Genomic DNA, 144,179 nt, shown 5'->3' on the forward strand with positions numbered 1-144,179 from the left:
AATAAAAGGTCGAAGCTGAGTTCCTAGGGACCGGGGCTGCTGAAGCTAATAGCATGAATCATCATCAGCTTTTACGGATGCCAAGTCTTGCAAGTCTGTGGAGTTCATACAGAAAGAGAAATTTGGATCAATAGGGCTTTATGGTACCATGCAGCTTGATAATTACTTTCGAGAAATTAAGTTTGTAAAGCTTTTTTCTTCCTTAAAAAAAAAAGTTGTTTTTTGTTCTGAAATCCTGCCTTAGTTTCTGTACCTATAGATAAACCTGTAGTATTTTTCTTTAGCAACCTTTTTAAAAGATTCTTCTTTGATGTTGCATTACTTTGGAGGTTGGCTGGATGCTGCCTTTATATTCAGTAACCTTTGGTGTCTATTTAACAGTGGCCTGATATTTCATAACAGGATTGATTTTTAAAAATCCACTTCTCCAAACGTCTATAACACCAAGTCACAAACATATTCAGCCCTTGGTTTGTAATGGGCTAGAGTTCTGGCTGTTGACCTGGCAATGTTAGGGGTAGGTGGGTTATGTTGTTTAGTTGGTAAGTGAAGTGTGCAAGCCATTGCTGCTTCTGTTTTATTGCATATTGACTGCACAGAGACCCAGTGAGCACCATGAAATGCTTTTACATTCACAGGGAAAAATATAATAGACTTGCACATCTCAGTGTCGAAGGCCTTAAATAGAAAGAGCCAACAAAATATTTTATGCCCTTGCAATGTCAAGAATTTTTAAAGCTTAACATAAACCAGGGACCTGAGAGTTGTTTATGACCTTAATACCATAGAATGTGAGTTACCTTGCACATAGACTCAGTCATGCCCACTTGCGTTTAGCTGCTAGTGGACAGGACTTTTAGATGTGGTTAGAGAGAGAAAGTGGAAGTAAATGTTTTTAAAGAGGTAGAAAGACCTACCTTTCTTATTAGCATTATTTTAATCACAAAGTGAAAATCTGGTTTCACATTTCAGAATTTTCTTAAAATGCAGCTTATGTAAACTAGAATATTAGAAATCTTATAGTCTACATCTTTACATCCCTGGCTTACAATCCTTTCTAAAATCTTATAACTCTATTCCTGTACTGATGATTTTTCTCTCCCAAAAGATGTGAATTCCTGACAGTTTATGTGAATGTCTCTGAAAGAAAAAACCTCATTATTTGAATTTTTAAAGCTTGCAGTAATAATGGCTTCCATTTTTTATATCCTTCAGTGTTTTGAGATTTTACTTGTATATACTGCATTCAGGATTTTTTTTTTCTTAATTATACTCACTGGTTAGACCTATACAGTACCTGACTGAGTAGTTCATTCTTAGAGAAGCAATTCTGATTATTATCAAGCACTTTTCAATTGAGACATTAATTATAAATATTTTTAACAAGGACATTGCAAAACATAGCTGCACAGGATAAAATAAGTCAGATTCCCAACATGATACATTTTGTAACATCTCTACCAGGTTTTAGGTACTCTATAAATATGTTATATTAGAATTAATGTTAATATGTGTAAGAAAGATAGATGACAAGGTATTTTACCTTGCTGGTGTTTATCTCCCCTATGGCCTCTTGGATGGTCAGCTCTCATAAAGCCACTGCCCTGTGGATTTTAAGTCTTTGGTGTAAATCTTCCTGAATTAATCCAGTCCTCAGCCACATGCCATCTCCAGCCCTTCTAACAGCACCCCAGGGTTACAACCCCTAGTCCAGTATACCAAAAATGTTCTAACAGTACAACCCATTAGACATTATATAAAGTCTCAAGCTGTTGTAGCAACCTGGAAATCCCTTAACAGAACATTTAAATCAGGTGCTTTAATGTAACTAATTAGCGTCTTTTTAGTCTTTGAAAAACTTGTTGTTTCTGGGGATTGAACAGGAGACCCTAGAATCTAAAAGCAATAGATCGAATTTGAGCGGGAAGATGATTTCCAGCAGCTGGTATTGGCACTAGAACATAGATCCTCTTTGTGGGGCTCTAGCCTCTGGGGGCAAGAACATCATTGTTTTCCGAAGAGTAATAAGATAATTGCGTGAAGCACAATTGCAAATCAGCCACGAGAAGAAAATAAATGAAAGACCCAAAAATGTACAAGTATTCTTCTTTGCTTGACTTTTAATGAGAAAGTAATGAAAATTAACCACTAAGTCAGTAATGTGTAATGTCTATTTTCATTGGAATTGAGTGGCTAGTATTCAGTGACATAAACACAAGTGAGGTATATATTTTATGGGATTTTCTGGACATTAACTGAGTGACAGTGGTACAATAAGATGGGTGCTGGTTTTGGTGATCAACTGAAAAATGTTTAAGAGAAGCGTGGTTTGATTCATTTTGGAAAACCCCACCACAAAACCTCAATCATCCCAGGCACATTTTCATTTACATCGAATGGGTAAAGCAGGGACATTTTAAAGTGCTTTGCTTTCTAAGCAATAAAGTGAAGTGATTAAGAATGGGGAGTGTGGGGACAGACCAATCTGAGCTAAAATTCTAGGTCTACCTTTTATGAGATGTGTGACCAGGCCCACTGAGTTTATAACTCAGTGCCTCAGTTTCCTCACTGGTGTAAAATAGGAATAATAATAATAATACTTAGTTCTCAGAAGGACTTCGAAATTTAAATGAGATAATATGCTCTAAGTGCTTAGTTTAGTACCTGGAAGGTAACTGCTCAATATATATTAGCTATGTAGAGAATTTTCATTATTATTGATCAATAGATTAGAGCAGGAGTAATCAAAGTTGGGGTGGTTGACTTGTTTCAACTTTCAACCTTTCTTTTAAAGATCCGTCTAGTCTTATAGTTTTTGCTCATGCTTTTCCCACTAAAGAGATATGTTTCTTCATTACACGTAAATTTCAGGGGCTATTTCACTTTTTTTTTTTTTCTGGGAAATCTTTCCTAAAGTAGTCGTTGGGATAGCTACCCTGCAACAGATAAACCCCAATATATCAATGGTTTAACACGATAGACATTTCTTTCTTACTTATTCTTGTTCTATTGGTATAGTGAGGAGGAGAAGCAAAGGGATTTGCTCCACAGGGTCATTCAGGCTCCTTCATCGTCAACATATAGCTTTCAAAATGATTCTGGGAATCAACATCCAGATGAAGATGGCATATGAGACAAGAAGCACTGTTCAGGTGCGACATGTCATTTCTGCTGACATGTTATTGGCCAAAACTTAATGACATGGCCACATCAACGGCAAGGGGTCTGGGAATGCCAGTCTAACTGTTTACCAGGAGGAAAGAGAAATGCTTTTAGTGAACAGTTCACCTGCTTCTACCACAGGCTACCCTTTTAAATTTTCTCTTGACCTCCACTATGGTTAGAAAGATAAACCAATTCCCAACTAGCTACTGCATCTGGCTCAATACTAAGATATTTGTGTGCTGTACCTTCTTCTCCATCTGGCATGCTTCCTCATAAACTATAAACTAAAAGACTAGTAATCTTACCTCACCCCGCCACTGCCCCAATGAACAACGGTAAATAGAGAATAGAGGAGCAATTAAAAACCATCTTCTTAGGAATGAGAGTAGTGGGACATGTCAAGGAGACACTGGTCCACAACAATCAAGAAAACTTTACTGTGGGCTTTCTTAAAGCCCCCCAGTCTGGGTGAGGGAAAGTTCCTTAGTGAGGCCCTGATTCTAATTTCCAGGAGGAAGACTCTTGTGCATGTTTCTCTCTGGCCCCGCTTTTACCTGCAGGAAGGATTTTCTCTCGTACATTATTCTTCATGATCACATTTGAAGCGGTGATGGGCATATGCTCTCTTTTTGCAGCCTGCTTCTTGCTGGTTCAAGCTTGGAAACTCAATGGTTTTTTTATACCCTGAAGAATCCAAGTTTTGTTGTTGTTTTTAAAGCCCAGACTTCCTATGTCTTTGATAATACATCAAAGACTTAATAGGCTCCCATCCTACTTGTTTCCGGATAGTACTGTATGCTAGTATTCACATATTCACAAGTTCCTTCTTAGACATAATTCTCAAGCCTAATTTATTTGTTTTTATCCTTGCTCTTCTGTCTCTTGCCCTTCAACTCAGTGAAAGCTTCTTTGAGATCAATCAACAGAAATGGGTGGGGTGGATACACTCTTTTTTTTTTTTTTTAATTTATTTATTTATTTATTTTTGGCTGTGTTGGGTCTTCGTTTCTGTGCGAGGGCTTTCTCTAGTTGTGGCAAGCAGGGGCCACTCTTCATTGCGGTGTGCAGGCCTCTCACTGTTGCGGCCTCTCTTGTTGCGGAGCACAGGCTCCAGACGCGCAGGCTCAGTAGTTGTGGCTCACGGGCCCAGTTGCTCCGCGGCATGTGGGATCTTCCCAGACCAGGGCTCGAACCCGTGTCCCCTGCATTGACAGGCAGATTCTCAACCACTGCGCCACCAGGGAAGCCCTGGTGGATACACTCTTAAACCAACTTAATGGACCAAGTTGCTCAATCTATTTCTAAATTGTCTTTCCTAATATGTGAGGACCAGAATCAAATTTGTCAAAACTTTAAGTCACCAACTTTTGGGTCTTTCACTATTCCTTTTCATTTCTACTTGTAAAACAATCAATTCTTGATTTACCTCATATGTCTTTATTTTTAGTATTTTGCTAAGTTTAGCTATTAGCAAATGATACACACTGTTACAACTGCATTTTCCAACTTCTCCTAGTTCTAAAGAAAGGCTCAGTGGATACTTGGTATTATTCACTTTACTGCCGACAACGATTTTTCCAAACAAACATTTTGCTTGCACGTGGCATCGTTCTACATCTTCAAACTCATAATATTTATTTTCTTGTAGCCTACTGCCCAACTACAAAGCCAGTGCCACGTATTTTAAGGTTTAGTTTTGTAGCATCCCACTTCTAATACCAATTTATGTGTTAGTAGATGTAGCACTAGTTGCTATGACAGATAAATCTGGAAATATTATTGGCTTAAATTAGTGGATGTTCATTTCTTGCTCACATAAAGTCCAACTAGGGGTGGGTAGTACGGAATCCATTCAAGAATTCAGGCTGAGGGAAGTCCAGGGAAAGAAAGAGAGGAAGATTACACAGGTGACGTTTATAGGCGAGGCCTGGAAGTGATATATACAGTCATGGCCAGACTAACTGTAAAGTAGGCTGAGAAACGTAGTCTGTCCGGAAGGAAAGGGAGATGGGTTTGTTGAACAGCTTACTAGTTCCTCACCTATTTACTTCAGTTCTTACTGATCTTTCCTTATACTAACTGTGACACCATAGGAAATTATTTTTCACCAGGAGCTATATTTAGGTCAATTCTTCCTCATCTCCATCCAAATGAGAAGTATATATACAAACGTAAAACACACACTTGGTTCTTAGTTCTGTATTGGTAGTTGAGAGAGCTTAGGCTTTTGAATCAGTCAGTCCTGGGTTCAGAATCCAGCTCCACCACAAATTAGTTGTGGGCCACTGGGTTACTGCACTTCTCAGAGAACCAGTTTTCTCATTTATAAAATAGGAATAATAATAGCTACTTTGTAGGGAAATTGGGAAGATTAAAGGATACAGTGGTAAAAGATAAGGTGTCTCTTCTCCTAGGTACAGATTAAGTACTAATTTACTTGATTAACATTATGACAATTGGAAGGGAGTTTGTGTACCCAATCTATAATGGAATAATAAATGCAAGCCTTTAATTCATAGTTTATTTTTGTCCTGATTATTATCAATCAAGTGTGATTCAAGGGACTCAAAAGACCCCTAACCTTGATCTTGCTTGTAAATTTTATGTTTTAAAGATAAAAATGATTCAGTGATTCTATGATTCAAATTCACCTCCAAGTTTTTTCTCTCTGAAGTCCTATTCTTAGATTTTAAAACCTTTTATATCACAAAAAACTAGGTTATACTCTTAGTAGCACAACCAAAGGCATGTTGACATTCTGATTATCTTTAAGCATCCACCCTGACAGTGCAACAGTGGTAGCAGCAAAACAGAAATTAAATTAAGAAGAAAAAACAGAAAAATACAGAGAATATAAAAGTTGTGTTTCAGATAACACATTCATTTATTCATAAAACCAAAAACAGTTTTTGTGCTAATTTTCCACTTAATGAACTTAAAAAACATTTCTTTCATACTCTTCTCTGTCTAAAGTGTTGTCTGCTTTTTGAAACTATAAGGGTATATTTATTAGCAAGGAATATGCTCAAAACATATCGTTAAGTGGGAACAGCAGGTCAAAAACAACAAGCTTGATCCATGAAAGAGAAAAATTGATGTTGGACTTCATTAAAATTAAAAACTCTGCCCTGTGAAAGACCCAGTAAAGAGAATGAAAAGACAAAGCCATACGCTGGGAGAAAATATCTGTCAAACCCATATCTGATAAAAGACTTGTATGGAAGATATACAAAGAACTCTTAAACCTCAACAATAAAGTAATAACCCCATTTTAAAATGGACAAAAGGTCTGAACAGATATCTCACCAAATAAGATATACAAATGGTAAATAAGCATATGGAAATATGCTCAAATCATTTGTCACTAAGGAATTGTAAATTAAAACAATAATGAGATGCCAATACATACATATTACAAATAGCTAAACTCCAAAAATCAACTGCTGGTGAAGATGTGGAGCAACAGGAACTCTCATTCATTGCTGATGGGAACATAAAACGGTGCAGCCACTTTGGAAGACAGTTTGTCAGTTTCTTACAAAGCTAAACATCGCTATGCTTTGTTAGATGGCATGGTAACCCCACACGAAATGTTTATGGCTACATACAAAAGTTGATAGTAACTTTATTCATAATCACAAAAACTGAAAGCAACCAAGATGTCCTGCAATAGGTAAGTGGCTAAACAAAATGTAGTAATCCGTACAATAGAATATTATTCAGAGGGGAAAAGTAAAAGTAATGAACTATCAAGATACACAAAGACAAATGCATAATGCTAGGTGAAAACAGCCAGTCTGCAAAGACTATATACTGTGTTATTCCATTTGTGGGACATTATAGAAAAGACAAAACTGTAGAGATAGTAGACAGATGAGTGGTTGCCAGGGGTTCAAGGTGGAGAGTGCTGAATAGGTGAGGCACAGGGGAATTTTTTGGGTGGTGAAACTATTCTGTGTGATATTATAACGGTGGATACAAGACACGATGTATTTCTCAAAACTCATAGCACTTTATAGCAGAAAGAGTGAATATACTAAACTAAAAACCAAAAACCACTTTGGGGGTTGGCAGATCCCAGGATGAAAGGTATATAAATATATACCTAGAAATAGCAATGATTATCTCTTGATTATGAAATTACATTGACTTTTTAAAGAAAGTTATTCTAATTATATCAACATGGAAGGAATGGACGCCATTATAAAATTTCCAAATCTTGTGTGAGGCATTTCTTGGCTTGCACAACTTCTACCACTCAAAATGCAGGCTTGTGGAGACATCATCACGCAAGTATAACACGTTTTACACCTTCCTCACCCTCTCCAAGTGAGTTCCTGCAACCAGAGCCACTGCACACCGCACTCATTTCTGTCCACGTCTCCAAAAATTGCTAAACAGGAAACGGTCTTCCTCCTATATGTTGCTAACTCTTACCACCTGGGGCCATGGTCACCTATCTAGCAAGTAAGTTCTTTCTAGGCTGCCAGTTTGCTTCTGCCGCATAGCAGCAAACAGCGGATGTCAAGGCCATCCATGCTTTCCTTGGCTCCTGAGCTGCTGGACGTCTCCCTGCTCTGATCCATGCTGACTGCCCAGCTGCTTTTGTCAGGGAGGTCCTCACTTCATCCGACATGTCCCCTTAACTCAGAGTATATAGGATTCACTTGATTTTTCTTCTAGTTTACTCTTAGCTCTTAAAAATGATGGAGATTTTCGGGTTGAAATGTTAGAATACACTCCCCCTATTGCTGAGGGCTCTGTAGCTCCAGAGTCGCTCACCACATCTTTAAGACTAAAACCTTTTTTGGTGACCTGTCATTTTTTATGAGTGTACTTTTAGAAAACTATCAAGGAAAAAAAAAATGTGTCTCATTGCTGCATCTACCTCCTCGTTCTTTTATTTGTTTTGTTTTGAAAGAATTATTAATGCTACCATCAATGTTTCCATCAATAAATGTTTTCAGAGGAGATATGAAGGAGCAGATGTCATTTTTTGGAACATGCAAAGGGCAATCTAGATACTATTCTTTTCTCTCCCTCTCCTTGGCAACCTCTCAAAACCTCTCATCCCTTTATTTCCAAACATTTCCTGGACAGATAATTCTAGTCTTATCGATGTCCTTAGGCAAGAAATCATGAACAGTCAACCCCATTATGGTCTCTTTCTGGTCTTCATACTTGTTTTCTCTGGCCACTCAGTGTCTTCAAACAATTTAAAATGCTAGCCCTTACAGTTTGGGAGATTTAGTATAAAAATTCAAATTTCTGGCTTATCCCTTTTGTAAAGGGGATTATCTCTCCGCACTGTGTCCACATTCTCCAAAGCAACAATGGCCTAGTCCTGAGAAGAAGCTGCCCTTTCCAATGAGTGAATGTGAGTTTTTAGCCCGTGGCCAACAAACATTTTTCCCACCAAGAGCAGCATGATGATTGCTAGCAAGCCTCACAAAGCTAGTCTTACCTCCAACAAATAACTTAAAGAATTATTTAAAGTGTTATCATCATTCTCATGATCCTGCATTATGGAATCAATATAGTTCTTACTGCCTTATACTCCCTCCGTATGTTAATCATAACGTGATGAGGTAAGTATATGGATCATATCAATAACATGACACCATCATTCACATGAGAAAACACCCTCATAACCCTCCACCTACACCTCTTCTACTTCTACACTTAACCCCCAAGTTATCTGGGGACCTGTATATTGTAAATACAGTTTAATAAAAACATTCAGTTGTGAATTTAATGATAGAAGCTCAACAAAACTTCTTCCTTACCGAAAAAGTAGGTAAGAACTGCTAACTCCTGCCTCCATACACAGCAATGTGGCTTTTTCAAACTTTTAAGGATAGGAATAATCCTTTGGTCTTAGGAACCAAAAAACTGGTGCAACTCCAAATAAAAGTAACAAATCTACACTCATTACACTGTTCAGACCAATTTTGCCAATTCTAATAACTACCTTTGACACCTACAAAAGCAACCTGTACGCATTTTGTGTAAAAAACGTGATCTCATATGCCTTTATGAGAAGCTTAATGCCCACAGTAACGTTCATTCACTCAGGCCAAGAAATAATGAATGACTTCAAGCTGACCCCAGTTTGCCACAGGCCCTACTGCTCCCCTTTGTCCCTGCCATGGGAGGTGAGTGATAGTTACTGTTCATGACTGAGCTCGCCTTCTGTACCCAATGTGCTTGTCATATTTAGAAGTCCTGCTTGGCTCCGTGGGCATTTGTGCATGCTACCCTTTACTTCGTGTCCTTAGACCTGGAAGAGAGAGACAAGCAGTGGACTAAATCTATACAGTTTCTATGTCCTGTGCCTCTAGACCACTTTGAGCTTCAGTCTTAAATCCAAAATTTGAAAGGGGTAGAAATGTGTTCGAGTTCTTCACTGTCATTCAAAATGATGAATGTATTTAGGAAAGATGATAATGATGGATCAACATCTCAATTGCCCTTTTGTTTGTTTCTTTCTGCTGTGAAATGTCTGGTGAATCCAGGAATTTTTCTTTGTTGTTTTACTCACAAGGAAAAGTTATAGAGCAGTGGAGAGAAAGATTTATAATTAGAAGACATGGTATTGTATTTTAAATCTGGAATTCACTAGCTGTGTACCTTGGGGCAAGCCACTAAACTCTTATGAACACATGCATAAACTCATCTATAAAATGGATATAATATCTCCCCTATCTCTTTCACAGGACTATTTTAAGGCTCAAGTATGATTATGAGTATGAAATGCTTTAAAGAGCATGAAACTGTTAATATAAGGGATTGTTTTTAAATGGAAAATAGACTCTCATACGTTAATAACGGAATGAAATTCAGATATTTGCCTAATTTTTATATTCTTTTGACTATCTATGTTAGACAGAATAATGTTCCCACAAAGACATACACATCTTCATCCTCAGACCCTTTGAATATATTATTTACATGGCTAAAGGGACTTTGCAAGTGAGATGAAGTTAAAGGTATTGCAATGGTGTGCTTATCCTGGATTGCCACTATGCTGGCATACATGAGCCAAGAATTGCAGGAGGGCTCCAGAAGCTGGAAAAGGATAGGAAACTGATTTTCCCCTAGAGCCACTGGAAGGAACACGATCCTGTTGATATCTTGATCTGGGGACTTCTGACCTCCAGAAAGAAAAGATTATAAGTTTGTGTTGTTTTAAGTCACTAAGTTTGCAGTTATCTGTTATAGCAGCAATAGGAAACTCACATATCCTCGTAGCATACAGGTACAAATATTAAAAAGTAATACTTAGTACAAAGGTACTGAAAAATAGATGCGGTTGGGTGTCTGAAAGTCTGGACTTCATTTTATCTCATTACGGCAGAGGTTCAGATATAGGCATGTTTTTATTTTCTTCCTAGGCCCAAAGTTTCCTACATTTCCCAGGCTCCCTTAGGTAGGTGTGGCTATATCATTGAGTTCTGGACAATGAAATGCAGGCAAAAACCACTGGGGAGCCTCGTTCCCCTTTACCTCTCTGTCTGCCAACTCAGGACACTCCAGGGCCTCAGAGGAGCGTAGAGCCACAACGTGGGAAGACTGAGTTCCTGAAGGCCTTTTTTGGAGCAGAGTTTCTTCCTCACCAACTCAAAGTGGTTTGTGATAGGAGCAAGGATGAAAACAATCTTAAACCACTGAGATTTCAGGGTCTGTCTGTTACACCTGGAGTTACTGTTGGTAACCGATATATTCCTCTAACTGCCTTCTTGGCTTCTGGGGTTTCAATCCTAGAATCTGAACCAGTCTGTTTTCACGGATGGAACGAACCCCAGTTATACTGCTAAACCCTTTGCTTTTCCTTCATCTGCTCATTATCACTCACATTTAAATGAAGAGCATAAATAAAAACAAAAAAAAAACATCCTTCTAAGCTGTTTCCCTGGATAATTTTCTCTCTTACTATTTCCCACATACCTCTACTTCTCAGATCTTCCAGATTAGGTTTAAGCATACTAATTTTTGGCCAGTGTTCCCATGGTCTCTCATAATTTATTGTGATCTGCCACTTTCTAGATGGGTGGCCTTGGGAAGGTAGTTTAACTTCTTCAAGACTTAAGTTCTTTACATAGAGATAATAATACCTTATCTCAGAAGTATGTTATTAAAACTAAATGAACCTCAATCAGCTACCTCAATTATAAAAGCATGATACTTAAATATATGCCCTATATTTTAAGTATCAAATGGATATTAATAGATCTTTATTTTGAAAGATCTATTTACTTTGGCAAAATATAGGCATCCCCATAAGTTTCTTCCCTCCTTTCCTTCTTCGTGCTCTCCTTACTCTCTATTATCAGCTATATTTGGAGACAAAGATCTGAAGGTGCTTCTGCGACATGCTACCGTTCGCTGTCCACGGGAACCTATGCCATTCATTGGTCCATTTATTCATTCGTTCATCTATCAAGAATTAACTGAGCAGTCATCGTGTGCTGGCATTAAGGGGGACAGAGGCAGGATGCCACAGCTAATGAAAAAGGCTGGAAAAGGCGGTGGTGTGGGAATAAGTGGCTGCCTACCCTGAGGGCAGGAGAGAGACGAAAAGGCAGGAGAGAGACGGGGAATGTCTTTAGCGGGCTCTTGTAGAAGATTGCCATTTAAAGCAGAAGCAGCAGAAATCCAGGCTATGTCATTTATGCTCACAATTCCCTTCCTTCTGCCTTGGAATAAAAATATCAGAGGAAATTACTCTGTAAACGCGGCCACTATGTTCTACTTCTACTGATACTGAAGTTCGTTCTTATTCCCCGAGGACACAAGTGAAGGTGGAAGGGAGCTAGTGGTCTGGGTAGGTTGGAGACGCCAAGCCTGGAACTGAACATTTTCTGTAGACAGTCTCTTCGTGGGTAATTGAAAGTGGGTTCTTTGAAATGCTAGTGATTTAATAACTTTCTTATGAATTAAAAAATAGGCAGGTGCTCTTCCTTTCTTCTTTATAACGTAGCCATTTACACATCTTCCAGTGTTGGAAGTATTTCTAGCTTAAATATTTCAGAACTTTGAAACTTAAAAGGTTTGGTATTTAGGGCAAATAGTTCGTGTCCTGTTTCACATAACCAAGGCTGAACATTTCACATCCTGACATTTCCAGGCACAGGGACAAATGCTGCCATGTTTTACAGTCACACGGAGAGTGAGGTAATTACTAGCAGCAGAGGCGTTGATGTCTTTCTCTAAGTTATTCACAGTCTTCAGGTCCCACATGTGCTGATTCCTACCTGATATCTCCTCCCTGCCACATTCAATTGCTTTTGTTAATTTCATCGATTTAAAAAGAGCAGTTCTGCCTGCCACTTGCCTTTAAGGTAGGCGGGAGGATTGATATATTTCCTTCACTTCCATTCCCTGAGGTTGATGACATTTTCGATAAGTAATCTTATTTTTTTTCTCTACTTTGCATTATAAATGTGTCTTTGGAATGTACAGGCCTAAGTACCTGGTTGTAGTCATGTAATAATATACGTGTGTGTATGTGTGTATACAGACACACAAATGCACATAGAAACACACACAGAATGTGATGTGCATATACATTGTACATGTGTATATTCTTTGTAATGTATAAATTTATATAGTTATAGGCACATTACTGGTGTATACTTGTGTTCATATGTATATATGTGATCATTTCATGTATATATTTTTACACACACAATGAAGGGTTGAGAGGCCAGATGGAGGTGGAAAAGCCATAGTTAATGGACTTTTTAGTCAGTTAGGTCTAATTTCAGTCTGTGCTTCGGCACTCACAAGCTGGATAACTTGATTAAACTCAGTCAAGAAACTTAACCTCCCTAATCCACAGGCCCTTCACCAGGAATAATGAAACTTTATCTCATGTCATACCCATGGAACACTTGTGAGGAGTAAATGAGATCAGGAACCACAGTGCTGTCCTTGCTGTGAGCTTGCAACACAGCAAAAGATGAATGCTACCTGCTACTAATTTATATTATTTTTGTGTGGACATGCATAGCTGTTTTCTCTAATAAAGGGCAATTAGTTCCCTGCCTATCTGTAATTTCTGGTTAAATAATGGTTAATCTGCAGGAATGTATAGTGGAGAAAGGACAGCCTCTTCAATAAGTGGTGCTGGGAAAACTGGACAGGTACATGTAAAAGTATGAGATTAGAGCAATCCCTAACACCATACACAAAAATAAGCTCAAAATGGATTAAAGACCTAAAAGTAAGGCCAGAAACTATCAAACTCTTAGAGGAAAACATAGGCGGAACACTCTATGACATAAATCACAGCAAGATCCTTTTTGACCAGCTCCTAGAGAAATGGAAATAAAAACAAAAAGAAACAAATGGGAACTAATGAAACTTCAAAGCTTTTGCACAGCAAAGGAAACCATAAACAAGACCAAAAGACAACCCTCAGAATGGGAGAAAATATTTGCAAATGAAGCAACTGACAAAGGATTAATTTCCAAAATTTACAAGCAGCTCATGCAGCTCAATAACAAAAAAACAAACAACCCAATCCAAAAATGGGCAGAAGACCTAAACAGACATTTCTCCAAAGAAGATACACAGACTGCCAACAAACACATGAAAGGATGCTCAACATCATTAATCATTAGAGAAATGCAAATCAAAACTACAATGAGATATCATCTCACACCAGTCAGAATGGCCATCATCAAAAAATCTAGAAACAATAAATGCTGGAGAGGGTGTGGAGAAAAGGGAACACTCTTGCACTGCTGGTGGGAATGTGAATTGGTTCAGCCACTATGGAGAACAGTATGGAGGTTCCTTAAAAAACTACAAATAGAACTACCATATGACCCAGCAATCCCACTACTGGGCATATATCCTGAGAAAACCATAATTCAAAAAGAGTCATGTACCAAAATGTTCATTGCAGCTCTATTTACGATAGCCCGGAGATGGAGACAACCTAAGTGCCCATCATCGGATGAATGGATAAAGATGTGGCACATATATACAATGGAATATTACTCAACCATAAAAAGAAACGAAATTGAGCTATTTGTAATGAGGTGGATGGACCTAGAGTCTGTCATACAGAGTGAAGTAAGTCAAAAAGAGAAAGACAAATACCGTATGCTAACACATATATATGGAATTTAAGGAAAAAAATGTCATGAAGAACCTAGGGGTAAGGCAGGAATAAAGACACAGACCTACTGGAGAACGGACTTGAGGATATGGGGAGGGGGAAGGGTGAGCTGTGACAAAGCGAGAGAGAGGCATGGACACATATACACTACCAGACGTAAGGTAGATAGCTAGTGGGAAGCAGCCGCATAGCACAGGGAGATCAGCTCGGTGCTTTGTGACCGCCTGGAGGGGTGGGATAGGGAGGGTGGGAGGGAGGGAGACGCAAGAGGGAAGAGATATGGGAACATATGTGTATGTATAACTGATTCACTTTGTTATAAAGCAGAAACTAACACACCATTGTAAAGCAATTATACCACAATAAAGATGTTAAATAAAAAAAGAAAAAATAATAATGGTTAATCCAGAGCTTTTTTTTTTCTTTTCAATTCTTGTTAAAATCTTCCAAAAACAATGGACTCCATAGGTTATCTAAGTTCAGTAAAATCATCAACACACTAAATTTCTAAACATATTGAAATTATGTGTTTATGTAAAAACTAATAAATTGTTTTTTCAGCCAAATCATGTGTCGGACCTTGATTGAGCAATAGATGTTTCAAGTAGTGCTAGAACATTAGTGTGTGTGCATACACATGTATACGCACACATAGATGTACATGTACGCATAAGTGATATATACACACATACACATATATATATATCACAATTATATACAATGATAAATGCAGGAGCAAAAAATAAAGTCAGAAAATGAAATTTAAATTCTTGGTAGCAAAATCACAACAAACCTTTCACAGAGACTGTTTGGATGGAGGAAAGGGTATGGGACTTCAAATAATAACTTTTTCATGTCTTTGTGTCACAGTATTAAATGCGTGATCTTGGGCAACTCAAAATCTCTAAATCTTGTTTTCCTCAAATATAAACTGGGAATTCTAAGATCTCTTTCATTTCTAATTTACTGGGTTATCTTGGGATAAATATGTATCCTCTCTGAGCCCCAGTTTCTTTATATGTCAGGTGAAGTAAAGATTTACATACAGTATAGGGTTTTTGTGAAGACTGAGATAAATCATATTGACATGCTTTATAAATTACAAGAGAACCACATAAACTTCTATAGCTAGTAAAAATAATAGAGGTATTACCATATGAATTCTTATACTTTAAATAAGTTCCTTTAAAATTCCATATTTAACATCATTTTATTTATATGTGGGTATACTTTTTGAAACGTGACCTCCAAATCAAAGACTTGTCATCATTCCAGCCTTTAACTATCCAACCAATATGTTCTATACAAGTTATTGTACAGAAAAAGGTAACTATTAATACATGGGAAAATATACACTTTAAAGCTATTGTAATGTATATTAATACAGATTTCACATATATGTATGAGTGTATTTGTATGAATGAATTTGTCTATCCTTAGGTACTGGATTAATTTTGTCAGTGTTTAAGAAAATAAACATGTTTTCCTGTAAAAATCTGTCTAGCACTATTTGTAATAATGAAGTCTACCCATTCAGCCATTGTTCTAGAAAAATGCCCAATGGTGCCATTGACATTTAGATTGGCAATCTGGGAGTACAACTGCAGTTCTCTTGGCAGTATTGCTTTTAAATATTATCAACATGGTCTGTGGTTGAAACTTTGTGTATAATGCAAAAACCATTCCAGTAGATATCCTTATCCATTTCCATATGTAATCCTAATACAGTGTGTACAGTGGCTCAAGTTTTAGATTTAAATAGTGATTGGCTCTTTCAATTTTTTCAAAATTAATTAAATGCCTACCATATGCCAAACTTTTTGCTGGGACTTGAGGAAATGTGGAGAGTAAAATCAGACCCAGTCCTGTCTTTATAAAGCTTTCAGTCAGTATGGGAGGGATGGGGTTGAGTGCTAACTGCACTCAACAAATAATTTATTAAAAACACATAAAACTACAAACGTGATTTGTGCTAGGAAGAAAAGATAAGAGAGTTATTTAAGCAGTAAAAATCAATTGGATATGGTGAAAGATTTTAATTGTGAAAGGATGAAAAAGTAAGAGTATAAAATATGAGTCCTAGTTTTTTAGCAACTGGATGGCTAATGGAGTCTGAGATAGGAAATAGAGGAAGAGACCCAAGTTTGAGGCTGGAGATAGGGAGTGGGTGATGCTCTGATTTGGACATGCTGGATTTAAGGTGCCATTGAAACACCCAAGAGAAACTGTCAAACAGGCAGTTGTCTATATGATTCTAGTGTTCAGAGGAGAGCTCAGGGAAGGTGATATAAATTTGGGAGTTACCGATATTAAAGAGATAATTGAAGCCTTGGGCATGGGTAAAAATGCTAGGAATCATATAGATGAGGAAATAAAAGAGATTAGTATAATGTTTTGAGTAGCTATAATATGGTTACAAGAATTACGTTAATGGATGTGCATTTGCTTACAAGTACTATATCTACGTTGTCAACAACAAACCAATGAAAGTATTAACAAAAAAGAGAGTAAAATGCATAACCTGAATATTACAGTTGGTAACATAAATGTTATCCATTTGATAATAAATATCCAAATAATGTTGTTATTAACTTATAACAAGTACGTATTCAGTGTTGCTGATTTTGACAGCAGTAAGATTAAATGTGTTGGCTTGCTAAAAACAGGCTGAACAGCATTGAAAAGTGCTGATATTGATATTTTTTTTAATAAGTTGGATATTAGCTACTAAACACATACACTCACATTCACACATACAAACATGTACACTTACAGTATGAAATTCAGGGATTAAGATTTTTTTAAGACTTTAAAAAGAACTAGGGTATGGCATTTAATATTTTTTTTTCCATTATTTGTTCTTAGACATTGCCAGCTTAATTGTGTTTTATGTATCATCTCAGTTACAAAATCCCTGAAACTTTTATCAAATGAGAAATATTTTAGGTTAGATAGAGTTCAGGAAATAACGAATTATTTTGGAATTGGCTTTTTCACTAATTTGTTTGAGGAAATTTCTATATAGGAAATATAGAAAGGTTTGTTTACCAAAAATATCCGTTAACCAGTTTGTCCTGCTCCTAAAAGAAAGAGTTAATGGAGATGAAAGGAACACTATGAGAATTAATAAATAAACATGTGCCACCATCTTACAAAACATGTGACAAATGAGAGGGTGGATACTGTAGTTGTCGTTACCAATTATTGTCTCTATGAAACTTTTAAATCTTCATTCATCAGAAATCATGTGTGGGATGGGTCCAAGTGCAGCAGGACACCTCCTCTTTTTTACCCCAAAGAACCCTGTGCTCCTAAAGGACATGCTGGAAAGGTCACAAATCACACTGCACGCAATGCTCAGAGCACAGCCTGTACCTACAAGCCTGTTCCCTCCGTATCAGGGTACATGCAAACTTTTGTTGGAATTGCTTAGCTTTGGTGTGTCAATGGCTCTTGGGAACACCCTCAGCTTCCTGTATTTCAGACTCCATGGGGCGAGGGTCAGGGTCCTTCTACTGTAGCATGAAGTGAGTTGACACTGCCCGTGTTGGCTATGGAGTGGATCCACCAGCCATGGGGGACCAACACATTGTAAGGGGCTGGGTCTTGCACACACTTTCTCCCCTCTTGCTGTAAGTAAACACTATACAACTAGAGGCTTGCAGTGCTCTCACTCTGACTCTGAATATAAGACTTGCTTCGGCCATTAGAATGAGGCAGAAGTAAATGGTGTGCCAGTGTTTCTCCTTCTTCTCTTTTACTTCTGCCATCACCATGAGAAGGGCATGCTCAGAATCACATGCTCAGGTCACAGGAGAAGGATGAATCACCTACTACAGAGCTGTCCCAGCTAAGCACAACCTAGAATACAGCTCCCAGAAGACTTGCTGATACTTGAGTGAGGTCAGCCAAGACCAGCAGAAGCACCCAGTTGATTGGGGAGAGGCACCCGCATCATCTTTGAGTAAGAGTTTAAGTGTTAACCTATAATAGGGAGGAATGGGCCACTTCCATAGGCTCAGGTCGTTCAGAGGAATCTGGGGTTTCAACATTTTTGGTTGCATCAGCCAACTTATCTCCATCCATGTTCTGGATCCCATTCTTTTCCAAACAAGTCCCTGACCTTGGCAAAAACTTTAACCTTCCATGGGGCTCAGCTACTCTTACAATTAAACCACATTTAGCCTTTTATTGTTGATTACTACTTTCAGTGTTCTGTTAATTTTTCCCCACAGAGTGACAGGGCTTAACAATGGCCACTCAGTTCCATTTTCATTGCAGTAATTGCTATTTCTCCTACACATCTGAAATATCTGACATATGGTACCAGCTAGGGATTTGCTTCAATCAGTATAGCCATTCTAGTTCAACAATGCTGGGATTTTTAACAATTGCACTGCCATCTTGTGCCCAGTGTCAGGCAGCAAATATTTTACCTCCAAAATATCATGCCAGTGTCTGCTTTCTTGGGCCACTCCTAGCACCAGCTGGTCCAGGTTGTGTTCTCAAAGACATTGATTCTGAGACAGAGATTAATGTTGGGGATGTTTTATCAGGGTGTGCTCTTGGTTCCAAGGGCAGGGAAGGGATGGGGAAGAAGGCAGATTGGGCAGAATGAGAAGTTGAGTTGTGTTGTAGGCTCAGTAGAGACCTCAGCCAACCTTACAGGGAGAGTGACATTGGAGTGACCCTTCAGATTTGTGCCGGGTTGTCCTTTCATTGATCATTACTGAATACAGTCCATGTTGAGGGAAGTGGCTCTCTTTTGCTAGACCAATCCTGGCAGGGGTCTGAAAGAGAAGAGGTTTCTGTGGGCAGTACTTCCAGCATCTGGGGAAGTAAATCCTTCATTCCTGCAGGGGGAATCTTGGCTGTGCATAGTAGAATCCACAACCACATAATTACATCGAAGTAAATTATGATTATGGCAGTTTAGCTTTCAAATCCCCAAATTTCCCACCTGTTTATTTACTACTACTTTGAAGTCTTTCAGTTTAAGAGAACTCTTTGTGGTTATATGTTTTCCTGGGTTGGTTCCCTCTATATCCATAAGCATCAGCTGTAATTAATGGGTTTTTTTAATGTATTTTATTCCAGTCTGAGAGCTTATATGGAAGGTACCATGATTTATTCTTAAAAAGAAAAATCACTGTGCTAACACATACCAAGGGTTCCATAATATTTGTGGAATGGCTGTTGACTAGGGCACCACAGTCTATATTTGTCAGGCTTTCTATCCATCAGTTTACTTTCTACAAAGAGGTACTATATTAAAAGATAATGATCCTATTGTAGACAATCTACAACTATTACTTTCCCTCTATCACTTCATTTGCATACAAATATCTAAAGTTTTAAAATTTCTCATAATATTTTAGGGGGGAAATATCCATGGTAAATGAACCTTGTTAGGTAGCTTAAATTAGCCTTTCCAAAAGACTCCATCAAATCTGAGATTAAATTACTTTTAGATTATATTTATCCAAAAATATTTCTTGTCTTCTATTAGAGATAATTTCCATGGGACTGAGACTCCAAATTCTTCAGTACCTCTCATATGCTCTCACGGCTCTTATTTTGAATCTGAGTATTACATTCATTGCCTATTTCTGAACTCCATGTAAATTCAATTTTTCTAAAGTAAGATTTTATATTACTGTTAATACCTGCAGATTTTTAAACTTTTACATTAGATATGGAAATCACACTTAGTTCTCAATAGCATTTCCAGAGAGGAGAAAATGTATTGCACTTCTCTTTCACTGCAACATCTGTGATTGTCTTTTATAAGTTCATTTTCTTAGCAATGGGAAAACTTTTCTCCTCCTCAGTTGGATAGTAATTAGTAGCCAGTTACTAAAACATAGCAGAGAAAGTATTATTTTTCTATCTTCCAGTTCCTTAAAAAATTAATGTGCCTTTAGAAATTACTCTAGAGATGTTTATAGAGTATTGTTAGTCTGGGGAAAAATATGGCAGCTGCACATGTTGGTTGCACATTAGGGACTGGGTAGTAGGTGTGCATTCTGCAGTATTATTGCACTGTGGGAAAACCATTGTCCTAAACCAAAGAATGTGCTGCCTAGAGTTCCAAATCTCTCGCAAGGGTTGATTGTGTGGAAGCTGAAAAAGATAATTCAGCACAGTTTTCTGGGTAACAGGACATTTTTATAAGATTCATTGGAAGGTCCAGTCTTGAAAAAATAATGCAAAACCCCTTACATGCTAAGCGCTGCCATCATACAGCCTCCTCTGGTAAAGCACTTGGTCTATCATGAGCCCATTTTGATTCCTTTGAAAGAGAATTATTTTCCTGGAAATATTAATTTTTATAGCATAAATCTATATATGACATAGTTCTGTGATATAAATCCCAAGTGAAAAATTATTGGGGAAGTTGTTTCATAATATTAATAGATGTATTTTAAAAAGACTCAAGGTGAAAGGGGATTACTGCTGTTATGGACTGAACTGTGTCCCCCTAAAATTAATATGTTGAAGTCCTAACCCCCAGTATCTGGAAAAGTGACTACATTTGGAGGTTGGGTCTTTGAAGTGATAATTAATGTAAAATGAGGTCATTAAGGTAGGCCCTAATCCAATATAACTGGTGTCATTATAAGAGGAAGAAATCTGGACACATACCCATACAAAAGAAAGACCATGACAGAAAGAAGATGACCATTTGTAAGCCAAGTAGAGAGGCATCGGAAGAAACCAACTTGCCAACTTGATCTTGGACTTCAGCCTCCAGAATTGTGTGAAAATAAATTTCTGGCTGTTTAAGCTATTCAGTCTGTAGTATTCAGCTATGGCAGCCCCAGCAAACTGACACCCTGTCTGCAACAATAAGAAAACTTGCTGTATTTTGGATTTGTGTGTTTATCTGTACTTTAGTTCCTAAAGCTTGCTATTTATTTAGCTGAAAGATTTTGTCATAGAGTGAAACAATACTCATTACTAAATAAAACAATATTTGGACTTCTACGTATATCTGAATTTTTAAAAAGTCTTACATGTCATCTAAGGAAGGTGATGAAGTCAATAATTAAGATATTTCTGATAAATAAGATTTTAAAACAATATGTTGTTGATTGAATGAAGGGTAAACAGAAGAACAGTTCATATTTTTCTATTGTTTTCCCTGATATGCACCTTAGCTTATTTTAATCCCAAGTTTTAATATAACTGAACAGTGGACTGGGCTACAAAGATTAAGTGGGCAGAGTCCCAAGGTAGAATTTTTATAAAGAAAGGCACTTTTGTAAAAGCACAGCTGACATTAAGAAACTATATCTTAAGATACTATGTCATGATCATTCATCAATTATTTTTTCTCTATGGAAACATTTGTGTAATTTCAGCATATATGATTGTAGGTATAATGCTGTGTCTTTAAGAATATATGAAGAGCAGTGCAAAAGTGCACTAATTCAATTTAAACAATAATTTTGCTACTGTAGCCCCACAGCTTACTATTTTCTTGGCAGACTCTCACAGTATTCAATTAAATTGAGTAAAAATGTCCCCACAAAAGGTATATGTTGAAGCCCTATCCCCCAATGTGACTGTATTTAGAGGTAGGGCTGTTATAGAGGTAATTAAAGTTAAATGAGGTCCTCGGAGAGGGGCCCTAACCCAATAGGACTAGTGTCTTTACAGAAAGAGGAAGAGACATCAGCAGTGCACCTGCACAGAGGAGAGGCCATATGAGGACAGAGTGAGAGGGCAGCCATCTTTAAGTCAAGGAGAGACGCCTTAGGAGAAACCAATCCTGCTGACACCTTGGTCTTGAACATCCAACCTCTAGAACTGTGAGAGTAAATTTCTCTTGTTTAAGCCATCCACTATGTGGTACTTTGTATGGCAGCCCTAGCAAACTAATAATGTCTCAGGTATCTGTTGAGAACATACTAACAAGAGAGAATCGTTATAATTTCTAAAAAGAGCGAGTTTTCAACACTGCATTTTGGTTTGGACAGGCAATGGTCTGTGCTTATGTAGGAAAATATGGGATAAGGCCTGTTTCATATACGTACATTCTATATCACCAGGAAGCAGCTCATTTATATTCATGTTAGTTTTCTTCTTAGAATCATCAAATGTATTTGAGGAAAGGCAAATTCAGCAGAAAATTCAGAAGCCAAATCTTCTGTTTTCCTAACAGAAAAAATTAATATCCATTAATTAGGATAAGAAAAAAATCTGACAAAATGTAGTGATATCGCTTGTATGTTTATCAATTGCATATAGTAAGCAATTAAAAATGCAATTGGCATAATTCATTTAAGTAACTTCTAAAACCTTTCCAGTTCATTTGATTTCTGAGTATGAACTCCACATTAATTTGAAGAAAACTGATATTTTTCATTACATGTTTATAGACATGTTCCATGATAGTTTAATGTAGGTAATTAATTAAAGAACCACAGTACCGTTTGTATCTTTACAGAAAGAGCAAAAAGGAGAAAGAATATTTTATATTTTCTAACAATACTGTGGCTTTGGTTTAGTATTTAATTTTTCCAGGAGCGCGTGTGTGTGTGTGTGTGTGTGTGTGTGTGTGTGTGTGCGTGCGTGCGTGTGTGTGTATTAAATATTTGGCCCAAGACAAATACTTCCTAAATCATGGAAAACATACATACTTAGAATGACAATATGTATGGAAAAAAGAAACACAAGTGTTTTGGTTTGCACCCCAGGTGGTTTAATTTTATTTCAGCAGAAATTATAGAGGAAGTTTAAGAACAGTGATAAATGTCAGCAGTATAGAATGTCACCAGTGATGTTATCTGGCATGTTGAAAAACAGAGCAATATACTTAAGTGCCGTTTGACAGGAAAACAGAGCCATGTTGTTTCATCTCTTCGTTCCATTCAGATTCAAACCAATTATGAAAAACAACGTATAGTGTAATACAAGGAATATTCCATTGTGATAGACATGAGATTTCTGAACGTTTACAAGTTCAACAAAAGGTTATCAGAATCCCCAAAGTCCTATTTCAGGGCATTGATATTTCTCGATGTCTGAGTGCAGACTGCAAGTGGCCAGAGATGTTTCACTCAGTGTCACTGTAGCACCTGTTCCTTTTAATTTGCTCTTCCACCGTGAGTTGTTCAAACTGGACCTCCACTGTGGGAAATGGAGGCTCAGCTGTAAATTCACTGCTTGAAGCGTCAAAACTTGTGTTTCCATTAATACGTGCTGCTCCTATTGTTTCACCATGCCAATGTCTGATGTCCTTCTCCAATTCTCTTAGATATAAACATGGCATATTTTTAATATGATCTACAGAATCTATTAAATTACTCTTAAAAATGTTCTCATTCTTCGTGGAAAAAGCAGCAATTTTCACAGTGTTAGACAAGAAGAACTGTAGGTTTTTGTTATTTGAGTGGTTTCCTTTGATATTTAAGATATTTGTATCAGAAGAGGGCATTGACCTTTTCCCCTTTACTATGATCCTGTCATTGAGGCCTGACTTGGGGACAGACTGCATAGGACTGCCAGCAGTAGCTCTGTCAGTCTGTTTATCAAGAGCCATAGCCAGTACATTCCCCGAGTAAGTCTTTTCAGATTCAAATACACCAAGTAACTCTGAGATTCTAGAAGCATTTTCTAAGTTTTCAGTTTGATATTCATTTGCAGTGTAGTGCGCTTCACTTGACAGGGGCAATAGATTAGGAAATTCTAAAATAGATGTCTTCTGCCTGCAATTATTCAGATATGACGCTGCTACATAATTGTTATTATTATTCTTATTCAAATTCTCTTTACGACTTTCTGGCACCACCTCATCATCAGTGTTAGTAACCTGTGAAACTTCTGTACCATCAGGTTCATTAGTTTTTTCATTTTTCTCCTTCTCAGCACTCTGCACAACCACATTACTGTTGTCATGAAGATCCATTTCACTTTTCCTCTTATTCTTTGTATCTTTGGGCTCATTCAGCTTATCTTGCACATTCTTATTTCCTTCCTTCTTCTCATCTTTTCTTGCTTCATACATTTCCATTTCTTTGATTCCTGTAACATCCACTTTCTGACACATGTGGATGGGCTGCAGACATGGTTGCAGGAAAGGAATGTTATCTTGTTCTTGTCCTTTATTTTCCACAGTTTTCTTGTGTTCTATCTGTGACTCACTTTTAAATTCAGCAGATGTAGAGGTTGTCATTTCTGGTGGCCATTTAGGTTTACTCATTTTGAGCTCCTCCTCAAGGGGGAAGGTTTTCTTAGGCATCTCCCTGGAAGGGGGCCAAATGATTTTTAATTTTCCCCTCTCCCCACATTTTCTCAAGTCATCCCTTTGCCCTTTACTGTTACCAGCATCTAAATGTTTATTAAGCTCTCCAAGCGTGGGGGTAGTTTCTGCATTGTTTTTACACATATTTGGTTCTTCATTGGGAGTAAAGTCAACTGAACTGCTTTGATTTTTGCAATTCCATCGATCTTTATGCTGTTTGTGTCCAAAACCTTCATCATAATTTCCTTTAGATTTGAAAAGTTGTTTAAAGTGAGGTTTACAATATATTTGTCCATGAAGCGATGCATAATTTCCCAAACTGCCAAAAAGAAAAAAAAAATTTAACATTCTAAATATACACTGCAAATTCATAAGGAATTAGGGAATTGATTATTTCAAGAATGAGTCAGAGATTCAGCACAATTAACTTACTGGCAATAGGAATGTGCTTATTAATTGAACATTCCTGTTAGATAATAGTCATCACTAATGCCCTACATGATACCTGTCTCGGAGTATTTAGAATTTCATGCTGTATGTCAGGTATTGGTATAATAGGTATTATAGTGTAAATGCATATGTAGTTATAGATGGTGTAAAATGATAGGACTAAGTCTTTGCTAACTCAGTGAATTGTGTGAGGGGTTTCAGTTTTCAATAAATCCTGAATAGCATACATGCAAAAATCAACTATTTGAGCTTCCTTGTTAACTGGATTTTGAATGAATTGGAAAGCATGCCTATGCAATTTTTTATCTTGTCTCTTTGGAGAGATTAACAAATAGAATGCCTGTTAAAATTAAAATCAAATTTAGTCAAAGGCAGCAGCAGCATTTTTTGAATATTTCTGAACCTCCACATAAAAACAGAAAGCAAAACTTAAAACCCATGGATAAAATTACAACAAAACTAAGTGACAAGGTATCCTCACCAACCCCAAAATACAAGGAGGCAAGGACAAACCAACAATAGCTACAAGACCAGCATAATAGTTACATCTGTATGGGTGACAGTAGAGGGAGAAATGAAGGTGTCTAATGGACCTGACAATATGAGACCACAAAATAGGCAATCAATATTTCCTGGAAAGTGTCACATGCCAATCAGAGAGCAGCAGCTGAAATTGGGAGGGGTTTTGCCCGTTTCAATAGCCAGTGAGTGCAAAGGCCCTGTGGTAGGAAAGACTGAAGAGCCTAGTGAAATCAAACTCAAAACTGACCCACTGAGATCCCCTCTTAGAACAAGACTCTACCCTGAGAAAAACAATTACAGGAGTGGAATCAAAATTGAGTTGGATAATGATAACAGAAATGAAAAGAAGGTCCCAATCAACATGGGGGAGAGGATCCAAGGCAGGAAATCCAAGAAGTCAAGCCACCATACTTTTTTGAACAGTATATGAAAACCAGGAGAGGCAGTTCTGTGAAGGTGGGAAAACCATCCTGAATTTTGCTTCCTTCCAAGATTTGTATAAACTAATTCCATATAAAAATGAGCAACAGGAAAGTGTCAAGGCCAAATAGTATATGAAGCTATTATAAGAAATGAAAGAATAAAGAGCATTATAATATCATTGCAGACAATGAAAACATGCTAGAAAAATGTGTTCTCAAAACATCAAAAATTTAACCTAATATTTCAAAATGAGCTAAAAGACGTTAAGAAAATGATAAAAGACCTGAAAGAACAGCATGAATTGTAATTAGAAAAAGTCAGAAACAAGGTATCAGATACCAGGAAGAAAATAGAAGTAAAAGGAAAAAAATCAAGTATGTCAGCAATTAAAACTAAATTAAAAGACATATAAGAGCAAATCCATAGAAAGCATCTTAAGAAAAACAGGAAAATCAAAAGCTGAAAATTTATAATCATAAATGAAAAAGGAGATAAGGATTTGAGAGATAATAGGAGCTCCTGAAGAAGAAAATAATGAAACAAGTTAAATATTAAAAAGCTATAATTTAAGGAAACTTTCCCAATATAAAAAAGTATGAAACTACATATTGAAAGAGCACACTAAATAACTGACACTATTGATCCAGAATGACCAATACCACGAAGTATTCTAATAAAATGACTAGGTTTAAGAAAAAATCCTTTGTGTATCTAAAAAGAAGAAAAGACCGTATTACTTATAAGGGCAAGAAAATTAGATTATTATCAGACCTTTCCAACACTTCATGCCAGAAAAAAAAGAAATAATGCATATAAGATACTCAATGAAAGAAAATGTAAACCAAAAATTTTACTTTCTGCAAAACTTACCTTCCATTGTAATGATCACAAATTGTTATCAATACATAAGAACTCAAGGAATAAAGTTTCTATGAGCCTTTTCAGAGGACTCTACTTGAAAATAAGCTTGAACAACCAGAATGACTATGGAAATGTCAACATAAGGACAGTTCACAAGCATTAAATAAATTGTTATCTATAAACTGAGATGAAATGAGGGCAAAGAGGGAGATAATATGACATGCATTGGCTACATACTATGACACCAAAGACATAGTAGGACAATTTTAAAAAATGGGGTGTGGGTGATCAGAGGGGCAAATGCAATTCTTTAATGCTTTGGTAATCAAATCAGTGGTGCTGATAAATTTGTGATTCCAAAACTTGTTGTCCAAATGAATATGGGAGAGTCTAATTCTGTTATCTCCTTTTCCTTTGAGAACCGGAAGCCCTGAAGTGGAAGAAAGGAGGTCCAGATGTAATAGAGAAGAGGCTAAGCAAAAGGAATGCAATTTTGAATTCAATTTGGAAATATCACTATGAATTCATGATATATTTTTTCTTTATATATAAATATTTACTAGCTCTTAACACTAAAAAAGCTTAGAAATAGTGATCAACCCAGTAGAAAGAGCATCAAGATTGTAGTCTTGAAATATCATTTCTCACTAAAGGAAATCAAGGCTTGGAGAAATAACTGGTTCCAGTAAATGGAACAGTAAATGCACAAGAGGAACATGGGACATCTAGTCCTATCAGATAATGAGGAAGCTATCACAGATTACTAAGGTCCTGTCAAAAGGACTCAGGAGACAACTTGAAGTGGCTTCCACTGGCCAGGGATAGAATAACTGGAGTTTCAGTAATGATGATAATTGCATCTGATTGAAACCAGTCGAATATGTGTAACTCTGTGAGTTTATAAAGACATTAAAATATTTTAAAAGTGGTTATCTCTAGGTGGTAAGAAACCATTACATTAAATTGTTAAATAAATAACTGATACATTGACAAAACTGGTAAATAAAGGGAAAGAACTATGTACTTATTCTGCCTTTCCTTTATCAGTTGTACCCCTGTGTAACCAAATAGCAAATGAGGGGAAGCATCTTCCATAAAAGTATTCTTATCATGAAAAAGGAAGAACAAAATTAGAGTATCAGCATTTTGCAAACATCAATTAATGGATATAGGTATTAAGCTTCAATACCTGCTATGATCACAAAATGAGAAAAGCAGACTCCCTATGTTCTTTCAAAAGGAATCTAATCTTAGTTTAAACTAGAACCTAGATTCAGCTGACAGTCTGTTGAAAATACAAAGGATAAAGGAGCATGTGAACTGCACTGTGAGTGTGCAATCAGCAATTCCAGACTGTGGAAAACTCTACCAGTCAAATATCCTGGGTCCTTCACAAATAGATTGTAAGAAATGAAAGGAATGGATGGAAAGTCTATAGATTAAAAAGACGTGAAAGACATATCAGAGTTTTAAAAACGGACAAAACTAGAGTATAGAATCTCAGAAAGCACATTTGGATAAATAAAACTATAAAAATGCAAGGAAACAATTACTACAAAGGATACCATTTACTCACACGCAAGAGACAGATTGTGTTTGGGTGGGGCCCAGGGAGGAAGGAGCTTCTGGAATAACTAGCAATGTCGTATTTCTTGACCTTGACAGTGGTTACAATATGTTTACTTTATAATAATTTAGTGAGCCACGTACTTGCTTTGTTTGTTTTTTTTTGTATTTGTGGGTTTTTATATCATGATTTTTTAAAATAGCAGTCATTGAATAAATATTTTTGAGTCCTTATTGTATATCTGTGTTCACTAGGTGTTGGCAAGACAAACATTAATACATTTCCTACAGCCAGTGACAACTACATTAGACTGTGTTAAGAACGGGGCAAGCACAGGGGATGCTGTGATCCACACAGGGGAGTTAAAGCAGGTTTCGTCAAAGACATAAAGTCTCAGTTGAGATTTGAAGAATGAGTGGTTATTAGCTGGGTGGAGAGCTGGGAGAGAGGCATGGGAAAACTCCTCCAAGGAGCAGCAATAACATTTGGACAGCTAGATGTGAGAGAGAAAAATAATGATTTTGGGGAACTGAAAGAAATTCATGAAAAGTAACATGCAACAGGAGGAAGGGGTGTTGGGAGATGAGAAGGGACAAGATCCTGACGTGCCTTTTAGTTCATATTTAGATGTTAATTTTGGGGAGAGAGGAAGCCATTATATGTTTTAAACTGAGAAGGGCTCTCAGATTTGCATTTTAGAAAGATCATTCCCCCTGCACTACGGAGCATGCCACTGGGGCAGGTTGGTGGTGGTGAGAGTAACACTTGATTTTTCTTATTTATGTGATCTCCATGCTGGGACAAAAGGGACCCTTCTGGATTTGATTAAGAAAGCAAAATGTCAAAAGGAAAAAGGTCACAGCCATCCTGAGCAACACATAACAGAACATGATCACATTCCTGTTTGTTGTTGTTTTAACTGATGGCAACAGGATCTGGAAAAGTTGACATCTTTCTAGAGACATGATGTTATAAGTATACTGCAGACTGTTCAGATATTTGTGCCCCAGACCACAAAACATTTTACCTCAGTTTACTGTTGCAATGGTGGCAGCGGAAACAGGATTTATGAAAACTCTGCCTGTCTGCTACTAGGCGCTCCATTGGATAAACCGTCTTCTGACAAAGTATACATATTTCCTTGTCTTGGAGTTGCAGTTTCTAAAAATAAAAATTTATAAAAGCTTATGTAATATTGTCTTCAGTCACATGGTTAAAACAAAACAAACAGCAACAGCATATTAAGTGGCCATGCAGTTAGAGTAGAAAGCGCTAACACTACTGCCCTGGCTCCTCCGGATGCAGGGCATCCCACCATCAGGTTTAAGGTCCTGGTACAATCAACCTTATTCTAGTGTCTCTATTATTTATACATCGTAAAAGCGGATTTTATTATTTAAGGAAATAATACATGAGTATAACGTGTTCATTAACTTTAATACATTCAAAAGAAAATATATAGGGAACTCAGCCATGAGGAGCCCAGCACTTATCATTCTAAATAACTCGGCATTCCATATATATAAAGGTTTACACCTAACTTGGTCCAAAGTGTTTGTTTTTAAAGCATTCTGAAGAGATTTTCCCGAAACATATACATATCTTTTTCAGCTGATACTGTGTTTGTTTAGACATTTTCTTGATGGCTTAGTGTTGACTCTCTAACACCAGTTCTTTTTTTTTTTTTTTTTTTTTTTTGCGGTACGCGGGCCTCTCCCGTTGCGGAGCACAGGCTCCGGACGCGCAGGCTCAGCGGCCATGGCTCACGAGCCCAGCCACTCCGCGGCATGTGGGATCTTCCCAGACCGCGGCACGAACCCATGTCCCCTGCATCGGCAGGTGGACTCGCAACCACCGCGCCACCAGGGAAGCCCTAACACCAGTTCTTAACTTTCAGATGAGCCTCCTAAGTACACTGAAATGTTCAGGGCCATTTGTCCTCAATCTAAACGGCTTAACATTTTATGTCTCTGGGGATTCTTATATCTGCCTCTTATGATTTTCCTCCCTGTACCTACAATCACATGCTGCTGCTCGCATGTGAATGCCAGCTCCTATGAATAATAGTAGTTATATTACTAACCAGTGTTTGTATAATGGTTCAAAACTGACACAGAACTTTCACCGGAGTATTGTTTTGATCTTCACAACAATCCTGTGAGAATAAGTAAGCTTTCATAGTAGTTATATACAAGAGCATATAGGCTCAATGTTCTTTATATAAAAAAAGTACATACACTTTAATGCTTTGATGCTCAATTTTGGCTACTGAGAAATCCCCTTTGTTGATTTTGTTCTACTAGGAGACACACTTCTATATTTAATACCATTTTCCTTGTGTTTTTTGTTTGTAGTTATCTTAGAAACTGAGCATTTGAAATTAATTAGACAGCTTTGCTTAATTATGCCAGAAGCAAGTACGTTAAGAAATCATATTAACCTGATAAACTAGACACATATGTTGCAAATATCATAGAGGCAGAATTATTAGTTTCAGCAGTTTTTATTTTTAAACTTGCTATTTCAGTCTGTCCAAAAGAATGCACTACATTAATTACGTCAAGTCTTTTTATTGTGAGGTTTCATTAATTGTAAAAAGCAGGAAAATATAAAGAAATGAGCTGTTCTCTGACGTTAAAAAATTTGTACTAAGTTCATACGTTTTAAATCTCCCTCCTTCCAAATATAATCATATTTTAAAATTATTGTCCATGTTCATCTGTGAATGAGGCCAATTGAGCTATAATTTGGGGTTTAAAAAAGGTGAAAAAATCATTTATAGAAAAAAAAACAGTGGCAGTAGAGAAAGCTAATTCCATCCAACTCAGTAACAATAATTTATATACAAAAGGTCTAATTCCATACCTACACTTTTGTCAGAGATCCCAATCAATAAAAATCCTTAAAACACATATGAAGAGTGTAAGTTGTTTCTTGGATTATTAACAGGCTGTGTTGAATTCCAGCTCAAACACCACTTACGTCTGACAGTTAAAAATCTGTCAGTAGTAGGTCAAGGAATATTATTTAATATTGTCTGTAACAAGTGGTTGAAATAATAACTTTTCATAAGACATATTCGTAATGTGCTAATGGTATACAATGATTAATAAATATATAGTTCCATATAATAGTTAATACTATCACAATAACAATTATTATTATACCTGCTGCTTTATCCAAAGCCTTATTTACGTTGACAAACACAGGTCTCAATAATCTATATAGTAGTATTTGTTACTCTCACAAAGTGCTGGTGAATCATATTAAATTCCTTTGTAAAGAGAAAGTAGTAAAAGCAAGCATTGTAAAAGGAAGGATATCAACAACCAGGGAAAGCTGTTAGTTTTAGGTTATGTTGTTTAGTACTTTCCAGGTACTCTTTTAACTGCAAATCGTCTTAGTTATGGAACAGGTGCCTTTAAATGGGTTAATCTTACTTCACTCTTTGCAAGCTCATTTACCACTCATAAATGCAGATTCCTCTTGGAAGGTGGTTTCCATCTCAGTTGCAGAAGCATCTGAGGTTGCATATCCCAGGTTTTTAAAAACTCTTTCACTCTCCTGCCACGTCTGTTGAAAATTCCTCCTGAGTTCTGTAGGTGAATCAGAAACATCTAAAATATGGCCAGCGATGACATCCTCATAGGTTGGTGGGGCGTGCTTAAAGTCAAAGGCGGATCTGCCAGCTTCTGAGCCTTGTGATGAAGAGACCATCATCCTCGACCCAACAGCTTGACTCTCAAATGCATCCACACCTGAGAAAAGTTCACTTGGAGATCTTGTTTCAGAGCAGATGCTGGGCGGCTTAACAGGCATCGTTTCTTGCAGCTCTCTAGGATGATTGTGAGAAAAGCCGGTAAAGCTAGCGCTTTCTAAAGATGATAATCCAAATTCCTCCTTACAAAATGTACGACTTTCTTGTTTTATATTATGGTTTGCTTCTCCATTTGCATAAACTCTTCTATTTGACTTTGCGTCAAAACCTAGGCCATCCTCAAATCCCCTGAACCATCTGTTTATTTCATTTTCATGGTCATTCATGACATTTTCAGCCACTTGAGCAGTCCGGTTGGCGGCTTCATACCTCTGCACGTGCTCTGATAGGTGAGGTTTTTCGACTTGGCGGATGATTTCGACTGCGTCAAAACTCACAGTATCTGGCACTCTGCGCTTAGTGGAATTTACTCCATCTTTGTGAACGTAAGTCGTCCTTTTCCCTACTTTCCTTTCTTCCTCTTGAGCTTCCATGGATTCTCTGAAGGAACCACTATCAGCGTGATTTACACTTATAGGTATTGTGATTGTAGGTGGAGAGATAGGTATTGTGATTGTAGGTGGAGAGTCCCTACCACGAGCCTCTATCTTAATTTGACGACGAAGTGTTGCAGGAGATGTGATGATCTCAGTCCTCTTCTCTACAATGGGCACCGGGGTTATGGATGAACCTGGGATGGTCCCCCTGGATAACTTCGCAGTGGTGTCTTTGAGTTTGACAAGCTGTTCAGAGTGACTCTTGGGTGGAGACGGGGAGGTATTTGCTCTGAGAATTCTAGGTGGTTGTGACACAAGTCTTGGTGATGGTTCAGCAAAACTGTCCTTTTCAGGGGACTGGGAAAGCTTATCCTTAGCAGAGGTTTCTGTTTGCCGTGCAGTAGACTCGATTGTTATGAAAGTTGGTGATGGCGGGCGTGTTTTTAAAGAGGGAGGAGAAGTCTTGGCATCAACTAGTTTAATCTCCTGATGGGTTTTCACATGATGCTGAGCAGTTGCTTCTTGATGAGTTGCTACTTGGTGGTGCTCTGTTTTTTCTACAATTGTATTTTCTTTCTGCTCAGTGTTTTTATGATAGCTGACATCAGCATTAGACACTTTAGATAATGTTTCATTAACACTAGTAGCTTTATTTCTCTGCTTTCCTGCTTTAGAGGATATCATGGCTGTTTGAATTATATTTTCACAGGACACAAGCCTATCCTCTGCCTGAGTTTTAATGTGCATTATTTCTTCTTTGATTTTTTCTATGTTATTCTCCATAGCAATGCGAAGTCCATATTCTCTTTTTTCTTCACTTAATAGCCATACTGGAATAATATTTAAGAGCATCTGAAATGTTTTAATGCCATTTTTATCTGGCTCTGCTTCAAACTCTTTTACCCTAGACAAAATCTGTTGTAGTTCTTCACGTTTTCTCAAGAATTCCAATATATTTACAGCACATTTTCCATCATCCCGCTGGGATTCTCTCACAGAGGAAAATAAAGATTTGTCCTGTGTCATCTCTTGCTTTGAATCTTTAGTGTCAGAAAAGACTTGTTTCTGTTGTATGCCCTTGACGCCAAGACATTTTTCTTCCTGCAGATTATTACATGGCGGGGGAAACTTTTTATGTTCACCTTGACTTTCAGAAGTCTGTATATATGTTTGGTGAAAATTCTGAGTCTGTGAATCAAGATGTGCATCAGTAACCTTTTGTTTGACTACCTTCTGGGCTGATTTATTCAAATGTTCTTGTTTTCTTTCAACTACTAGTTTTTCTTTCTTTGGACCAATCATTGGTGGTCCCGGAATTGTTTCTTTACTTCCTGGAAGTTTCCCACTCTCAGATTCTCTAAATTCTTTTTGCTTCTCATGAAATATATTGAGCTTACTTTCATGGCTTTTCTCTGTGGATTCTGTAGGCAGTTTTACTGTTACTGTCTTCTCCTTCGTCGGTAACTGATAATATTTTTCAGCCACCAATTGCTTATTGCTACATTCAGTCCTTGCTTCTGTTTTCTCGGTTTCCTGGTACTGTTGTTTGGTAACGGTTTGAACATCAACTTCAGCTTGCTTTTCATGGCTTTCAGAGCTGTGGTTTGTTTCATTTAACTTACGGTCTAGAGTTGGAAGCTTGATGGTTTTAACTTTGAAACTGGGGGAAACTGGTTTGCTTTGGGGCAAGTGCAACTGCTCCAGATACTTCTTCTGTTGTGTTTGCTGTGTCCTACATTCTTGGTGACTCTGTTTAATTTCACGAGCTGATTTAGATTGGATCATGTCCCTTGAGCTCTGCAAAACTTCCTTTTTCATGGTATCTTTGTCTTCTGAGGCTGTTGGAACACGTTGGAGCCTCTTGGCAGTGAAAGTCACTGCTGGTGTTGTGGAAAGCTGGTTATCGGTACACACTCCTAGTACTTGAGACAGACTTCGAGAGACTGGGTTGGTTTGGGCCACAGTGACCCCTGAATCCATTCCAGCTAGGGGGACCTCCTCCTTTGTTTTTTGTAACAGCACTTCCTTTTTCAACTCTGATACGTTTTGATTTTGGCTTTCTGTTTTGACTAGGTTGTAGCAAGAACTCTCCTGTTTTTTCTGTTTTTCAAGTTCTTCTCTTTGTTGTCTGTATTTTTCTTCAGCTATCATTAAAGGCGTCTTAAATTTTCTCATATAAGGTTTTGGACTTTGCTGTCCTGAACCTGCTGGAAATGAATGAGATTTTACGAGAGGTGCTATCAGTTTTTCCTTGGGTGGTGAAGTTTCTGGAACTGTCTGTGAGAGAGAACTTGTAGAGTCCACAGATAATTGTTTTCTTTTATCAAGACTTTTTCTAGATACGTTCTGCTTTGTCTCTATGTGTTCACTGCTACTTGCCATTATTAGTCTTTTCTGATCCTTTGAGGGAGTAATTTTACATTCCATATCTGGTGGTGAATTTTCCAATTCAATTTTTGGGGAACTATGATTCTTCTTATCTGCTATCTGCTTGGGAAATTTGGGTTTGGGGAGTGTGGGAGGTGGCAAACGTCCTCCAGATTTTCCTGTTATGATTTTAGCCTGAGAGCTTGAGGCTTCTTCTTGGGAATATTGTATGAATGCTCCACTGTGCTTTTCTTGAACAGAAGAGGAGAGGAGATGTGCTGGTTTTAGAGATGGAGCTGGCGGAGGGGGAGGTGGTGGAAACATTGCTAGACATTCTCTTTCAAACTTCTCATCTTCTGGTGGTGGAGGAAGAGGGAGGCCTGGGAAATTCTCAAATTCAGCCTTTATCTTCTCTGTGGACAGTGAGGGAAGAAACACATTTTTTTCAGGCAACATCATGAAAGGAGGTGGAGGAGGAAGAGGAAATTCAATTTCAGCTGATGAATTGGAAGGTAGAGGAGGAGGTGGAGATGGAGGTGGAAGAGGGAACTCACTTTCTTTTGCATTATTTTCAGAGTTACAGTTGATTGGATTAAAGGACATTTCCATTGCCATTTTTAAGTCTTTGGAAGTATTTGTCTTCGTTAGAAAGTCCTGGCTTTTCAGATGAATATCAGTCTGCTTTTTGTCAGTTGCCTTAAATTTATTGTGGCTTTTTGGGGCGACTTTCACTTCTGTTACATTTGACATGTCTTGATCCACAGGCAAAGTCTGCCACACTGGTTGAGGGGTCACGTTCTTTTTCTTTATATCTTTATTAGAATATTGCATTTCTTGCTTTAACAGAGTCTGCTTCTGAAAGTCCTCTGAAACTTCACATGTTTCTCCAGCCACCTTGTTGACTGGACCCTGGGTTAAACTGGGCTTAGAGCTTTGTGTATCTGTTGATGTTTTAGTGTTTTTGGTATTTTTAGGACTCTTGTCAGGTAAAGCCTCAATCTTCTGGTGGTCATTCCTCACTTCACAAGTTTCAGTCTGTTGCTTTCCAATTGTTTTATCAATAGATTGGGTAAAGACAGCATCCTTCTTCTGTTCTCTCACTGTCTCTGATTCCTTGGTTTTTAGATGTTCCCTAACTGACACAGTTGAAGTCAGTTGTCCACTCACATGTTCATCTCTAAGATGTTGCTCTGTTGTGTTATCAGTCCAGATACCCATTCTGTCTCCTGATTCCAACACATTTTTAATAGCTTTGTGCTGTGAATTAGATAGCCTTCTAAGGTTTTTCTCAAGAGCATCATTGTTTTGTTCACGATCTATGACAATCTTTACGGTGCCCTTGGGGGCTTTTGGAAGATGAACCTCAGTTCTTTCTTCTCTTAAATCCCCATGACAAGATTTGCCTCTAGTTTGATTAAGAATGTCTGTTCCCCCCTGCCACCTGGCTGCTGGCTCAAATGGTCCTGGTCGTGGCTGAAGAACGCTTTTTTTGTCCCTCTGGACAGCCACCTGATGATTCTCGGTTTTCTGCTCTTCCTCAGATCCTACCATCACAGATTGCACATCTTCTTTGATTACACTTTTTTTATTTACCTCTTTGAAAGCTCTTTGTGCTTCTTTTAGGTTCCTTAATGATACTTCAAGGTCATCTCGGATAAGCTCCTTTTTCAGGATTTCCATCCTTGTGTTTGCAGTCTTTTCAAGGCATTCAGTAGCTTTCTCTATATCCCCAGGGATGACATCAGGCTGTTTAGATTCTTTCCATTTTTGGCTTGATTCCTTCAGTGACTTGAGTGTGGCCAGCATGTCACCTTTTATAATTTCTTCTGTTTTAGCCACTGTTTTCTGACTTATGGCCTGGCTCAGGGAATTTAGAGTTGACTTCAAATCACCTTTTATGATTTCTTCTTTGGGTAACTTACAAGATGTACTCTGAGGCTCTGTCAGAAAAACCTTAACTGTATTATGCACATCTCCTGGGATGATGCCAGTTTCATTAACAGTACGTTCAACCTCAGATTGCCTTTTCTTTAATAACAGTTTTGTACCTTCTACATCGCCACCAATTACATCTTCCTCTTTTTCTTGTTTCCTAGCTGTTAGTGTTTCATCTGACCATGTCTGGAGCTGTCTGAGATAATCCAAAGCTCCAGTTTCTATGCATGTTGTAAAAAACTGAACATTTCCCCTCTCAGAGGCATTGATTTTAGCCCTTTCAGATATTTTATTGTTTGATATGGAAGATAGCAAATTATGAATGGTACGTTTTACATCACCCCCTATTACTTCTTCACGCTTAATTGTGTCACCAGCATTTTCATGAAGAAGACAATAGATAGTCATGTGAACATCTCCTCTTTCATCTTCCTGAATCAAAATGCCTTTCTTTACAGATCCTTCCTCGGAGAACAGGTTTTTTATTGCTTGTTGGACATCACCACTCACTATCTCTTCTTTTTCAGCATGAAATTCTGTTGATCTGTTTAATAATTGAGTTTTGGTCAAATTAACGTTTCCCTTCTCTTCTTCACTAACCAAAATCTCTCTTTTCTTACAGTCTCTTTTGGAAAGTAGCTTCACCATTATACTTCTGAGGTCAACTCTGACGATTTCTTCTTTCTGTATCTCAGGAGAAGCTTGATTCAGGAGCTTGTATTTTGCCATTCGAATATCCCCAACTTCGTCAGCTTCGATGATGATTCCAGGAGACTCAATAACTTTTTGAGAGTAGAGTTCTTCTAAGGTTTCTTTAATGCTCTTGCCAATAACTTCCACCTTTTCTACCCTATTTTCAGTAAATTCATGAAGGGGTGTAGTTTCAAAGAGCCATGTAGTTGTCTTGACATCAGAAGGAGGGATTTCTTCCTTGGTGATTTTTGTGATGCTTTCATCTGCATCCTTAATAGAATCTAAAGTTTGGTTTTCAAAAAGCCATACTGCCTGCTTCACATCACCTTTCTGCATATCTTCCTGGGTGACTGTTTTGATATTTTCATATCCTGACCCTTCTCCTCTCAGCTCATCTAGAGTGTGGGTCTCAAATAGCCAAGTAGATGTTTTAACATTGCCCTTTTGTATTTCATTGACACTTACTGTTCTTATATAAGTCTTCTTATCCAAATTTTCAGACTCAAAGAATTGTTTACTTGTCTTTACATCCCCACCTTGAATATAGTCTGCAGTGGGCACAATACCATGTGGCTCTTTTGCAATCTGATCCAGTGGCTGGGTTTCAAATCTGTATCTGACAGAACTAACATCTCCCTTCTGAATGTCTTCTTGTGTGACAGATTTAATAACATACACAGTCTCTGATTCATTAATGGAGTCTAATGGTTTCGTTTCAAAAAGCCACCTTGTCCCTCGTACATCTCCATGAATTACCTCTTCCTTTTTAACTGTTGTCACTTCATGATAACACCCTTCTCCATCTTGAATTGCATAGAGTGGCTGGGTTTCAAAGAGCATTCTGTAGCTTTTTACGTCACCCTTTATTGCTTCTTCAGTAATTGTTTTCTTGGTGCTAATATAGTCAGATTCTTCTTTAATCTCGTCTAAAGAAAAGGTCTCAAAAATAAAGCACCCCTTTCTTACATCTCCACCTTGTATGTCTGTCACTGTCTTAACTAATTTATCACCTTCTTGGCTTTCTTTTATCATATCAATTGGTTGGTTTTCAAAAAGCCACCTGCAGTTTAAAACATTGCCTTTCTGAATATCTTCAGTCTTTAGGGTTTTGATCTTTTTCAAAACTTCCTCTGAACTGGAACTTATAGAATCTAAGGACTGACTTTCAAATTTATGCCGCAGGCTGGAGACATCCCCAGCTTGGATATCCATTTCCACGGCCTTGATTTCCTTTCCTTCTTCTCCTTTTATGCTGTCCAAATTTTCTGTCTCAAAAAGAAAGCATGCTGTACGAACATCCCCACCACGGATTTCCTCCTGTTTTACAGTTTGCAATTTGACTGTTGCTTCGGAGTCATCTTTTATGGAATCAAGTGACTGAGTTTCAAAGAGCCAAGTACAGGCTTTGACATCTCCCTTATGAATTTCTTCACTGCCAGTCATTAATGAAACTTTTTCATAAAGAGACTCCATTGGCTGCGTTTCAAAAAGCCATCTACAGGTTTTGACATCCCCTTTAATAATATCTGTAGCTTGTTCAGTTTTACTTTCTACTTCTTCCATATTACTAAAATATTTAATCGCATCAAGAGGTTGGGTTTCAAACAGCCATTTAGCAGATTTCACGTTCCCAGTCTGTATTTCTTGAGCAGATATTCCTCTAATTATCTGAAATTTATGAATGCTTTCATCAAACTGGTCAATGGGCCTTGTTTCAAAAAGCCACCTACAGCTTCTTACATCCCCTCTTAGGATTTCTTCTTGCTGGACTGTCTTTACTTGATGATATTTTCCAAGGTGATCTTGAATGGCATACAATGGTGTTGTTTCAAAGAGTGATTTATTTAACTCCACAGCACCTCTTGTGACTCCTTCCACCTCTATTTTATCCGATGCATCAAATTTAATTAAGTTGTTTGATTCAAAGATACGTGTGTAATTCCTTACATCTCCTCTGTCAACCTCTTCAAGTTTCACTGTTCGTACGTACTCTTTTTTATCTTCTCTAATCTCTTCCAGAGGTTGGGTTTCAAAAATCCATTTCTGGTGCCTAACATCCCCCTTTTCTTCTTCAGAAGTAGTAATTTTTTGAAGTTTTCCAACATCAGGGCTATCTTTTAACGCCTTTATTGGAAGTGTTTCAAATAAATGCTTAGTAGTTTGTACATCACCCCCTATTATCTCTTCAGACCTTAGAGGGTCTGCATCAGGAACTTCTTTTAGAATATCTAATGGCTGTGTTTCAAACATCCAACACTTTCTAGAGACATCTGTACCTATTACTGTTTCCTTTTCAATGATGACCTCTTCTGACTCTTCTTTGATTTTCTCCAAAGGTTGGGTTTCAAATAACCACTTTGCCCTACTCACCCCACCTTTGACATTTTCTTCCATGGATATTCCTCTGATGACTTTAATTTCTGTTATATCCTTGTTAATTGTGTCTAAGGGCTGTGTTTCAAACATCCAACGTGCTCTTCTCACATCCCCCTTTTCAACATCTTCTCTGTGAACGGTTTTAATTTCTAGCATTTGACCTGAACCATCTCTAATAACATATAATGGTTGAGTTTCAAAACACTTTATACTTCTCTTAACATTTCCCTTAATTTCTTTGAGCTCAGACCTGAGTTGCAGTAGGTGCACCTCATCTACTGAGTGAAGGTGTCTAAGTTGATCCAGATGTTGAGTTTCAAACATGTATCTCACAGTCTTGACATCCCCCCCGGTTATGTCCTTTATGGCAGTTACTACTGATTCTTCTTGACTTTGATGCATTTTATGCATTGAGTCTAATGGCTTTGTTTCAAACATCCACCGCGCTGTGCAGACATCTCCTCTGGCTAGCTCAGGAATTTTCTCAGCATTTTCTTCAGTGACAGAAGAATGATCCCCCAGAGTATCGATGGGTTGGGTTTCAAACATCCATGTTGTGTATCTCACATCACCACCAGCAATGATTTCTCGATCAGTGATGCCCTTGGAGATGTTATCTTCATCTGGAGAGCCATTGTTAATGGAATCTAATGGCTGATTCTCAAAGATCCATCTCATGGACTGCACTTCCCCCTTCAGAATTTCATCCCACTCCAAGTGTTCTCTTTCCGAGTTCAGACATTTTTGAGAACTGTCATTCGTATTTTCAAAAACGTACCGGGCTTGCTGCACATCTGCTGAAACTGAGATCCCCAGGTTCACTTGACGAGAAACAATCTCAGAAACCTCACTGATATAATCTTTTTCTAAGTTTTTTCTTAACTCAGGATGGATGTGTTTATATAAACGGTTTAATTCATACAAATTTCTTTGCTTGGAATATAATTCTTTGGGGACTGGTGGTATTCTAGGAGGGCTGGGGAGTTCAGGGGACTGGGAAAATGCTGTCACATCTATTGGAGTTTGAAGTATGTCAGGTGGGGGAGGAGGAAATTCTTCTGCCTTTTCCGAAGAAGTGGCATTAACTTGTGCCAGAGTCGAGGAAGTGGCACTGTGGTCACTGTATCTTGTGGTTGATGTTTCCTTCCTCTGGCTGGTTGAAGTGGAAGAAGTGGAAGAGGTACCCACAATTGATGATGGCTTTAAAGTCTCTTCATATTCATTTTCAATCTTTAAGGGAGAGAAAATCAAATCTTATAAAGATGAGTGTAGTGGTAGAGACTTTTTAGGCACTGCCATTCACCTGTCCACCTGCTATGACATCTGCACTGGGAACAACAGGTGGTATACTCCATTTAGAGACCTACTTAGGAGCAACAGTCAGTATTTGTTACTATCTGCCCTATAATCTATTTGCACTTTTTAGAGTTATATTCCCTATTCAATACATCAACGACTCAGTATTTTAACATTTACACGTAATCTTGATTATTTTTCCTCCTTTACGTAATGTGCTATGCAGAGTAATCTAGAGGGAAACAATAAAAGTCTTAAAGGACTTTTGAGGGTTGTTTTGTTTTCCTTGGAATTTTAAACAGAACAGAGTAAGTAGCTGACATTTTTAAATTGGCTTTATTACTTTAATGTTAGTTATTAAACTTTAGTGCATACATACTTTTTTCTTCCCTAATTTCCTCTAGTGAGAAAAGTTTTCTTTCTACTGCTTTTCTCATATAGAATAATATTCTTCTTACGGAACAGAATAAGCACCGGCTCTGAATATTTTTTGTTGTTGTTGAAAAACCACCTCAAAAATTCAATAATTTGAAAATGTTATGTATTTACATCTGGTTTTACACTTAATATGTCTCTGTGCAGAGAAATTATCTTACCTTAATCTGCTTGGTTGGAGTCGTCTCTTTGTCAGAATAAAGGACTTTTTCCTGGGCAGACTTTTCAAATTGTTCTTTTAAAAACTTAGTTGAAACCTTTGGAATCTCTTCATCCTCAGGTGTATCTATGACTACAAACAGAAAACAACACCAGGGATATTATGTAACTAATAAACATGATGTTTGAGAAGACATTATAATGCTATGGAAAACTTCTCATAATGTAAGTTAAGTAAAAATATTCAGGATATAAATGTATACATATGGCAGTATTTCATTATGTAAGTTAGTATATGTCAAGAAATATAGGAGGAAAAATGGTGGTGATTATCTCTGGATGGAAAGTCATAAGTAATGAAAGTGCTGTTTATTTTAATTGTATGTAGTTTCCAAATTTTCTACAAGCATGTTTTGCTGTTATGCTCAAAAATAATAATAAAAGTTATAAAACAAGAAAAGAACAGTAGAAGAACAGAAAAGGAAGATCTACTTCTTTAAGCAAAACTAAAATAAAACCAAACTCAGATATAGTCAAATAGCATTTGGGTCACAGTTGGCTTAAATCTACCCTTTTAGCACTTTGGGACAGCAAAACTTCTCATTCCACTTTTATAGGCAAGACACCCTGTACCCATCTTATGCAAACTTGCGCAGGTTTGTCTGTAGTCTAATCTCATATCTGTGGGTTGGAGAATTAGACTTAAACGTGCTTAAATTTGTTATTAAAAGTAATACAATCTAGATAACTTTTCTGTTCCCAGGGAGCTTGATAACATCAAGTTTCATTCTGGATCCCTGAGCAAAATGCAATTCAGAGGTGGCTGGCTTATCACCTTCTAGGCGTTTTGGATGAATACATCATAGGGTTGAAGGGCAATGAACTATTTTAGAAGCTTATTGCATCTCGTACCACAGGCAGAACCTAATTATATATAGAAATACTATTCTGTCCCCTTTGGGATCATAAGTCATAGTTACTAACTTTATTTAGTGGGAAGGTTTGTGCTTTGGAAGTGCTCCATTCAAACACAGAAACATCAATAGGAAAAAGATATATTGGGGTGAAATAATACCAGATTCTTACCTGTTTCTTGAACATATTGATGGAGTGGAGAAGCTTGATTTATTTCCACAGTGTGTTTTTCAAGATGAGAGACCTGTGTTTAAAGATAATTTTAAATAAATAATTGTTTTTAAGAAGTCAATTATTTCAGTATTGCACACATATTCTTCATTGCACCATGATTTTCTTCCAAGACTTCAGTGCACATTGATTACACTTTGGTCATTTATTTTAATGCATGGGTTCATGCTATAACAGAACAAATATGAGTTGACACCTAAAGTGCACTTATATTTTTAGGGTGCTCATTTTATTTTTCAAAGAATATCAACCCCAAAGTACGGAAAGAGACACTGATGTGTATTGATATTAAATATATAAAAGGACAATAAAATCAACTGTTTATAACAAGGTCAGAATTTCCACACAGTTCTGCAAACTGTGTGGAAAGTATTGTCTTTCTAAATAGTTACCATTTCTGTTCCAAGAACATCAATTTTGTGTGCTTTGGAAGTTTCTTGTTCATTTCTTTCCATTTCCTGGCTGTGTCCTGCAATGTCGACCTGGCTGCTACGGATTACCTCCTGAAAATGAATGGATGGAAGAATGAATGGACAGTGCTTTAAGAAAATTCTGAAAATTTTAACTTTTATTTTATTAATGCAATTTCAGTGACAGACGCTTCTGAAAAAAAACCTGTTTCCTCAGTATATTAGTTTACTTGGCTGTTGTAGCAATTACCACAAAGTTAATATCTTACACTTCTGTAGGTCAGAAGCCCTGAATGGGTCTTACTGGGTGTTGGCAGATGTAAGAAGGCATGCATTTCTTTCTGCAGGCTCTAGGAGAGAATCCATTCTCTTGCCTCTTGCAGTTCTAGAGACTGCCCACTTTCATTGGCTTATGGCCCCCCCTCCTCTATCAAGTTGAACTTTTTCTCACTCTGCGACCTCTCTGATTTTCTCTTGGGACCCCCTCTTTCACTTTTAAGGACCACTGTGATTACAATGGACTAATCCAGAGTATTCAGGATTATCTCCCTGTCAAAAGGTCAGCTACTTAGCAGCTCTAATTTCATCTGCAACCTTAATTCTTCTTTGCCATGTAACTTAACATATTCACGAATCCTGAGGATTAAGACATAGATATCTTCAGGAGCCATTATTCTGCCTACTACCCTTAGAAAGCAACAAATGTTAATGAGGCAACTCATACCCAATATGACAAAGATGAATCTCAAAAAGAAAATGAAAACCCTTGATGAAAAAGAAATATATTTTGTTGTTTATAAGCCAGAGTTTCATTCTACAGAAAGACATTCCCATCTTCAAGGTGGGCTTCTGGTTTGATGACACATCCAGAGTTCAATCGAAGACTATAACCATTAAATATAACCAATATAAATAGGCCATATTATGCTAGTGTGTCTCTATCTTCACACATGGCGCTACTTTTGATTTTGGTTAAGTTAGCACAGTGATCCTGGCTGAATTGGAGGGTTGAAACTCCTATTAATTTTGGTGATCCAGCCCTGCTGTTACTACAGAATGTGATCTGACACAAGTATATGATTGATTGACTGACTGATATGGTGAAGCAGCTGGCATACTGCTAAAAATCTTAACATCAAAAAATAAGGCCATAGACAGATGACTCTCCAAGAACACACCTATTTGATTGCCTTTGAGGTTGGGATTTCACTTTACCCTTGATATCTACATGACTAACAAATACTGTTTTTGAGATGGGATTTAAAAAATTTTTGTCTTAGTAGAGAATAGTCAAGTGATCAAAGGGGCATTATTACTATTAATCAAATAGGAGCACTAACTTTTTTTTAAAAAAACAAACATCGAGTTAAATAGTTCTAAGGGATCAAATTCTAAACTTTAAACCAAGAATAAGTTTAAAGTTAACTCATGAGATCTTGACTTGTGATTTTTTTTTCTTGCTAATGGACTTCTAGTGTCTGGCTTACCCCCAGGGGTATCTGGTATATAGGGTTAAAGTTCCGATTAACCAGATGGCAGTCAGACATTTGCTTAGAGGTATACAGTATTATCTGATCTTATTACACTATCTAGGAAGGAGAGTTATGACAAAAAATTGATACCCTCCCAAAAGTCCTTCAGAGAATTGAAGCCAAAATGTAGGTTTGCACTTTAAAATGTAGATTACATTTCATTGGGTGTGTTAATCAACTAGATGGGAGGAATCCTTTCACAGTGTGTATGTATATCAAATTATCACTATGTACACTTTAAATTATCTTATAATTTTTTCAATTATACCTCAATAAAGCTGAAAAAATATAAATTATATCTCATTAAATTAAAGGCCAGTGTAATCTTTTCCTAAGCAGAATGGGTTTCTAGCCCTAGTTAATGATCCACATATATCAATAGATATTTATTATCAATAGATATAAATATCAATAGATATTTATTAACATGCTTGATACATAGTTTATGCTAAGGAAAAGTTTACTTAACGAATGAATGAATAAAACAGCAAATTTCCATTAATAAATGAATTTCATTCAACCTTCTATTTGCCTGAGAATGTCCTAGAACCTGGGGTTAGAACAATGAACAAAATGTGTACTTTACTTTTTCAAGAGGGAGTATAGGAAATAAACAATTCATATTCTTTCCTTTAAGTTCAAAAAATCATAATTCTATACAATAAAAAGTTTTGCATAATCAAGTTTTATTTAAGGGTATTAATAACATTAGGCTGGAGGGAACAATAACTGTCATTGAAGACCACAGATAGAAAAAAATGCATGGGCACAAATAACAACTCTTTGTATAATAACTGTTTACAACTATGGCAAGTCTTTCCATCTATAGGAATATAATGGGGATATTCTATGGCTTTCTTATGACACACTGAGAAATAGGAAGTACTGATTAAACAGAAAGTGAAAGAGCAAAGGACATGGGAACTGACCAGTACCAAGATCCTTATTGAAAGGCACAATGATCATTACTATAGAATCACGTCTCTGCCTAGAGGCCCAGATGACAAGCTGTGGCCCAGAGACAAGCTTATTTGACCCACTCAATGTTTTTTAAAGTTTTGAACTAATTAAAACCTACAAAAAAATCAAGATTTCTGCTTATGTTTGAAAATTTTGAAGATCTGGCAATATGCCATATTCCAACATGGCAGTGGCTTGCTGGAACAAAGTAGTGGCCACCTGTCTTAGTTGGGGCATATACTTTTCAGTTGGTCACTGTTCCCATCACTCACTAATAGAGTATTTAACACCAAGTTGACATTTAAAGAAAAAAACCTGCCTATCATCTTTAAATATATTTTCTTGTAGGAGATGACACAACATAAGCAGTGGAAGGATACATAAATTTAGTTTAAAGGTATAAGTTTCTACTTCAGCATTATGTGCTATTACTAAATACTACTGTAATTGCTACACTAGTTTGGTATGTCAGTGTCAATGCATCAATTTTACTGCCCCCTGTTTTCTGCAGTTTACATAACGTCTGTCTTAAAATATTCCAAGATTTTGTTTCCATCATTTACTGTGTTTCATATTATGCAACTAGTAGAGTTGGATTTTAAATCTGACTTTCATTCTTCCCGATTGCTGGTGTCTATAGAGTGAAGGGTTAGATAAAAGGATGGATCATCATAATGCTCGGGAAGAAATCAAATTACACAAATAAAATGTAATAAAGAATTCCGGCCAGAATACCATATGCAAACTCACATAAAATAGTTCATGAAATTGGTACTTAACAATTAAATTCAAATATAGATCGGGCTGCAAGAAGAAAAATGCAGTTTTGTTCACAGGTGGATTAACCAAAGTCAGGAATGGGGATAGTACTCACTCCCTCCTTTATATTAGATATGCTATAATCTTAGGTAAGTTACTGAATCACACTTAAACTCTTTTTTTAAATATCATTCATCCATGAAAAGAAACACAGATGATATACGTGGTCTAATTTTGGGATCTAAAGGAGAAAATGTGGCATGATCACAAAATGTTATAATATTTGCATAGCTCACGCCAATCTGATATCAGCTCATAGATTAGTCAAGTATATTACAAAAGTCTCTCATGGATGTACACTTCTAAGGAGATTTCTCCAGCACAGGAAAGTGTTCACTCTGCCTACCCAACTTGCCACTGTTATTATCGTTACAGGAAAAGACATTGTACATTTCCTCTAATAAAAATGCAAACTCATGCTAGCGTAATGAGTAAGGAAAGAAAAGGACAGACTTTTTATGGTGACTCATTATTATTGTGACTCTTAGAAGTATACCCAGTAGAAAAAAGTGTGATGAAAGACTGGCAGAAGAGTAGATGATTACTGCCTCACTAGAGTGGAAAAAACAGCTCATGCTCAATACCAGTAATTCAGCAATTTTACCCATCACTAACCTCATTCTTAATAAAACTAGGAAGGGTTATGATGTATTAATGTTATATGCATCGTTGTCAAACTGACAGAAACAATACCAAAAATGTGCTATTTATGTTAGCAAAGATGTCAATTGATTCAAGGTTTGAAAGAATAATCAGTTCTTTCTTTTAAGTGATGAGCATAAAAATTTGTGGTTGATATATTGTGTTTGTCTAGATTTTGATATGTTTGAATTCAAACATGTTTTCTTTTTGCCCTGAATTTTCTCTTTACGTTTTAAAAATTTACTTTAAAACTTTACAGTATAAAATTTGACGTCCCTAGCATTGGAGCTTCAGGTTAGGGTTTTTCCTCATTCACTATACACTTCTGAGTCTTGGCTCAAAATTATTTTCTATTTGAAACCTTTCCTGACTTTTCTATACAGAGTTCCCTATTACTGCTTCTTTTATTGTATTCCTGTATGGTCAGTACACACCTCTATTATCTACCTATCCATTTCACATTCATTATTTGATAATACGACCCTTTCCTTTAACTGAATTCATGCATCCTCAAATCCCAATGTTTAGCTTCCTGGTAGAGAGTAGATGCCCCCCAGAATATCAAGGAGTGAATAGTAATATTATGAGCAAATAGTCAATAGTAATATCATGAGCAAATAGTCACTTTTTTCTCAGGAGTGTGAAAATTTTATGATTTTATAAAAATCTAATTTAAAAATTAAAATTCTATTTTTTCCCCACATAATCCTATGATTTTATTTTTTTGTATTTTGGCTGACAATCTTTGACACTGAACATTTTATGATTGGTAGGTGGAGTTACTGAAGCTGATGCATATAACAATAACATGTCCATCACTGACAAAGTATATGAAGAAGAGTTCTCTTGATAACATTGCAAGTGATCAGAACATTTATGGAAGAATATGGGCAGTGCTGTGAAGAGCAGCTGACATCATTAGAGGGAGGAGAAGCCTGTACCAAGAAACCAAAAAATACACAAAGGTAACAAACACATACAAAAAGGTAAAGAACATTGAAAAATAGGAAAATTTATTTTCAGTTGGTCTTTTTATAAAAAGATCTTCATGGTGCTAAAAAAACCCAAACTAGTCTGTATGTTCTTTTTTTAGTGGATTGTTATTATTCGCTGAGTTTGTGAATCTGATGTATTGCCAAGAAATAGCAGTAGAAATGTGTTGAGCAGAATTACTATGACATCAAAAAATTAAGTTGAGGTATTTATGATGACAGGAAAAGACAATACTTTATCCTTATTTTTAATATCAAGGGAAAAGAAGAATCAAGGCAAATGTAAGTCGTGATTCTTCATATAACTCAATATATTTGGAAGTGAAGACTACAATTTTACTTGGTTCAGTAGTAATGCTCCCTGAAGCTATGAGTGTGTCCTAGTTGGACTGTTGGATCCTAAGAGACTGATGATGCAAAACATTCAGAAAAAAAATTAAGATAGTAACTTTTTCCTTTGAAATCACTGCATCCCTAAATGTGAGTGATTGTGTATAGCTTCACTTATACCTTTATTTATTCAGCCAATAGCTACTGAGCACCAACTATCTCTATAGCATTTTGCTAGGCGTTGTCAGTACTGTTTTAGTAAAAGTTTTATCTACCAACCTATCTACATATCAATCATCTGTCTATTCATCTATCTCTATATCTGTGCAATATATAAAAATATGTACAGGATTTCCCTGGTGGTCCAGCGGTTAAGACTCTGCGCTCCCAGTGCCTGGGTTAGATCCCTGGAACTAGATCCCACATGCTGCAACTAAGAGCCTGCATTCCACAGCTGAAAAGATCCTACACGCCACAGCAAAGACCCGGTGCAGCTAAATTAATTAATTAATTAATTTAAAAAACTGTACATACATATCTAACGGAATAAAAATGGCTCACTTAGCTTGAAATTCTCGAGACAAGATCTGTAATATATACACATGCATGAATTATGCAGGTTTGTTTTATAAATCTCTGAGAGAAGCACTATCATTCAATTATTTTCAGCTCTTTCTGGGCTCAAAACAATTATGCTTTGGTCATATTTAGCTATAAAGAGCAAAACTTATAATTTTTTAATAAAAATAATTAATTTGAAAGTAGGAATATTTGACTTCAAAGAGGGAGGTTTATGAATAAGTAATGCCAGCTTTCACTACTAAAACTTTGTCCTCTACTTTCCCCAAAGTGTTATTTACAGAGCCATATCCCAGCGTCCAAAAATGCTGAAGATTCATTAAAAGAACATGTAAAAGATGTACTCTCAACTGGGCCATCAAACATATTAGTAATATAAACAACAATACTTATGTGACAAACTAAAAAGAACAGGATACATAAAAACATTCAATTTTCAGTAAAGGACACCTTCTAGAAGTTTTATGTAGATGTATGTTTTTTATACACACACATACACGCACACACACACACATACATGTATACAGGATTTCAATCTAACATAGACGTAAGGCATCTTAAAACAAAAAAGGCACTTGGATATAAATAAACATAAAAGTACAATAAAAGAGGCTAAAACTTAGTCTCAAGGAGCAGTGAAATTACCAAAAAAAAGCTTGCAAAAAGAATGAAAACATTTTAAAGAAAAAGAAAACCAGGGGTAACATATATCTTACATTAATTAATGCAAACCAAAAGAGAGAAAGAGAAGAATTCTACCTTTTTATTATTACCCCTCTTCACCAATATCCAATTGATTTATAAGCTCTTCCAATTCTATCTTTAATTATCTTTTGAGTCAATGCCCTCTTTACCCTAGAACTTCTGACCCGTTTAAGTCCTCATGTATTTAATCTGCTATTTCAGTAGTCTCCTAACTTATCTTCTTCAGTCTAACCTCAACACCATTTATATCCATCCTATACAACTAGAAAAAATGTTTCTTAAATGCATATCTATTCATCTTACTCCCCTGTTTGTTTCTTCAATGGTTTTTGATTGCCTTAGAATAAAGTAAAAAATCTTTATTATAGCATATAAGTTTTTCTCTTATCCAGCCTTTGGCTACATCTCCAGCTTCATGACTCAATTGTGCCTCATTATCTTCACAAATATACTATTTTACCTTTTGCATAAGTTGTTCCTTTCACTTAGAATGTAATTCTGTATTTATAAAAAATGACTTTAAGTCTCAGCTGAAGCATCCTCCACCCTCAGATTCCCCTCCTTGACCATCCTTCATCCAGAGTAAAGTTTATCACAACCTCCTTGTGTCCCAACAAACCTCATTTATATTTTCCATGACAGAATCTACCATATTGCACTTGTAATTATTTGTTATATGTGTTTCTCTCTGATAGAGTGAGCGTCTTGAGGGCAAAATAATATCATACTCATCATTGAATCTTTTGTGCTTGACATATGGTGAGTGGTTAATGACTATTAGCTGAATAAAAAAAAAAATAAGGCACAGACTCTGGAGTCAGCCTTCCTGAGTTAGGATCACATTTGCTCACTTTCTTGGGCATGTTACTTAGATCTTTCATGAGTTCATTTCTTGTCAAAAAAAAGTAGGGGGCGGGCAGCTAAAAATAATGCCTATCTCAGAAGGTTATTGTGAGGAGAAAGTCAGTTAACATATGTGAAAACCTGGCTCATAAGTGCTACATTAGTATTTGCTATCTTTGCTTAACATATTCATTGCACACTTACTCTGCATCAGCTATTTTCCTAGTAACTTGGGATACATAGTAAACAAGGCAAAAAAAAAAAAGATTGAAGGAAAGTAGATTGTCTGTGGTTATGTCAATACATTTTGCCATGAATTTTTTCATTGTAGAATTAAGCCCAGAAACGAAAGAAAAAACAAATTTCAATATGTACATTTTTTTCAACCAGAGAAGTAGTGGATTTGGGGGATTTTTCAAAGAGAAGCAAAAAGGTGCCTATGCATATTATAACTCTTCTAAGTCATTCTGGCCCCTAGGACATGGACATTTCTATAGAGGCATGGCCAGAGAGTGGCTTTCTGATCACCTATCCAGTTTTTCTTTGGTTCATTGTTCATGAACTGGCGCCCAGTGGAGAGTCAGTTCACAGTGATTTAATCTACTATTATACAATTCTTCTCACACTTAACTCTTTCCTAAAAGGTCCTGTTGTGTGCCTCTCATCTAGACGATAAAATAAGAATGTTAAGATTTGTAATTTATATATAGTTTTATCAGTCGCAGCTCCCAGTGTCAAGCATCAGAGTCTAACTGATTTAAATAGGACAGGTACTTTGTTAAAGAGACATTTCATAGCAGAAGTGTATTCCACAGAATCTCCAGGAGTAAGACTCCAGAAATATACTTATTCTCACAGAATAAGAGTTGGAGGTTTTGTAGCCAGGAACACTGCCGAAAAATGCTGCAGAACCTTCTGGAGAAGGCACCCTTGCTGCTGACATTGGACACACTCATTGCCAAAGCCATTGATACTATATAACAGATATTGCTTCTAGAATGGTTCTTTCTTGAAAATTGATGTAGCTAATCTCCGCCACCAGCCATCACCAAAACTGATTCTTCATAGTCCCTGCTTCTCATGCCATTTCATTACTTCTTAATGCAAAGACTGAGTTGGAGGTGTCTGATTGGTGCAGTCTAGTTCACAAGCTTGGGTCCTAGATACCAGCAGGGCCAGGAGAGTGAGTGTATGATATTTGCAGCTTCTTCTAGTGGAGGCTGGTTTTGCCTGATGGGGTGGTGGAGTCCCCAAGTACAGGAGGTTCAGATGTCCAAAAGAATGAAAAGTGCACATTACCTTTCCTAAGAAAGTATTATTTGCCAACACGGAGGTCTTATTAACCAAACAGAAACCAGTTAAAAACACAAGAAAAGGAATGCCACTCATTTTTGACAACAGATAACATAGTAGAAAACTATGTTTTCTAGAAATGTCCTATGATGAAATTGATTTGGGCTTATTTCTTGGCAATATATGCTCCATGTGACATTACAACTTCCTTTAGGAAGACTGAGACAGTACAGTTTGCCTGCTAATAGGGTCATGAAGAGTTCCTGTTATACAAACCTGCCTCCTTCATTCACTGTCCCTCTGAGCCTTTATGGTCATCAGTCTTGGTCACTGGGAGGAATACATTTTAAATCCTTATATAAAATCCAAGAGGAAGGAAAAAGCACCATAAAACAGATTTGGCTCTGATGTAAGCATTCCAAGATAATCCATGCAAACAAAGCATTTCAGGATAATTATTAATTATGACTACAAATTAATTACTCTGATCATTTGGGTTTTCTTCATAATGAGGAAAAATCAGGAAAAATAAAAGGGTAATTAGTTGCAATTTCACTGGTGAATGTATCTACTAGTAAAACAGGGAATGGAAAGAGATTGAAGTAGAGACAGGAACGTTGGGTTATGGGCTGGAGTTTGTCATCAATTCAAGTGAGAAATCAGGTAAGTAAATCACAGCTAATTTCAGTCTCACTTAGAATCCTCATTTGTAATCTGCTGGGGTAGAGAGTAGGGAAGCATTGAAGGAGATAGATAGAAGGAGCTACCATTGATTGAGTGCTGTTATGTATCAGGAAATATACAATGCCCTTCACACTTTATAACATCTAATTTCTTAAGAATTTTACCATTTTTAAATTCTACATGTTGATTACCCATGGACTTAACCAGTAAAAGGAGTTGAAGGGAAAATGCTGTGCAAGATTTGAAAATTCCAAACATATACCATGAATATAGAGATGAACAAGAATTCAGTCAACCAGTTGCTTTGAGTCAATGCTTTTAACACCTTAAAGCAATAAGTGATGTGCTCAACATGCACTTGTGATGTACCTAAAGTGCATTTAAAGTAGGGACAAGAAAGGAGAGTTATTCTCAACTAGCTAAGTATGCTGAAGAACTGCACTGAAATGCCTTCAAAGAATCTAAAAATTAATAATCATGTGCTGTAATTTTTATTGTATATTAATTTTTTTGAAAAAAATCACTGAGTCTTTTACTAATATGCTTTTCACCAGTATATCAGGTAACCACACAATTTGCTTTATTTCTTTTAGGGTTGTTGATTCAGTGAACCATCTTTTCTATCAGTATAATATCGGTCATCAAGTGCAAAGGTTTCAAGAAATATAAAAATCAATGTCAGAGGTTAGAAGGGTCTCAAAATGGAAACAAGGTTCTTACAAAAAAGGATAAAGAACGATTTGCTTTAAGTAGATGCTTAAATAGTTTCATTTTGCCTAAAAATATACATCTCCAGCTTATAAAAATTGAGCCATTTAACTCCTATAGATTTGTAGAAACAAATCAGATGAAATGAAATTTAAGGACATACCCTTTGATCTGTACTGGATTTTCTCCCAGTTACACTTATCAGTTCCAGGGCACCCACCCACTTGCTGAAGACTCATGACTGAAGATCAAGTTGGTTCTATAAGGATGCATCAGAGCGGATGAGATTCAAACAGGCTTTGCTAAGGAGTGATAGTCTTTAAAGCTTATTTCAAGTATAGTGGTCTATGAAACAGTCAAAGATAAATACTTGATCACGTATCTCAAAATTATAAGAAGAGAAATAATACTGAGCATAGGTGCCAAACACAGAGCCTATGATCATTATATTTAAGTAATTTAACCTGTATTTTGTGTGACATGATATTGTCTGTCTCACCACTATTTTTACAGGAGGAAATCAACATATTTGCATCTGATTCTGATACAGAAAAAGTAGCTCTGTATGTAAGTATCTATAATTCTCTCATCAGTATTTTTTTTCACACTCCCTCCTCCCCACAAATTATTGCTTTTCTTTCTCTATTTTCAGTACCCAGACTTGATGGTACACTTTCTCATTATCATAATCCCCTCTCTAGTAACGAAACGCCTGGAAAAAATAAAGACAGGGAAGAAAAGGAACTGAGGAAAAAAAGGAAAACTTTTTTTTGATCCTCTAAAAGAAAAACAAAACACAGAAAATATGATTGGGGGGAATTTGTTGATATTTTTTAGAATAATGATACAAAATGCTTCTGATAAAAGGCTCACAAACTGAACCCCAGCCTAAAGTACTGACTTCATCGAAGCACCCTAAACCTCCCCAAACAGTTCTATACACTATGCAATATGATGAATTGCAGGATCCAAGGGAGGAATTTCAAATGCCATAGCAGGATGATGTCTCTAGAAGACCCTGGTATTTACCCAAGGATAAGGAAGATGAATTGAGCACTTGGCTCCCCCTATTGGGGTCCATGTAGTGGCTGGTATATGATGTGCCCTGTCCTCCTGATGGGGTTAGAAATGAAGTAGTCTCCTAAAAAGCTGTTTCTTGGACCATGCTGGGTAGATCACTCAGGATAGATAGGGATAAAGAACAAGGACAAGAAAAGGCTGTTAGAAGGAGATGTAATCTTACTCTGGGTTCTGTGATGTTGAGATTTGCAAAGAAGCTGGAAAAAATGAAGAATTTCTTAAACATATCTCTGTAAGGGCATGGTGCTAAGGACAGAATCTCTTAAAGCCTCTTCCTTTTCTCGGGCCTTGTGTTCTTCCAGGTTTTTTTAGCATGATAATTCATCTGTAATTATGCAAACTAATAAATAAACGAACATCCAAAAGAATAGACAAGCTTGACTCAATCCAGTCATTTTCAGAGATCCATGAAGACAGGTTTATTCTGAGAAATATGAGACCCAGAAGCAGCAGAAAGAGCTAATAATATCCTCTTATGTCAAGTGCTTACAGAAAACACCCGTTTTATAAAAGTAATCATGTGGAAAAAACATTTTGCAGATTTTACTAAGTTCTGCAAACAAAATGATTGAGTAATCTTAAGGGTTTCTTTTGTTGTTATAATTTTCCTTGCTCCTCACAAACTAGCAAAATCTCAGAACTTAAAATTCTATGTCTTGCCATTCTATTATAAAATTTAAAAAGAAAGTAAATTTAATTAGTATATTATAAGATATTGTCTATATACTTGAGAATTCTATTAAGCGTAATTATACAAAGAGCACAGTTACAATTCTGAACTAATAGGAGACCAGATTGAAGAAGGGGCTATACAAATGTATTTTTTTTCTATTCCAACTTTCCCTAAATATCCACTCCCTCCCATAAAAGAAGACATAAAATTTGATTATGTCAAAACATCTGTGCTTTACATCTTTATCAACATCAAAAACTTTTTCAGATCACCTGCTGAACCTCTAAGAACATGAAACTCTGTGCTCTCACTTTGTGTCTTTGAGGAAAGGGTCTAGGTGACACTCTCTCAATAACCATAGGCCCTGTGATAAGAACAATACCACTCCTTTTCTCCTAAAGCAATCCCAATTCCTTTCACTTTAAAGGAGTGAAGGGTATATCTGTAAGTATACTTTTCTTCTGTAAATGAAACTGAAAATGGATTCTATAAGAACAAATAGGTTTCAGAAACAGAAAACTCACCATTAAAAGTACCATTAAGAGAAAGAGAAACTTTGATAGTAATACTCCAATAATTGGGTAAATGTTACTACTACAACTTTTATTTTGGAGAATAAGATGAATCATAGAAAAGCAACCAATTCAAGGTTTTTTGAAAGCATTGAATCTTGCAACTCAGTTTTACTTATGAGTATTTGTACCATTCACTGAGGCCCTGACTGCCTGAGAAACTGTACTGGGGGCCCCCCTTCCTCTGGTAATGTTTCTAAACCCCTCCAAGCCACCAGGCAGATTAGTTTGTTTGCTCATTTTCAGCACAGTAAAGGAACCCAGGCAGAATGCACACATTGGATGGACTACACTGTTTCATCAAGAAGATAGAGTTTCCACACAAGACCCAGGCAAATGCTTTGCGGGTATCTTCACAGTGCGGGGTTGGAATGTGTTTCCCTTTATAATGATGCACTGGAATGGCCTGCAGTGCTGTCCCAGGGGAGGGAGGTGTGAATCCCTCTGTGCACTAGCATCTACCAACAGATTCTGCAAAAGAAGCTGAAATTGGAAGTTGCAAAGGAACCATGACTGAGACTTTATGTTCACACCTCAGTAGACAGTTAGCAATTACCATCAACTTCATCTGGGGACAGTAGAAGTTGAGAGTTATAGTGTGTGGCTCTAAAGTAATGTGATTAATGCCAGTAGATCATATAAGATAGTCTTATAGTGCTTTATAGGCACACCTTGTATCCCAGGGGGAGTCCACATATTAGTTTACCTGTGAAAGGAGCCAAATGTCTATGACCATGTTACTATATGATTTAATAAGGTTTATCACTTTATAATCATCTTATGTCTTTCAGAAATTAATATTATTTTTATAGAAATATCAAAGGTACAAACTCAAGAGACATTAGGTAACCAGATTGTATAATCCTATGAAATTAAAGTTTTTTAATGAAAGATGGCAATATTAATGAGTTAAATCTCCGTTTTAATTAATTATTGGCATATCAGTGTAGCTTAAGCTAATAAATTCATTATTTTTAGTTTATTTTTATTCTAATTGGTTTATTTTAAATGCTTTGATATGTATTTCTTTAGTTCACTTATATCACTCCATTATCTAGCTTTTAAAAAATATTTGAATATCTTTGTATATATGCAAAAAAAATCCTCACAATTTTAATACAGTCTGCCATTAACATGGGAGTTAACTGGGCTTGGAGGTACCAGTAAATTGGTCGTTTGGCTGACTGGCATTTATTATATTCACCATGATTCTTTTAAGCCCTTGATTTCTCTGTTCTCAGCAGCCCCTGTTCTATTCTTTGCAGTAGGCATCTCAAGAGAAATCTCAATAGAAATAGAAGGGCCTTGGTATCAGAGTGAAGAATGAGGTGGGCAGTGGAGAAGCCTCAGATGAGAAACTAAGAGGGGAGTGGTCATCTCTGGGATATCAAATCCTGGCTCAACCTTGAACTGCCATGCTCATTGCTGCACATTAGAATCCCCTGGAGGGCTATAAAATTCCCTGATCCCTGACCCCATGCCAGGACAATTAAACCAGAATTACCTGGGCTGCCCTAGGAGTTCCAGTGCATGGCCAGAGTTGAGGACCACCTTACTGAGAGCCTAGGAGACTTAGAGGACAAGAGCTCCCACTGAGATTTCATGTCAATTCTAAATCCTTATCCAGTCAGAGAAAAGGTAGGAGGAGACATGTCAGGAGCTCTGAAGAGGTCTTGCTTCAGGTCCAGAGTGATGTAGAAACCAGCAGACAGAGGACTTATTGAAACCCACTCCTACTACATTCCTGTACCCCAACCCAGGGAGGCCTGGGGTAGAAGCACGTAATAGGTGCTCCATAAGTACTGGAAGCCCCATTTCTAGACAAACCAGGCACATATGGGCTTTTTGGAAGCAGGAGAAGAATTAGTGGTTTGTTGGGGCTGGTAGAAAAAGCCTTTCATCCTGAGAAATACACATTTTCACAGAGTTTAGTTTGTGTTTTTGCTTTCCTCATAGTTGGGAAAAGCAGTACTAAATGCAGTTAATTGGCTTTGCATCTTGAGCAAGGACATTTTTTTTACCAAATATAACTCTTTTCCATTCACCTTCTGTAGGAAAAAATGTGGGATTCCACCAAGACCTACAGAGCTATAGGAAGGTGGACACGGGTAGGAAGGGAGGAGACAGATGGAGACTGGGTAGCAGGAGGTCACCAGTTGCAAAGCATGTACAGGGATGTTAATTATAAACTAATCTTTAATTACCTAATGAGCTTCTAGGAAACGATTCTGTCTCCCCAGGCTAAAAAACTGAGAAAACAGTTAAGGTGTGAGGCACAGAACAATGCCATCCTTCTTTGTCATCTTACCTATACATAAAATGTTTATGAATCGCATTCTACTTTGAAAATAATTACCACTGGATTATGCTTTAGTGGCAACACTACTAATGATAATAGCTGGTGTTTACTGAACATTTAATATCTGCTAGGCATTCTAGTAAGAATTTTACATGAACTGTCTCATTTTATTCTTAACACACCTGTTACTTCATCCTCATTTCACAGAATAGGTTACGTGGTTAACTCAGGGAATTCTAACCTGGGCTGTATGACTCTGGAGCCAATAGGCCTAACCATGAGGGTAAACTGCCTCATTTTGAGTGGGGTTACTTTAGTTACAATAGTCATTTTAAAACCGTGTGCACAACTAAAAAACTTTTCAAGACACACTTTGGGTCACAACCTTGTGTGCTGATAGAGATCTAGGTTAGATTGGGGTTGTTAATAGCAATCTAGGCCCTTGAAAAATCGTGCATGGGGCAGAAAGCTAAAGGTAGGTTTAAAACATTTACGTGAGAAATGCTTTGCAATGTGGACATTTAGCTGATAAAAATACGTTTAGTTTGCTAGAAGATAATTACGGGTCACCTTTAAAGAGTCTAAAACACACAGATGTCAGATTATATCTGTCACAACCTGTCAAAAATATTTTCTATCAGCCTAAAATTGTCCAGAGGTTGTTCCAAATCTACATAATCCTACAGAGTGCTAATGTTTACATGAGGAGTTTTGCAACAGCAGATGTATGTGGAAAGATACATACTGTCTTGCAGCTCCCTACTGGTCCCCATCAGACTTGGCGGCAGGGAGTGAAGGTCAGGAATACTTTAGACTCTTGACATAGATTCAGTGCAGCCATTTTCACATGAAAGCAATTACCTAAGCACTGTATCGCACTGATTACTTACCAGACTTTTGGAGCCCCATCTGCTCTTCCCTACTTAAGCCACTTAAAATGAAAACAAAACAAAACAAACAAAAAAAACAACTCCAGAAAAGAAGATGCTTGTAGGACTTCACAATTAATACGCAAGGAGCTACTCAGTACTGTGTAAATAAAAGAGAAAGAAAACGAAGAGGAAATAAGCATGAGAGAATGAAAATCAAACCCTGAATGTGAGACTATGGCACAAAGAAGGAACGTCTTAAGACTGCTACTGGGTCCAAGGTTTGTTTTTTGGAGGAATGGAAATGTTCTAAAATTAGATTGTGGTGACACTGTACAACTTTGTGAATATATTAAACAGACATTGAATTGTACACTTAAAATGGGTGAGTTCTATGGTATGCAAATTATCTCAATAAAGCTGTTAAAAAAGAAGAAAGAGAGGAAGAAAATCTTTAAAAAAAACCAACAACCCAGAAACCATGGAAAGGGTGAGTGAAAATCAACTCTGAAAAGAGACAATGGCCATTTCATACCAACAACATCTGCTCCAGCATACTTCAAGACACACTTTTAAGGATGAGGGGATGGGTTATTTTTTTTTTTTCCCAAATGGAGCCTGCTGTACTGAGTGGATTAAAAATATCTCTCTTAAATGGTCCTTTCCATTCTAGCATTAAGAAGCTACTGATTTTCACTGGCATAGAATTCTGAGAAATCAATCCTAAGACAAAGTCAGAAACAATGCTAATGTGATATTTCTAACCTAAATATCAACAGGACACATGCCGAATGGCTCATAATCCCTTAAGGAGGGTTGGATTTCATTCATACCTACAGGAATCAGTAATGGCTGTTTTGAAAAACAGAATCTAAATGGGTGATATTAAAAATGAGTAGTAGTAACTACCAGAGCCACCGAGTAAAGTTTTCTCCAACACATTCTTCTAAGAAGCTGAACCCTCACCCCAAACATCCTTCACCCAGGGGCCCTGACTGTTGAGAGTAGCTCCTTTTTCTAATTTACATAAGGATACTCCACAAGGCTAGCAGTGATGCTGGTAACTGTTAAACAGGCAGAACCATAAAGCATAAGTTTAGAACACATAAATAGGACATCATTCCAAGTTTAAAATGTCTGGCATAAACGAATGTTCCTATATCTTGTACCTCCTTTTTTCCCCCCTATTTCAGAACCTCTTTTTCAATAGGTATGAAATAATCAATAAAAAAACAGAGGGACCTTTAACCTCAGAGATAGCTTAATTTTCCAAAATTGTTTAGTCCCATTGCTGATCTCCCAGACAAACTGTTTCCAAATAGCTAATTACCCTGAAATAGCTCACTTCAATACATTAGGAAGGAAAGAGGCAGACTGGACTGAATTATTACACCTTATGAAATTATTACTAATTGTGATATTAAATATTGTCAGAAATCCAAAACAAATGTTCTTTCTTTTAACTCTAATTAAACTTGATTTCCAAGCTAATATTAATTTTTATATGTCAGCAAAATAAATATTTTTCTGACCAGTGGCAGACTTAGCAGAGAGCTAAATCTCAAGTACTTTCAATAAAGACTGAAAACACCCTCAGAGCCGACAATAACTTGGGTAAGACAGTTAACTGTCTGTCTACCAGTAAATGTTTTGTTCTCAATCCCTGCTGATAAAAGAAGTGATTTTTAGAATGCATTCAGATAGCTTTAAAAGTTTAAGTGAATATCTAAGACATGATTTTTCTATGTTTTCCTCTCTATAACCAAATCTGATATGTATCTCAAATTTCCATTAAGGAGTATAAGTTAGTCATTTGATTTTCTATGATACAGATGACTTTTTTCTTTCATTTTCCTACAGACTTCTGCATACAGTTCAATAAATGGTATTTACTCGTTTATCCTTCCATATATTCCCTTTATATTTTATTTATATTGCATTGCACTGTGACTTAGATTTAGTTATTCCTCATGGAATTATGGGGTATTATTAGTGTATCTAAACGTAGATAATGAAACTGAAGTTCAGAGAGGTCCCTACAGGCCCAGAGTCAGGCAGATATTCAGATTTTTAGCACATGTTTTTTTATTACTCTCACACACTTTAGTATGTCATGGTCACAGAGAAGGAACTACAGCTTATAATAATAAACTATATTTGCAAGGAGCTTATAGTGGAGAGATATATATATATATTTGCTGGTTTGGTTGTTTTTGTTTTTACCCAGCATTCATTTATTCTTTGTTCATAAGGGTATGCTGAGATCTTCCACGTAGGTAAACAGGTACAGAGGCCTCAGCCAATCAGCAACCTCTAGCTACAGCAATTTAGTTCTAGGGGGAGCATGTGTATTCCACTTAGAACCAATTAGATCCTGTAAGGTTTCTTTCCCTGGGGCTTCTGGGAAAAGGATTCTCACTCTTTCTCTGCATTGTTTTTACTCCTTTCTGGGGAAAACCTGGGAGAGAATGGGGCCAGCTCAGAGGAAGTGAGGCTGAGAGGTAAAAAAGAAGAAATATGATCAAGGAGATACTCAGTTTTTTAAACAAACACTTGTGAAGTGCTTATAAAGGGCCAGGCACAGTCTTAAGCACTTTACAAAAACAGCTTAATTAATCCTCTTAACAAACCTATGAGGTGGGTACTACTACAATCTTGACTTTATAATTGAGGAAATTGAGACACAGAGAAGTTAAGAAACTTGCCTAATGTCATTCAGCTAATAAATGAAGGAGGGCTTCCCTGGTGGCACAGTGGTTAAGAATCTGCCTACCAATGCAGGGGACACGGGTTCGAGCCCTGGTCTGGGAAGATCCCTCATGCTGGGGAGCAGCTAAGCCCATGCGCCACAACTGCTGAGCCTGTGCTCTAGAGCCCGCGAGCCACAACTACTGAGCTCTTGTGCTACAACTACTGAAGCCCACGTGCCTAGAGCCCGTGCTCCGCAACAAGAGAATGAGAAGCCCGCACACTGCAACGAAGAGTAGCCCCTGCTTGCTGCAACTAGAGAAAGCCCGCTGCAGCAACGAAGACCCAGTGCAACCAAAAATAAATACATAAAATAAATTAAATAAATAAATAAATAAATGAAGGAGCAGGGATTTGGACCCAGGTGATCATGCTCCATCCCAGTGCTCTTAGCTACTACGCTAGAGACATACTGTGAGTCCTTAATTACATCAATGGTAAGGTAATATATGCTTCACAATGGGTTCTCAAAGAAAAGAAGGAAAGAGGGAAGGAAGGAAGAAGGGAAGGGAAGGGAAGGGACATCCCTGATTTTTTGCATTTGACAATTCCCTTGGTATAAATATTCTCAACATGGCTGATTTCAAGCTATGAACACAATATTATCTGGTTTGCAAAATTCCTGAAAATTTAATAATCAAAGAGTTGGTACAAGCCAGTTGCTCTAGTACACCCCTGGAACTTACATCAAGCCTTCCTTCCACAAGACTGCACTTTTATGAATCTGTAATGTTCCTTTTGGTTTAAGACTCTTGTGGTTGACTTTTTGGTCTTTTGCAATATAAAGCATCCTAACTGATACCAAGTTTCACAGATGATGAAATGCTTTCATGGAAACTGCTCTTTGTCATCTTTGACTGCCACAATCACCTCATGAGATAGACAAAACACTCATCAGTTTCCCCATCATAACTCAACAGAAACTGAGACTTTGAGGGGCTTATGAATTTGGACTATGTAGTACTGGCTACATAATTTGCCACACCCAGTGCAAAATGAAAATGTACGGTCCATTATTCAAAAATCTTAAGAATTTCAAGATGACAGCAGAGCATGAAACTAAGTGCAAGGCCCCTCTAAGTATGGAGCCCTGTTTAACTGCCCACAATGAAGATGGCACTGGGTCTATGGGACTCAGCTGATAAATGTCAGAGGTGGTGTGTGAACTCAGATCTACAAGTCCCATAGCCCTTACACTCTATCACACCGCTTTCCTGCAAAATAAAGGATATGGAAATACTTTACCTATCTTCTATGTAGGATTTATTTAAATTATTAATGATGACTATATAGCATGTGGTTGATCAGTTTCAAGTAAACACATATACTTGATTCACTTAGAATCCTATGTTGCAAGAGCTATACATTAGGTTACAAGTATATCCAATCTTAATTTATTTATATTACATTTCCTTTAGGCAAAATTAAAAGAAATCTTACCGTAAACTTATTGTGAGCAACTTACATTGCACATTTTTTTTCTTGTTTACTTTTCAAACAAAGCCAGAAAAAGAAAACAAATAATATTCCACATACCAGACTTTTAATCAATCTATCTGATATACTGCCCCTGACGCAACCTTACAAACCCAACTGCCTTAATAGCCACAAGTTAGGCAACTCTAAATACCCTAGGGAGTTCTCTGAAAAAACAAGCAAACAAACAAAACCAAAAAACAGAAACAACCCCCACGTTTATCTCTGACTACAGCATTTCAGAAATACCCCAGTTACTTTCTTCCTCCTGGAAAACCTGGGCCTAAGTCCAGCTGTTTACAGTGCAATTACTATTTTCCAAAGTGCCAGGCTTACTCTAATGAGTTTTATTACTTAGATTTTCACATTCAAAAATCATCACCCATGACAATATTCGGTAATATATGACAATGGAGTAATGAAATGGGAAAGAATCTTTTATGTAAGATAGCATTTAGAAGTTGTATTATGCAGTTTTATATAACATCTGGTTTCCACTACTCAATTTTTGGTGATTTTTAAAGAAAGCAGAAAACTCATCACAATACGCAGCTGAATAATGCTTCATATTTAATCTATGCAAACAAATAACAGATAGTTTATCATGAATTATAACCTAAAGGCAGAGGCTCAATGTAAATATTGTGCTCAACACTTCTATTTACCTGTTGACTAACCTAGGCTATTTAATTTTCATTTTTGTTTGAGACATTAGAAGCCAAGAGAAAAAATATTCCAGTATGATTCCCTAGAAACATGGCAAAATGCTCCAAATAAATAAATCAATACATTGATATGAATTAACCGTGATTTTTCTAAAACATTTTAAAATTACAATTCTTGTTAATGAGTAATGAAAATAAATATACCACCAAAGAGGGCAGGGATGTGTGTTTTATATTAGCACTGAAATGAAAGCATTTCAACCAGACATGATTTATCCTTTACCAATAGTAGTACTACCTGCTCAGATCTGTCCTGGTGCTGGTATTGGTACTGAGTAAAGGTATTACAGGAAGAAGCAATTCTGTCCTTCTCAAATTGTTTCTTCACTCTGGCCAAACCGCCAGGCACTGTGCACATTTCTGATTCTTCCAGCATCTAAGACAAGAAAAAGGAAAGAAAAAGGAAATTTCAGCTTTACATCTTCTCAGGATGGGATTCTCAAGCTATTTTTTTAAAAAATGGTTGATAATTATTGAGTGGTATATTAAAAAGATATTAACATACACAATTATTTCAGGAGGATCTTATTACAGAAAACCTTAATAAAAATAATTTCTCCATGTTGTTTTTTCCTGTATCAGTCTTTTGATATAAAGTCAGAAGGATCTTTAAAATATTGAGTTAAGTTTCCTTATCTCAGATAGATTTTTATGTCTGGAGATTAGGTCTGTTAGAATGGATTTCTCTCATAATACACAGACTAGCAGAAATTAGAATAATTGATTCAATTTTAATCCACAATAAAGTTGTCATTAAAATTCCAAATGTCTATATAGGTAATACATTAATAAGGATATTAAAAAACATTTGACTTATTCCAAAATGTATTTAAATCATTAAGGATGAACAAAATAGCTTTGAAGCTATTTTGGGGAGCATATTTTTATTAATATACATTAATATTAGTAAAAATAACAACTACTTAATACGCAGTGCTGAGTGATTTTCTGTGTATTTACATATATTTTGTCACTTGATGCTTCTCCATGTTCTGTGAGATACGGTCATTTATGGTGGGGATGTCTAAGTTTAGAAGGATTCAGGTCTATCATTGGTATTTTACAGATGAGAAAGCCTATTCCAGTAGGTGTCATTTAGAACAACCTGAATAACTGAGGAGTCTTGTCAGATATTATGCCCCTGTGGGAAGTGCAGTAATTCGAAGGCTTTGGTTTTGATGATTCAGCACATGCCCCAGCCTAGCGGGCACTCAAGCCCAGATGGGATGACAACTGTCAAGCAAACAGGCCCCAGGCCAGCCCACTTTCCTCTAAGATACATCCAGGTCCACCTGAAACTGGGAGGAGACTCAGTGACACTTCTTGCACAGGAGATCTCCTGAGGTCTGGCCTAGTCCTGACATAACCCTGGAAGCCTTGAGACCTGAGAGTAACTGAATGCCTCTGAGCTGAGGTTCCCATACCTTGGACTGTGGACTCTTGAGATCCTGCAATCTTCACCCAAATATGTAGTTCCTCAAACAAATACTAAAAATACAGTTACTAAATTGGGGTTTTCCATACTCCAAAATACTGAAGGTGAAATTAATATTCAGGATTATCCGAATTACTAGCAAATACTCGAGTGATTGCTTTATCAAGTTCATAACCTTTCCCTAGTTACAGGGACTGCCAAATATTTAAGAATATGCACATTGACTCTATGGAAAGAAGGGATACATTCTATCAAATTCTGCAACAAACTTCACATGTAAATCCTGGTCAATTACTGTCACTTGATACATGTTAAAGTCATTAGAAATTATGGCATCTCTTTTGAAATTTAAGATAAAGAAAGGGAAGGGTGAATTAAGGCTACAATATTTCTTTTACCCCCTCTGCCATTTAATTTACATAAATGGCCTTCTTCAATTGATCATATGCAGATAATATATAAATATTAAATTACAGAAATTAAGGCAAATTTTGTTAAGAAGAAACTTACTTTTTCCAACTATACACAGTGTCCAAATGATGTGCAAATTAATCTGGTAAGCCTCATTAATTATGCTAACGAGTGGATACTTTACTAGTGTGTGCGTTTACACAAAAATATCAGTTCCTATACTGATCAGGTTGCCTCTTATCTACTAAATGAATTAAAAAACAGATATATCCATTCATTTACTTTAGCACTGTGCTTTGGAATCAGATCATGTTACACAGGCAAAAATGCATACAGTTGATTATTTTTACTAGTAGTACAACCATGACCCCAGCCTTCCTGATGCTTCTCTCCAGCCTAAGGGAGAAAGTCCTTTGAGCTATAGTTTATTTAGTAGTGGCGATGAGGTCTTCTTGTTCAGCTCAGCTTGGAAAGTTTACATATGTAAGATGGCCGGACTTACTCAAGGAGAAGCCTATGGCCATGAGCTGGAGTGATGTTTCTTTGCTCAGACTGAGATCACTTTGCCTTGTTTACCACCATGTGCTAACACTCCAACTAATCTATGTAATTGTAAATGACCACATAACTTAGATTGCTTTGTGTCGAACCTTTTAAAAAATGTTTATCCTTATTCTATGTTTCTTATTCTTGGACACAGAAACAAGATTTGGAATTTAATGGATATGCCGATAATTATTCTATTAACGGGTTAATTTAAATACTTAATACAGAACCTACCTAATTTTATTTTAATAATAAGTTAACTTAAATACATAACACTGAAACCTAGGTAAGTATATTCCATACAGAGTCAGCAATTTCCTTTACAAAGAACTGTTCTTGGTTTGTAGGGCATAATAGAAATAACAATCTGGGGAGTTGGACAGACAGTAATTCTAATCCCAGTTGTGACACTTAAAACCTTGGGCTAGAGTTCCTGAACCTCAGTTTTCTTTCCTATAAACTGGGAATAGCAATACATTTCTCACAGATTTCTTGCAAGTGTTAAAAAAGATAAAGGAAATAAAACTGCACAGTACAGAACCTGTTATTTTGTTGCCTAACAAATGTTACTTCTCCTTTCTCCTCTAGGGGGCTTCTGAGGACCGATGCCTTTTCACAGGCAGGCCTTTTCGTTTAGGTTCAACAAAATGCCATCTGCCTGAGTCTAGGACAAAGAGAAACTGATCTAGGACAAAGAGTGACTACTTCAATATGACTGAAATATAATGGATTCAGTTTGGGGCCAAATCAGTGACTTCCAAATTTTGCACATAAAATATTTGGTTTATTTGTATAGACAGAAATTTGGTTGTAAGCAATTTCCATGATTTTTTGATTGAACAAACATTTGATGCAACTGACCAAATAAGGCAGTTATTTTGCTTTACTTTAGATATTTATCAGGATTTCTCTGAGACAATATGTGTGATCATTTTTCTCAAAATATTTATTAGCTTAGGGCCAAACCAAACAGTAGGGCACTTTTTTTGGACCAAAGATGCTTTCTTATATAAGAGGAGGCAGTTGAATATAGTTGAAAGAGTACTAGAGTCAAGAGACTGGAATCTAGTCTGGCTTTGTCCCTGTCTAATTGCATATCTACCATAAATCACTGCCCCTCAATTTGTTTTGTCTGTAAATGCGCAGGAAAGAGAAGGATTATTAAATTCCTTATATGTAGAATTTCTTCAGAATAGCATTAAAATTTTAAATTTTTATATTAAATAGTGAGATAATTTAGTTTCCTTATGTGCCCAATTTAAATATTCTCCTTTTAGTACACAATAAATACGAATCATGCCTTATACAAATTTGTTTTATGGTATATTCTCCTAGTGTTTAGCAAGATAAAAGTCTTCCTAGATAAAAGATTGCTTACTAAACAACCAGTCTTTAACTAGGTATTTTCAAAGTCAGCTTGTTTCACCAAGATTCATGTTTCCAATTTAGAATGCTAATTGGTAGTAAAGTTCCTTAATGATCCAGCAGGGGGTGCTATGTAAGAAGACTGGCAGGAGGCGCTGGAGGGATACTATTTGTTTTGGAAGTGATGAAGTTAACTTATGTCATTTCTGTACATTCATTCAAAAATCTATGGTGCGCCTGAAATGTATTTCAATAACTATGTAAAAACTCAAATGTCATCTAGAATTGCAACATTGTTAATGAGTTTGGCACAGTCATTCTTGTCTCTGAATGATTTGTAAAGAAAAATGTTCAGAGTAGCTATTTTAGAATGCCAGGCTTCTTGGCTATTCTCTCTCTCTCTTTCTCTTTTGGTTAAATGAACAACTTTGCTAATTTGAAGATTATAATTATAAAAGAATATCCTTATATTCCATTAAGCTATAAAGCTGCTACTGATAAAATGACTTATCAAATCCTGTGGATTGAAGGCCACAGAATATGGAACCCAACAAATTCTTTTGAATATGACTTTATTATGCATTCGCTCTAAAAACTGGTGGTCTTACTGAATCCTGCTGTTTCCTGTAATCATAACTGGTTTAGCAGACTCTCTACATTGCTAATCTCCCTCATTTCTATGTTGATTAAGCTACTTCTAATGGATTTAGGGCATACAGAGAAACGAGAACAGCAAAAGAAATTATACTGCCAGTGAATTTAAATGAACTATACATGAGACCAAGGAGGACAGCATGCAGATCCACATTATTAAGATCTGAAATTAATTCCCAACCTTCCCAAGGAGAATAGCTATAGGTTAAATGATAATTATGGCAGTAGTAACACATTTATACAGTGCCTTATGGCTTACACGTAAATGATCTCTTTTACTCTTCACGGAGACGCTCTGCAGTAGATGTTTTTTTCCCATTTTTCAGTTAAGGAAACTGAAGTTCAGAGAAGGGTTAAGATAGTAGCTCAAGTTCACACAACTAATAAGTGGCAGAGCTGAAGCTTAATTTCAGATACTCTGGATTTGATACACACTATTTCTGTGTTTTTTCTACTTTATCCCATTGTCCAGTAGTATTCTTATATTGCAATGTAAAGGAGGCATATGAAAGGCAGACAAGCAGCCTGCCTAATGCAGAAGCACTAGAAGCAGCTTACGTTGGTGGAGAAGCTGCGGCAGTCACCCTTGGAAACAGCTGCCTGGTACCTCGCCATCCGCTCCTTCAAGGACACCACCTCCTGGAGGTCTGACGCACCCTCTCTCTGCGCAGCACTGTCTTCTGCAAATCCACTCGCTGGCTTACTAGGGCCAGTAGTCACTGAAAACAAATGTAGCATCGTTTCAGGTTTTGAAAAGAAAATAGCATCATCTTAGGAACAGTGAAGGCACTTAAAACATCTGGTCTCAGAAAACAGACTGTAACATTCCATGGTATTTTCCAAGTTTCATGGTCACCCTCTTTTTTTCAAGCTTTCAAGCAAAGCTACAAAATGCCTACACAGAAGCATATGCTTATGCAAACAACAAATTAAAATATTGTCCCCGCTCCTACTCCTGCAATTATTCTGATGAACAATAGGTATTTATTAAGAGATACATAATGTTAATGAACATTTCCTGAAGCATTGTGTTGGAGTTATGCTAAATGCTATAAAAGCATTATCTCATTTACTTCTCTAACATCCTCATGAGGTAGGTTCTATTATTTTCTAAAATTTTTAGATAAAGAAAATGGAGAGTCAGAGTAGTTAAAAAACTTTCCCATGATCACACAATTAGTAAGTGTCAGATTTGGTGGTCTGACTAAATCTTTGGCAAGTCTAAAAATTGCTCTTTGCTTCTCTCCCTACCCTTCAACCCTCAAGGAGATAAATCTAAAATATGTGAATGCTATGAGAATTACAGACTGTGGATTTTTTTTCCTTTTATTCCATAGAGGCATGTGTAACATAAGAAAGAAATAATAGTCCCATTAAAAAAAAGCTTTGTCAGTTGTTCCAGAGCATCTTATATTTTCCCATGTAAGCCATCTACCTGACAAAAATACAGGGTATTAGGAATTACATACTTGCAAACAGAGCAAAAGACTGATTGCGTGATCACAGAATAACAGTTGTTAGAAACAGAAATGTCTTAGAGCTGATACAGTCTCACCTAGTCTAACCAACTCCTTTTAGGCATAAGGAAACATGTCTAAATACTTCCTTATGTGAAAGAAACCTAAGGATTCTCCCTGGTTAATGTGATGGTTATTTAGATATAGGTGCCAGAGTTGGTTCCAAAACTAGTTTTTCTTATTTTATCCAGTGCTCTTTGCTGTTATGACTCTGCTTGTTGGTTTACTATTCACTCTTAAAGAATTGTAATTACAAAGTCATTTCAAGGGCTCCTTCTGGAACCAACCAGTATATGGTGTGTCTGTGTATATCTGTGTATGTGTGAGTTCTGATATGTTTATCACTCATTCATACACCCCCTGCCTTTCACCTTAGGGCTGGTAGTCTTTTGTACTCACAGGGTTAGCGGTCTTTGGTATACTTTGTTATTTGAATCGGTTTGATTTAATTACAATGAACCAAGTCCCAGACAACCCCAGGTAACAGACCACCACCAAGCTGTTCCTTCCCTGCCCTGTTCTCCCTACCTTCTTACCCCGTCCCCACATTGAACCATCTTATTACATTGTTTGTTCTTTCTATTAGCTTCTCCAAGATTTCTGTACACAACAGCAGTTGAGAACAACTACTGTGACCCAGGAAAAATGAAAAATCATTTGTTTTTTGACTCCCTGAGTATTTGCTTTTTCTTAAGGACTTCTTATTCAGTTAAAATTTTCATTTATTTTAATAAAATTTGTAAATATATTTTTAAAATTTTAATATTTATTTTTTATATTTTATTTCACACAGTATTAAAGGAAAAAAATATAAAGGAATAAGACATTGTATCATATGAATACTGTGATTGTAGAAACTGATATGTTCACAATAAATGTCAGTTAGTTTTTAAAATTCAGCTGTCTTCCAAAATCTCATATCTACACAAAGGTACACTCCTCCAGTTGGTCCTGATAAAAAGAGATTCCCACCAACTACTGGAAGTCTTTCACATGCTGAAGAAAATATATATTTATTTTCCTCTCTGGATTATCTATTTGCACAGATGAATTCCGTTTATGTTCAGCTGTACTCTTCTTACTTTGTTGTAAATGGTCACTATATAAATTTTATTGAACATGAACCACTGAAGTTTTTCCACATTAAGATATAAATTTCATTTTGCACATTATTAATTAAAGATGTTATTATTTTATTAATCTTAACAGAAAGTCAGCAGTTTAGTTTTGCAAAAATTTACAGTGAGTATTTACTTTCGAAATATTTCCAAATGATTTTTATCATTTTCATCCTACTGGGAAATGCCTAAGATTAATTGTCAGGAAATCAGTTGCCTGAGTATTAAGAGATTTGGATTCCATTGCCTTGTAGCCTTTTATTCTGATCACAGAAAAAACATTACATTTTAATCTCTCTCTCTCTTTGTCTCTCTTTTTCTCACTCTCTCTCCTTCTCTCTTTCCTATCAGTAACTTTGCCTACGCAGGTAGGGTCGTGGAATAGAAAACCAACCTTCAGCTAACAAACTGTGTCCATGTTGGTTCTTAACCTCCTAAGTCAGTGTCTTTCAATTTCCTCATCTGAAAAACAAGGTGATGTTTCCTGACTAGTATACTATAAGGCAGTGCACCTATCTGTTCCTATCTTGATGCTGATGACACCTGATGTAAATTTGTAGCGTTGATAAGACAGTCCCTTACTTAGGGACTTAGGGATGTGTGGGGAAGAAGATAGGAACATTGGTCGCCTGACCTCACAATGTGCTATTTCAGAAGACTTGGATGCAACTGAGATTGCAAACAGTGTTTAATGTTTAGGGTAACTTTAAAGAGAAAGGTAACACAGAAGAACAAGTTGGGTGTAAGACAGAGTCAACGATGCATTGTATAACATGGGGAATATAGCCAATATTTTGTAATAACTGTAAATGGAAAGTAACATTTAAAATTTATATAAAAAATTTTAAAAAGCAAATAATTGACTGAAAATAATGATGCTACTGTCATCAATAAATAAGTCTATAGAATAAAGTAAAAAGTACTTTGACCTCTTTATTTCACTAAGAGAACACTTGCTAATATCTGAGTTGTGAAGCTGATACTTGCTCTGTCTGACTTACAGTACAGGTGTAAGCAGAGGTGTGTCTGATTTCCTAACCGTGGTGAAATCAGAAGAAAGGAAAGTTATCAAAGGTGAGAAGAGAACTAAGGGTATTGAAGGTTTCTTAGAAGAATTAAAATACACATTGAAGGTAGTTAATAGAGTAATATATGCTGCAGAAGAGAACAACCAATAACATACTAACAACAATGTGAAAGAAGATGATAAAGATAGAGAACAGACAGCAAAATTCAAACTAGAAGATAACAGCATTTCCGTGGGAGGGAGGGAGAGCGGGCAGAACAAATGAAATACAATAGAAGAAATTTTTGCTGAAGATAAAATTTGGGCATAGATTTAAAGTATTTACCATAATATAGGAATAAAATTAATTTTAGAACACCAATATATCAGCAGATCCTAGTAAAACATTTCAGAATCAAGGAAAAAGAAAAGTTCTACAATTACCCAGACACATGAAGAGTTTCTGTGATGAAGAAAAAAAATTCAGAAATCCTGAGGTATCTTCTTTATAACATTGAACACGAAAAGCAGTTAGAGAACTGATTACTTGTTACTGAAATTTTAGTTTTGAGGACTACTCTATGTGAATTCAAGTTGTTACTCATGTGAGAAGTCAACAAAAAGCCAAACACAGTCCATTTAACAAAAGTCAGCCAAAAAAGAAAGAGCCTTAACAAAGAAAATCAAATTAATAGTGTAAAACCAAATGTAAATAAACACGGGTCAAACTTCACCCTAAAAGACAAAGACAAATAAATCCAACCATATGCCACCTGCAAGACACAAAATTTAAAAAGAAATATTGGTCAAGAAATTGGGAGGCAAAAATAAATGAAGAGAAGTTATCATGACTATATTCCTTTCATGCAAAGTAGCATTAAAGACAAAATATGTTAAATGAAATAGAGAGCTATTCTGTAGATAGAAGATGCTGCCCCACTATGAAGTTGTAACAACGATGTGACTCTACATGCTGACTAGCATAGTACAGAAACATATAAAGAGCATCTGTAACAAGAAGAAGAATTTTATGGGACTGTAATCGCTGTGGATGACTTTAACTTTCTTCCATCTTTGCCATATGAAACTTCAAAAATAAATTATTTGAATTATATAATTAATAAGGTTTATTTTAATATACTTATTCATTATTATTAAATAAATATTGATTATCTACAATAAGCATAAGACACATTCACTATGCTCCAGAGATTTCAGTCTAGTTGGCAAGAGAAACAGGCAATTACAGCCCAAGGAGTTTATGGTTTTGCACCAGGTGAGTTGGGAGCCTACGAGGGGAGAACCTAATCCACCTGGGTGTATCAGTGAGCTAGGTGTCTGGAAGGCATCCTGAGAAGTGGAACATTTGCACTGCAACACAAAGGAGTTGGCCATGTGACTATGTGGAAGAGGGAACAATGCAGAAGTGGGAGGAAACAGCAGAATTACCAACAAATCATGTTGGGAAAAGTAGGTAATGATTTTGAGGAAAACATTCAGAATTCCTCACCACACTGCATATTACACATGGAGTATTAGATAAGGACTTAAATCCTTTTTAAAATGATGAACAATTCTTAGAGAGATATAAGTAATTCATAAAATGATTTTAGTTGGACTTTCAAAGCATGAAAATTCAAAGTGAAAAAATCTTTCAAAAAATTTATACGGCAAAAGGAAAATGGAAAAGGGACAATTATAATAAATAGGTTGAAGTGTTAATTTTCTGTAAAGAATATTGGTTGGAAAAAAAAACTAATGTTATTGAAAAGACAGATAAAGGACTTAAAAGAATGATTCACAAGTAAAAAAATAATAGCAAATATGTATAAAGTGCATTCTATGTGTCAGACTAGTTAGTCTTTTTAATGGTCTCAACCACCCTATGAGGTAGAGACTATATTTATTTTTAATCTCCATTTTACAGATAAGGAAACAGAGACATAGAAAAGATTGTAAAACTTGCTCAAGATCATGTGGCTGGTGAGTTTCAGAGCTGGAAGGGGAGCTAGACAGTCTGGCTCCAGGTTCTGTGACTTAAGTACAATTCTATGCTACATCTCAAGAAGTACAAGAGTCCAGAAACCAAAAGACAAACCCAAACAATCACTTGCTCAAGGAAACAGATGAAGGAAAATTCAAACAACAAAAAGATGCCTTTTTCGTTGTTAACTGACTCATTGCCTGTGCAATAAAATATATACAATAAACAAATAGTCCTGGATAACTAATCCGATGTATAAGTATGACTCAAAAGAAATTGTAAGGTTCAATAGTAATTTGAACTCTCGAGCAGAAAAATGAGAATTTAATGATTTTTTTCTTGGAAATTTTCTAAAATCAATTCGAGAAGCCTTTATTTAGTCCAAACTAAAAGCCAGGCAGAGAATGAGCTGGGGTGTCACATGGAAGCCCACAAAGCTGAGGCAAATATAGATGCCAGCTTCAAGGAGGCAAGCGTACTTTTGGTGACATATCAATAGCCTTGCTATTATAATCTGGATGCATTATAAAGAAGTCAACTGCTTTGAACTCAGAAAATTGATTGAGAACTAAATTGGGAGAATGACGAGCTAAATTCTATCAAATCTAAATATATGATCTATACCCCAGCTCGGATTTGTGTACAGCATATCATACCGATGGACATACCATAGACTCAGAGCCATTAGCATGAATAAATTTTCTATAATTTATAATATTTGCATATCCCTCAGCTAATAATAAAATTCATGTCTTTTAAACATTCAGAATGCTGCTGCCAAGTCAAATTTGTAATCAATTTGAGTTTTATATATTTTACCCTCATTTGAATATTATGAAGCCAAGAAACGGAGAATAAAATGAAAGAGCAAGTGTATAGCACAATCTTCCATTAATTTACAGTTTTTAAAAAACATGGAGAGGAAGGGCAAAGAGTAAAGTGTACGCCATGATGGCACGAAAGCTATACTGTGCCGTCCCTCCAGCATACGAACCCAGTGAATCAGATTCCACCTTTTAGACTAACTTCCCTATGGTCCCACTCCCCCAAAATGCATTGTGTTGTGTGTACTATTGTCACCTTCCCCAAAATCCATCCATTCATCTGATTAGCATGATTTATACATTAACAAAAACAGATCATCTCTCAGGGTAATAAAAAGGATTAGTTCTTGTCTCCTTACTACATCTTCCATGACCACTATTCTCCTAATTCACCGGGTACTGGAAGAGATCCTATATATCCAGTTGCCTGACAGAGGAAAACGACAAGATTTAGCAATGTGGTAAACCAAATATTGGTCCTCCAAAGATGTGCACACCCTTATTCCCAGAATTTGTGAATACGCTACATTACATGGCAAAAGGGACTTTGCAGATGTGATTAAGTTAAGGATTTTGAGATGGGGAGTTTATCCTGGATTGTCCAGGTGGGTTCAATGTAGTCACAAGGGTTCTTATAAGTGAAAGAGGGGCAGGAGAGTCAGAATCAGAAAGGAGAGGTAATGACAGAAGGAGAGAGAGAGGGAAGAAGAAGAAGAAGAAAAAGAAGAAGGAGAAGGAGAAGGGGGGAGGGAGAAGAAGAGGGAGAGGAAGAAAAAGAAAGAGAGAGAGAGAGAGAGAGAGAGAGAGAGAGAGAGAGATGCATTGCAGAATCTAAACTACTGGCTTTGAAAGTGGAGGAAAGGTCCCATGAGTCTAGGAATGTAGGTGGATTCTAAAAGCTGGAAAAGGCAAGGAAGGAAACAGGCAACCTCCCTCATAGAGCTTTTAGGAGGAGTGGGGCCCCAGCCAACACCTTGATTTTGACCCAGCAAAACTCATTTTGGATTTTGGATCTCCAGAACTATAATATAATGGATTTGTGCTATTATAAGCCCAATTGTTTGTGCTTACAATTGTTTGCAGTAATTTGTTACAACAGCAACAGGAAACTAATACAAACATCCACTGTACATACACGTACAACTGACCAAGTCAGAAATCACTACACAGTAAATTCTTCTTAAGGCATATTTCAGTTCTAGCTCCCCCTAATCTCACAGATTCATATACACAAACTACCCTGTGATGGAAACATCTTTGAATTTCTTTACACCCCAAAGAATAAATGTCCACCTACTTACAGATAAGACTCAGCATAAATGTCCATTTAGATAGTAATCTCTTTGAGTAACAGAACTGCCATTTCTAATTGTAGTAAGTTTTTCTTATATAGACTTGTCTTCTGTTTTCTGCAGCCCCTATCATCTCACAAGAAGTGCTTCTGTTACGAGAGCAGTTATAAATGTACAGAAGTTAGACAGAAATTAAATAATCATTAGTAGGTTAATATTGCTAGTTTGGGCATATTTGAAAATTCAATCATATTGCTATTAAATTAATTAATTGCTTAGTTTAGTTAAGGAATTGGCCAGTTAAAAAATCAATAATTGAATAAAATGACTTAAATTCCTTTGAAATAGTCAAATAAATTAAAACTATTAAATGCTTATAGATGATGCATATTTTTACAATATGTCTCTTGTTAGACACTTCCCTAGCACAATCAGACTTATGTTGCATTATAACAATGATAACCATCTGTTAATGAGTATCAATTACGCATTAATCATTTTACATGTATTCTTTACACATCTACATTTTACATCTAATTCTTATAACAACTATATCTGATGGGTGGTATTATTTCCAGTTTACTGCGGTGAAAGCAACATTTAAAAAGGTAAAAATCATATAGTAAGTGGCTCAGCTTGGAATTAAGTTCAGGTATTTCTTTTTTTTTTTTTGCAGTACGCGGGCCTCTCACTGTTGTGGCCTCTCCCGTTGCGGAGCGCAGGCTCCGGACGCCATGGCCCACGGGCCCAGCCGCTCCGAGGCATGTGGGATCCTCCCGGACAGGGGCACAAACCCGCATCCCCTGCATTGGTAGGCGGACTCTCAACCACTGTGCCACCAGGGAAGCCCCAAGTTCAGGTATTTCTGAGTACAAGGCTATTTAACTCTACACAGTCTCTTATGTAAGTATTTTTCATTGAAATATAACATTATAAAGTAAATTTTAAATTAAGGGTATGAATTCTCCCTTCTGTTTCCTAAATATCTACACACAAATCCTTTATTTCAGTGTATATAGGGATAAATCAAAGGGAAACCAATAAGTTGAATTTCTATGTCTCTAAGTGAATCCTTTTTTGTCCTTATAAGCTTGAGTTTAGAATTAAAAATCAAAGCAAATTTTTCAGTTATATTTCTTTGGTCACTATAGAGATCAAACTTGAGATGGGGTTAGGTATTGATCCAAGCCAGCAGGGAGAGAGACAAACTTTACTACAAGGGAAGGAAAATGTGAAGCAAGGTCCACTGCTCTCATTTCTATTGATTTGTTTTGCCTCAAGGCATGGGAGGTGGTGGCATGCTTCCATCAAAGTTTCCTCTTGTTTAAATCTGCATCCCAGGTATACAATAAGAGTATCTGATAAATTCTCCTCTTAAGGCTTTAGGCATACATTCAGTAAACATCTACTACTCATCTGCTGTTGACCAAGCACAGTGCTCAGGGCAGGGCACAAATTACTCACCATTGTATTTAGTCCTGCTCTACCTGAAAAGAGAGGGAAAAAAAAAACACCAGAGAGATCCTCAAGAAATACAGTATTCTAAGTGTTAATCTGGCCTTATCTCTAAAAACAGAAATACAACAGGTTGCACCATTTCGACATGCTGATTTAGGAATAAAAAATTTCCCAGATGGCTGGCCCTGCTAAGGAAGTTACCTTTTCTGAAGACATACCAAATGGAGTCCTCCTTAGGTGGGGAATCCTGAGGAACTTGGTAGCTCACACTCCACAGCCCCATCCCCAAAATCACATTTATTTATACTGAGATGAAACTGAATTAAAATAGATCAAGACCAATCAGATTTGATGGGGTTGAAAAGTCCCTCACATGTATCCTCACAGTGGCTCAATTTCTCTTCAGATTTTTCCCCACTTAATCTAGGCAGTGAGTAGCTCCCTCTGCTGTGCTTTCCCAACATTTAAAAATTACACTTCTGTCTGTATTACTTGTTACTTTTTAGTGTGTCATTGAATCTCTCTGTCTTCCCTCCTTCTCTCACCTTCCACCCACATGCGTGCTCCTCCAGCACAGGGTTAAGTTCATTTAGGAAACCTGTTTTACGCTGGGTTCTGTCTTGGTTTCATCCCGCAGCAGGCAGACCCACAGGGAGATTGACCATCTACTCTGGACCCAGAAAGCCCAATATTTATTCTATCTCTGACACTTACTTTTGACTTTAAGCAAATTTCTTAACCTCTCGAAGTCTCCTTCTTCTTAGCTATAACATGAGAATGATACCAGAATCTGATTGCCTGTGAGGACTGAAGGAGATCTTATTAAAGTAAGGGGTTTTACATAGTATCTTGCACATAGTAAATAATATACGCTCAGTAACTTCCAGTCACCTTAGGTGTTATTATATATCCTAGATATTATTTTCCAGATAATCTGACATGATACAAGTCTGAGATAATAAAAGTTATGAAATTTTCCCAAATCTCAAAGCTAGTAAGTAGAAAGGATAGGACTTGACTCTGGTCCATATGACTCTAAAGGCTGTAATGATATTCCATTCCTCTTTATAAGCCAAGTATCTACCATGTTGCTTGAAACAAGGAGAACACAATAGATTGTGAAAGAATAGATAATTACAGTAAGAGATTAGGGCAAGGAAGTTGGCACAGTCCTGCTCATATGGCCATAGGAATGGAGAAAATATATGTAAAAGAGAAGAATGTCAATGTATATAATATCAAAGTGTTAGTCTATCTGTGTTTTTGGCACTAGCCAATGAGCTACTAATTTTTCACCAGCAAAGAAGAGGGCAGTCCCCTGAAAATGTAAAGTTCATGAAAATCACCCTAGTATGGCCCACTATAGGGACAGATCTGCTCCTTTTCTCCCTGCGATGGTTCCTCATGTTTTCCCCTGCTCTCTGTTTTTTAGGTAAAATCATGACACCATGACTCAAAGTTATTCACATTTTTCATTTTCCTATAGGGTCTCTGAACAGTGGGCTTGGCACAATGAACCCTGGCCTGGACCGGTCAGGCGGGGATGACTGGGCCGCTCCCTAAGTCTCTGCTGCCCTTGTCACCACCCACCAAAGGCAAAGAAGAGAAGGATCCTGGATCCCTCACTTATGATCCATTCCACGGTTGCTCTACTAAGTACCTCTGTATTGCTAGGCACCTCTGTACCCCTACTAAGAACCTTATTTAGGTGTTTGATAACAGCTAAAGGAAGAGGTGTTTTAATATTTGGTTAGTTTGAATATAGGTATTCTTTCTATTTAATCTGTGTATTCCTTCTGTTTAAATTGATTTCCATCCCTTTTTTCCTAAAGTCTCTGTTCTAGAAAATCTTCAAAGTTGGTATCATTCTACATTATTCACCTCTCCCTAAGTTGTTACCTCTTTGATATAACTTCTTTTTCTCACTCATTATTGCCTAATATACTCTTTTTTTATTCCTACTGATTACCAGTTTAGAATTTGTCTTTCCCTAAAATAATCGACTTTTGCTTCTCATAGGCTTTTAAAAAAATCCATACGAAGTTAGTTCATGTGTACTGAACTGTTTCGTTTAGTTCCAAGTATGCTGTCGTCACTCAACAGATCAAAAATAAGCAACAGTAATAAAATGCAGATGAACATTTAATAATTTGCAGCTTTGAAAAACATCTTCCCAGCATGCCTACCTTTAAATTGTTTGAGCGTGGGCAGGGTAGGAAAGTTACTTAGTTACTATTACCTTAAATAAGTTCTATGCTAGCTGCAGTCTGGAAAAGCCAGACGTTTCCAGATCCATTTTTAGGAATTCCTCAATTCTTCATCCTCTTTCCAACTTTCACCTCTCCATTAAGGTTAGCATCTGAGATTTATTCTGACAAAGGATATTAAAAGAAAGCAAATCACTAAACTCTGACTCTCAATGACTTAGACAGTTAATGCTGTGGCAGCTTCTCTCTTACTAATCATTCTTTTCCTTTGAATAATAAAATGCATTTAATTCAGTCCACCTTTTGTCTTAGAGAAATTCGGTCTTCAAATTTACACAAACTCTTTTCAATGACCTTAAGTAAGTCTTTGTTTACAATGCTTTCTCTGCCTAAGTCCACAAATAACAGCATACTTTGCTATGGTTTTCTTTTGAACTTAATGGCTGATAGACTTGATCAAAGAAAGGAAAGCACACGAATTCCATATACTTTCTTTACTGAACATTATTTGGAAAAGCTGAGCAATCAAGGAGAAAAGTGAAAATGCTTAAATAATGCAACATTTTGCTTGCGAATAAAAGACGCCTTTGGAAGTAAATTCACTCTTTCAGAGCAGTGATGTACTTAGAAAAATTCTACCTAAAGAAATAAACACTGGGCAAACGATGTGATCTTCAATCATTTAAATGTTTCCTGGGTAGGAAGATAAAACTGTGAATGTTAAGCAAAAATGGTAAGAATCTGTTTTTCTTACCAAAGCTCTGGTTCTTCTAACATGCTTTAAAATGAAAGGTAATCAACACTTGTCAAATGTTTGTACTGTCACAACTCCTTTCTGATTATTGTCCCCCGTAATTGCAGGGAACACTAGATAGTGTTGTATACATTTTGAATTTAAGTCTTTTAAATTTTGTACAAGGATGTTTATAAATTAAAGCTATAATGATTTTAATATATCAAAACTTTGAATCAGCCAGGTGCTGGGTTACTCTCCCTGTCACCATTAACATGACCTAAATATCCTCTGCATAGCAACACAGACTGTAATTTCAAAAGAAAGAGATGATGTCAGTTTCCTAATGATATGCTGGTCCTAAGAACTGTCCAAAGAGTGGAAGTAATTTAATAGTCTTCCCTGCTTAAGATACACATGGGATACATAGTTAGTCTCATCATCCCTTAATTTATTTATAGTTACTTATCTTAAAAAATTTGGCACTGGCATTTGTTTCTTTTCCCTTAGATTCAAAACCTAATCCTGTAAGTGCCCCGTAAGTGGAGGAACTGAGTTTATGCTGCTTATTTCACTCCTGTTTTTAGAGGGTGTAGTGTAAAAATCAGTCTTTAAATGTTATTCAGATTGAAACTTGCTCTTTTCCATGCACATTAAGACAGTAACATCTGTGAACAACAGAGAATTTAATTAAAACTTGCAAACAAAATTTTCCTAGACCAATGGTATTTAAACTCAAGTGTAGTGGAAGGTGAGAAGAGGAAAGTTGTGGGGAGTGAAATGTAAGAAGCAATTAAAACTATATATTGGGCTTCTTTGTAAAATTCCATATGAAGCTAGGCTTTCACAGCTTTAAAATAGAATCACTTTCCAAGACTACTCCCTTTAGGTACCAAAAGCCTTAGGCAGATGGACAAATCACTTCATTTTAGTGTGACCTCCTACTGTTTTAGGACAACTTACCTAAAAGGGAAATCAGACTCTAAAGTTAAGCATCTCCTTGTTTGTTTTTAAAGATTATTTTAAAAATTTAGACACCTAACTACAACTACAGGTTATCAACCACTAGCCAGGAACTCAGCATAGTCTCCATCTCTTGAATCTTCTAGTAGCCTGCATAACCGTGTCCACCATGATTTCAGTCGAAGAATCTCTTAGTTTCATCAGTTTACAAAATGGCAACACCCACATTGTGAATATGCAAGGCTGGCCATCACACAGTGGCCAGAAATGCTCCTTGTGGGCCCTTATGTGGAGGTAGAAGAAATATAATGCACCTCTAAGCATGACATGCTTGTGTTTTCCCTAACAATGAGTGCCAGAGACTTTCCTAACATTTTTGCAGAACTGGTTATTCAATTTTTATTATTACCTAAAATTCCTAGATTGCCAAGAAGCAAACCAACAGTAGAAATGAATATGGCCAACTTCACAGGTATTTAACATATAACCTCATGACTTGTACACAGTGTATGCCCAATAAGCATTTATTGAATGAAACTGCCTTGCAAAAATACTGCAAAATTCAACGCCCATCTTTTCATGGTTCCTGTTGACAGATTTTAATTTCTCTCTCGTACTTCTTTTTAAAGAGTAGAAAACAAGTTCCAAATTCTGTAACAGAAGTTATTTAAGCGGAGCAGCAATGTGAAATTTGGGATTAGAGCTTCCCGGAGGGAGCAAAAATAAACTTCTTGCCTGTGAACCTGTGAGTCTGCCACAATGAAATCCAGCTCATCCCCCAAAATGCTCAGCGGGACACCACATGAGCAGGTGAAAATTAGAACTGCACAAAGATGTGTGTTTGGAAAGTGAAACTAGTCAACTTTGGGCTTTTTGCCCAGTTTAATTTCTGCCAGAAATTCTCCTGTTATTACATATTTGCAGAAAGAAATTAGAAAAGTGTTATAGCTAAAAAATTTCAGATACATTCATATCTCTATCACAGTTTGGCCCAGAAAAAATAACTAGCTTCCCCAGGCCAGTGGGCAAGTACAGGACTACGGCTAGAACATGGAAACACTAATACACACACACACACACACACACACACACACACTTTTCTTTGGAGGACCATTTAATCACAAGTAGTATCCTATTTGTTTTATGAGATCTAGGAGGAAGACCTCAGTAAGTTTTCAGAGTGTCCCAGTGCAGCTCTGAGTTGAAAGTCTGCCAAGGAAAGCAGATGTGACAGAAAGCCCCAGGTCCCATTCACCAGCAGTGCGGGGCCTGAGGAAAATGTCATAAAACTCATGGAGCCTAACACTTGCCATTATAAGAAATATCTCAGAAGGAGGAATTAAAAATGCTGAGGCTTTGCAGCATTCTCTGCATTGTTCTTTATAAACTCTCAAAACCGAGTGTGGAGTTGGTGAGTAGCTTAGACCAGGAAAAAGTAACACTCATCTATCTATGTCTCCTGAAACACACACACACACACACACACACACACACACACACACACACAAACACACAATTCTTGACACCCAACCATGTATGTTTTTCAGGGCTCCATCCCCAGTCTTCTGTTTCTGCCTTACCACACACACTCCATCAGTTCTCAGCTTCATCCATATTACATCAATGTATATGTCTAGTAACTAAGTCTTAACCTTAACCTTGACAAACCTTTTAAAATTCAACGTAGCTTTTTAAAAAACATATTACCCACAAATTTATTTCCATTTTCAACTTTTCCAGTGGTATATTAGAATAGAGAACATCTGGGATTGTCAGGAATAATGGTGAATGTGATATGCAGTCAATTAAAAGTGAACAAAATGATTGTTGGGTATTAGCATATATGCAAAACAACAGACCTTTAAATATACATATTTAAATATATATATAAAAATATATACACCTAGGCAGCCTGGGAATGGGAGCAAATATATCAGATTATGAGGAAAATGTTGAACTGGCTTTTTTTTTTTTATGGTTAGCATTTTTATTTTATTTTTTAATTTATTTTAATTTTTTATTATTATTATTTTTTTGCAGTATGGGGGCCTCTCACTGCTGTGGCCTCTCCCGTTGCGGAGCACAGGCTCCGGACGCACAGGCTCAGCGGCCATGGCTCAAGGGCCCAGCCGCTCCGCGGCATGTGGGATCTTCCCGGACTGGGGCACGAACCCGTGTCCCCTGAATCGGCAGGCAGACTCTCAACCACTGTGCCACCAGGGAAGCCCTGAACTGGCTTTTGATGAGGTAGATTTAGCTCAAGAACGTGGGGACAAATGAGATGGGAGGTCAGTGAAAGCTCTTCTCTTGCAGCTGACAATGGGGCCCAGGCGGAGTGGGCATTGGATGTCTCATGGTTCCTTTAAGCTTTAGACCCATCCCTGAAGCCTGGAGTCAGGAGCCCTTAACACCAGGCCACCAACACTTCTGAACTGTTCTTGGCCTTGGTTGAAATGGGTGCCCTAGTCCATCCTAGGCTCCATCCTGTTGTGTTCCTAGCTCTCCTTACTTCTGACCTTGTGATTTATTTTCCCGCTTAGCTTCATCCGTCAAACCTGATGCATTGTACCATTTCACTGGCTCATAAGCTTTTGCTTTCTCTTCCATTATTGGATTCTTCTTTGCCTTTTCTGCTTTAGATTCTCCTGATAAACAGTCTGGCACCCACAGCCCCATCTTTCAGTGCCTCCCTCCCCAGCAAGAGTCCTCCTTCCATCTTTACTCAGACACTGTGAGTGGATCCAAAATACAGAGAGATGAGGCAAAAGAGGCAGAGAGCTGAGGGGCAGGATGTGTTGAGGATGGGAAGACTACGCTGTGGGTCAAGACCAGTTGTAGTTGAAAAGAAAGAAAACTGTGATCTAAAAGAGTATTCTGAGAGTCCAAGAACTAACTCAAAGTAATGACAAGGTCCATTGTATGGCTCTGAGCAGCTCCATCAGAAAGGAGACAGAGTCATTATGGTTGAAGTGGTTGAAGAGTTCAGTTTCTTGAAGTAATGTGATGCTGACATCAGTAAGGATAACCGAAAAGTTCTTAGTTTCAAGTGTTGAAAAGATTATAATAGAAAAAGGGTATTTAATAGCTTTCTACAACTCCAGAGAGGACAGAAATTTAATTTGAGCTCAAGAGTGAACCTCTGAAAGGGAAGGATGCCTTTAACAAGAGAACAACCTATTAAATCAGGTAGATAATTTTCTCTCAAACGGTTCTCATTTAGCGTGCTGTTATTTTGAATGTTCAGCATCTAGGATAACTTGGTACTTTATATTCTTATCTTGCTCTCTGGGGAAGATGTAAAGGTTATTATATTAGTCTCATATATTGAACAGTAATAATAATGATAATACAGCAAAAGCTTATGTAGAACTTACTATGTACCAGGCTCTATTGTTTTTGTCATTTTACAAATATGAATTTATTTAATCCTCAAAACAACCCTGTGAGATAGATTGTATTATTATCTCGATTTTCAGATGAGGAAATAGGCACAGAGACGGATTAAATAATTTGCCCAGATTCAACCAGCTGGTTAAGTGTCAGAGCTAGAATTCAAACCCAGGTAGTCTGGCTGCAAAGTCTGTGTTCAACTAATAAGGGTTTACCTGACAGCATTTTCTGGTTTCCTAGTAAAGTGTTATGTGGGTTTCCTTTGGAATTTCTTCTGGCCCTGGGAGATGATGTTTCTGTGATTCTGATAAACTGAGGACGCTTCATACGTCTTAAGGATAGTGATAGCCCTAGAGTTAAGTAATATATTCCAGAGGTCTTTACTAGAAATGAAATAAAAAAGAAGGAAGGAGAGAGGAAGAGAGAGAGAGAACATAGCACATCATTTGTGAAATCTTTCTAATTTCAAAAAGTATTCAAAAAACTTTCTAATTTCAAAATGTAAAGATGATATCAATAATGAAATTTTATATGTCACCTCCTGGAACTCCTTTTATATAGCTATCTATGGGAGAATAATCCTGTAGAAAATGTTCATTATTGTCATCGTTATTATAAAGATGTAGCTTCGCACTTTCTCAATACAAATGTTTACAAAACTCTGTCAGGCTCTTAACGCAATGTTACACAAAAGGTAAAAAGAGGTGTCATTATGGATGATATTATAGTTATCGAATGTTGTTTGAAGACTCATCTTTCTTTGAACATCTAAATGGACTTTTAAAATATGAAAGAAATGGAGAACAATATGGAGGCATAGGTAACACTGTGCTTTATAGAAAATAACATACACATAACACAGACACATATATACACACATATATGTATACATGAGCATAATGGAGCACAAATTGAAAGAGATGGTAATAGTATAACATAATGACATAGTCGAGAAGCTGGGGCCAGTGGGGCTGAAATGGTGAATTAAATGAAAAGCAGTGAAAATTGAAGTTTGCAGTAATTCGTTGCTTCTATTTAAAGGGTGGACTGTTAGAAACTATAAATCGTAGTTTTGAGCTGACAATTGCAATAGCTGGACTAGATCTTTGTAGGGAAAAAAATATTGCAACTTTAATACAAACATATGCCTTCCTTTCAAATTTCATTTCTCTGATATTTTACGGAGTTAAACTTGAGGTTATTGTTCAGCTCTGGATGAATGAATGGATGATGAATCCTGAAATTATTCCCATTCCAGAATGAGTCAGTGACTGAAGCACACATGCACTAATATAGTTACATTCCTAAAAATAAATGTTTTTGAGTCCTCGGGGACCCAGAGGGCTAGCATAGTTTCTACTGAAGAAGTCAGGGCTGTAACGAGGTTCTATTCCCACTCTGAGCATCCTTGAATGGCACAGAGGACAGAAAGAGCTGACCAAGCGTCTGACTGCTGCCCGTTGCTCTTTCTTTGGCACCTCTAGCTCTGGCCCCTGTGTTCCAACTGGAAACTGGGCTGGGCTTCACCTTAGTAGCCAAATAGCAGACTTTTACCCTATATAATACTCAGGAGAATCGGTCAAAATCCAACAGAAGCAGAGACAGTGAACTTTAAACAAAGCTTGTAGCTGGAATTGACCATCCTTAAATAATGTGACCAAACTCACTTTATTCTATCTCTTTCCCAGAATATTCCAACTTGATAATAGGACCCTTGTGTCAACAAGAAAAACTTCTAACTTATAAGACAGATAAATTAAAAGGTGATCCTTGGCTTTAAAAAAAGATTTTTCACTGTTTCCCTGGAGCACTTATTTACTATAGTTACTTATGAAGTCTAATTACTTGACAAAAAGGCTTAGTGGTTAGATAAGATAAAACTGAATTCTTATTATGATGGTACTGACTAAAAATAAAATAATCAACAACAACAGAGATAGTGATAAAGCACCCTTCAATTTTAAAGCAATTCAATGGGGAACTATGACTGTACTCATCAAAATTTAATATCATAGTTTAAACAAACCTAGCCACTTTATAATGTGAGTTCTGCCTACATCTTATTTTAATGCAATTAACTTCCTATGAATTAAAAAATAAAATAAAATTATTATTTGAACGTTATTTTCTATTCAGTTCATATTTATGAAACTTAACATGAAAACCATTGACATGTTTTGAAATCATTTATAATGCTGGACTTTGCTTTTAAAATTAATGGTGAGGGCTTCCTTAGTGGTGCAGTGGTTAAGAATCCGCCTGCCAATGCAGGGGACACAGTTCGAGCCCTGGTCCGGGAAGATCCCACATGTCGTGGAGCAACTAGGCCCGTGCGTCACAACTATTGAGCCCGCGCTCAGAGCCCACGAGCCACAACTACTGAGCCCGCGTGCCTAGAGCTCATGCTCTGCGACAAGAGAAGCCACCGCAACGAAGAGTAGCCCCCGCTCGCCACAACTAGGGAAAGCCCGCGCGCAGCAACGAAGACCCAACGCAGCCAAAAATAAATAAATAAAAATAATAAATAAATAAATTTATTTAGAAAAATTAATGGTGGTACAATTTTTTCTTTTTAGCTTTTCTATGTTGATAACTACCAAGTTAATGCATTTAGAAACACACATGCTGATATATTCAGATTTGGGGGGAATGTGTTATTGGATCTTTGACCAACAAAAATTTCCTAAAATAAATTCTTTCAGTATTATATTTATTTTAAGTCGTATGTGTGCCTGGAGCAATTTGGCCATTATTTACTTTTGAACAGTCAGACATACCTAAAGCATTCACCTCGCTGGGCAACAGGATATATCCCGCATACAATTAGAAAAAGGTAGAAGACTAAAACCTATTTGAAGGTCTGCCAGAAAGAGCAGTGAAAAATGATGTCTCCAATGACAAGGTGACGGTGGGGGTCTGCGCTGGGAGTGGGGGCAGAAACAGCTCATCTAGCACAGAAGATGAGCAAACTTAAACGCTTAGTCAAGTTAAAAAATAAACCAATCACCATTTTTTTGAGTTTTAAATGAATATCTGGATCAGTTCTCCTTTTCCATAATTTATCCTAAATTAAAGAGAAACAGGAAATGCAAAATAAAATGCAACAAAAACCTGGAAGAAAAAAGGCTTTATGAAGGTTTACCTCTAAATGTGTTCCAAGTCATGGGGGTGGAGTAAGGTTGGGGTGATACGGCACAAAGCTTTGCAGAATGACATATAGCACTGAAATATAAGTCAAGAGAGTTGGTTTCTAGTTCTCTCTGTCTAAATCTTGTAAGTTACTAGTTAATGTTCTGTGGCTCAGTTTTCTTATCTAGAACTTAAAGGTGTTAAATCAAATAGTCACTGAGGTTCTTTGTGTTATCTATGTGATAAATTCCTTTTATCCTTTGTGATATTTTAAGAAGTACAGCCACTCTACCAGGAATTTGGATTACCTATTGCACTGCTCACTGCCAGATTATTTTTATGCCATCATGTATGCCCACAAAGTCCCAAGAGTCATTAAATATAGCAATACTCTCATTTCTTGTATCCAAACTGATACAAATAACTCATTGAATTTGCTGATTCTCAATTCTTAAGAAAAAAAAAACCTTTATTCTTTACACTGGCTGATTATCGTTGTTCTTTGTGCTTTTCCTGATTATATTGTACAAATGGAGAAGTACTCAGGTTAGTTAAATTTGCAAAAGAAGGATTCCAATGATTAGGAAAATAAATTGGATGAAACGTTTACTCTGGAGTTTATAGGTAGCGTTTCATAGACGAAGTAACATTGTGGATATATGTGATATAATACAATAAGTATTTGGGATGTGTCCCCGGTTCCTGGCACAGAGCTCCTAAAACCCTTCAAAACTCCTGAGTGATGTTGTCTTTGGTATGCTAGCGAATGAGCTAATTCCTGGCCTTATGTGGGGTGGGGGGAGAAATAGAGATAGCTTCAGGATGGGGCCTGGTTGCCAGAAAAAACACCCAAGCGATTAGAGTCTGAATATTCAGCCCCACTTCCCACCTTGGAAATGGGGAGAGGGGTTAGAGATTGAACCTACTTAACGATGGCCAATGATTCAGCCGATCATCCCACATCATGAAATCTCAATAAAAATTCTAAACAGCAGGATTTAGTGAGCTTCCAGTTGGTGGACATGTTGACGGGTGGTGATCCCAGAGAGTGCATGGAAGCTCTGTGCCCCCCCTGCCCATTACTCTATGAATCTCTTCCATTTGGCCGTTCCTGAGTTAGTGTCAGAAGCGCGGGCAATCGGTGGGTTCTGCTCTAACTCTGGAAGTTAATGTGAGAATTGAACTGAATAATTGTACACCCCGCTGGTGTCAGAGAATTGGAGAATTGGTTGGTGTCAGAAAATACCATGCATTTGGTGTCAGGGAAAAAACAACAACAATACAACATATCATGCAGTCACATAAAAACCATGTACTTATATTGAATCAATCAGTGTTCTAAAAAAAGTTATTCCTGAATCAGAAAAGTCTGATGTTACCCACATTCTGCAAAGGATGAACCTATAATTTGAATGAGCAAGTGTTTGTCTCAGTAGCAGGGAAAAAAAAATTACAATTTAATTAAATTTCAAAGTGTAACTTGAACGCTTTTAAAAGAGGGGGTGGGGGCTTCCCTGGTGGCGCAGTGGTTGAGAGTCTGCCTGCTGATGCAGGGGACGCGGGTTCGTGCCCCGGTCCGGGAAGATCCCACATGCCGCGGAGCGGCTGGGCCCGTGAGCCATGGCCGCTGAGCCTGCGCGTCTGGAGCTTGTGCTCCGCAACGGGAGAGGCCACAACAGTGAGAGGCCCACGTACCGCAAAAAAGAAAAAAAAAAAAAAAAAAAGAGGGGGTGGGAAGCAAATAAAAAGGACAACATAATGTCATTTAAGTTCTATCCCTCACATATTGTTCAATCAGAAATCTGGGAATTACACTGCAAAGTACTGATTAAGTTTCTGGCCTGGTCTGTAAATTACCGAATCTAGAGGTGACTCCAAGCTAACAAACAAGCATTACAAAATGGTCTCTTACTGCCCAGACTTATGTGTATGCATGAGAGAGAGAGAAGAGAGGAAGTATCAGTTTCCAGTTCCAAGGTTACCATGGGGGCCCAACCCCAAATTGTCTCATCATAAGTAATATTTTACCAAACGAATAAAACGAACACTGATATGCAGAAGTTTTTCAATTGTGGTAAATGTAAGTGAGAGGCAAAATACTGGAAGTGACTGAATAGTAGACAGCTACCCATGGTAAACAATAGTAAACTATCTATGAACTTTGTGGAGTCTTTTACCCAAAAGTAAACTTGAGGAAAGACAACCAACCCTCTCTTCCTTTGTAATCACTGAAGACTTGAGGCCCGCCTGACATTTTCTGAAGTAAGGCTCTCTGTGATCATTGGAATATCTACTGTTATTTTTCAGGTGGTTGAGGGAAGTTGTATCTAAACGATGCACAACACTGCATGCAGAAATATTTACTCCAAACTCCAGACTACATTTTCCCCAAACAGCTGGCACTCTGCCACATTGTGGGCATCTGAGATGCTGAATGACTTTACAAAATGGATCTAGTTGTTCATTTACATGTTAACAGTAAAAAAGGTAAAAGAGTCAAAGATTAGGCAGAGAGGTAGAGAAATATTTAAGCACAGAATTCCACACTTTCCCATGTTTTTATCCAATATTTTTGCCACTCAATGGTAATAGCTTCTAAAACTCAAAACTGGTGCTCATATTAAAATTCGGGGCTCTGAATGTAGCTGAGGTAAATATTTTACTCGTCCTTTGGCACCCTGCACATAAAATTTTTAAATAATTCAAACAAACTCCAGCTCCTCAGCGACCAAATAGAGTTCTGGTAAAAATAAAACATCTTTCAGTTCAGCACCAGCTGGCTAAATTTAAACCCTGTATTATGTAATCTTAAAGTGTCCTTGCTTTTAGTTGGTGTCGTAAGAGATTCTGTTATAATGCCTCTTCCAAATCACTTCAGTCTCTAACATCTAGACATTTAAGGCACAACAGGACCAAATTAAGGTGTTCATAGGCAACTGAAGATAGAATAAATTCATTTGAAACAGTATACAGGCCATGTTATTTTAAAAGTAAAATCTCAGGCTTCTCTCTTTAAGTTTGTAGTTACTATAATTAGGCCCGGCAGATCCAACTGGCAGCGCTTTTCTTAATTCTGCAAAACATGTAAGAACCTGATTCTTTAATCCTTATTCCAGTAATACTCCCAGAGGAGATGAGACTGGCTGGGGCAAGAAGCACAAAATCAAACTAAGGCTGGAGAAAGAATACATTTTATACATTTCTCTGAGCAAGCTGCAACAGTTGAGCATATTTTCAACTTTTTCTTTCCCTCAGCAAATTTTAAGAAGTATAGTTAAAAAAAAAAAAAGGAAATATAGTTTAGAGTTTCAAACATGTTCGTTGTGTACATTATCAATTTATGCTCATAAAAGATAAACGAATTTTGTCAGTTTTCCCTTTTAGCTATAAATTGAAGTATAGTTTTCATTGATGTCTGTTTATCAAGTTTGGTTCATATCTCTTCAATACTAAAAATAAAAAATGCTAACAATTCTACAAAATCCAATTGAATATTTGCTGTGATGACAATTACAATTTGACCTGTGGTCTTCATCGATCTTAAGCAATCAGCAAGAACGTATCACAACTCTGGAAGTAGAGTATCAATGACTATATAACACATACCTTTTGTAATATTTAGACTTAACCCCAAGTTCGTGGAAATGTCATATATCTTTACAGTTCTTCACAGACTAGTTTCCTCCTTGGTACAGCAAATTTCCCAGTCCCCTGAAAGCAGTCGGTGGAGTGGAGGCCAGCTCCACTGAAGGGTCTATCAAGAGAGTAGATGGGACGGCTGAATTTATTTCAGCCCTGCATCTAAAGGATGCAACTTAGCACCTATTTTTAGGAACTGAGCTCTGTATAGGTGGGGCCTGAGTCAACTACTCTTTTCAGAAGTGTTCTCTGAGGGCACTCTGCCTCGTAGTGCCCTCAATAATGTATGCATAGTATTAGCACATGTGCAGTCAATCAAACTCCCTTCCACAGCTATGACCATCGAGCCAACTCTGACCTTCTGAACAAAGCCTAAAATATAACCAGCACTGATGAGGAAAAAGAGGAATGAAAGCTCTTTAATTACTTGCATTTGTTTTAATAATTTCAATCTTTAAGAGTCAAGAATCTGAAAATAAAGCACAGAGAGAATGTTCCAATTTATTCTGGTGGAATTTGGGTTCTCAGGAAGTGGAAACGCTGTTTTTATTTACAGAATGTTCTTAGGCATGGAAAATATTAGTTTGCTTTTTGAAACTTCACATATAAAGCAAAACACTACTGTGATGTTTATATAAGTAAAGAAAGTGCTCTTTTGGACAAAAAGTGAAGGAGGAAGGAGTGATAAGGCATTCTAGAGAGAATAAAGGGCATACCTACTGTGTGATTCCTGCCCATTAATATTAGCTTAAAATCACTTGGCAGGAGGAACAGCAGGCAAGGGACAGGAGTCACCTCACATGCTCCTGAAAGAATCATATTAAGTGTCCTTTGCTGCCACCCTGCTTATTCAGCACACCCTGCAGACCTGACCCGGAAGGAAGTAGGAGAGCTCGCCATTTAGCTCCATAATGCCAACATCTAATACATTCTAAGTAAATATAAAACAACCAGCTTCCCCTATCTTTCCTCTCTTCTATTATTTCCCTCATGTGGGCTTAAGTATGTATACTAATGCCCTCACAGCAAGCCCAAATAAAGAAAGAGAAAATTGCCCTTTGACTTAAAGAGAGCACCTGACTTACATACTGTTTATTTCATACAAATGCTTACAAGTAAGCTATTTACCATATGATTTACTAATAAAGACCAGTATATACATTACATTTTTTTCCATATACAATATTGATTTCTATTAAAAGTAGGTCAAGGAGTGATGTTCCAGCTGATTAAGAAAAAGCTCCTAAAATGGTGTTCTTGTACACTTCACAAGATTTTTCAGGGCCAGCAGCCAATATAATCTAATTAGTTTAGAGTTGTGCTGTCCAGTGTGGTAGCTACTAGACACATGTGACCATTTAAATTTTACTTGATTAAATTAAATAAAATTAAGAGTTCATTTCCTCAATTGTACAAGGCACATTTCAAGTACTCAATTTCTATATGTGCCTGGTGGCTAGGTATTAGACAGTGCAGTGATAGAACATTTCCATTATTGCAGAAAATTCTATAGGACAGTGTTGTTTTAGATCACAGGATTTTAACACAGCTTTGACACTAACTAAACCCTATGACCTGGCAAATTTCATATGTTGCCTATGCTTCATTTTACTTCTCTATAACTAAACAGGACTAAGTTTACCTACTTTAAATGGTGGTTGTGAGGATTAAATGTCATAATATATAGGTAATACTCATGAAAGTCTAAATCTAGGACAAAATATTTATTTTAAAATAATAATTATTATTATTATGACTTTATCCTGCTATATGGATAAGAAAATGACATTAGACTGATCTAAGATCACAATAGTTCGATTTAAGTCATGAGGAGATCGACCCACAATGTAAATATAGTTAAATTTAATCTGGTATTTGCATATAGGTGCTAAGGATGCTTATCATGGTTTTAGTCTTTCAAAATATTGATAATTACTCAAGAATATGACTTGTAGCTTTCTTATTTTCTCTTCTTACTTAAAACTGCCTGCCTTCTCCTTCCATTGTAGGGATAGGTTTCTTCACTTGTTTCTCTAAGTTTCATTCAAGATAACCTTTCTTCAAACTTTCTGTTTTCTGCCCTTTCAGGAAAGAAATATATTTGATTTAAATACATACATAAATAAAATTATTTTTTCATATTTTCTAATGTTTATAATTATCCCAAAACTCAATGATTATGCATTGTTGTTGTTGGTTATTTTTTGCATTACGCGGGCCTCTCACTGTTGTGGCCTCTCCCGTTGCAGAGCACAGGCTCTGGATGCACAGGCTCAGCGGCCATGGCTCACGGGCCCAGCCGCTCCGCGGCATGTGGGATCTTCCTGGACCGGGGCACGAACCCGTGTCCCCTGCATTGGCAGGTGGACTCTCAACCACTGCACCACCAGGGAAGCCCTATGCATTGTTAAAAGAAAAAAAAAATGGATAGGAAAAGAATCCTTGTTGAAACATTATAAAATAGGTGGTAATGGATTAAGAGCAATAAATGTTAGATCTAAGGTAGTATGCATAAATTAACGAACGTAAGATCAAGCAGCGTTTTTCAGTTATAGAATTAGCTAGCTATCATACAATTTGGTTTATTCATTTTAGTCATGAAGACAATGAAAATGTCAGCACCTAGATTCTTACCATTTGTTATTTCAGTTGTTTCAGACACTGATTTTCATTCTTCATTTTGTAACAATCTAACTAATTGCTATGAAATTACTCTGAAAGAAAGATGGATGGAGGAGTGGATAGATGGATGGATGAATGGGTAGATGGATGACAGCTAGCTAAATAGGTAGAAAGATCCAGAAGGTTATTCCTTGTATCAAAAATCTTAGAAAGTTTAAGTGGAAAATTTTGTTCCCTATCCAATCCATAAACATACTTTATCTTCACAGAGCCTAGATACCTCTACCTATTAAAGCCTGTATTGAACTCAATTGGAACCTACATAAGACTGTTGCTTTTAGTCAGATGGAGTCATTAGCATCAGGCCAATGCTCCCACTGAGAAAAATTAGAAAAGCTGAATCAGTTACAAAAGTAATATATGTAAGGTATCAAGGATCAGCCAAACAATAAGCACCAGACGGAGCACAATTCAGGAAATGCAAGACTAAGAGCTAAGAATCTGAAGCTGTCCCTGGAGGTTATTTTTCATTTCCGGATGCAGATAGAGGCTGAGAATCCAGGCTCAACTCAGGAAGAGAACTGCTGCTGGGGGACAAAAGAACATCAAAACTTTTGGCAGTTACATGGGACTGGAGTAACAAAATTGGAGAGTAGCAGGACCTCAAATTCGTTTTTCTCCCCAAGATATTTGCTAAGTTTCAAAATTTCACAGCAAAGCAGGCTACAGTCATAAGCCCAAACACAGAGAATTAAAGTGGAATAGCCAGCATTTTCATAATACTTAGGAGACAAAGGTCTACTGGGAGGACAGGTGACAGCTGAAAGTCCTCAAAGGAAATGAAAACTGACTCTAAAATAATCTGAGATAACTTTGTTCCTAGTGGTGCTTGATAGTGTGGGCTGAGCTGGAGGCTGAGTGAGGATCCTGTTTCAGCCCCTAGAAGGTGGGAGAGAGGTGAAACAGCAAAGTTGGGGACCTGATCGGGCTTGGAGTGATAAAAGTGGTGACTTGAGTAGACTCAGCCATAGCCAGTCTCCCCCTCAAGACATTTGCCAAATTCGGAAGCTTCATGGGGTGTGAGGCTACATATGCAAGCTGAAGACCTCTGAAAAGTAGAGCAGAGATAGAATCTGAAAGATTCTCAAAGAAAACTTAAAGTGGTCAGCCCCACTACCCCCTCTACTCTATCTGCCTAGCAGAGGACAGGCTGAACCTCTCTGATGAAAATATATCATCTGAAGCTTTTCCACCTTTGCTTTTTGAAAACACAATGCTTGACTTTCAATTAAAACAAAATACCTGGCACGCAAGGAGACAGAACACTGTTGCTAGTTACAAGTAAAAAAAAAAAAAGGGAGAAAAAGCAGATGGTAGAGATGTTTGAATTAGCAGATAAGGACTTTAAAATAATCATGATTTATATATTTAAGAAAATACAAGAAATAACATAAAAAGTATATAAAAGATGGAGAATTTCACAATAAAATTAAACTTACAAAATAATAATGAAATGGACATTCCAGTATTGAAAACTACAATATCAGACATTAAGAACTCAAGGGATAGTTTAATAGCAAATGGGAGACACCAAAAGACAAGATTAGTAATCTGGAAGACAGGTGAATAAAAAATAGAAAGCTTTGGTTTGGATATTTTATATTGAATATCAAAAAGTGCTCACAGGGTTTTCTGCAGCAATATGACATTGTTGAATCATATAACTATCGTTCATTAAAATCTGTCTTTTTTGCATATATTACTGACAAGCCACATCACATTCTCCTATAATTGTTTAGTTTATGCCTAAGCGAATGGCAATGATTCCATTCCATTATTCCAGCTCGCTTCTGCCATCAAGCATAGTTGTTCTCTTCACAAGGCAATATATGTGTTATCTAAGTCAATGATAAAGGATATTTAACAGAATGGAGCCACTAACATATATAAAGTCATACTCCTGCTAAAGATCTCCCTCTGAAGTGAAACTGATATATGAGTTTAGATCCATTTGTGTACCTACATTTGTAGATATTCTTGATGACTTGAAATAAAATGTATCTGATTGGGGATTTCAAAATTCTCTGTGCTTCTTTACTAGGTCATCAGTAATCTTGAATTTATTCCCTTTTCTACTTTTGCTGGTACCATTTGTAGGTTGAAGCCTATTTTCCTTAACAAAAAAGATACCATCTAGGAATTCATTTGGTTCACTTTCTTTTCTTGTTCATTAATATTAAAAATTTCCAAGAAAAGCAGTGAATCTCTCTTCTTCCTTTAATTTTCCCTTAATAATAAATCTATACTTTATAAGAGAATTGTGCCGGGGTGATTTACATTTATTTTCTTTTATTCTTACAACAACCCCAAGATTTTGGTATTATCACCATTTCATAGAAGGAAACTGAGGGTGAGTAAAGTTAAGTAACTTCTTCAAAGACAAAAGTTAATCAGCATTATTGGGAATTAGACTCAATTCTGTTGATTTCATGTTTGGATTATTTGGGATATATTATTTATCCTGACCTTAATCTAAAAATTCTATCCAATCACTATTACATATCCTGAATGATATGCTTTGAGAGGGGTCACCTCTTTCACCTATTGATAAATACTGTGGCTAAGGCACAGTGTAGGCCTTCAAATTAGGTAGGCTCTGGCAAGGCCTTTTGTACATGGCAGCAAGCAAAGTGAACTATCAATCAGTGGACACTCCAAAGACAAAAAGAGTGGATGAGTGAGAACTTTAGAGCTGGGACAATTGTACTTCAGTTACCTGCTATATAGTCCCTGGACCAATGGGGCCCATCTAAGATTTCTAGAATTAAAGAACAAAAAGTCTAAAATTTTTAGAATTAAAGAACTTGAATTATTATATAGTCTCAAATTCTACATTATTATCTAGCATACATGAAGTACTAATCCACCAATTAGAGTTTAACAATCTGCTTTGAACATTGTTGATGGCATGACCCATTCAGTTGTCATGCAAGCAGGATTAGGGTATTAGTAACTAAATTATGGCTGAATTTAATTAACTGTAATTTTCACTTGCTCAATTCCATTAAAATTACATCACAAGGGGGCTTCCCTGGTGGCACAGGGAAGAGAGTCCGCCTGCCGATGCAGGGGACACGGGTTCGTGCCCCGGTCTGGGAAGATCCCACATGCCGCAGAGCGGCTGGGCCCGTGAGCCATGGCCGCTGAGCCTGCGCGTCCGGAGCCTGTGCTCCACAATGGGAGAGGCCACAACAGTGAGAGGCCCACATACCGCAAAAAAAAAAAAAAAAAAAAAAAAAAAAGACATCACAAGGGGCTTCCCTGGTGGTGCAGTGGTTTAGGAGTCTGCCTGCCAATGCAGGGGACATGGGTTTGAGCCCTGGTCTGGGAAGATCCTACGTGCTGCAGAGCAACTAAGCCCATGTACCACAACTACTGAGCCTGCGCTATAGAGCCCACTACAATTACTGAGCCCATGCGCCACAACTACTAAAGCCCGTGAGCCTAGAGCCAGTGCTCCGCAACAAGAGAAGCCACCACAACGAGAAGCCTGTGCACCACAACAAAGAGTAGCCCCCACTTGTGCAACAAGAGAAAGCCCACATGCAGCAACAAAGACCCAACACAGCCAAAAATAATATATAAATAAAATAAATAAAATTTCAAAAATTACATCACAATATTAAGGAAGCATGAGTAAGTCTTTCAGGCATATATGACTCACATTTTAATTGTATCTCATAGTCTTATGTAGGATGATGCAAACCAGGATGCTTTAGAGAGTGAAAGGAACACTATAAATAATTATGCTAACACAACAGCACAATCTGAAACAGTCCAGGGCAAACAGGGATGTGGAATCACCTAATAGGCCAAATGTGGACCTTCTTGACTCACCATCAGGGTCTGCATACAGGGGGATGTCTAGTGACCTGGCTCCCAATATAAAAAAGAAAAAGAAAAACGTTCATTACTAGGTACTTCAGTATGTGAATCATCCCTACTCTTTAAATATAATTTGTATAAAACATGTTCCTTATAACAAAGACAGGGATGAATTAAAGAACTCTAGGGAATCTATGAGATTTGAACCAGAAAACGGTAAGTTAAAATTAGGGTGCTACCTGGTTAAAAAATGACAGAGGACTAGACATTCCTAATAGGATTTTTATTAACTGTCAAGTAAAATGGTAAAAAAAGAAAAAATAAAAAGCAGCACAAAATAGCATGAATTGCTAATACAGTAATGAAAGAGAGAGAGTATTAATGTGATTTTATGTTTGTGTAAGAGAGAAGATGAAGGAGATTAAAAAGATAAGAGAAAAGGAGGAAGAGGAGAAAATACTCTGACATTTGTACAGAATTTCCAATAATGGTTATGATTGAGAGCGACAAACATGAATCACAATTTTGGATGACACATTGCATAGTGAACTCTCTGAATCAGAAGTGGACACAATTATCTCAAGTAAGAGGGAAAGACTGACTCAGTCCATAGCCTCATGTTGCTCTGACCAAAACTAGGAGGTCTTCCCTCAGTACCATGTGAAATACTTCTGGGCCAACCTGAGCTATAGCCCTGACTCATCTCCACTCCTACCCCTCTCTGTATATATCAATACATGCACTACATCTCTCAGAAGGGAGAAATGGGGTGGATTTTAGGGTCCTAAAGAAGCACTTTAGAGAGTAGATGATGGAACTTTGTACAATTTTTCATGCTTTGCACCATGCAAAAGCAAATTTACACACTGTATCTGATAACCTAAGTTAATTTTGTAAGGTATGGGGTAAAAGTTTCAACCTCTATTCAGCAAATTTGGATAGGACCCAAAATTAAAGATTTTAGATGTGGTTCAGAGACAAAAAGGAAAAATTATGGGAGAAATTATAAGAGCCAAGTGTTCTGTGATGGCAGAAAAGGAAAAAATTCACCTACCCTATCTGAAGGAAATGGCAAGCCTGAATCAGTCTCAACACAGTGCAGGTAAAGTAAATAAGTCAAGATGTCATAAGGAGGCACTGCTAGCAGAAGGCAAAGGGCACTGACTTGATGAGGCCAGTTGATAACATAGTTTTTTAAAATTAGTTGATTTTTGAAATAGCTGAAAAATTTACACTTATATTCTTGATGTTCTCAAAAAGATTCAGGAGGAGAAGCCTCTACAAAACCATAATAGGTGCTATTAAGGAGAGAATGGGATGGAATGAAAAGAATGGAAAAAGTGAAGACTAAAACTGTTTGTAAGAAAATGCAAAATTCAATAGAAAATTAAAGTAGCATTTGAGATAGTAAAGAGCACATATGAAAAAAATTAATTGAATCAATGAAGTGGGGAAAGATTTGAGAAATTTTTCTGTAATGCAGGAGCAAAATCAAAGAGATGAAAATGATGGCCTAGATAATCATGGATACGAATGGTAGAGATATGATCAAAGAAACAACTGTTTCAGGGGAAGAAAGAGAAAAATAGCAAGTACATAAATAATTAAATTTAAAAGAAAAGAAAAAGTTTTCAAGCTGAAGATCTGAGAGGAAAAAAACCAAAGGCTCATCAAGATACCTGGATATGCCCTTATAAATTTTTGAATTTTAAAGATAAAAAATAATGAATAAGGAAAAAGACAAGCTATTCTCAGAGTTCTTCACTGAGACATTATGTATTATGATAGAGTGGAATGTTGTATATGAGGTGTTTTGCTTTGTTTGTTTTTATGATGGACATAGATTTGAATGAAGAATTCTCATTATAGACAAGTGCCTGTTATTCACGTATGAGGCACATAGAGATATATTTTTCAATATATAAAAAACTTCTCAAAGAAAATGGTTAATATATCCTCAGTAGGGAAGCAACTAAAATATATCTGCAAGCCTACAAAAGGTGATTCAACATCAAGCATAAAAGAATGAGAAATTTATTGCATAAAAGACTTATTTGAATTAAAAGTAAACAAATATTGTAAATGCAGTTACAAAATTGAATGTAAACTCCACCAAAATCTTTGAAAAAATGTATATGGAAAATAATATATTTTTAGTATTCATGACATTTTATCTTAATAATGTAATAATTCAGGGCTCTAATCATAGATTAAAATAAATTATGTCACATTAAATGTCAAGAGTAGAGAAAAGCAGGGGAAATAAAATCGAGTGTTTTTTTTGGAGTTTGATGAATTTATTCAATCACTCACACATGCATTCATTCATTGAGTAGGTCAGTCATCAAATATTTATAGAGCAGGTGTGTATCAAGTGCTGTCTAGATATAGTGTTTATAGGATGAACAAAAATCCATGGGCCCTAGTAAATACACAAATATATATACTGCATAAAGAGGGATACGTTTATGAAAAAGAAGAAATCAGTGGTATGAAAAAGAAAACACTTTAATTTGAGTGGTCAAGGTACACACCTTAAGGTGGTGACCAAATTTCAAATTTCTTCAGAAAAATGTACACAAAAATTTAATAAAAGAGTGAGGTAAAAAACATGATAAATCAATATGGCACACTAGCCCCAAAACAAATTTCAATTTACAAAGCTACATTAATTCAAATACAGTGAAATTGGTGTTGAAATCAATATTCCTTTTAGTGGAATAAAAATAACTATTCTGAATCAAGCATAACAAAATGGAATTAATTCTCCAGAATAAACTCAACTAAATAATTGGGAAAAAAATATTTCAAAGTCTCACCTTATACTTTACTTCAAAATATATTCTAAGCTAATAAAATACTTAAGCCTAAATGCAATAAATAACCATAATAAATAGAGGCATGTATTTTTTTCAAAGTCATATATGGTCAACATTTCACATAGCACAAGAGAGTAGGCATAAAATAAAACCTTTCTCCTAGCCTAGATACCCAGACCTTTTGCATATGGGCAACAGATTGTTGTTAAGTTTTTCATTATCCTGAAATGTTCTCTGTACATAACAGGACACGTATGTGAGTGATAATATATGCATAAAACATGTGTGTGTGTGTGTGTGTGTGTGTATATATATATATATATATATATCTCTATATATATCTCCATACTTTCCTTTTTTATATGAATAGGAGAATTATATACCCAATGGTCTGCATTTGCTTTATTTTTTCATGAGCAATGATGCAAATCCATTTCCATCTCCAAAGCAGATAATGTCATTCACCATAATTGTAGATTAAAAAAACTTTTAAGTAATTTATCATTCCAGTAACTGAAGAACCATACTTGACAACATTCAATATCCTTTCATGATTAAAAACTTTCAACAAATTAAGAACAAAAAGAAATTTTTTAAACTTCAAAAACAGCATGTATATAAAATGCTATAGCCAACATCACACTTAATGATAAAAAGTGAATGCTTTGTTTTTATTAAAAATTAGATGAAGATGTCTACTCTCATCCCTTCCACTTGGCATCATGCTGGAATGTCTTGCCAGTGTAATAGGACAAGAAAAAGAAATATGCGACAAAATGATTAGAAAGGAAGAAGTACAACTATCATTATTCAAATAGCATTACTATATATTTAAAAACCTTCAGAAATTACTATAACTAATAAAAACACAATCAAATACCACCACACATCTTATAGAATATAGAATATCACTACACAGCTAGTAGAATGCTAATTCCTAAAAATGTATATTTATATATGCTTATTTACATGTAATCGATTGAGAAAAAAACTAGGAGGAAATACACCTGTTTCTCGCTGGGTAGGAATATCAGTAATTTTTATTTTCTTTAAACTTTCTCTATCTTGTAATGGGAAATCCATATTATATTTACAACAAGAACAAAACAATAAACCCCATTAAATTTTTTTAAAAATAAGAAATGTGCTGTCATTTGCCATTGGACAATATACATTTACAAGTGGAAGAACTTTTGTAGCCAGATTTTTTAAATCTAATTTTTTAATATCTTATTTTTCTGTTGCCTATATATGTTAGAAACAACTAGATTGCTTACAGAATTATTTATTAATAATCACCTCTCCCCAAGACCTGCACGTGCCATTCTACTGTTTTCTAGCATTGCACAGGTTGGAGAAAAATTCAGTGCAGCTTGACAATGTTGCTTTGTATATGATGGATTTTCTTCCCGGGATGCTTATAGATTTTTATTCTTTATCCTACATATTTAAGATTTTTTAATGGAAGAAGTAACTCAATAATATATGATAATAACAACGGTAGTCTACAAATGAGCATTATGTATGTGCCAGCTACATTCCAAACACATTGCAAACATCATCCAACATAATCTTCATAAGAAATATATGAAGTAAGTTCTGTGTTTTGTTTGTTTTTTAAATGAAGAAACAGAAACACAGAGAGGTTAAATATTTTTCCCAACATATTTTCCCCAAAGTCTAACAGTCAGAAATTGGACCAGGCTGGTGCCAAATTCAATGCTTTCGATTACCAGGTTGTAAGTTTTACTCCTTATAATAATGGGCAAAATATTTAATCTCGTAGTTCTTTATCTTTTAAAACAAATACAGGAAATATATTTTTAAATGACTTCATCCATGACATAAGAATAAAATATGTCTCCCCTTAGTGAATTGTGACAAATAAATGATATGATATAACTCATCTAAATGTTCTTGATATACCAACGTGTCACTTATCATTTTATTCCTCTGAGCTCCAAATCTACTCTCTGTGGCTCTGTTTGTGATACTGGAACGCTTCTCCCTTGCCAGTTCGCAAGATGGTAAGCTTCATCAGTAGAGAACCCTGGAGGGATCTGGAAGAGAAACAGTTCTTGGTTTCTGCGCATCCTCTCTCCTGGCAGGCTCCTGTAATGCTCTGTGGCCAGCAGCATATGGCATCTCTCCATGGTACCTCCCTCAGCAATCCAGAAGGTGATTTCCCACTTTCCCAGTGCAGAGCCTTGATGAACTTCTCTGCCATCCAGTGGGCCACAGTAGTGCCCTGAGGTCTGGATCCCAGCTTTATTAGGGCAGAGGCCCCTTTCCATATTTGTTTCTTTCTTGGGTGCTCTGTGTTATCCCTAGAGGTCGTGGCTGCTCTCTATATCTGCTATTTCTGTATTCCTTAGAGTTTTCTTTAACCCTTTATATTGAACGCCCTTTTGCTCCTATTTCCTGCTATAGTTGACGATTCCTGATTTTAAACTTTCCCTGTTGAAATTACTGTAGGTTTCTTGTCTCCTGATTGAAATCTTATTGAAAGAACCATTAAGTGAAATAAAATATAAATGGCTATTTTTGTGATTGAATATCCTCTACACGTATTTGTAGTTTTCTCGGAATCTCCCAGCCTTAAAATGTCCAAGTTTCAATAACCTCATTTATATGCTGGGAATAATAACACATCTCAAAGGATAAGAAGTAGATAAGACAAATGTTTGTAAAAATGCCTTATATATTGTTGAAGCACAATAGAAATGTAAGCTATTATTACCACATGGTAAACTCTGTGAGGGCAGGTCTATTTCTGTCCTGCTGTTCCTGGATACCCAGGCCCTTTCACAAGGCTTGGTACACTGTGGGTGCTCCATAAATGCTGGTTTGGTGAACAGATGCTTGGACACATCTCTATTACTCCATTTCATGTTTAAGTCCATTTGAACTGAATTTCAAAAATGTTAGATAAATCTAGTGCTTTTAACTTTGCAAAAGGTAAATACTATACAATTTAAAAAAACTTTGTATCCTTCAACTGCATTTCAAAATCTTCTACTGTAGATTCTTGCCTCCAATACATTTGTAGTTATAAATGAGACAGAAAATACGGAGAAAACGATGTAGCCTCAGAGACTAAAACTGTGATGCTCTGTTTAATTAGTGATTTTCAGGTGCATTTTGTAAGGATATTTACTGTTTGTAACCTGATAAGACATATAATTGACTACGATTTTTCTTTTGTTATCTTTAGGCAAATTATAGGTTCTGATGGCAAACTGTTTATGTTTCTGCATAACTACAACACTGTTTTAAGGCATTTTATTATGTCGATAAATAACTTCACACTTGATGCCCTTTATTTTCAGGGAGAAAAGAAACAGCTTTCATAGATTTTTTTCACTCTTAGTAGTCTCTCCTACAATATTTTAACCAAAAGCCTTGACAGATATCAAGTTAAACTATGTCACAATGACCAAGATGAAGCTGTACAATTTTTTCTTCTTACATCAATACTCAGGCTTGTGTACACATACTGTTTGTTCCTCCTTCTGCAACATTTTTCATAATGATCTCCAGCAGTCTTGTCAAGGAAGTTTATTGCTTTTTTTTCTAAGAGTATGGAATTAGTAACATTTCACAAGCTGCTCTGATCATGGGTGGGGGGTGGGTGGGGGAAGAAAGGCAAGGGTTCTGGGTTCCCAAAACTTTTTCTAAAAGTAATGAAAAATCACTTATTTTTTAGTGGACTTCCTTCTCTGTGTCTGTGTCTGGTGTTTCTAAAAAAAACACACACAAAAAACAATTGGAGATGAAGGATAGCCTCTGAGCTGTTATACATGTATATGTATTTAGTATCTATGTAAGCTTCTTTCCTTGGCTTCACGTAAATGAAGAGCAATATCCATACAAATTAGATACTGACTTTTGACACAGGAACATTCCGTTGAACATACTAGGATCAAATGTTATCCCAAGCAAAAATAATGAATTAAGTCAAAAGCACATCCAAAACATCTGTTTGTTTTATGAAATACAGAATAAATAGATAAGTAAATGAATAAATTAATCAATGAAAGTCAAGAAGATTTGAGGGAAGGATTTAGCAGTACAGAACTAGGTTCACTGGGCTTTCTCATGAACTTATCACCTTTTTCAAGAATGTCATTTGAATGTCATAAACTGCTTCACGTGTCCATTAAGGATGCTTGTTTCCATGCTTTTATTGCACTCAATGCGCTTGTCGTTGTTGTAAATAACAAAGCATAGTAAACGTTTCTAAGCAACATTTGATTTGTTTATGTTGGGAATTGGAAAAATATGTAGGGATGATTTAATATGGGCATTTTTAGGCTGTGAATTGAAAAAACATAAGCAAGATGAAAATAAAAATCTAAAAATGATGCAGTGGAGCTTGGAAGAGGAGTCAGGAACAGTTTCATTATCTTTGAAGTTTTAGACACTTGTCTGTTTCCTCATCTATTTTTATTGACTAACGAAAGAGCCATTTATGTTTTGCTTCAATTGTCATTTTACATTCATAGGTCAGTTTTTCTTACGCTTCAAGCCTTACTTATTTAAAAAAATATTTTTCTGTTGACAGGTCATAAAAACATGAATACAGCAGACTTTACCTGATACAAAGTTTTTTCAAAACTTATCATTTAAATTTATGCCTCAGAAGTGCAATCCATAGGCAACCACCTTGTCAAGACCTGGAAAATCACGTATTCACATAAATAACATTCCTTGAATGTCTACTAGGTACTGAGTAGGCAAGTACAACTTGCCTTGTATTGATGAACTTACAATTGTTTATTGATGCAAAGAACTTGGAAACATCTTAGAGATATGCTTTAAAATGATTCACTCTATAAATATATCTTATAGATGTTTTACAGAATGCACTTTCCCTAGCTGACAAACAAAATCTGTGCCATTTTGAGTGCTATGCCGTATAATAAGTTATTTTTATGTAATATTCAAGGTAATACCAACAACAGGCCTAAGAGATAGCTATTATTAACTTTACTATTTTAAAGAGTAGGAAATTAAAGCTTAGATCATTTAGGTAACTTTCTCAAGGTTGCACTGTTTATAAGCGCCCAAAACAGGATTTAACTTGGACTTGCCTGCCACCAAAGGGCATTTTCAACTATTTTATCACGAGTCTGTATATGAAAAAGCATATTCCCATATGCACAAAATTATAACTATGTTCAATGATTCTTAGTATTTCAAAATTAATTTATTCATTCAACAAGTATTTTGAACATATACTTCACACAGGGCACATATTGCTATGTACTTGTGAATAACATAGACAAATAAATCATAACACAGTGTAGAACATGACAGAATCATCATATAGATATATGTAGAGGTTGCATGTGCAATTGGGGGAGGGGTTGCATTTGAGGGAGCATCTGAAGAAGACGTCCTGGGATCATTTTATCTATTATTCTAATGTCAGTGGCTCAAAACACCAACTTCCCTTTAAGCCATCTAGGTATTTTCTATTTTGTAGAATGTTGTACTTCTCAAAGTGATTTCATGGAAGCGGGGGCATCAACATGGTAAACATTTCTCCATGGGCCCGTTTTTTGTTCTTTTAAATTTTTTATTGGAGTATAGTTGCTTTACAATGTTGTATTAGTTTCTACTGTACAGCAAAGAGAATCAGCTATACATATATCTCTTATTTTTTGGATTTCCTTCCCATTTAGGTCATCACAGAGCATGCAGTAGAGGTCCCTGTGCTATACAGTAGGTTCTCATTAGTTATCTATTCTACACATAGTATCAGTAGTGCATTTATGTCAATCCCAATCTCCCAATTCATCCCACCCCCGCTTTCCCCCTGGGTATCCATGTTTGTTCTCTACATCTGTGCCGTTTTTTCTTATTGAAATATCTATTCACATATCTAGAGCTGAGGTTTCTGTTATATTGTTTTTTCTAGCCCTAATTAATTAAGATTTGACTTATCTTCTTGCTCTTCAAGCCCAGGTTGTGTTGGGCATGAAGACATATAAAGTCCATTGCTGTGAGGACATAAATGATTATGTATGTATAAATGAAGACTTTAAAAAACATAAGCAATAATACCCAGCTGGTCTAAAAAAAAAGTAAGCTTAACCTGAATGAAATCAAAGTACATGGTCAGAACATTCCTCTCACAGAACTGTCAGCCACAGATGCTTACTTCAGGAGTTAGCTGATTTACAAATACAACAACAGGAAAAGAGAGCTGATATCACCTCTACAATCATTTGACAGCCTACTGACACATAAATAGCTCAGAAAATATCTTGTTAGACTGAAGAGCTAATTCTTTTGAAATCTAGTTGGAAATTCAATTTTAAATATTATGTTTAAATGGTTCCTTTGTCCCCAGTAATTCCATAGCCACCCCCATCCCATACACCCAGTTTTCTTCCTTTACTCTCACAATTTGTCATTACCTATTTTGTTACTAGTTTATGTACTTATTGTCTACCTTCTCCACCAGAATGAAAGATCCATATGGGCAGGAACCACGTTTTTGTTCATCATGGTATATCTAGTGCCTGGTGTCCAGTAGTCACCCCATGAATTTGTTGCTTGAATAAATGAATAGTGATTTCTATAGCTCTATCAGCATTTATTTCAATATATTTGTATCCATATCCATCTTCTTCTCTAAACTGTGAGCTCTGTGAGAGCAAGATTATAGTCTTAATTCATATTTGTGTCTTCTGAGCCTAGTCTATAAGAGATGCTCAACCATAATTTGCTAAATGAATTGATTCAACCCAGATATTGCAAGACTGCTCCACTCACACAAACAACTCCAACATATAATTTCCTTGAATGACTTTAATGGGGAGAGAGGGAGAATCCCAGGATCCATTTGAAAATATATTTTCTTATTTCTCTCTGTCTGAAGAGAATTTTTGCTGATCTAAAATTTATGGTACTTTAAATTTGTGTTCTTATGCCTTTGTTAGCTATTTTCATGTTGACTGGCCTGTACCCAAAACTCAAAAGTTTGATCCCACTCCAGCCTAACTCCTGCCTCTCTGCAAACACAAGATGGATCTCAGTACTTATGAGCTGCTAGAATTCAGTGGTATTTCCCTTAGCCAACAAAAATCCAAGATAATATAGTCTACCAAACTAGACCAGAATGCAAGGAAATCACCTGGGAAGTTTATAAAATGCACTGATAGAGTCCAAATCAAAGAGATAAGCTACATTTTACTTTAAGCTATAGGTTGCATTGAGAAATCTGTATTTTAATAATCATGCTAGCAGGGTGATTTGAGAAACTCAAGTTATAAGACCTGAGAATTCATAGAGGATGCTTTACGTATCCTTGCATTGTCAGTGCCTATGTCTGACACATAATTGGTATTAACGTCCTCCCTTAAAATGTAAATGCCTATGCTCCCTAGAGAATCGGTTTTCTCATGATCTATCTTCTTTTGTTAACCTTTTTTCTGTACCCGAATTCATTTCCTATTACTTCTTATCCTATGTTAGGGCCTAGCCTCAATAGGAATTCAGCCTATTGGTTTATATTTAATGACAACCTTCTTTATGCCATTAACAATTTCCAATATCACTTAAGATAACTGAATTGTTTATTAAGAGCCAGTTGAAATGGAAACAACTTAAGCGATGTCTTATAGCCACTGGGACCCAATCCAGATTGCTTGGTGATAAATGACAAACATTGAATTTATTCCTTTGTAAACCTGTAAAAGAATCTAGACTTTGTTCTTCAGACAATGCAATATCATAGATTGAGCTATGTCCTAAAATAGATTTTACTTAAAGTTATAAGATTTTATATTAACCTCTTCTAAAATACTTTATTCACTAATATTTGTTAAACTTGAAAATCTCTAAAAAACTTCCACCAAGGTGGAAAGAAATTGAAATAACAGTGGTCTTTTAAAAAATGTGGAATCAAATAAGCAACAAAAGCCCAGTTCCACTGTCCAAATAGCCACGTTTTAATAAAATAGTTTTTCACTTATATTGCTATTATAAAACCTAACTTTTTACAGCTTTTTATGATTCTTAAGCACATAGATATGCCACTCACAGTACTGAAACCAAGCAGGACCCCGTGGGGCCCTCCCAGATACAAAAGCCTTTCCGTGTCCCCCATTTCTTGTTTGTACGGAAAGGTTTCAACCTCCTAGACCTTCCTTGAGTTCCAAAGGGCAGATTCAAACAGTTACTAATTAGAGGAGTGAGGGAATGCAGAAACAAAGGAAAGGCAGTCAAGAAACAATAGTGCAGTGATGGGGCAGGGTCCTGGTTCCTCTTCAAGGGATATACATAACAATCTGATATATATTTCTGAGTTCTTCTACAGGAACTAAAGTCCCCACCCGGGTGGAGAATGATAACTTTAGGCTGAGTACAAGGACATAGACCCCAGACTGATTGAAACCAGAAGACTGATGATTGAGATTCCTGGACCAACACCCTGTTACCTCACCATCAACCAATCAGATGAAGGCCACACGCCCTGCATACCTCCCCCTAAACTTTGCCTATAAAAACTTTTCCAGGAAAACCATCAAAGAGTCTGGGCTTTTTTTTTTTTTTGCAGTACACGGGCATCTCACTGTTGTGGCCTCTCCCATTGTGGAGCACAGTCTCCGGACGCGCAGGCTCAGCGGCCATGGCTCATGGGCCCAGCCGCTCCGCAGCATGTGGGATCTTCCCAGACCAGGGCTCGAACCCGTGTCCCCTGCATTGGCAGGCAGACTCTCAACCACTGTGCCACCAGGGAAGCCCCTAGTCTGGGCTTTTTGAGCATGAGCCATCCATTCTCCTTGATTGGCCCTCGCAATAAACCTTTGCTCCAAACGCCGAGATTTTTGTTTGTTTGGCCTCACTGTGAGTCAGGCACGCAAACTTGGGTTTGACAACGGTACTATGAAGATTTCAGTATTTTACTTAATCAAAAAAGTTACCACACGTTTAGGGATTTTTCTATTTTCAAAATTATACTAGTAATACATGGAAAATACTTTCTTGCTGTAGAACATTAAAACAGCAGAGAAACCTAACATCTTAGAAAACATTCTATGTCAGTACCAACTGAACTATCTTATTCTTATCAAAGTTATATAGTATTTCTTGGTATTGGTGAGCCATAATTTATTTAATCATCCCCCTATTGATAGGCATATAAGTATTCCAATCATTCTCTAATAAAATCAATACTGCAATATATATCCTCCAATATTAATGATTATACTCATTTGTAGTGTTTCTTTTAGATAGATAAAAGTTGATAAAAAATTTTGGGGTGAGATTTTGAATTTTAATTAACATTTTAAAATTGTCTCTCCAAGAGATCATGCCATTTCTGTACTACCACCACTAATGTATGAGAGGGTTTATTTCTTTATATATCCTACAAATGCAAATTGTTACACAACTTTTTTTTTTATTCTGATGGTCTGATGGAAAATATTATGCCTAATTATTATGTTAATTTCTATTTTTCCCAATCATTAGTAATGCTGTTCACATTTTCATATGATTATTACCTATTACAGTTTTGTTTTGGTTCATATACTCTGCCCAGTTTTAAGCCTGGTTGTCTCTTCTTTGGTAGATGTTTCCTATATATATCCTGGATATTAGTGTTTTGTTGGTTATATGTGCAGTAATATTTTTTAATTTTTCTAGTCTTTTAATTAGTTAATACATTGTTCATAGAACTGTGGAAAAAGAATGTCACCTGCCATATCAATAAACAAAGGACATTGGGGCCACCAAGCCATTGGCTATTGTAGCCACCCTGATGGTATGACCTGAGGGGGTTCAGGATGGAGAAAAATAGGACACTGGTCCTAGATAGTTGAGGTGCATATCAAAGGAATAATTTCATTAAGCCCATACTCTTGTATCTTCCCTTAGATAGAACAGTGTTAAATTCATTAACTTGAGATGTCTGTTTTTTCCTTAATTAGCAGTAATCTTTTGATGTTCAACTACCTCCTGGGTTTGTTTGGGCTTTTTGCAAAAACTCCTATATATCCCAGCTCTTCCCTTACCTCCTTAGAACAGTCCCTTGGAGATACCTGAAAGGCTGTGTCCTGGGCTTAATTTCTCAGTAATGTCCCCAATAAAACATAATTCTCAACTTTTAGGTTGTGCATTGTTTTTCAGTCAACATAAGTTTAAATACTTTTATGATGTTGGGTCTCATATTTTCTCTTTCTGGTTCTTGTTTTTAGTGTTTATTTTCCCCTCTGAAGTCATAAATATATCCTTCTATAATTCTTCTAACTTGTTAGAGTTTCGAGTTTTATGTGTAACTCTTTAAACCATCTGGAAGAAAGTTTGTGTATAATGAAAGACACGAACTACTTTTTATTTGTTTTTCTTTTTGCGGTACGTGGGCCCCTCACTGTTGTGGCCTCTCCCGTTGCGGAGAACAGGCTCCAGACGCGCAGGCTCAGCAGCCATGGCTCACGGGCCCAGCCACTTCGCGGCATGTGGGATCTTCCTGGACTGGGGCACGAACCCACGTCCCCTGCATCAGCAGGCGGACTCTCAACCACTGCACCACCAGGGAAGCCCTATTTGTTTGTTTTTAATGACAGACAGTTATCTAAGACTAGTCTATCCATTTCCAATGAACTTGAATGCTAGATGTTTTACAACTAAATTCCATAGTATACAGAGTTCCCTTTCTAAAATCTCTAATTCATACCTGATGTCTACGTAGATATAGTTCTGCTTTGTTATACATGTTGACTCATATAGTTTCGTTTCTTGCCTATGTTGTGATTTTTGATTGTGAGCTCATGTTCACTGGAACTCTATCCCTAGACTTTATTGAGGCCCCAGTTGAAAGTACATTCCTCCAGAGAGGATTTATATTTTGTCCTACCAGCTATTTACCAACCTGGGTCCATTATAAATTAATATTAAAATTCCTTAATAGTTTCCTATCTATCGTATAACTAAAAGTAATGGGCTCCATGCTCTGACACTACCTTCCCGCAGAGCAGTACATCATTGCTAGGGTAAGCAATGAGTCAAAAGTATTGTGACGTGATGATGTAAAATAGGTTTGGAGGTGGTGTATCAAGTTCTTCCCTGACGTTTATGAAAAGCGATGGTCTTAACAATCACTAGAGAATGATTACATACCCCCTAATAAATCTGGAATTACCTAGAATGTTACATGCTGAAATATTAGACCTAATAAACTGTTAAACAGGATGAGTTTCCAATTGTGTTTGGCAAGAATTGATTATCTTTTTTTAAATAGATGATCTTCAGAAAATTGAACAACTGGCTTTTTGTCTTAGGCAACACAAAGTTATGTGTTATTCTTTAAGAATTCTGAGACCCTCTGGCTGGGACTTTGAGTACTCTTCTAATTGAGGCCTCATATAGTATTTCATCACTTTGGAAGCTGCAATCATAACTGTGACAGGCAAAACTTATTCATAGAACATTATTTTAGCCCCATCCTCATATTTATAGATGTTCAAAAAAAGCCAAATATAGAAACGTGTAACTCTTTGTAAATGTAACTTCAGAAAGAGAAAAGTTCATGTGCTACTATGTTTTCATATTTATTAGTAATAAGTTATTATTCTTATAATTCATCATAGATACTACTTATTTTAAAGGGCCATGTGAAGCTGCATTAAGCAGAAATAATAAGAAATTACCTTTAAAAGTAAAATGTTTCTAATTAATTTTGATTTTAAATAAATGAGGTATTTCTAATATTAGATTGTGTGGAAAAAATACACATTTTTAAATAAAAGTGTGTGGCTCAAAACCTGAAACTACAAATACATAAAAAACTTTATATACTTTGAATATTGAATTTTAAAGAATTGCTAATTAGCTAATATACTTAGTGGCTTTTTTCCCACTCCCCATATCTAGGATGTCTAGAGCTTAGCATTGCCCCTAGAATGCTAGTTTTTTATTGTGGTTAAAAATAGACAAATACTCCACTCCTTCACTTTTGTAAACATTGTTAAAACATGTCAATGAACATTTTAATTAATTCTGAAAGCATAAAAATTGTCTTCCCTTTTCATTCAAACCAGCTCTTAACCTGGCAACTGAGTCTAATTAACCTCAACCTGAACTGTTTCACCCTCATTTTAGAATTGAGAACCCACTCTGGCCCCAGCTCATGGGGTATAAGGACATTCATTGAAATGACCTACTAAGCATCAAACATATGGAGGGTCCCTATTTCCCTCAAATTCCTCACTTTCAATAACCCTTCATGATTTTGCTAGATCTACCTGGAATTTCCACCCTTCCTCCTATTCCTCCCTCTCAAACATCCCTTCTTTCTCTTCTTGATCAAATCCCAATCATACTTCACAATCAGCGGAAAAAAAAAAAAAAAAGTAAAAGAGAAAAGGAAAAAGAAAATCAGCACTTCTACAAAGCATCTCAGGTTCAGGCACACATGGCTTCTTCTGTGTCCTTCCATGATAGAACTGTTCATCCTTTAAAGATGATGTTTGTTTATGACCCTGCTTCCTTTCTTAAAATAAAATCACTCAGGGACAGAGTGGGTCTTCACATACTCCCCAATACCAAACACAGGAGCAGGTCCATAGTACATGTTCAGTAAACATCTGCTGAATTTATGGATTTTGCTACTGCTCTCCCTCTGTGTTTGTCTCTGACACCAAAAATAGTTCTTTAATAACTGGATTCTAGCTACTTCTCAAAAGTGTTTTAGAACTGCTTTTTCCTCTCTGTATCTTCCTGCCTTTTTTCCTCCATTCTTACTTGTGTTTCTCTCTGTCCCTTTCTCTGCCTCTGTCCCTCTCCTCCTTTCTTCTTTCCTTCTTCCCTTTCCCTCAAAATCACCAGCTCAAAGTAATGAGTTTTCTTAGTCATGCACTAATCCTTAGTGACTAGGTTTTTTGCTTAAACACAGCTAGGATTGCATCTTCAACACTGGTCATCGAACCTCTCCAATGTGGACCTAACACATTCATGAACCTCTAACGTTGCCTTTATTTTGAAACACTGACGGTCATCTGAGCCATGCCAACCTGGAGAGACACATGAAATCATGAACTCAGGTTAAGATGTGGGGTTCTTGTGTTTCACTTTTGTACTGACATTCTAATTTCAAACCTATTAGGTAACACAATTCTCAAGTCCCTTTCCCTAGAATAACTACTTCTAGTTCGGCTCCCATGTGTGGGCTCCAAGTCTTCAGCCAGCCCTGTGATTCTGCCTGAACTCTTTGTCTCCTATCTGGGCCTGTTCTCTGGAGATCAAAAGAGAGCAATAAATACTCCAAATGTATAAGATGTGTATTGAGGAACAAAGGGAGGAATAGTCACACACTTTGCATTGGTGACAGTGGTAAGGTGTAAGGGTTTTACTGCCATATATATCTTTCCTCTGCTTCTAGTAACGGCATAGAAACCAGCAATATAGTCAACTCAGATCATGGGGCTTGGCATCACCCAGGGAGGATTCTGCCTCAAATCTTCATGGATATATTTGTCTTAAACACATTTAAAAATATGACTTTGTATACCCCTAGGGATGAAGAAAAAGAGAAAATATTTTATTCAAGTCTTTGCTTAAATGTCATCTTTTTGTTGTGCTGATCCTGACCACCCCAATTAAAACTGCAGTCCTTCACCAAGAGCCATCCATTCTATCCTGGTCTATATTTTCTATAGTACTTATTACCTTCTGGTATGTAATCTACTTTTTAACTATTTTTTATTGTGCATTGTGTGTTTCTCCCTGTTAGAATACAAGCTGCACAAAGGCAGAGTTTTTTCTTTTTTCTCGTCTTTGTCTGTTTTATTCATGGATGTTCCCAAGCACTTAGACGAGTACCTGGCTCAAGTAAACACTCAAAAAATATTTGCTGAATGAATGAATGGACAAATGAAAACAGTGCATAAAAAATATTCTCTAGGAACAGATATACCTTTCTGATTCTACAATCAGAATATTTAAAAATAATATTTAGTTCTTTCCAATTGCAAGGGAGTAAGATGAATGAATGGTTTTCAAGTGGGATATTTATATTTGTTGTTCTCTTTCTTTGATGGCATCATGTTTTAAAATTAAGTATGACCATGTCCCAGCTTAAAATGATTTCCTGGGATTTTGATTATTAATCAATGGAAATTTTCCAGCATTCCAAGGTGCTGATTTATAGCTATCATGTGAAAGACTTAATGAATAGACCTTTCATTACAATTTCCTCAGAATAGCAAACTCCCAGCTGCCCCATCCAGCAGAGCCCATGATTTAACTCTGGAATTTGTTTTGACTCACTGACTATAAAAGGGACTGAAAGGGCCATGTGGGAGTCATTGAAAAACTGCAGATGAAACCCACTTTAAGAAAGAGAAAAAACAACTCCAAACTGAGTAAACAGATCAAACATAGCAAATCCTTTTGATGTGACAAAAGGATTCTTCACTTTGTAAAGGACGTCACCCACCTCAGGATTATTTTAAATGGTGATTCACTAACAATATTTTTACTGATGAAATGTCTCCTGTGTGAATCAAAATAACATGGCTGTTTTTCAGAAGATTGTCTGGGGGCGTGAAAGAAGGTACGAACAGGGAAGGAAGCAAGTCTGGAAGCAGAAGTTGGTGTTGAGAGTCTAGGGTTCACCATGGGGTGTCCAGAGACTAAGCTGAAAACCTGTGCTCTGAGTTTCATTAGAGAGAACACATCAGTCAGGGCAGAACAAATGGTGCTGATAGCCGTCACAGGAGATGCTCTGTGACTAAATGTCTGATTTATTTATAAGCTTCCAAATGAAGCCCTTTTTTATTAAAGGAATGGTTCTGTTAATTTTAAAGCATCCTGTTACGGCATTTCATTTAACTTTGTTGACCTTAGGAATTTAGAGAATGGGTTGTTTCCTGACCTGAGAGGATTTATATTCCCAAGACAATTAAGGTCTAGAAATGTTATAGAAAAACGCATAGCCTCACAGTAGATATTTCTGTTTCTATTATAAAACCATTGTTTTTTAGTGCATTGAGAAGGGAACACAGTTGAAACTACGTTTCTCTTAATTTTTTCCCTAGGAAATACTGCACAGAAGAGACTGTCACTAGATCTCGAAGACAATCTTTTTACTATGTGGATTATTGCTGCTTACTTGCTTATTTTGCTGACACAAATTTTCTTTACATTTATCCACATATATTTTAAGAAGGATAAATTTGCGGAGACAGGGTAACAAAATGAATAACTATCATCTGGATCCCTTCCTGTGCAAAAGGTAGACAATGAGTTTCTTGGAGAAATGACATCTACTAAAACTATAATGTCCAAAAGAGTGACTACTTGTATTTAAGTTAATTAAAGTGCAATAAAATTCACAATAAGTTGCTCAGTCTCACCAGCTACTTTTGAAGTGCTTAATTGACATTAGTGGTTATTGGCTAGTAGTGTTATCACATTGGACAGCATACATGTGGATCAATTTTATATCACAAAAATCACTACTCTAAAATGCCTAATTTTAAACAACAAATGAGATATGTAAATAATAATCACTCACACACAAATATATATAGTGCACCTACATCAATATTGTAGAAACATTAATAATTGAAAGGATTCCACCACTTAAAGAGCAGTATAAAATTTGAAAAAACAGAACACTCAGTTTGTTTGTAAAATCTGTCAGAGAAGATGAATGGCCACTATAAGAATAAAGAATGAATTTAGCTTTAATGGAGCATAATAAAAAGAGAAATACAGCAGGTAAAGGTTTATCACAAAAGCCTTGAAAAAGTGACTTTGGGGCTTCCCTGGTGGTGCAGTGGTTGAGAGTCCACCTGCCGATGCAGGGGACGCAGGTTCGGGCCCCGGTCCGGGAAGATCCCACATGCCGCGGAGTGGCTGGGCCTGTAAGCCATGGCTGCTGAGCCTGTGCGTCCAGAGCCTGTGATCGCGACGGAAGAGGCCACAACAGTGAGAGGCCCGCATACGGCAAAAAAAAAAAAAAAAAAAAGTGACTTTGAATGTATACTTTATCTGTTAGCATTTTACATGCTGATGACTTAGAAAATTAATATTAAAATTATGGTTTAGAGAATAAAAGTGAAAAGCAGGTAATTGTCATATAAAAAAATCCCAAGTAATTTAAACTTGATAAACATTACCTAATCACCTGTGATATGTGAAACATCCCTTGGACCAGAATTTTTCAGCAGAAAAAGTAGATGTTTTACACTATGTACAGGTGGATCAAACCTAAGTAGATCAAACCATGTAAATCAGTACCTAAAGCTCTCAATATTCACTTTCTAACTTATCGGCTTTTAAATTTCTAAAGGAAATTCCACAAATCAGATTTTTTATATCCCTACGATACTTCCATCAAAACCATTTATATAAATTTATTTTTTTCTCATACCTATCACATCATCCAGATCTGTCAAATTATGGATTTATCACGCTTGACATTTAATTTCAAATGAGCCATGTCTTCCTTGAATCTTTGGAATAATTAACTGCTAGAGTACATACCACAGAAAATGTGAATGGAATGCACTAATGTGTACACACAGCACTGTGTTTTATTTGACACTCGTAGATCAGTGAGGAAATCTTAGCAAACCTAAGAAAAGAGTGGTAAGAGCAATTAAACACAACCTGAGATGGCTCATCAAACATAGAAAGGAGGCTGGGGAAATCCCAGTGCCTTTCTGTGCTGCTCCCTAGGACGTGCAGTTGAGGATAAGGGGCCTGAACTAATCCATCAGGGATCTCTCTTCCTGAGTCCTGAGATGGGACTATCAATTTACATTGATTTTACTAAATTCTAACAATGCAGGACATTAGGTACCTACATTTTAATGATCTATCGTTAGTTTATTTTAAAAATTCTACTGTTTATGAAAGAGTTATAAATAAATAATACCTTCAAGTATGAAATGCTTGAGGCTACTTAAGCGGTTTAATTAATATGCGAGGCCATTATAGTCACTCATATAATTGTATAAACTCTGACATCTTTCAGTTACCACATTTTATTTAGTCACTTGTATTTATCTTCTTGGAAAAAATTCTCTTTGCAGCAGAACGACAACATCAATATACTCTTTGGTTGTGTAGGTTTTGTCAAGATTATAAATTAACTCTAAGTATTAAAAGGGCTTATGATCATTCCATCAGAGAGAAAAATTTTTGCCACCATGGAAGAAGTAAAAGGATCCCATAATGGGGCTTCCCTGGTGGTGCAGTAGTTAAGAATCTGCCTGCCAATGCAGGGGACACGGGTTTGAGCCCTGGTCCGGGAGGATCCCATTGCCTCAGAGCAACTAAGCCCATGTGCCACAACTACTGAGCCTGCACTCTAGAGCACACGTGCCACAATTACTGAAGACTGCGTGCCTAGAGCTTGTGCTCTGCAACAAGAGAAGCCACCGCAATGAGAAGCCCGCTCACCGCAACTAAGAGTAGCCCCTGCTCGCTGCAACTAGAGAAATCCCGCACGCAGCAACAAAGACCCAACACAGCCAAAAATAAATAAATAAAATAAATACATTTATAAAAAAGAAAAAAAGGATCCTATAATAAAAGAAGTTTCTCTTTTAAAAAGCAGTGATGGACTTCCCTGGTGGCACAGTGGTTGAGAGTCCGCCTGCCGACGCAGGGGACACGGGTTCGTGCCCTGGTCCGGGAAGATCCCACATGCCGCGGAGCGGCTGGGCCCGTGAGCCATGGACGCTGAGCCTGCATGTCCAGAGCCTGTTCTCCGCAACGGGAGAGGCCACAACAGTGAGAGGCCGGCGTACCGCAAAAAAAAAAAAAAAAAAAAAAAACCTAGTGATGCATAGGGATTAGAGTTCTTGGGCAATGTGCAGATAAAATTAAAATGAAGTTGGTTGCTATTATCATCTTTAGTGCAATTTCCCTATAATGTTTTTTTTTCAGTATACCTGGAAATTTAAATCTGTGATCACTCTTTAATTTGTCATACCTCTTTTAAAAAAATACATCTTTATTGGATTATAATTGCTTCACAATACCGTGTTAGTTTCTGTTGCACAACAAAGAGAATCAGACATATGCATACACATGTCCCCATATCCCCTTCCTCTTGAGGCTCCCTCCCATCCTCCCTATCCCACCCCTCTAGGTCATCGCAAAGCACCGACCTCCCTTTGCTATTCTGCGGCTTCCCACCAGCCAACTACTTTACATTCGGTAATGTATATACGCCGATGCTACTCTCACTTTGCCCCAGCTTCTCCGACCCACCCCATGCTATCAAGTCCATTCTCTGTGTCTACCTCTTTTTTCCTGCCCTGCAACTAGGTTCATCAGTATCAATTTTTTTTTTTTTTTTTTGCCGTATGCGGGCCTCTCACTGTTGTGGCCTCTCCCGTTGCGGAGCACAGGCTCCGGACGCGCAGGCTCAGCAGCCATGGCTCACGGGCCCAGCTGCTCCGCGGCATGTGGGATCTTCCTGGACCGGGGCACGAATCCGTGTCACCTGCATTGGCAGGCGGACTCTCAACCACTGCACCACCAGGGAAGCCCTCAATTTTGTTTTTTAAATTCCATATATATGCATTAGCATACAGTATTGGTTTTTCCCTTTCTGACTTACTTCACTCCGTATGACAGACTCTAGGTCCATCCACCTCACTACAAATAACTCAATTCCATTTCTTTTAATGCCTCAGTAATATTCCGTTGTATATGTGTGCCACATTTTCTTTATCCATTCATCTGTCAGTGGACATTTAAGTTGCTTCCATGTCCTGGCTATTGTAAATAATGCTTCAATGAACATTGTGGTGCATGTCTCTTTTTGAATTATGGTTTTCTCAGGGTATATGCCCAGGAGTGGGATTGCTGGGTCATATGGTAGCTCTATTTTTAGTTTTTTAAGGAACCTCCATACTGTTCTCCATAGTGTTTGTATCAATTTACATTCCCAACAGGGCAACATGATTCCCTTTTCTCCACACCCTTTCCAGCACTTATTTTTTCTAGCTTTTTTGATAATGGCCATTCTGACCAGTATGAGGTGATACCTCATTGTAGTTTTGATTTGCATTTCCCTAATAATTAGTGATGTTGAGTATCTCTTCATGTGCCTCTTGGCCATGTGTATGTCTTCCTTGGTGAAATGTCTATTTAGGTCTTCCACCCATTTTTTAACTGGATTGTTTGTTTATTTGATATTGAGCTCCATGAGCTGTTTGTATATTTTGGAGATTAATCCTTTGTCTGTTGTTTCATTTGCAAATATTATCTCCCATTCTGAGGGTTGTCTTTTTGTCTTGTTTATGGTTTCCTTTGTTGTTCAGAAGCTTTTAATTTTCATTAGGTCTCATTTGTTATTTTTGTTTTTATTTTTGTTACTCTAGGAGGTGGGTCAAAAAAGATCTTTTATAGTGTCTGGTCTTACATTTAAGTCTTTAATCCATTTGGAGTTTATTTTTGTGTATGGTGTTAGGTAGTGTTCTAATTTCATTCTTTTACATGTAGCTGTCCAGTTTTCCCAGCACCATTTATTGAAGAGGCTGTCTTTTCTCCATTGTATGTTCTTGCCACCTTTGTTGTAAATTAGGTGTCCATATGTGTATGGGTTTACCACTGGGCATTCTATCCTGTACCATTGATCTATATTTCTTTTTTTGTGCCAGGACCATACTGTTTTGATTACTGTAGCTTTGTGGTATAGTTTGAAGTCAGGGAGCCTGATTCCTCCAACTCCGTTTTTCTTTATCAAGATTGCTTTGGCTATTCAGGGTCTTTTGTGTTTCCATACGAATTGTAAGATTTTTTTGTTCTAATTCTGTGAAGAATGCCATTGGTAGTTTGATAGGGATTGCACTGAATCTGTAGATTGCTTTGGGTAATAGAGTCATATTCACAATATTGATTCTTCTCATCCAAGAACATGACATATTTCTCCATCTGTTTATGTCATCTTTGATTTCTTTCATCAGTGTTCTATAGTTTTCTGAGTACAAGTTTTTTGCCTTCTTAGGCAGGTTTATTCCTAGGTATTTTATCCCTTTGTTGCAATGGTAAATGGGAGTGTTTCTGTAATTTCTCTTTCTGATTTTTCATTGTGGGTGTATAGGAATGCCAGAGATTTCTGTGCATTAATTTGGTATTCTGCAACCTTACCAAATTCATTGATTTCTAGTAGTTCTAGTAGTTTTCTGGTGGAATCTTTAGGATTTTCTATGTAAAGTATCATGTCATCTGCAAAAAGTGACAGTTTTACTTCTTCTTTTCCAATTTGTATTCCTTTTATTTATATTTCTTCTCTGATTTCCATGGCTAGGACTTCCAAAACTATGTTGAATAAGAGTGGCAAGAGTGGACATCCTTGTCTTGTTCCTGATCCTAGTGGAAATGCTTTCAGTTTTTCACCATTGAGTATAATGCTTGCTGCAGGTTTGTCATTTATGGCCTTTATTATGCTGAGGTAGGTTCCCTCTATGCACACTTTCTGGAGAGTGTTTATCATAAATTGGTGTGGAATTTTGTCAAAAGCTTTTTCTACATCTATTGAGATGATCATATGGTTTTTATTCCTTAATTTGTTAATGTGGTGTATCACAATGATTGATTTGCATATATTGGTGAATCCTTGTGTCCCTGGGATAAATCCCACTTGATCATGGTGTATGATTCTTTTAATGTGCTGTTGGATTTTGTTTGCTAGTATTTTGTTCAGGATTTTAGCACCTATGTTTATCAGTGATATTGGTCTAGAATTTTCTTTTTTGTGATATCTTTTTCTGGTTTTGGTATCAGGGTGGTGGTGGCTTTGTAGAATCAATTTGGGAGTGTTTCTCCCTCTGCAACTTTTTGGAAGAGTTTGAGAAGGATCAGTGTTATCTTTTCTCTAAATGTTTGATAGAATTCACCTGTGAAGCCATCTAGTCCTGGAGTTTTGTTTGTTGGAAGATTTCTAATTATGGTTTCAATATCATTACTTGTGATAGGTCTGTTTATATTTTCTAATTCTTGCTGTTCAGTCTTGGAAAATTGTACCTTTCCAAGAATTTGTCCATCTCTCCATGGTTGTCCATTTTACTGGCATATAGTTGTTTGTAGTAGTTTCTTATAATCCTTTTTACTTCTGCAGTGTCAGTTGTGATTTCTTCCTTTTCATTTCTAATTTTATTGATTTGCGTTCACTCCCTTTGTTTCTTGATGAGTCTGGCTAAGAGTTTATCAGTTTTGTTTACCCTCTCAAAGAACCAGCTTTTAGTTTTATTGATCTTTGCTATTGTTTTCTTCGTTTCTATTTCATTTATTTCTGCTCTGATCTTTATGATTTCTTTCCTTCTACTGACTTTGGGTTTTCTTTGTTCTTCTTTCTCGAGTTGTTTTAAGTGTAGCGTTAGATTGTTTATTTGAGATTTTTCTTGTTTCTTGAGACTGAATTGCTATAAACTTCCTTCTTAGAATTGCTTTAGCTGCATCCCATAGGTTTTGGGTAATTGTGTTTTTGCTGTCATTTGTTTCGTGTATTTTTTAATTTCTTCTTTGATTTCTCAGTGATCTCTTGGATATTTTGTAGCACATGTTTAGCCTCTATGTATTTGTGTTTTTTTACTGTTTTTTTCCTGTAATTGATTTCCAATCTCATAGTGTTCTGGTCAGAAAAGATGCATGATATGATTTCAATTTTCTTAAATTTACCAAGGCTTGACTTGTGACCCAAGATGTGATGTATCCTGGAGAATGTTCTATGTGCACTTGAGAAGAAAGTGTATTCTGCCACTTTTGGGTGAACTGTTCTATAAATATCAATTAGCTCCATCTGGTCTATTGTGTCATTTAAAGCTTGTGTTTCCATATTTATTTTCTGTTTGGATGATCTGTCCATTGGTGTAAGTGGGGTGTTAAAGTCCCCTACTATTATTGTGTTACTGCTGATTTCTCCTTTCATTGTTGTTAGCATTTTCCTTATGTATTGATGTGCTCCTATGTTGGGTGCATAAACATTTATAATTGTTATATCTTCTTCTTGGATTGATCCTTTGATCATTATATCTTGTCCCTCCTTATCTCTTGTAATAATCTTTATTTTAAAGCCTATTTTATCTTATACGAGTATTGCTACTCCAGCATTATTCTGATTTCAATTTGCATGGAATATCTTTTTCCATCCCTTCACTTTCAGTCTGTATGTGTCCCTGGATCTGAAGTGGGTCTCTTATAGACAGCATATATATGGGTCTTGTTTTTGTATCCATTCAACCAGTCTGTGTCTTTTGGTTGGGGCATTTAATCCATTTACATTCAAGGTTATTATCGATATGTATGTTCCTATTACCATTTTCTTAATTGTTCTGGGTTTTTTTGGGGGTCTTTTTCTTCTCTTGTGTTTCCTGCTTAGAGAAGTTTCTTTAGCATTTGTTGTAAAGCTGCTTTGGTGGTGCTGAATCCTGTTAGCTTTTGCTTGTCTGAAAAGCTTTTGACTTCTCCATAGAATCTGAATGAGATCGTTGCTGGGTAGAGTAATCTTGGTTGTAGGTTTTTCTCTTTCATCACTTTAAGTATATCCTACCACTCCCTTCTGGCCTGCAGAGTTTCTGCTGAAAAATCAACTGATAACCTTATGGGGATTCCTTTGTATGTTATTTTTTGTTTTTCCCTTGCTGCTTTTAATATTTTTTCTTTGAATTTAATTTTTGTTAGTTTGATTAATACATGTCTTGTTGTGTTTTTCCTAGGGTTTATCCTGTATGGGACTCTCTGTGCTTCCTGGACTTGGGTGACTATTTCCTTTCCCATGTTAGGGAAGTTTTCCACTATAATCCCTTCAAATATTTTCTCAGACCCTTTCTTTTTCTCTTCTTCTTCTGGGATCCCTACAATTCGAATGTTGGTGCATTTACTGCTGTCCCAGAGGTCTCTGAGATTGTCTTCAATTCTTTTCATTCTTTTTTCTTTATTCTGCTCCTCGGCAGTTATTTCCACCATTTTATCTTCCAGCTCACTTATTCGTTCTTCTGCCTCTGTAATTCTGTTATTGATTCCTTCTAGTGTATTTTTCATTTCCGTTATTGTGTTGTTCATCTCTGTTTGTTGTTTAGTTCTTCTAGATTCTTGTTAAACGTTTCTTGTATTTTCTCAATCTGTGCTTCCATTCTATTTCTGAGATTCTGGATAATCTTTACTATCATTACTCTGAATTCTTTTTCAGGGAGATTACCTATATCCTCTTCATTTATTTGATCTTGCAGGTTTTTAACTTGCTCCTTCATCTGTGACATATTTTTTTGCCTTTTTTTTTTTTTTTTGTGGTACGCGGGCCTCTCACTGTTGTGGTCTCTCCCGCTGTGGAGCACAGGCTCCGGAAGCACAGACTCAGCAGCCATGGCTCATGGACCCAGCCGCTCCGCGGCATGTGGGATCTTCCCAGACCGGGGCACGAACCCATGTCCCCTGCATCAGCAGGCGGACTCTCAACCACTGCGCCACCAGGGAAGCCCTTTTTTTTTTTTTTTTATGTTTGGGATTGTGTTCCTGTTTTACTGGTTGTTTGGCCTGAGGCTTCCAACACTGGAATTTGTAGGCTATTGGTAGAGCTAGGTCTTGGTGCTGAGATGAGGAACTCTGTGAGACCACACTCTGAGGAATATTCCCTAGATTCTGAGGTTCTCTGTTAATCCAGTGTTTTGGACTCAGAGCTCCCACTGCAGGAGCTTCCACCCAACCCCAGGCTCGTGAATCAAGATCCCACAAGCCACGTGGAGCAGCAAAAAAAAAAAAAAAAAAAGAGAGAATAGCAAAGTAAAAAATTAAATTAGACTAAGAACTAACAGATATGGTAGAAAGAATGTAAAAATAAAAATATAGATGAATCAACAGCCAGAATGTACAACAGTACCACAGTAGTAAAAAAGAGGAGGAAGGAAAAAAAAAAGGGCAGGGTTGGGGGGTAAGGGAGTGGGAAGGGGAAGGACTCAGCTGTGGAGAGTGGGGTCTAAACAAGGCGAGGTTTGGGCGGTGGGCAGAGCCAATGCTCAGGACCCACAGGGCTGGAAAATGCCCTAGGGGATATAGGGGGTGGGGCTTAGGCTCAAGGAACAGAAGGGGCCCAGGCTTGCCCCACTCCTGGTCTCAGAGGACATGGGACCTCACCTGGGAGCCCAGCAGGCTTCCTGGGCTCAAGTGGGCGGGGCAAACACCATCCTCACTTCTGCTCCTCTGGTCTGGGGTCTGGGAGGGCCCCTCCCGCCTGCCTCTCCCGTTCTCCCCTAGGCCTCCCTCCTATGCCCCCAAGGACCCACGTGACCTGAAGGCAGCTTTGGAGGGCAGGGGATTGGCCTGGGAACTCAGCAGCTCCCCAGGCTGAGTGGGCAGGGCAATCGCCCTCTCCTCTTCTCCTGCTCCTCCCACAGGGCCCCTCCCGCCTGCCTCTCCTGTTCTCCCCTCAGACTCCCTCCTATGCCCCCATGACCCACGCAGCCTGGATGGGGCTTTGGAGGGGTGGGAAGTGGATTGGGAGCTCAGCAGACTCCCCAGCCTGAGTGGGCCAGGCGATTGCCCTCCACTCCTCTCCCACAGTTCCTAGAGAGTCCCTCCCACCTGTCTCTCCTGATCTCCCTGGCCTCAGGGGTGTGGATCTTGTATGGCCTCCACTTCTCCTCCCCCTTTTGTCCCCCTACATCCTACCAATTCACTCTGGGGTTCCTCCTGTCTCCTTGGGGGTCAGAGTTCTGACCGGCAGGCACCCTAGTCGTGGGGAGACGCTAACTCCGCATCTTCCCACACTGCCATCTTGACTCCTCCCCTCTAAGTCATATCTTGAAACTAAATTATAGCTGCCCTCCAAGACTGCCTTTTCTAAGCTTGTAAATTAAAGAGACTTTTAAGAAGCTTTGCAGGGGAACCAAAGAAAACACGGGACAGGAGAAGTAGGGTGAGATGAGAGTTGTTTATCTCATGTAACTTTGATCAGTTTGCCAACCTCATATACACCTCCCTGTGCTAAGATCTCCACAGGCCAGCATCATCAGAACATAAATTATTCCCTAAAGCTTCCCTGTTTTTGGCCTCTGCTAATCTAATTCTTTTCCATTCAGCCAAGTGCACACAAAGTTTAATCACAAGGCTAGAAATATGTGGAGTAAATTCTTCAAGACTGATACTAATCCTATTAGGATATCAATTGGGCATACCAAAATTAATTGAAAATGAAAAAGAGAGATTGAGATTCTAATTTGAAGGTATTTAGAGATCACGCTTGGCCCATCCTTAGAAAACTCCCCTTTATTCTTTCCACACCACCTCCCACTGCAAATTGCATACTTAAACCAATTGGAAACAGAATGGGCTAAATCATATGTAAATCATTCTGAGGTTCAGCCTGTACTATCATAGAGTATAGCTTCTCAGACTTTAACGTGCACACGAATCATTTGAGGATCTTGTTAACATGCTGATTCTGATTCAGTAGGACTGGTGAGGGGCCCAAGGTTCTGCATTTCTAATATGCCTCCAGGTGATGCTCCTGGTCTGATTCACAGAAGACATTTTGAATAGCAAAGTTGTAAAGTATCATTTGCTTTCCAAAATTGTGACCTGTCTGTCATATTCCAAAGACTATTCCACATTGCTCATGTTGACTGGTAACTTGATGGCTGGCTATATATAAATATATATATCAAAGAATGTCCTAAAATTTGTACTAATTATGATCTTTAACAAACATCACAAATCCTATAATATGCATTACTTGGCTAAAATGGAAAAACCCAGAATGTGACTAATCAGAAATGATAAATGATATCTGTATTTTATAATAAATTATTTATATTTTGCACTTCTGTCATAGTTGAAATTATATTGATAGTGTAATTTCTAACATATGAGCTAGTGACTTTTTAATGACATTTGTAAAACAATCAAATTTAAGAGGTTTTCCCTTAAATTATGACACTCTCATGTCACTTTTTATTCTGAATTCATTAAGCACATTAAGTTTAATTGTCTGAAAAAGAGATGCTGAAGGCATTAAATTTTTTTTGTTTTGCCATCAACAATTACTTATATTTTATCCTTTTATTTCCCATAGACAGAGAGACAAATATGTTTTCCTTTCTTTCACAAAAGGAAAAGTCAAATGACGGTCAAATGCATTGCTCCAAAAGCATAATACAGAAAATACTTATTGTACTGATTTACACTTAATTAAAATATATTTTACTTTTAAAAATTAAAGCAAATATGGTATAGAGAGAAGTATTTAAATATACCTTCCTTTTTTTCCCCTGAATTGTGTTTCTTGAGCTATTCCTTCCCAATTTTTAAACAAAACTTTTTAAGGTTTTATTTATTAACCACTCATGCTGTATAATATATAATCCCAAGAAATCACATCAAAATATTATGCTAACCTTCAAAGATGTGGCTGTGACCACTTTCAGGTGACATCTTTTCAAAAGGTGTTTCCTCACCTTTCTTGTCTGAATCTTTCACAGAATCATCGGACTGGCTCCCAGGCTGACTCTTAAATGTTGGTGAATACAAATTTCTCTCAATTTCCACTTCCTGTTAGAAGACATTAAAGGATGTGTGTTAAAGCTATCAGTGGGAAACAGATGTGGTTTTTAGGGGGTTTAGAAGGCGGGAGTGAGTGAGGGAGGAGGTTTCTATGAGTGATGCTTTCCAATATGCTTCGGGTAAAATGTTGATAACTTAGCCAAGAATGGCAAACACATATCTGACGCTTAGTTTACTTTTCTGCCACAGGTTCCACTTCTGAATTAGCGTTTCTTTCATGTGGCTTTTTTTGCTCTCATAAAAGAGAGAAAGTGGAAATAAGAGCCAAAATACAACATAATATAAGTTAATAGATGCAACTTCCTAAGGCCTGAGAAATGTCCATAAGGGATTTCAAAAAATAGCTATATATCAACATTATATGCTTAAGACAGAAGGAAATGAGTTTTTCTTTAATGTCATGCTCATCCTATGGTGATAAACTTAGTAATTACAGAGCTCCCAAACCTATTCAGCTACCATACAAAAGTACAGTTTGGCAGTTCATAGAGATTATGAAATTACTTCTTTGAGACAGTAATTCAAAATTGGAGAGAGAAAAGTTTCCCAATGGAAAAAAGTATAAAGGATATTTCGAATACAGGGAGTCTAGTATTTCTTATTTTATAAATTAATACAATCCAATAAAACAAATCAAGTCAATCAGACTAATTATTTTGAATAAAAAATTGTGAAAAATAAGTAAATTAGCCAAGACAACTTGAGAAGCAAAGCGTATTTTTTTTTAAATCAAGTAATACATTGAAAAAGGTTTTAATAGCTACTCACAAGTTTTATATTTTTGTACATGAGGTGGTATTTTCTAAACAACAACCATTCAGACAAAGATGTGATAAATTGCTCTTCACTTTTGTTACATTTTAAATACACTGGCATGAATGAGTCAAGTTTGAGAGACAGCTAAAAACTCTAAAACATTTCTTAGAGTAGGTATATTTCCTGTATCTGTGATATGGTTAGAAAGGCAATGCTTTCAGATAAATAACCTCTTAACTTCTTAGCATGTTTATGTTTTCTAATTTTCACACACAGAATATATATATATATATATATATATATATATATATATATATACAGATACTACATACATAATATATATACTACATACATACAATATATAATTAGAAAATATTGGCATGTGTTTAATCATCTCATCTTTAAATCTCCCCCCCACCCCCAGTATATGATATATACTATCTTCACTGTGAATGTTTAACTGGAACTAAAAACATTTACAGGAGTAAAACAAAGGAAAAGAAGTTTCCATTTTTTTCAAGGCATTGCCTTTAACATTTGTGTTTCCAACTATTAGCAAAAACCCAAAGGTTCATAACAGCAGTTTGCTTTATGTTGTCAAGACACAGTGTCAGACAAGCCACGGCATGTGGCATGAGCTCCTGAGCTAGTGGACGAGCACAGAATTCCCAACTCAGTTCAGTCTGGTGTCCTCTCCCACTGTCACATGAAGTGACTCTATGAAATGGATGCGATATGTTTATTTGCTCTTGTTTCAGCAATTTAATCCAACTCCTAGCACTGGCAAAAATAAACTAAGTTAAATAAAGAAAAAATCAAGATGCCTCAAAAAGTAGTGATTCTTGTTCAGAAAATTTTTGTTTTGACAAAGGGCGGAATGCTGAACATGGTCCACGAACTTGATAGATAATGTGAAAGTATCGTCTCTCTGTTTCATATAGAAACATGAAATGTGATTTGGTAAAATCATTTAAGCAAATTTCAGGCAGTGATGACACTAACTTATGCTATATTGATATTCTCAACTCCGAATTCACAACTATCAAAAGTACCTCACATATTGAGGCAGTAAGGGGCCCCGCAGACAATCCCCAAACGAAAATAGTAGCCCCATTTCTACTCTTTGATCATCAGATCCAAGTCAGTCTGTGGCAAGTTCCTTAGCACCCTGGCAAGTGGTAAGAAGGGGACTGTGTAGAAAAGAACTTCTTAGATAAGGTTGCATTGAGCTATCTCTAATCAAAGCAATGATCTGCTTTAAAATCTTTTAATCTGTTTTATGCACTGTGCTTCTACAAAAGATTTACTCTGAGTGAAAATCTACAGGCTTAAACAAATGCACCCAACACCACTTTAGAGGGGAAAAACACCACAGCTTTTGATTATGAGAAGCTTGGATTCAAGCCTTCCCTTCTCTACCTATTAGCTGCGTGACTTTCTTCAGGTCACTTGATACATCTGGGACTAAGTTTTCTCGTATGTTATAGGAAGAGATTTAGTCACTGAACATCTAACCTCCAACAATCAACCATTAGTAGTGCAATTTCATTTGAAATTAAATAAAACATAATAAAGGATTATAATTCATTTGTTGTAGCTTCCAGTCTAGTAAGGGAGACAAAGCGTAGTAAAGCACATAAATAAATGTAAGTATGCAACTATGTACAGATTACGAAGGAGAGATACATACACTCTGAGCACCTCAAATAGAGGAATTAGCCTAGTGAGGAAAGTCATAAAAAGCCACCCTGGGGAAAAGATCTTCAGCTGATATTTGAAGGATAAATATCCTACTTTGGCAAAATCTACTCTAGAGGTAGGCTGAGCTTTTCACGCTGCAGACCTGATTCTGTCATGTGTGCAAATGTACACACTCACACACACACAAATTGCTGAAAATTCTTCAGTAACTCCTCACTCAGTTAAGATCATAATAGTTTGTATGTCCCTTCACTGGCACCACTGACATTTTGAACCAGATAATTCTTTCTTGTGAGGGGCCTATTCTGTACATTGTAGGATGTTTAGCAGCCTTCCTCCTTTTTGCCCGCTAGATGCTAGTAACGCTGCCCCCTAGCCGTGACCATTAAGGTGTGTTCAAACATTGTCAAATCTCCGGTGGGGAGCAAGGTCACACTTGGTTGAGAGCCACTGCTCAAGAGCTGGATGGACTGGAGGAAGGTCAATATGTACATGAGAAGATCAATTATGAGAGTATGGTAGTGCTCCAGGCAAGCAACGACAAAGAGTGGTGATGGAAATAAAGAGAAGTGAACTAAGTTGAAAGCTATTTAGGATGTAAAACTGACAAGACTAGATAATGGGCTGAATCTGAGGTTTGAGAAAGACAGAGAATTTCATTTTTCTTTCTGGCGTACACAGCTAACTGAGTCGTGGTATGATTAAATAATGTCAGAGTACCAGAAGAAGCCTGATTTGGGAGAAAGGAAAGACCATGAATTGGGTACCAAGATGTTCAAAAGACATTGGATTGATAGTCCTGGAGCTCAGTGGAGAGGTCTTAACTGAACAAGTAATTTGTGAGTCATCTGAGTTATAGTGGTTGGTAATTGAAACAGAAGGTGTGAATGAAGTTGCTTCAAGTGTGATGAGGAAAACGTCCAGAGCCAAGCCTTAAGAAATGCTGACATTTAATAGCAGACAAGAAGAAGGATGGAAGAAAATTAGAAGCGAAGAATATTGTTAACAATATTTAATTCTTACTGAGAGTATAAATTAGATAGGAACTTAAATATAAATATATCCTTTGAGTTTAGCAACATGCATATAAACTGTAGAGCAAAACTGTTTTTGTGGAAGTAAAAAGACTGGAAGGCAGATCGAACTGGTGAAGGGTTGACTGAGAGATAGCTGGTGAAGATAATTTCTTGAATAGTTTAGTGTTAAAGTGAAGGGGAGAAATAGAGCAGTAACTTGAGAGACGTGTTTTGCTTATGTTGGTGGTAAAGAGAGAGACTTGCATATGTTGAAAAGTCAACTGAAGGGATTAGTGAGTTGGAGAGGTTGGCTGTGCTGAGGAGAGAGGGAAAAGTCAATGATGTAAAATCCCTGAGAGGGGCAAGAAGATGGCACCCAAAGCGCAGAATCAAATATAACACAAAGATAGGAGAACGTAAAGCATTCTGGTTGTCACTGATGGGAAGGAAGGTGAAGTTACCATAGATATAGGTGATTTGTATGCTTGGAAGCTTGAAGACAGGAACATCTCAATCTGAAATTGTCTGTTTTCTCTGTTAGGATGTGAGGTCTGAAGAAACTGGGAAGAGTATTGGGAAGACAATGAAGAAAGTTTAAGTTCATTGCTGTGGGGTATGGGACGTGAGATGAGCAGACAGAGGTGGCCATGCTTAATGCAGCACTGGGTGCCCATTTGAGGTTAGTAATATCAAGTTTACAGGGCTATTGTTAGGTGTTATTGAGTGAATTTGTCTGAAATTTCTCCACAGTTCTACTTTAGACAATGAGAAAGTGGATAGCTGCTGACTTCCGCCAGATAGAGGTTTTGTGAGGAAAAAATAAAAAGAAAATGGGTATTGTAGGGTAGTCTAAGGTGTGGGAGGGGAGAGGTATTAGGGAATTTAGGTTACCATCAAGAGAAATAAGAGAGTGATTGAAATGATACACCACGGCATGCAAGATGGATCGAGAGGGAAGAAAGTAAAGGAATGGTGGATCAGAAGACAGAAAAAGGATCATCACACTCACTCTCGGTGAGTTTAAAGAACACTTGTATGTACTGTGAATACTTGGCGAAGCAAATTGGAAAGAAAGGCGAATGAGCTGTTCGCTTTACTGATTTGGGAAGTAGAACAGTTACAGTTGTTAGGATCCATTTGTGACCATAAAAATGGAAGCTAAAGTGGAGTAGAGGAAAAAGTTGTTAAATAAGAGGAAAGCTAGGAACTCAGAGGCTATGATATTTCAGGTTAATGGAAGGGCTTGGAAGGCTGAGAAAGACTGTAAGTTAAGTCTCAGCCTCCCTGGTAAGCAAGGGAACCTTAATTGAAATTTAATAAATAACAGTGATGAAGGGGGACAAAATGGTACACCTGACTGCCATGAGCCTCAGATGATCACAGTTTTTAACAAGGGAGTGGGAGAGGAGTGGCCAGAAAGAACAATGGCCTCAAAATACACAAGGAGGATTCAAGGATGATGGTTTTTCAAGGGAGAGTCATGCTCCTGTTGAGGCAAGAAAGTAGAGAAAGCATTTGTGGAAGAGGCTGAGGGTAGAGAGGAGATTGCTGATGATGGACAGGTAGCTCCAGAAGCACTGGTGCAAGCTCTGGTTTAAATAATATCCAGATAAATAAAATCTCTCAATAATGTTTATAATCTTTTCTAGCTTTAAAACACCTTGAAACCAGGAAAGACATGGAAAATAGGAGAAATTTAAGCTTAAAAGAGAATGAAAACCTTTTTTTTACATACATTTATTTCTTTAACGTGATATATAATTATTATCTTAGAAGATAAAATATGTATGTTTAAAAGTGTCAGAATGGAAAATGCCAACTTTCAATCACAATCTAGCATCTACTCCCCAAGAGAACGTGGAGCTATATAAGATCACCTAAAATGGTCAGAACATCTTCCCAGGCATTTCAAAGGAAAGTGGATTGCCTTATTACTTTGTATTTTTTCTTCTCAGTATGGGTTCATGAGTCACAAGGTCACTGAGGTGGGAGGGGTTGGAAGGGGAGCAGGGACTAATAAAATGAGAATGTTTGGACTTGTCTATATTTAAAGTGCTGAGCTAGCTCATGTACATTCCCGACTCAGTGGGTTCTTGCCTTTAGAGAAATAAAAAGGAAGTTTTATGCCGACATAAAGAAAAGGCCAGAAAGAAAGGGAAATTATCAAAATACAAGAGACAAGCGAAGAAACCTCCTCATGATGAATTCTGCTGACTTGAGGGAAAAGGAGAACTCCAGTCATGGCTTGAAGACTTCATGAATGAACAATTCTGCTGAAGGTTTATAATCCCTTTTTCCCAACCCCTTTCCTGGAAGGTTTTACCTCCTCCCTCTGTGTATTTTTTCTTTCTTAATTAATTAATTAATTTATTTATTTATTTTTGGCTGAGTTGGGTCTTTGTTGCTGCACATGGGCTTTCTCTAGTTGCGCGAGCGGGGGCTACTCTTTGTTGCGGTGCGTGGGCTCCTCATTGCCGTGGCTTCTCTTGCGGGATCTAGGTGCGCAGGCTTCAGTAGTTGTGGCACGTGGGCTCAGTAGTTGTGGATCCCGGGCTCTAGAGTGCAGGCTCAGTAGTTGTGGCGCACGGGCTTAGTTGCTCCGCAGCACGTGGGATCTTCCCCGGCCAGGGCTCAAACCTGCGTCCCTTGCATTGGCAGGCAGATTCTTAACCACTGCGCCACCAGGGAAGCCGCTCCCCTCTGTGTATTAAAAATATAATTTCCCTCGTAACACAACTCAGTGCAGCCTTCTCTATGAAGTTCCTTCCATCATTCCATTCCACAGCATCTTTCATCCATTCAACATACTTTTGAACACTTATTATGTCTCAAGCACTGTTCTAGGCCCTGTGAATACAAAGATGATATGCAGGTTGGGTCCTCGAGAAGCTCATAGTCTAGTGACAGAGAAAGTATATCAATTGACCCTTGTAACACAAAAAAGAGTGTGTAATGATAAGGAAATGCAGGCATCCTGGACACACAGAGGGAGAATTTCTTTAAGATGTGGTCAGAGTGAGCTGACCCGTATACCACAAAAAAAAAAAAAAAAAAAGGTTATGTCAGAGCTGATTCATGGACTGAAGTTGAATTCCATCCTGTAGGTAACAGGAAACCTTGAAAGTGAATGAAATAGGGGTAACAAGATTAAATTCTACTTTAGACAGATATCTGTCAAGTATATGAAAAATATATAATAATGGAATAAGATGACTATCTTATATAGTAAGTATAATAAGGAGCTTATTAAAATTTCCATTTGAGGGACGGAACAAGCCTACAACAGACTAGTGAGAAGGCGAGTAGAAAGAGAGCACATTAAAAAGGTATAATATTTACACATAAAATTAGTAATTTATAAGGTAAAGGTAGTAGAGGAGTGAATGAAGTCTAGCATAGCTCATAGATATTCTAATTTGGATGGTTGTATAAAATTAATAAAACAGGATGAATTTCTTTTCCAAACCCAAAGAAGTTAAGGCCAATTTCAGGGTTCCTTCCGGACCCACCACAAAAAGTGAGGTGATCTAGGAGGGATCCTGGGAGATCAAGCATATACCACACCCTAACGGTTTTGGGGCAATATTACTCCGGATGGATGCCACAGGGGCTTCTGTTTTTCCCGGTAAATATTTCACACATGAAAGTGAAATTTAACCTTTCCATGAAAATATTGATAAAAAACAACAGAGTTATCTTGCTTTAAAAATGATGCCTGGCGAATTCTATCAAACATTTAGAGAAGAGCTAACACCTATCCTTCTGAAACTCTTCCAAAATATAGCAGAGGGAGGAAAACTCCCAAACTCCTTCTACGAGGCCACCATCACCTTGATACCAAAACCAGACAAGGATGTCACAAAGAAAGAAAACTACAGGCCAGTATCACTGATGAACATAGATGCAAAAATCCTCAACAAAATACTAGCAAACAGAATCCAACAGCACATTAAAAGGATCATACACCATGATCAAGTGGGGTTTATTCCAGGAATGCAAGGATTCTTCAATATACGCAAATCTATCAATGTGATAAACCATATTAACAAACTGAAGGAGAAAAACCATATGATCATCTCAATAGATGCAGAGAAAGCTTTTGACAAAATTCAACACCCATTTATGATAAAAACCCTGCAGAAAGTAGGCATAGAGGGAACTTTCCTCAACATAATAAAGGCCATATATGACAAGCCCACAGCAAACATCATTCTCAATGGTGAAAAACTGAAAGCATTTCCACTAAGATCAGGAAAAAGACAAGGTTGCCCACTCTCACCACTCTTATTCAACATAGTTTTGGAAGTTTTAGCCACAGCAATCAGAGAAGAAAAGGAAATAAAAGGAATCCAAATCGGAAAAGAAGAAGTAAAGCTATCACTGTTTGCAGATGACATGATCCTATACATAGAGAACCCTAAAGATGCTACCAGAAAACTACTAGAGCTAATCAATGAATTTGGTAAAGTGGCAGGATACAAAATTAATGCACAGAAATCTCTGGCATTCCTATATACTAATGATGAAAAATCTGAAAGTGAAATCAAGAAAACACTCCCATTTACCATTGCAACAAAAAGAATAAAATATCTAGGAATAAACCTACCTAAGGAGACAAAAGATCTGTATGCAGAAAATTATAAGACACTGATGAAAGAAATTAAAGATGATACAAATAGATGGAGAGATATACCATGTTCTTGGATTGGAAGAATCAACATTGTGAAAAAGACTCTACTACCCAAAGCAATCTATAGATTCAATGCAATCCCTATCAAACTACCACTGGCATTTTTCACAGAACTAGAACAAAAAATTTCACAATTTGTATGGAAACACAAAAGACCCCGAATAGCCAAAGCAATCTTGAGAACGAAAGAAGGAACTGGAGGAATCAGGCTCCCAGACTTCAGACTATACTACAAAGCTACAGTTATCAAGACGGTATGGTACTGGCACAAAAACAGAAAGATAGATCAATGGAACAGGATAGAAAGCCCAGAGATAAACCCACGCACATATGGTCACCTTATCTTTGACAAAGGAGGCAGAAATGTACAGTGGAGAAAGGACAGCCTATTCAATAAGTGGTGCTGGGAAAACTGGACAGCTACATGTAAAAGTATGAGATTAGATCACTCCCTAACACCATACACAAAAATAAGCTCAAAATGGATTAAAGACCTAAATGTAAGGCCAGAAACTATCAAACTCTTAGAGGAAAACATAGGCAGAACACTCTATGACATAAATCACAGCAAGGTCCTTTTTGACCCACCTCCTAGAGAAATGGAAATAAAAACAAAAGTAAACAAATGGGACCTAATGAAACTTAAAAGCTATTGCACAGCAAAGGAAACCATAAAGAAGACCAAAAGACAACCCTCAGAATGGGAGAAAATATTTGCAAATGAAGCAACGGACAAAGGATTAATCTCCAAAATTTATAAGCAGCTCATGCAGCTTAATAACAAAAAAACAAACAACCCAATCCAAAAATGGGCAGAAGACCTAAATAGACATTTCTCCAAAGAAGATATACAGAGTGCCAACAAACACATGAAAGAATGCTCAACATCACTAATCATGAGAGAAATGCAAATCAAAACTACAATGAGATATCATCTCACACCAGTCAGAATGGCCATCATCAAAAAATCTAGAAACAATAAATGCTGGAGAGGGTGTGGAGAAAAGGGAACCCTCTTACACTGTTGGTGGGAATGTAAATTGATACAGCCACTGTGGAGAACAGTATGGAGGTTCCTTAAAAAGCTACAAATAGAACTACCATATGACCCAGCAATCCCACTACTGGGCATATACCCTGAGAAAACCATAATTCAAAAAGAGTCATGTACCAAAATGTTCATTGCAGCTCTATTTACAATAGCCCAGAGATGGAAACAACCTAAGTGTCCATCATCGGATGAATGGATAAAGAAGATGTGGCACATATATACAATGGAATATTACTCAGCCATAAAAAGAGACGAAATTGAGCTATTTGTAATGAGGTGGATAGACCTAGAGTCTGTCATACAGAGTGAAGTAAGTCAGAAAGAGAGAGACAAATACTGTATGCTAACACATATATATGGAATTTAAAAAAAAATGTCATGAAAAACCTAGGGGTGAAACAGGAATAAAGACACAGACTTACTAGAGAATGGACTTGAGGCTATGGGGAGGGGGAAGGGTAAACGGTGACAAAGCGATAAAGAGGCATGGACATATATACACTACCAAAAGTAAGGTAGTTAGCTAGTGGGAAGCAGCCGCATAGCACAGAGAGATCAGCTCGGTGCTTTGTGACCGCCTGGAGGGGTGGGATAGGCAGGGTGGGAGGGAGGGAGACGCAAGCGGGAAGAGATATGGGAATATATGTATATATATAACTGATTCATTTTGTTGTGAAGCTGAAACTAACATACCATTGTAAAGCAATTATACTCCAATAAAGATGTTAAAAAAAAAATGATGCCTGGGTTTCATTTTTGAGGGGTTGGTAGGTGCAGCCTCCTCTGTGAATAAGGTCTTTGACATGTGGAATATGAGTTTTCCATGAGACATCCAGATGAAGTCATCCAGGAGGCAGCTACATTTCTCAAAAGAGAAATCTGTGCTAGAGTGAAAGATTGAGGACTCACTAGCAACAAGCTGATAGTTACAACAGTAAGAGTGTATTCAATTACCCAATTAGAGTATATGGAATAAGTGCAGAGAGCTGAGAAAGAACCTCACTGGCAGGAGACAGGCGAAGGAAGATTATCTGGGGAAGGCAGTAGAGGAGGAACAGTCAGAAGCAGGGCCACTCCCAGTCCACTCGGTGCCTTGAGCTCATCAGAAAAAGGTGCCTTCTCTTCCAGACACATTATTCCATCTCTCAGAAAGTTGTCATACTATATTGATTTTGTTAGACCAGAACATGTTACTGCCACCTGCTGGAAAATGTCACAATAGATACACGATTCTTAGTTTTGCTGGGCACCTCTTTCCCTAGATGTGTGACCTTAAGCAGATTACAACCTGCACAACTGTACGTGGCTGCCAGAAGCAGCCAATGAAGAATGAAGGCCATGAATGCCAAGGATGTAGGGCATTTTCAGAAAACTGGAGAAGAGAAACACTCCTTGAAGAAATCTTAAAGGCCAGCATTTCCTGAATATTACTTTGTGCTAAAGGTTCTGCTCTTATGCATATTTTTATTTGATACTTTAAACAATACTCTGAAGTAGTTATCTTTTTTGTTTGCCTGTTTTAATGCTTTGAGTTACAATGCAATACTACTTCATTGTTTATTTTGTTGTTCAAACTGTTTCTGCTTTGGCCATTGGGAGCTCGCTCTTTCCTTCTTTCTTTTTTGGCTGCACTGCCCTACAAGTGGGATCTTAGTTCCCTGACCAGGGATCAAACCTGTGCCTCCTGCAGTGGAAGCTCAGAGTCCTAAGCACTGGACTGCCAGGGAATTCCTCTAAAGTTAGAGTTGAATAATTTGCCCAAGTCCACACAGTATTTAGTGCTAGACCTTGGTCTCAAATGCTGATCTGTTTGATTCTTAGCTGATATTTTTAATTGCTACATAAACCTGTCTTCCTACTGTAATTTATTAATCAATCCCCCAAATTGAAATAATATGGGTTAGAATGGGATGACAGTACCAACTCCTTTACAGCTATAAATGTGCCTTATTCCTCCTTAGACCTTTAGTAGCATTATGCCTTATACATTGCAGGCATTTAACAAACATCGAGCTGAATTTTTTAAATCTCATGACATTTTATATTCACATAGCATCCAGGAACAGAAGTAGAAAATAGGCAAATTCAATAATTAGATGGGGAAAGCGTGATGAATGTTACAACATAACACACTCTATTGCATGCCACTGCTCAAGAAGGGTCAAAAGAAATCTTGGCTAACTCCCTCATTTAATCACACTTGATCAATATTTTCAATGTTGGGTTTATCAGGTGAATTAACTGGGCTGCATGATTTCCCAATAACTTCTCAGTAACTTGGCATTTAGAACCTTTTAATATGGCTCCACCGGGCCCCACCTGCCTATGCTAGCCCATCCCTCTGGCTGTTCTCAAAGGTAAATACCTTTGAGGTATTTACCTAAATACCTATTTACCTTAAGGTAAATACCTAAATCATCTCTGCACTTTCTGCTTCTCCACCTGTGTTCAAACATGTTTGCCTAAAAACACTCTCCCCCATACGCCCACTTGCCATATTTTCCTATAGAAATTCCAACTGTCTTTTCACATGAGGGTTAAGTGGCTCTTGCTTTAGGAAGCTTTCTCCTAACGCCCCAGCGAAAAGCAATCCCTCCCACATCAGAGCTCCTCCAGTATCTGCAACCTCCTTGATGCCTCTTTTTCACTCTGCTTTGCATTCTACTCATTTTTTTTCTTTTTGGAGTTTTTAAAAAAAATTTTGTTTTGTTTTTGAAGTATAGTAGATTTACAATATTATACTAGTTTAAAGTATACAGCATAATGATTCAATATTTTTATAGATTATGTGACATTTCAAGTTATTACAAAATAATCTACTCATTTTTGACACATCTTGTTTTCCCCATTACACTGTCAGCTCATTAAGGTTAAGCTTCATTCATCTTTATAGTCCACATGACATCTAACACACTGCTTTCCTTGAACCCTGCAGAGACTTACTCAATATCTGTTGAATGGATTCAAATAATTTTTGAATTTTATATCCACATAAAAACTTAGAACTCAATATAATCTAGAAATGTCCAGAGATGGTAAAGACATGTGAGATAGAGTGAAAGGGCAGACATTAAAAACAAAACAAGACAAAACAAAAAAAAACAGGCTAACTCCTTTGGGGAGAGAAGGAAAAACAAAATTTATACACTGCACAGGATAACTCAAAACGTTACTGCCAATACTTTAAAAATATTCCTTTAGACACAACTCACAGTCTAATGGAAAGCAATTTTATCACAATTTTAAAACTTTAAACTTAAAAAAATTTATGACACATGAAATAAAAAATTGGAGTATTAAAATTATTGTCTATAAGCAAGAATATATGCATCTTTGCTAAAGTGCTATAAAAAATTTCCTTTTTTAAAACTGATCATCAGTTATTATGGTATTTCTATTACTCCTTCCAGCATGGGTTTAAATATTAAATAACAGAATAGAAGCTACCATTTTCCAGGGAAGAAAATGAATCAATAATTTTTATAACTTTCAAATTGCTTTTATCAATGCTTATTGACTGTACAGCAATAAAATTAACATCGTCCATGTCACTCCTATAGGTACTTTTTTCCCAAGTAAGCCTACAGTCCCCTGTTCTACTATGGTGCACACAGATACCACATCCAACCACGTTAATTAATCCATTTCACTTACTACTGTTATGGGCTGAATTGTGTGGCCCTCCCCCCCGTCCCCAATTCGTATGTTGAAGCCTCAATGCCCTGTAGCTCAAATGTGACTGTATTTGGAGACAGGGCCTTTAAAGAAGTGATTAAGTTAAAATGAGGCCCTTAGGGTGGACCTTATCCAATCAGACTGGGGTCCTTATAAGAAGAGGAAATTTGGACTCCCTAATAGATACCAGGCGTGCACATGCAGAGGGATGACCACAAGAGGAGGTACCAGAGGGTGGCCATCTGCAAGCCAAGGAAAGAACCCACCCTGTCAGCAAGTGTATCTTGGTTTCGGTCTCTGGAATTGTGAGAAAATAAATCTCTGTTGTTTAAACCACCAAATCTGTGTATTTTGTTATGGCAGCCCTAGCAAACTAATATAGTACACTTAGAGCAATAAGGATATAACTGGACATTGAATACATCTATTAAAATAAGTTCCTCAGTAGCTTTAACAACAACAGACTTATTCAACTGGTTGTGTCTCTACAGCCAGACAGAAACGTTCTTACTAACTACCACTAAGGTGGTCTCTCCTTAGTGAGAGACGGATACGTCTCTCACTTATTGGATGAATTTAACAGGATAACTATCAGAGTAGCTGTGCATCACAATTTTTGAATGCGTTTACCTCACCATGTCTACTCTGCTTTGGAAGTAAGGCTCACATGTGATATAAGGTATGCAGACCGTAGTTTCTGAGACTAAGCCATAGGCAAAAGTTTTCCTAGTTATTTTATAACCTCCTGACCAAAGTGAGATTCATTCTTGAAATTCTGACTTTTGCAAATACGTTCCCACTGTGACTCTGTCTGCATTCTGGTCAATGTTATTAAATTCTGACCGATTTTTAGGTCCTCAGGTGAAATGAACATAAGCCTTATCTGTCTCTTGACAAGCCAATACAAATCAAGGCACAAAGTCCCAAAGAATTCTCTGGCAGAAAGACCTAAAGCAAAAAACCATAAACACATAAATAGCACTGACCCTCAAGATCATTCTCTCTGTGTTTTATTTTATGTTACATTTGATTTCTTTAATTCTAGGTCCACCACTTAAGGCCATTCTTCACTTTGACTTTAGTTCCGGAATGATATAAAGACTTCTTGAATTTTATCTCTAAACCTGTGATGTATGTAAAATTCTCCCCAACATTTCTTCTTTAGAATTCCTGAAACGGATGCCATGGCCCTCAGGAACAAGGGTATGTCTCTACCATCTTTCATCTTTTCCTCTTGGTGCCCTGCAGAGGGCTAGGAATGGAGGAGGCATGCAGTAAGAAATGTTCTCAAAATAAAAGACGGTCTCTAGGATTTCTGTAGATCACCTAATGTAATAAATGCGCCTACCAATCTTTACTATACTATCAAAGAATTTGACAAATATATTAATTCAAAAAGAGGGCTTTTGCTCACAGATGCAACTAGTGGGCCATCATATAGCTGCAGAACTCAGGAGAGCTCAGCCACCGGGACCTTGGGTCTCCCTGCAGCCAGAATCAGGTCCCTTCAGATGATGCTCTCTGGTGCCTGTGCTCTGCCAGAGAGGCTGGTGAGCCTGGATGGCCGAGCCAGCACTGTCACAGCCAAGTAAATGCTGTCACCTATACTTCTGGGGCTGGAAACAATGTTGCTGTCAACTATGGGTAGACCTTCAACCTTTCCCATGCCTGTTACGTTATTTCTCTGCAGAATGAGCCTGCTTCTCATCGCCTCTCTTAGAACGTACAAATGGGTATAAAGCAACTCAGCACACATTCACCTTCTTGGTGTGAAACCTTGTACTGTGCCCTACACGTTAAGTTAGATGTCATCATTCCTGTTTTCTAAGTGGAGGAAATGAAGTATAATTATAGTCCTGGTTCATAGCCCTATTTTTGGTTGAGTCCAAAATGAAAACTCCTAGGTCCCAACTTTTTAAAGAAAATATTCTCTATATGTGTGTGCCCCATTATTTAATATTCTTGGAAGAGGGACTCTTCAGGGAGGGGAAAAGCTGATTCGGGGCTTGAATGCATGTTTCCTCATTTCTTTAGTTTAACCGATCTCATTTAGAAGCTGGGCATGTCCATAATTATTTTGTTATTTGTTATTGACCTAACAGAAAGAATGCTGTGAAATTGAAAGAGGTATGTTTTGAAGTTCCCCATGCACAAAAATAAACCATGTTGTTATTTGAGCTTTGAGTGGCAGTGCATATCATTATGTCCCTTCGTTTCTCACCTCCTTAGAGACCATGTTCATCTGACTTGCTGTGTGCCTAAGAAAGCCTGTGGCGTTTTATGCTCTGGGAGAACTGAACACAAATTCCCCCTCAGATGGAGCTTTTTAGTGCTATGTACCCTTATTTTCATGCTGGCATCCTATTTCGGCAGTTAATTTTCCATAAAAAGCAGAAATACCACCTCCTTCTCCTTCTCAGTCAAGAATCAAATTCTACAGCTTGCCCCAGTTGCTCTCATTTTCTTAAATAGACCCCTAAAGTATTTTATGATTATCTTTATTAGTTGGAGACTATATCCAGACTTGAAATAATTCTAATGAAAAGAAAACTTCTATTAAAATATTCTAACTAGTTTCAATCGACCATATTACTGGCAATGGAAAATTCCCTAATGGCTAAACCTTTTAAAGCTAATCTGCTTTAACACAACTTAAAACTGATATGCCATTTGAGATTTAGGTGTTAGCATGCAAAGTGTTTTCTTTTCCTATTCTTATATTCACTTGTTATTTCATTTCCCCTTAACTTTTTGAAAATGAGATAACCCAACAATATTCCCTAGTGTTGCATGAATGTTAAAAGCAAATTTCTGTATTCAAACTATCATACTAAAAAATGCAAAAGAATAAAGTGAAAAAATGTATATTTGCATGGATGGTGATCTAACAATGCTCAGAGTGAATCGTTTATGTTTCCTGAGGGGCATGAAGTTCTTGACAACGAGAACATTCACATGATTGTGTTGAGTTGCGGTGACAAGGTGGAAAACGGCTGGAAGCTAGGTGGACCTGGGTTTAAATTTCAACTTCATCACTTTCTGGCTTAGTGAACTTGAGAAAATTATTTCATCTCTGTAAGCTTCCATTTCTTCCTCTATAAAATTATGATAATATTGTTCACTTTGAGGTGAATATAAAATATGGTATTGGGTAGAGTAGGCATTCAACACCTGATAGCTACTCCATAGACATTTCAATACACGATTTTAACAATCATCAATGAAATACTAAGAAGGAAACAGAGTTTTCCAAAGTCAAAGAGACACTTCAGAGAAGATTTCTTGGGGAATGTATTTGATTTCTGGCTGTGAATTCTCTTCTAGACACTCAATTGAATATTCAGAAAAAAAAATGTGGTCCTCATAAAGTATAAATATTTATATTCATGGGCTAATTATGCCATGTTGAGATTTTGTTAAAAAGAGCCTGAGATACATGTTCTTATGAAGCTTCTGACTGTCCATGTTTTACAAATTATCAAAAAAGATGGTTTATCTTCTTTCATCTCCTATGAGCTATGGTAACTTAATATATCATAAACTCCCTGTAACTCTTTTTCTTTACCATAAATTGAGGGCAATGGTAACTCAGACTTGCTGAAGTGATAATTAGAATAATCACTGAAAATAATGCCTATAAAATGCCTTAGATGCTTCGGAGGCAGTGTTGCTCTCATTCAAAGTTCAAATTGTTCAGAATCAAGAAGTAGAAACATTGAGACTTGTGAAGGTATCACATACCCTAACACGGTTATTTGCTGTTTGTAGGGAATACAACACTCGGCACCATGGAGGA

General features: G+C 37.0%; 1 protein-coding gene across 4 annotated transcripts; it reads right to left on the minus strand.

The window, feature by feature from the left end:
- Positions 1-19,358: 19,358 nt before the first annotated feature.
- XIRP2 (xin actin binding repeat containing 2) lies at positions 19,359-91,735 on the minus strand. Of its 4 annotated transcripts, XR_009541168.1 has the most exons (10): positions 91,604-91,735; positions 68,935-69,095; positions 64,204-64,341; positions 43,419-43,529; positions 42,967-43,039; positions 41,883-42,013; positions 31,830-41,220; positions 29,393-29,526; positions 22,333-22,453; positions 19,359-21,133 (listed from the first exon to the last, which is right to left on the minus strand). XR_009541168.1 is itself a non-coding variant. In XM_060152726.1 (9 exons), exons 2-8 carry the CDS (start codon positions 68,989-68,991, stop codon positions 29,432-29,434), a joined length of 9,996 nt encoding a protein of 3,331 aa, XP_060008709.1. In that variant the 5' UTR covers positions 68,992-69,095; positions 91,604-91,735; the 3' UTR covers positions 22,273-22,453; positions 29,393-29,431. The 4 variants fall into 4 exon arrangements, 3 of the variants coding, with proteins under 3 accessions (XP_060008709.1, XP_060008710.1, XP_060008708.1); XM_060152726.1 differs by lacking the exon at positions 19,359-21,133 and having other exon boundaries at positions 22,273-22,453; XM_060152725.1 differs by lacking the exons at positions 19,359-21,133; positions 22,333-22,453 and adding an exon at positions 24,723-24,861.
- Positions 91,736-144,179: the final 52,444 nt, after the last annotated feature.

Source organism: Lagenorhynchus albirostris, chromosome 6 (genome assembly GCF_949774975.1).
Source record: "Lagenorhynchus albirostris chromosome 6, mLagAlb1.1, whole genome shotgun sequence".
In the NCBI taxonomy this organism is placed as follows: Eukaryota; Metazoa; Chordata; class Mammalia; order Artiodactyla; family Delphinidae; genus Lagenorhynchus; species Lagenorhynchus albirostris.

Coding starts and splice junctions, on each gene's coding strand:
- XIRP2 (XM_060152726.1), bottom strand. CDS start 68,991: ATGGCGAGGTACCAGGCAGCTGTTTCCAAGGGTGACTGCCGCAGCTTC. Junction 43,040..43,418: donor ATGTTCTTGGAACAGAAATG/GTAACTATTTAG, acceptor CTTTAAACACAG/GTCTCTCATCTTGAAAAACA. Junction 41,221..41,882: donor CTCCAACCAAGCAGATTAAG/GTAAGATAATTT, acceptor TCTCCCTTAAAG/ATTGAAAATGAATATGAAGA.